The sequence below is a fragment of the Brassica napus genome, chromosome A4 (assembly GCF_020379485.1).
Source record: "Brassica napus cultivar Da-Ae chromosome A4, Da-Ae, whole genome shotgun sequence".
NCBI classification, from domain to species: Eukaryota; Viridiplantae; Streptophyta; class Magnoliopsida; order Brassicales; family Brassicaceae; genus Brassica; species Brassica napus.
The window spans coordinates 8,413,708-8,536,440 of record NC_063437.1 but is presented as its reverse complement, the minus strand read 5'-3'; the positions used below and the strand labels follow the sequence as shown (position 1 = coordinate 8,536,440).

Genomic DNA, 122,733 nt, shown 5'->3' with positions numbered 1-122,733 from the left:
ATCGAGACACCACACGTCCACTGTATCCGATTCAGCTTCAAACTTCTTAGGGTTCACCTTCTTCTCCTTTAGATAGACTACTCGTGCATCATGAGGGCATGGGATTTCAATGAGGCTAAGGAGCTGAAAGTTTGGATTGAGGCTTGCAAGGCTGAAATCTTCTCGATAGAGAAGAATAAAACTTGGGATCTTGTTGAGCTACCTGCGGGTATCAAACCTATTGGATTAAAGTGGGTGTTCAAAATAAAATGTAATGATGATGGAACTATTAGTAAATACAAGGCTTGATTGGTAGCCAAAGGGTACGTTCAACGGCATGGCATGGGTTATGATAAAGTGTTTGCTCCGGTAGCCCGTATTACAAAAATTAGATTGATCATCTCACTAGTAGGATCACACGGATGCGAGATACGCCACCTTAACGTTAAGACCGCTTTCCTTCACGGAGAACTAAGAGAAGAAGTTTTTGTTACTCAACCGGAGGTTTTCATTGTTGCTCGGGAAGAACATAAAGTATACAATCTTAAGAAAGCTCTCTATGGTTTACGTCAAGCACCAAGGGTCTGGAATATAAAACTTAACCAGATACTGCATAGATTAAGTTTCCAGCGATGCTCAAAAGATCGTGGTGGCTTATGTAGATGATCTACTGGTTACCAGATCTTCTCTTAAAGCCATACTTGAGTTTAAGTGAGAGATGGCAGCTAAGTTCGAGATGAGTGACCTCGAGAAGTTAACATACAATTTGGGAATAGAAGTCTTGCAATACGAAGGAGGGATAAGCAAGACAGGTACGCTCGCAAGATACTTGAAGAAATTGGAATGAGCTTGTGCAATTTAACTCATGTACCGATGGAGTTAAATGCAAAGTTCTCTAAGGCGCCTAACGATGAGAAGATTGATGAGAAGGAGTATCGTTGGAGCATTGGCTGTCTGCAAAACTTGTTGCACACACGCCTGGATCTATTGTTCAGTGTTGGAGTCCTCAGTAGATACATGAAAGATCCTAAGGCGTCTCACGTTGCAGCTCTGAAACAGATTCTTGGGTATCTACGAGGTACTTGCTCTCTTGGTCTTTGTTACTTGCATGGTAGAGGGACTAAGTTGTTCGGCTATAGCGATAGTTCGCATAATGTTGACATAGACTAAAGCGAAAGCACGACAGGTCACATATTTTATCTTGGAGAGAGTCCTATAAATTGGAGTTCAACGAAGCAAGAAATAGTAGCTCTATCTCGTGTGAAGCTGAGTTTATGGCTGCATCAGAGGCTGCAAAACAGGCTATTTGGCTGCAGGAACTCTTAAGTGAGGCTATCGGAGAAGTTTAAGCAAACAGTGGTTATCACGGTCGATAACAAGTCTGCGATTGCGCTTACAAAAAATCTGGTTCTCCATGGACAAAGAAGCACTTTCACATGAGATTTCATTTTATACGAGAATGTGTCGAAAAAGAGCAAGTTGAATTTGAACATATCCCGGGAAGTGAACAGAAGGCATATATTCTTACTAAATCGCTTGGATGAATAAAATTCAAAGAAATAAGAGATCTTAATGGAGTTCAAGATGTGTGTGAAGATAAGTTCAAACTTAAGGGGGAGAATGTTGTATAATTTTAAGTTGCAAGTTTTCTTTTCCTTATTGAGTTATGATTATCTAAAGGATTAGGAAATATGAATTGTGATAATGCTATTAGGATTAGGAGTTATCTAGTTATATATAAAGAGATGCATATTGTGTTGCAAGTGATTTGTGATTTGAGGTTTTGAGTGATGTATAAGAGAAAGACTTCTTATTAAGATTAGTTGTGATTCTATATCGTTTGTGTGGATAAGAAATGAGGAAATGAAGAATAAATCTCGATTTTTAGGTGCATATAGAGCTTGAAATTGGTTGTTTATGGTGGTTGGTGTATAGATGACAAAGATAATATTGAATATACTTATGAAGATGAGGATGATTGAGTAAAACATTCATTTTTTAAATAATTAATGACATTTTTGTGAATAACTTGAATTTTTGGAGTGAATAAGACAAATTAATTTTTTTTTAAAGACTGGTCATATTTGCATTTGACTTGAAGTTTTGAGTCATATTTGAAAGATTTGCCATATATCTTTACTAGTTTTTTTTAATAATTTTATCGTAACTAGGTTTTTCGCGCTATGCAAGGATTATATATTTGTTTTCATTTTCTTTATATTTATATCTTTGTTTTCATATACTTCAAGATATATCAATTACATTTTCTAACAATTCAATTGAACCGGTTTTGTTCTCCCAAATCCACTGAAAACACACAAACAACAAACAATCAATTTTGTAACTAAATTTCATAAATTGTGAAAATTCAAACAAATCAAAAGAAAAGAAAAAACATTAAATCAATCAAGTTGATTTCAGGGCTATATATAACCATCAGCCTGGAGTTACACAGACAAATCTTTCTTTCTTTTTCTCTCTTTTTACGCAGAGGGTTATCTCTCTTTTGTGTGACGTGATTATAGAATTATCACTAAATATCACAATTCTTCATAAGTTGTATGATATTGAAGCTTTACCAAATTATTTGGAGCTAAAAGTTTATTTTCTTAATACTTTTGATTCTTATTCAGTAGTTACAACATATAAACATATTAATATGTAGGATTTTTTTGTTGTACTTGTATATGATGTAGCTGTAAGAACTAAATGAGAAAAAGAATAAAAATGAAAAGATATTCCTACAACAGTACATTTTCAACAACTCACTATATAATGTTTTAGGAAACAGAATTTCTACAACAATATTTTTATTTTTGGCTTTATTTTAAAATTTTTGATAAAGCATAATTGATAATTTTTATTGTTGTAGATAGAAATTTAATTTAAAGACACTTGATAAACTCTAACCAATCACCTCCAATAATATTTATCACCGCGATATCACTTGCAACAATTTAGTATATTCTTTGAAAAGATGAAAGTGAATCTCTTTCACGTTTGATACGTACAGACTCAAATGACTCAGAAGATGCACATCCGCATTCGCAAATACAAAATACACAAGCTTATGCTTGCAACCTATTTGTTGGTAGATGGATTTTTGACTTCGGGCTCACGGTACAATGGATATAGTTAAATATGTCTAGATGAGTGGAGAAGAGCAACTCCTATGTTGAGGAACAAAGAGAGACACTTGTCATCTCTTCATTCAGAATTGGATGCCTTTTTCTGGTCGATGGAATATGCTTCGACACACGACATGTCAGCACTTTGGGACGGACTGCAAAAATGTCATTTCAATGATACAAACCCCATCAGCATGGTCTGGTTTTTCAACAGAATTGGCGGAGATAACTTTACTACAAACACGATTCTATAGTATTTCAAGATCAGATATATACAAAGAGCAAAAAACTGGACAACATATTTTTTTAGCCAAGATAACACGATCTTTTTGTAAAAACTTAGTTTTTGTTAGTTGTTATATTACGATCTGAATTTTCATACCACGTCTAGTTTGTGTAATAGAATATTGTTTGAAATTTTTTGTAAAAACATAGTATAATTTTGTGGCAATGGTTTTTTTCCTTATCTCAGTATCTACCATACACATACGATGCGTTTGGAACTATCAATCTAAATCCATGGAGTATACGAATCTCCGTTGTATAACATCAAGAATTCTTCACATTATTCACATGTTCACATGTTCACATGCGTTTGGATTTATGTTTCCGTCCAATGGCTAGGCCATTTCACATGTTACAAGGTACAAATATATCTGTCCAATGTGTCTTATGTCAAAACAAACTTTATATAATAATAACTGTAATGTTTGTCATGCCCATGTTTTTCAGGTGTATAAGCAACTTGTCAAATATTTGTCCACATCCTATTCGAAAAAAAATACTATATTCACCTTAAAGGTTGAGGACCAATCATTTAAAGACATGGCTTCCTATTTTTCTCTTTTGCGTCATTTCTTTATCATCTTTATTAATGTTACAAAGTTCTCCATCATCTTTTCGACATATCCGAAATGGTAGAAGTGACCGTGATATCTTCGAGCACAGTTCGGCCCAAAAACATACACAAATCTGGTCGAACAAAGATCCATCTAACTCCTCATGATCTTGATCTTCTTTATCTTGTTTATCCTCAGAAAGGTCTTCTCTTCCCTAAACCAGACCCGAACAGCCATGTCATCCCTCGATTGTAAGTGATAATAGTCAAGTGGGCCTCGAAACTACAACATCTCAAGCCCAACTGAAGTCGAGCCCAAGTGTGGAAGCGCTAACGACAGAGCAACGGCTCTCTGTCTCTAGTGGTGAAAGAAGAGGAGTTCGTACGAGTAGAGATGAGACAAGATTGGAGAACCGCTTCCTTATGCTGTTATCTATCTGTCAAGACTGACTAGCTTAAGGATAAGATTGTGAGCTGTAAAGTGTAGAGATCTAGAGGATTCTAAGGCCTCTATATATTGTAGGAGGTCGATCTTGTAAAGGTTAACGTTGTGAAAATAATAAAGAGAAGTTAAAGTTTTCTCTTGTTCTAGTCTCTTTCATATGGTATCAGAGCCATTAAACCTTAACAGGTGAAAATGGCGGATCCTGTGGCTCCTTACCCGTTTCCAAGCAAGGTCCATGTCGTGAGCTGTGTGACACTCAAGCTTACGGATAGTAACTACCTTCTGTGGAAAACACAGTTCGAATCTCTCCTCTCAAGCCAGAAGTTGTTGGGTTTCGTCAATGGAGCTGTCACGGCACCACCAGCAACCCGTGTTGTCACTCAGGATGCTGTCCAGGTCGAAGAACCAAATCCGTTGTACGAATCCTGGTTCTGTACAGACCAACTTGTGCGCTCTTGGCTCTTTGGTACTCTCTCCGAAGAAGTTCTTGGGTCGGTTCACTCTCTTACAACGTCTCGTGATGTTTGGGTCTCACTAGCTGACAACTTCAACAAGAGCTCTCTGTCACGGGAGTTCTCTCTCCGGCGCAGTCTTCAACTGATGGCTAAGAAAGGGAAGGAGTTGTCTGTCTATCTTCGAGAGTTCAAGGCTGTGTGTGATGCCTTGAGTGCGATTGGGAAGCCGGTAGACGAATCAATGAAGATTTTCGGCTTTCTCAATGGTCTTGGCCGTGAATACGATCCAATCACTACTGTCATTCAAAGCTCTCTATCCAAGTTTCCGGCTCCGACCTTTACTGATGTGGTCTCTGAAGTCCAGAGCTTTGATACCAAACTCAAGTCGTATGAAGAGTCGGCTCCTGTCAATCCTCACATGGCATTCTCCTCTGAGAGAAGTCAACAAGAGTCGGCCTTTAACACAGAGCAGAAGCAACCTTCTCAAGGTTACTCAAACCCTCCCTCCTACAACCCCAACTATCGTGGAAGAGGTCGCTCCAACTATAATCGTGGGAGAGGGGGCTACTCTACTAGAGGCCGTGGATTCACACAACACCAGTCAGCAACTGGCGGGACAGGAGATCGTCCAACTTGTCAGATCTGTGGACGTATTGGCCACACGGCGCTGAAATGCTACAATCGCTTTGACAATAACTATCAAAGTAATGCAGCGTTTACTTCCCTGCGTCTCACAGATGAGAATGGTAAGGAGTGGATAGCTGACTCTGGTGCTACTGCACACGTTACGTCAAACTCAGCAAACCTTAGAGAAGTGCACCCTTACGAAGGCAATGACGTGATTATGGTTGGTGATGGAGCTTATCTACCCATCACTCACACTGGTTCTGCTGCTATCGCCTCAGCGTCAGGTACTCTCTCTCTGACTGATATATTGGTTTGTCCTGACATAAAGAAGTCGTTACTGTCTGTGTCCAAGTTGTGTGATGATCAACACTGTGGAGTATTCTTTGATGCTCATAATATATATGTCATTGATCTGAAAAAGCTGAAGGTGGTAGCCAAGGGACCAAGAAGTAATGGTCTTTACAGGTTGGAGGATAAGAGGTTGCAAGTGAACTACTCAGACAGACACGTTGCGGCTTCGGAAGCAGTATGGCACTACAGACTTGGACACTCCAACCCTCGCCTCCTCCAACAATTGTGTAGCAGCAAGGAGATTATCATCAATAAGAGCAGAGTTTCCCCCGTTTGTGAGCCTTGCCAGATGGGGAAGAGTAGCAGACTGCAGTTCTTTTCGTCGTCATCTAGAGTTTTTCAACCTTTAGCTCGTGTTCACTGTGACTTATGGGGACCATCCCCGGTTGTGTCCAACCAAGGCTTTAGATATTATGCTGTCTTTGTGGATGAATATTCAAGGTTCACCTGGTTGTATCCGTTGAAATATAAATCAGATTTCTTCTCCACGTTTGTTGTATTCAAAAGCCTGGTCGAAAATCAACTCTCTACTAAGATTAAAGAATTCCAAACAGATGGCGGTGGAGAATTCACAAGTAGAGAGTTAAAAGAATTTCTTCACACAAACGGAATCCAACAAAGGCTGTCGTGTCCCTATACCCCCCAACAAAACGGATTGGCTGAACGGAAGCATAGACATGTGATCGAGCTTGGATTGGCAATGATGTTTCAGTCGCATCTCCCTCTTCACCACTGGGTTGAAGCGTTCTACACTTCAAGCTTCATCAGCAACTTGCTTCCTACTGTGGAGATAGATGATGTGAAGAAAAGTCCGTATGAAATGCTTATGGGTCATAAGCCTGATTATTCAGCTCTGCGTGTCTTTGGGTCTGAATGTTATCCCTGTCTGAGACCTTACACAACTAATAAGTTTGAGCCTCGATCATTAAGGTGTGTGTTCCTTGGGTATACACCTCAGTATAAAGGATATCGGTGTCTTTACCCACCTACGGGTAAGGTTTACATCACACGTCATGCAGTCTTTGATGAGGCTTGCTTCCCTTTCAAGTCTGTGTATCAGTCATTGGTGCCTAGATACAAGACAGATCTGCTTCAGGCATGGCAACTAGCTACCAAGACAGCTGAAGCCACTGATGATACTCATATCTCTAGGTTCTTCTCTCGAGCAGTGTCAACTGAAGCGGGTCCAGGTGTTCCAGCTGATGATGATGTAGTCGCTGAACCAGAGGTTGTGGTTATTCCAGAAGTTCCAGCTGCTGGAACTCAAGTCAATACGCACCCAATGCAGACTAGAAGGAAGGCAGGGATTCACAAACCAAACTCGAGATATGTTTTGTTAGCACCAAAATATGATACTACGGTGCCAAAAGATATTGTTGCTGCGATGGCTCATCCTGGCTGGAATGGAGCTGTAATGGATGAGATGGGAAACATTCATATGCTGAATACTTGGACACTAGTGCCCTTCACTGAAGATATGAATGTCTTAAGCAGCCGCTGGGTGTTCACGGTTAAAATGGGTCCAGATGGGAAGGTGATTAAGCTCAAAGCTCGTCTTGTGGTAAAGGGATATGAGCAGGAAGAAGGTCTGGATTATCTGGAAACCTTTAGTCCAGTTGTGAGAACGGCTACAATACGTTTGGTTCTGAACATTGCAGTAGCAAAAGGATGGGAGATAAGACAACTAGATGTCACGAGCGCCTTTCTACACGGTGATTTGCAAGAACCTGTTTATATGTATCAACCGGAGGGTTTTGTGGATCATACACGGCCTAATCACGTCTGCAAACTCACTAAAGCTCTCTATGGCCTTAAACAGGCTCCTCGTGCGTGGTTTGATACCTTTAGCCACTTCTTGATTGATTTTGGCTTTGATTGCAGCAAGTCTGATCCATCGCTCTTTACCTATCATCATCATGGGAAAACAATGGTGCTTTTACTGTATGTTGACGACATCTTACTTACTGGGAGTGATACAGAACTGCTGGAATCTCTTCTGCACTCTCTCAACTCGAGATTCTCTATGAAAGACTTGGGGAAGCCACATTACTTCTTAGGAATCGAGATTGAAGCTCACTCTAGGGGGTTGTTCATGCATCAGAAGGCGTATACTGAAGAGATACTGCACATGGCAGCAATGAGTGACTGCAACCCTATGCCAACCCCACTGCCACAGCGTCTAGAGCAACTTGATACATCACCCTTTCCAGAACCCACCTACTTTCGGAGTCTCGCAGGGAAGCTTCAATACCTCACTATCACCAGGCCTGACATCCAATATGCTGTCAATTATGTGTGTCAGAGGATGCATCTCCCTACAAACTCTGACTTTGGTCATTTAAAGCGTATTCTGAGATACTTGAAAGGCACACTACAAATGGGGTTACATTTGAGAAGGGACGATTGTCTCACACTATCAGCATACTGTGACAGTGATTGGGCTGGTTGCTTAGAGACAAGAAGATCTACAACTGGTTTTTGTACTCTTCTTGGACAGAATCTAATCTCTTGGTCGGCTAAGAGACAACCTACGGTGTCCCGGTCATCCACGGAGGCTGAGTACAGGGCGCTTGGAGCAACGGCACAGGAGATTGCTTGGATATCATGTCTGCTTCGTGACTTAGGTATTTCCCAGCCTATGTCGACTCTTCTCTTGTGTGACAACTTATCTGCGGTCTATCTAAGTGCAAATCCGGCTCTTCACAAACGGTCAAAGCATTTCGACACTGACTATCACTACATACGAGAGCAGGTGGCCCTTGGATTGATTGAGACGCAACACATTCCGGCCACAAAGCAGACTGCAGATATCTTCACCAAGCCCTTACCACGACAAGCTTTTTGTGAACTAAGAAGCAAACTTGGTGTACAAGAAGCCCCACCAAGTTTGAGGGGGAATGTAAGTGATAATAGTCAAGTGGGCCTCGAAACTACAACATCTCAAGCCCAACTGAAGTCGAGCCCAAGTGTGGAAGCGCTAACGACAGAGCAACGGCTCTCTGTCTCTAGTGGTGAAAGAAGAGGAGTTCGTACGAGTAGAGATGAGACAAGATTGGAGAACCGCTTCCTTATGCTGTTATCTATCTGTCAAGACTGACTAGCTTAAGGATAAGATTGTGAGCTGTAAAGTGTAGAGATCTAGAGGATTCTAAGGCCTCTATATATTGTAGGAGGTCGATCTTGTAAAGGTTAACGTTGTGAAAATAATAAAGAGAAGTTAAAGTTTTCTCTTGTTCTAGTCTCTTTCATATCGATTAAAGGCCGCTCTTTCCACTGCCTTAGATATCTATTTCCCGTTTGCCGGTCGTCTAGTCAAGGTCGTGAGCACTATAACATAATATATTCGCGTTTTAAAGTTGAAGTCAGATTGAATGGAAAATAAAGGTTAACCTGATTACTTGAAAACTTTGCAAATTTGTCAAAATATATAAATGTCCCATATTGAAAGTTCGGATCAAAATTAACTTGTATGTATAGTAGAGAACCTGAGGTAGAGGGTAGACCAACTAAACATGGAAATGCGCCTTTATGACCCAAATCGGTGTTCTTTCTTTGGAAAACGTTTGTTTTTATTTTTTTTGTGCTCCAAGAATTTCAAATAGCTTCGGACAATTCTCATAGAAACCACAAAATAGTTTTATCACAAAATATCACATAGTGAAGAAAACAAGAATAATTATTAATTAAATAATAAATGAATAAGCTATCTTTAATCAATAATAAATTTAATTTAATTAAAATTTAAAATGTTCCTTTAGAAATATTTTTTTTCTTATATCCTAAACTTAAATCATATACCTTAAACAATACTAACCCCAAAGCTTAAAACTTCTATCTCAAAAATTTAAACTAATCCAAAGCTGCTATCTCTATTGGTAAGTATCTCCTACTCTAAGAGTAGATCTAGTTGTAAGGTTCGATTCTCAGCAGTTGCAAAAAATGAATTGTTGTCTCTGATGCAAAAAAACTACGAAGTTCAGATTTTTTGGTATGGAAGCATTAATTAATGAATCATTGGTCAAACTATTGGACCAAGAAAACTTCCACAGTTCAAATATTATCTTTAATTTGTGGTTATTCCATATTCTCTTACTGTGAATATCTTATTTTCTGAACAACAAGTAAGAAAGAAAGGAACCATTTCATTGATGTATGTGTGAAAACAAGCTTGAAAGAGTAAGAGTTTACATGTTTTTGGATTGTTTTTTGCTCGATGAGACCTCACACTTTCCATAACTGAAGGATGTAATAATGATGAATCTGGGTGTCACTTGGGGACTTTGAAACAGATTTGGGAAAATTGCAAATCTAAATTAGAACAAGAACAAAAAAAAAAAATAAAAACTCTCTCCGTTGAACTGAAAAATACAAACAAAGGGATGATTAATTGTACTGTACATGTAGAACTTAGTCTATAGAAATTTTTGATGAAGTTGTAATGAATGTAGCGTTATAAATTAAATAAACAAATAATAAAAAGAAAAGTGATTCCTACAGCAATATTTTTTTTTACTTTAGAAAATAAGGCTCTTCAACATTTTTTTTAAATTTGTTGGCTTCAGCTTTAAAAACTACATAGAGCATGATTGGTAAATTTTATGGTTATAGATAGAAACTAAAGCTAAATCACTTGATACAACCGAACCAATCACACCACCAAACCACATTAAAATTAAACCGAACCAAACACAAACCAAACAGAACTAAAACCAAACCAAACACAAACCAAACCAAACTAAAGCCGAACCAAACCGAACATAAATCAAACCAAATTAATTTGGGTTGATTTTGGTTCAAGTTTCTTTAACCCAAACTAAACCGAACCCATAATTAAACTGAAATTACACCCTATATCTAATGGTAGGTATATTTAAAAATAATTTATTTTCAATTATGTTTTACTGGATAACTTTCCGCGATATGGGGGATGAACCATAAATCCAAAAGAGGACGAAAACCCCTACGTAAAACACAACTAATTGAGAGACTGGCGCTGTTACTACGTGGGAATGAAAGCAGTTCCTAGTAATTTCTTACTTTGACGACTGAAGGCTGTTGTCGAATTATATCATATAAATATTACTGTAGTAAATAAGTTTTGTATATATTTAAAATTTATTATAATTTTGATAAATTATTTTTTTTTGATAAATTTTGATCCAGAACTTGTGATTGGTTGATAATGAAATAATAACATTAAATTTTATTACTTTATATTAATCATCTTAACACTTGCATCTCATAATTATTAAAAAAATGTAAAAAAAAAAAGAAACTACAATATGAGTTGTGATATAAATCTAATATTTATGAAAAATTAAAAAAGGAATAGTAAGTTTTAAAAGATTCTATTATATTAAATATTAGATCAAGTGAAATATTTAGATATCTATAATAATCCTTATTTCTACTTATTATATAAAGTTCAAATAATTGTATAAATTTAAATTGATGATTCATTAATCAAAATTTTAAACACATGACAAATAAACAAAATTATCAGACAAGTAACCAAATTCACTTCTCAAATAATAGTATAAATTTGGCATACAAAAAAGATTTTCAAAATGAATTCTAAAAGAATTGGAAGTTTCTAAGTGTCCAAACCTCTTGGCTTTATTCATTTGTTTTGTTCGAGGACAAACAAAGGTTCAAGCCGGCGAAAGTTAATACCTCTTTTTTTTTTGGTTAAAAGTTAATACCTCTTGTTGTTCATATCTTAACATGATTTTCATAGGTTTTTATATAGAAATTATCAAAGTTTTGGAGTATTATTCTTACTTTGTGTTTTCGAAGGTTTTTAAGACTTTGTTATTATTTTATACGGTTTTCGATTTTCGGTAAAAAAAAAAAAGAAGAAGAGAAAAACAAATTTGGAGATTAGACAGCATTATAGTACATAACGTTTTGCATCAATGTAGGACTTTCTACCCTTGATCTATCTCAAAATTGGACACAAGAAATCTTAGGATATTACCTTTCATCTCCAAATTATTTGAGGTCAATATAACTGTTATATCTAATGGTATTCCAAAATATTAAAGACTTGTTTGTTTGGTGTCGAGGCACACTAACCATGGAAGATAAAGGTGATTTACTTAAAGGCTATCAACCAGGCCAGGTTGATCACATCCCTGAATATTTTCGTTAGGGACATGAATGTCTAGAGCCCAAAATGATCAGTCGATCACGTACATTTAAAACTCAGTTAAAACTCTTATACATATTTAAATTGTTTGGTTTCCTATTTTTAAGAAATAAAATTATAGAGATATTCTCGTTTCTGGATTTGGAAGTTTTATCCACATTTTTGTTTCAGGCAAGGCACACAAGATTTTCAAAATTTATCTCAAGTTCTGAAGCGCAAGAATGGCAATGGGTGACAATCTCCATTAAACCCCCTCTGTTTCTGTAAGATATTTGTTCTAAATCAAGTCTTGTTGGAGGCTGACTCTGTTTGATATGAATTCCAAGCTAAACAAGGTATTGAAGGAAATGGTTATTGAGGAAGAAAAACATACGAATCATCAGAAGTATGAAGACCCATATATGGGATCATCAACAGGCTTTCAACCTCTGTGATAGGGTCAGAAGTGTAAAAATATCTAAGGATATGAAATAATTTTCTCTTCACTCCTCAAGTGGGAACTATTGGAGAACCACCACTTGGTATGTGTTTTGGTTTCAAGAAAATACTATTTGTTGTTAGTTCATAGTGCCTATTAGAGATAAAGTTTCCCACATCGGTAGTTAGAAGGGATCGTAAGTAATATAAGATATGTTGGATATTTTGTCTCTAATATACCCCCTCGAAACGATGGATTTTTGAACGTCAATTTGGAAATGTTTGGGCAAGGATCGATAAACCAGTTTTGGGCCAGATCGATGTGAATCGAGTTGGATTATGTGATCAGACTCTGATACCATGTTAAGTTAGATAGACTTCAACCTTAAAATAAATTGATGATAAATGGATTGGTGCATCTATCTTATAGATGAAGATGCAATTTCTAGAGATGTTATGTACCAGTTCATGAAGTGCTACATAAAATAGTACAAGTGTATGTCATGAAGCTGAAGCTATGCTGGAGTTCTTGTTTGGGCTACTTAAGCCTGAGAAAGGAAAAAAATATTTGTTTGAAGGAAAATAATTTTTTTCATTAAAAAAAGAGTTTGATGGAAGAACAAGTTCGACATTAAAAGAAAAGGAAATCTTCTTTAAAGGAAATGAAATATTTAAGAATATTTATTCATTGGGAAATTGGCTAGGGTGAACCAAGCAATCTATCTAGTATAACTAGGTTAAGGGAGCCTTGTATTGAATTAACACAAAGAAAAATATTTTTCACAAAAGAAGTTTCATAACTTATATGGTGAGTGAAACATAAATAGTCAAAGAAGAGAGAGTTTCTTGGATGTGTTAGATCATAAGAACGTGGGAGGCTAGTGTTTTGATGGTTAAGATAGACTTGTAAGTTTACTTGTAAGAGATCTAATAAAGACATATTTCATTGTTGAAAAGTTCTTTGTGTTCGTCCATCGTAATATTTCTTGACACGATACTCGTACTACTCTATATCAAACTCATCTTGCACTTTCAATACATTACTTAGGATTCATCCGAACTACCGATATGGAAGACTGTCTCTAATAGTACCGGCCAAGTAATATTAGTGGTCCAAAGCCAAAAAAAAAAAAATTTCAATCATACAAAATATACATAGTTTAACTAATTCTTTTTAAATAAAAACACTATATATATGAATCAAATATTTCTACTGAACTTATCATAACAAAATACAAAGTTATTTAGTGATTACCAAAACTAAAGGATTTTTCTTAACATTGAAATTGAAAGATTCAATTTTGAAATACCTAAGAGATCAAAACATTACGCGTTAGTTATTAATAAGAAAAATTTGGCCGTCAAAATTAAAATATTTAAGTGGCCTAAATCTTCTGCTTTACATGCCTTAAAAGAGGGACGCCTCTATTAGTTCATGATGAAATTGCCATGAATATTTTTTTCTCTTACATATGACCCCTTGTTTGTTGCTAGTCAATGTTTTGAAAACTGGACCGATAAAAATTAAGCATAGGTATTGGTTGACTGATTGGACCGTTTCAACCGGTCGAACCGAGTTTTCTATTTTTTTTTTAAATTAAATATATATATATATGTGATCATATATTCTACATATGTTTTGTTCTCTGTTTTTTTATTAACTTAAATAAAAAATAAGTATAAATCTAGCTATATCCTTACTAATAAAAGGGACCTTTTGAGGCTCCATAAAACGTCCACATCAGCAAAAAAAACTTCTCCCAAAAGATGACACGTGGTATAAAATATAGTTTTACACTTTAATATTACTAATTTTGGCAAATTATAAATACTATGTAAACATACAGCATAAAAAATAGAAAAACTACATTAAACATATGTAGGATTACCATTTTTCACTTGAAAAAAAGTTGGCTTATCTCCATAATGTAACATTACCATTTTATAAAAAAAAAAATATTATATATAATTTTGAAAATAATAAATATATGTAAACATACAACATAAAAAATGGAAATACTACATTAAACATATGTAAGATAAACATTTTACATTTTTATTTTTAAAAATTATATGTAAACATTAAAAAATTATATGTAAACATTACGTCTATATTTTATACAATAAAGGAGACTTGCCTCTCTCCTCCTTCCTCCACGTCCTCAAGATGATATGGGCAAATCTGGACACGTGTACAATTTTTCTAGATGACTCTCGCTTTCTGACTTTATTCTGGTAGTGGGCCAACTTTTTGATACAATTTTATTATCTGGCCCAAATCTTCTTTTCGTTCATTTGTAGCCCATTTCTCCCCACACTGATCAGCCTGATACCACGGAGAACGCCGTCGATCTCCTCTGCCAAGACTTTACTGTTCCGCTTCCCCTCCCTTTGCTGCGTTTAAGAAACGTCTACACTAATGGCTTTCAATCAACGATACCCACTACATCATCTTTAATGCCTTATTATCAAGCTCTCTCAGGGGATTATATATATGCAGAAGATGAGAGATTTTTCATGCGCATCCTCTTGCTCCTTTAAGATTACTGAAACCAGACATTTTTTCTTATTCACCAATATTTTGTAATTTGGGAATTGAGAAACAAAATAATTGTTATGGCTATTTGTTTCATCACAACTTTTTAAAACATGTTCTTAACCAAAATCTATTGTTCTTTGTCAGGGAAACAAAGTCGTCAAACTAAGCTCTGCTCAAAAGCTCCTCCAACGAAAAAGATTCTTTCGGTATCATTTCTGTATGATTATTTTGCCATACAATATTCTCCTTTAATGAATTAGTTTTTCCATTTCTTGGCTTTTGTACTCAATATCAGTAACTTTTTTTCCTCATCTCTCTTTCTGCAGTTTAGTTTTAAAATCCAATGTTTTTGTCATTCTCACTGGTTAGTTGCTTGATAATTGCATCTTGAACAACAAAGAAAGAGTTATGTGTTCTGTTTATTTTTACTTTTAAATTTCGGGTTTCAAAGATCTTTCAAAACAGGGTTGGTGGTTCTGGAGTGAACATGAGAAGCACAGCCAAGGTAATCGTTTTGTTATATTTACACGTTGACAACAAATTTAGCAAATTTCCTGTAAAATAGAATCAGAATGACAAAGCTTACTGATCTCTGTTTGGTTTACCTTTACACTCTCCCTGAACCTGCAACCCAACCATCAAAATTCCTAAAAAGGAACTATGATTGTTCCAACACTGGTGAAGCTCCTGGGAAAAACAGTGAAGTGATCTTATAGTAAGGCCTCTGATGTTCATTTCCCTTTCTAGGGGTTTTTACTTCATCCTTCTTTGATTTTCTGTTTTGATGTTTATACAAAACAATCTATATCAGGGACCATACCATTGTAGTGTTGGAGCTGACAAGTCTTTTGGAAGGGAAGGGACATCGTTGATTCTCACTTCAAGGAATGTTTGTATGCCGGAATTAACACCAGTACAGATCAATGGAGAAGTCATGCCTGGTCAGGTATTACTTCAGAAACCAACAATGTATCAATCTTTATATCACCTATGAACCAAAATTTACAAAAGTTTAGCACGAGCTAATCTTTTTGGTTGAAACAATTGGAGTTTCAAGTCCGCCCATCGGTTGATTTGATGTGCTTTGCTCTGCTTTGCAGCGGATCTAATATGGGATGCTGAATGATTTTTCTAGATTACACCCAGTTCCGTAACACCGCTTAAGTATCCGTACCAGATGTATGTTGCGTCATTTATCCCTACTACCAGATAAATGTACCTGTCATTTAGAGAAGAGATTTTTTGGGATTGAATAAATGTTCTGTCTCGATCAACCTGCAATGTAGCTACTCTGATGGGTGAATATACTCATATACCCTAGAATTCAGCTGCATAACATCTTCACCTAGGAACGAGAGATTGTGATTCTCAAGCTATGGTTTCCAAGCCATCTCTCGATTTCAAGCTATAATTTATTAATCTTTAATATGTAATGCTGCAATGTCATATATAACTTGATGTCTGAGTTACAAAGGGTGAGTTTTGGCTTTGCTTTTAGATTCCAAGAATATGTGAGGGGAAATAGACAATTCTAAAAGGGAGTTTGGAAAACATTATAGGTCTAAGATCAATAAGAAAACTAAGTTGACAAGGAGCAAAATATTTGAAAAGAAAGCCGCAAAACGTATTATAGTTTTACACCATTAAATTTCACTTCCTTTTCTATAAGAGCTTTCAACTTTTTCAAAAGATATTAACTAGGATACTGATGCAAAAATTTCGTGCACGAACTTAAGTTTAGAAATTCAAAGTCGAGAGTGACTTCATCATATATATACAGTATATAGATTTGTTTCCAAGTGAGGAAATGCATTAAAATTACAGGGAATAAGAGTTACCATGCTTATGTGATACTTGACAACTTTATAGCCTATGAAACAATATTTATATGTCACCGTGACAACCTATAAAACATATGTATCTTATGTTAATACTATAAGCCACAACCTATAAAAGTGTACTCATGGTATCTTATGTTACTACTATAAGCCACAACCTGTAAAAGTGTACTCATGGTGTAAATAACACAGTGAAGGTTATCGTATCAAATCTCAAATCAAATGTCAGAAACCGGACTTTACATATTCAATGAATAAAGATAGATGAAGTCTTTTTTTCTTTGAACACCAAAATATATGAAGTCTAATATCTAAATTCACATGGCACTAAAATCTTTATAATTGTATACTATGAACAACATATACAATATAAAACTACATACCAAAAAAAAAAAAAAAATACAGATGAAAGAAAAAATAGATTGAATATATAAAATACTTATATATCTAAGATAAGATCCTACTGTAGACACATTAGTCCTATTTCAACTAATGTACAGGGAAAGATAATCGAACTCATAAGAGTATAATTAAATTAGTACAAATGTTAGAAAACACGTGTGATAAAAAATACAAACAAAAACATATAGAAAATCTCAGAAAAAAAACAGATCAAAATATTTAAAATGTCAAAATTAACCTAAATAAATATAAAACCGTAATTCATTTAATAATAAAACATGCGAACCCGGCGCGTAGCGCCGGAATACCACTAGTATACATTAAACAAGTGAATATTATGTAAATTGTAATGGATAAAAACTGAATGATGGAACCGTTTAAATTACTGTATTTAGATATTCTTCCAACTAAATCCCAAATTGTATGAATATAACAAAATGGAATGGTATATGAAAACCAAAAAGAATTTTTTTTACTTTCTTCTTTTTTAGGAAAATAGAATTAAATAAAAACCAATGTAATAGTGATAGTTAAACATTGATTATGAAATATTAAATTTTAATAATAATTAAAAACAAATTAATTATGTGTTGATTTTTTATTGTCGGGTTTTGAAGTTGACATGGGTTTTACTAGTTTTTATAACTGATTTTATCGATTTTTCTTAAATCTGGGTTTTAAGCCGCATCAGACTCGGCTTCTTCAACGAGTCACGGTTGGTCCGGTTCGACCAGCAAGTCCTGCCCAGTTTCCAAAACACTGGTCGCTAGTTCATTAATTTGTCGCTAAATTTGCACGAGGCAAAACCACAATTTGGTAGTGAAATATTCCCCCAATGTCGTTTTCTATATATAAACACAATAACAACTATGTCCAAGTTCATTGTAGAGTAAGCGAACAGACCAAATATCTTGCAGTTAATCGTTTGCAACGTTTACGTGTAAAATGCCAATCTAATTCTAACCTTTAAACTTTGAAGTGTTTAGATGCAGTGGTAGATCTAGAAATTATTTTTGTCCGGGGCAAAAATGAAAACTATTAACAGAAGCACAATAAATAAACAGGGGCATCACTCAAATTATATAAGAATTAAGAACAACACCAAATTTAAAAATATTATGGGTGGTAACTGCCCAACCCTTGCTCCATGTAGCATCACGGCATCGCCCTGTTTGGATGCTTGAAAATCAGACGCTCTCAACTTACAGTACAAAACGCTAGGAAAAAGAAATACCCAAGCATTCGAAACTAGTGCTTTAGCCGTATCACATACCATGCTCACGTTTAGCTATTATTCCCTAAACAGGAAAATAAATAAAACATTCCAAACTTGTACTTGACCATACCACATATCTCATTGTTTACGTTTAGCAGTTGTTCCCTCAAAGAACCGAACCAAACTTCAACTTGCTTTTTTGGTAAAAACCTAACTTCAAGTTTCTCCAAGTACCTATACCAGACCCATGCACACTTTATGATTCTTTTTATTTATATCAGAATGTGTTCATGTACCAACACATTCAATTTCAATTAAAAACACACAACCCTTTAGCAAAAAAAAAAAGTATATACATATAATAATAAATAAAAGAACACATAAATCATGTTTCGTTGGCAATCTTTTATGCCATTTGGACCACCAAGAGGCATACCACTGCTACCAGACAGGAGATCCCCTAGTCCACCACCTTTGGGGAGATTGCCGCAAAGCCCAACACACCTGTGGGCACGGTCACCAGGTCCACCACTTCCGGAGAGTTGGTCTCCAGGTGTACCACCCACATGGAGTTGGCCTCCAAGCCCACCATCTCCAGAGTTCTGGCCGCAAGATCCACCATCCTCGAGAAGTTGGACACGAGGTCCACCACCCGTTGGGACCTGGCCGCCTTGTCCACCACCACCCCTTCGGAGATGGCCGTCTTGCCCACCACCACCAGGGCACTGGCCCCCAGGTCCACCACCCATGGGGAGTTGGTCTCACCATCCTCCACCCATGGGGAGCTGGGCAACAGATCCACCATTTTTTGAGAGCTTGTCGCCATGTTCACCATATTCGGGAAGCTCGCAACTAGGGCCAGCAAGCCTTGGGAGCTGGCCGCCTTGTCCACCACCTCTAGAGAATTGGCTACATGATGCACCACCACCTAGTTCGATGCCATCAGGTAGTTCATCTGGTCCACCATGTCATGATTTCATGCCATCGGGGTGTCCACTTGGCTCTGGTCCCCTCATCAGGCCACCTGAAACTATACAACCAGCACCAAAGCTGGATGAAAAAGCAAAACCTTTGACTAAACCTGGTAGCAATGACAAAACAAAACCTTACGACTCAGAAGAAGTGAAATCTTCGTCTAAATCCGGTGACTCGAGTAATTCTGGAAAGCAACCAGCCAATACAGATCCTCCAAAACAAACATTAAATCAAGATGACAAAGCAAAACCTTTGACTAAACATGGTAGCAACGACGGAACAAAACGTGATACCTTTGATGAGGTGAAACCTCCAACTAAATCTAGGGACAACAGTAGTTTAGGAACACCACTAGCCAACACAGGTCCTCTAAATCATGTACAAAAGCCCGATGTCCAGGAAAATCTTTCAACTACACCTGGTGAGAATGTCAAAACAGAATATCCAGCTAAACACGGCGTCTCCTTTGAACTGAAACCTCCAACTACACTTGGCGACTCTAGTAATTCTGGAACATCACCAACCAGTACAAATCCTCTTGAACCAGAACCAAATCTAGAAGACAAAGGAAAACCTTCGATTAAACATGGAGGAAATGACGAAACAAAATCTCCAATTAAAGGCGACGGTTTTAATGAAGTGAAACCTATAACTAAACCTGGTGGGTCTAGTACTTCTGGAATGCCAGCAGCCAATATAGGTATTCCAAAGGTGGTATCTAAGCCGAATGACAGTGAAAAAAATTCGGCTGAAGTTGGTGGAAATGACGAAACAAAGCTTGGTGGATCTGATGAAGTGAAACCTCCAACTAAAACCGGTGGCTATGGTAATTCTGGAATGCTACCAACCAATACATATCCTTCAAAACTGGCACCAAAACCATATGATAAAGAGAAGTCTTTGACTATTCTTGATGGCACTGACAAAACAAAATCTTCAACTATGCATGGCGGATCCAATGAATTGAAACCTCCGACTAACCTTGGTAGCAAGAATGAAACAAAACCTCCTACTAAACTTGGTGGTAGTGACGAAACGAAACCGTTACATTGGTTTTTGATCCGCAAGTCTACTCAGGGCAAGCAGTAATATGGGATCAACGTTCATAAAGTTTAAAACAAATATTGAAAAATGCCGTTACATTGTATTAAGTATTCTAATGGTTGGTCTTGTACAAAAAAAACTAATGTTTAATACTACTACAAGCTTGCTTTACTTGAAAACATTGTTTGTATGAATATAAAATTACAGTGAGATAACTGACAACGAGATAATTAACATCAATACTATTAAAAGGGAAGGAGTCCTAAAAAATCTACTTAAAACAAGTCATAGTTGGACAATTTCATTTAACTAGAATTCCTATTATTTCTCATACTACTAACTTAATTATTCTTCATTGGCAAATTAGTCATAAAAAATGGTACTAACCTAATTCTCTACGTATACATTTACTATATACGCATTATTCCATCATAATTATTTTGTGCTATTATTAAATAATGTTCACCCTATATTGTATTTATGGTTACTTGTAATTTATTTAATAGTTAATACCTTCGGAGACTATAAACAAAATACAATATCTATGGTAAAAAATTGCATCTTTTACAGAAATCAACCATTATTTTATACCAACCTTATTAACTAAATTGATTTCATTAACCCATGTAATATATATGAACACTTCAACATTATCATGATGTTTGTAACTTAATATTCTATGTTGGTTGTATTATTTAATACCAAACCAGTTCCTATACGAATCCATAGTATGATTATGGTCTACATAAAACGGGTTCAATCTTTCCATCTGCTGTATTTCCAAAAAATTGTTATTTATTTTCTGTTATGTTAGATATTTAGGCTAACCAATTATAATTCGGTTAGTGATAACTTCTAAGAACTTTGAAAACACTTTGTTATTTATTAACACTATATCAATACTTTAAAATAGGTTAGCAGTAGAATTGTGTTTCAGAACAAAATCTACTTATTTAAAAACATAATATTATTTTGAAAATAGTTTTGATACTATGTGTTATATTAAACACTGATATATATATATATATATTTGAATTAAATAATTATATACATAAATTATACTTTTGGTTAACTAAATTATTTATCAACCAAATAAAAATATTCGGGTAATTAAAGTTTTCGTGTTATCCGGTTTATAAATAGTAGTTTTAGGATATTTGGTTATTTAAAAATTGAATGCAACTAATATTTTTAAATATATAATTTTTATTTAAAAATTCAGATACTCATTTGGTTCTCGATTCAGTTTTAATTTTTCAGTCATAGATATACGATTTGCAATTCAGTTTAGTTTTGGTTTATCAGTTTGGTACGGTTTGATCCGTGATTTTGGATAAATGTGCTAAAACTTATACACTATTTTATATAAAAATTCGTTTAAAATATATTTAACTAGGGTCGGCCCGCCCTACGGGCGGGATATTAGTTAATTTGATATTCACTAAATGCTCGAGTTGAAATTTGTTTTAATATTCAAGAATTTGGTTCTGTTATGTGTTACTTATTAGTATGCGGTATTATAGTTGTTTTTGATTATTTTTGCTTTGGTATTGTATCAAATTAACTAATTGTTCAACTCATGATTATAGATGTACAAATGTGGATTTGTGATAAAGTTTGATGACAATACTGTTTTTTTTTAAATTCTTATTCATAGTGGAGTGTGCATGTGTCAGAAAGAGGCCTATAACAATTTTTATGTTTTTACGTATGGATTTTAAATATATATTATTTTGTATAATGCATACTTGCTCTACAACATTTGCTTGTAGACTAAAAAAACTGTTTTCTATATTTTTAAAAGAGAAAATATTTAATCTAAAATATAACATGGACATATGTATCTATAATTAGTTTCGCGGCCACATACTTATAAAAAGTGACTTTATCCTAGTGGTTCTAAGAGAAATTGCCAGTGCTGGAGGTGCTGGGTTCAATTACCCTTGAATGCATTCATTTATATATATTTTTGTTATATTTTGGCCCCAAATATAAAATGGGACACGTGTCACTCACATAACGCACAATTTGATGACGTGGCTTCACGGGAGAGAGGCGAACATTTCTTTATATATATAGATTACAAAAACAAACCCGCGCTTTCCAAGCGCGGGTCAAGATCTAGTAACGTGTTAAAACATGTAGACCTTGAATACATTAAAGTCACTATTTCTTGAAAACGATTAGCCCGAAAAGGAATTTCACCAAACATGATCCAAAGCTAAAAACATGTAATGTAGTCAAACTTTACATTAACATACCGGCTTTGAGGAATACACATATATCGAGATTCAAACTTTCCATGTTAAGAAGTGCAATACTAATATAACTCCTTTTGGTCAAGGTGGTTCCAAGAACCTAATCAAAGAAATTCATGAATCTATCTACAAAATGGAAACCGTCGTTAAAACACTGTACGTTCATAATAGTCATGACCCTTATTCCTAGGTATTAAATAATCTATGAACATTTTGTATTCTAAAAAAATTCAGTTTTTTTTTTTGAATTATTTAACATTAATCTATAAGTATATTATAGTGTAAAGAATACTCTCCTATAGTTTGTGGGGGTTAATAGTTTATGTATTTCAGTGGATTTAAAAATCCAATGATTTATAAATTCTAAGTCTAGTTATGTGTTATTCAAACGTAGTGATTACAAATTGATTTGATTACATAATTGATTTGATTACATAATTGATTTTAAATGAGTTTTTAATAAAAATACAAATAAAAATCCATAAATGATGCCTTGCTAGCCGCCTTGCTGGCCGCCTTTTCCGCCGTTCGAACCACCCCCAGGGTGCTGGCCGCCAGGTCAACCACCACCAGGCTCCATGCCACCGGGCTGGCCACTTGGTCCACCACCTCCTGCCTCTGTGCCACCGAGATTCCCTGGCTGGCCTTCTGGTCCGCACCACCTGGCTGCATGCCACCAGGATGGCTACAGCAACAAGGTGACCCTGGTAACTCAGAAACGCCAGATCCTCCCAAACCGCCACAAAATCCAAGTGATCCGCATCAACCTGGAGAAGTGAGTACCTCCGATCTCCCCCTGGACTTGATGGTTCTAATGTAGTGAAACCTCCAACAGGTCCAGTTCCTGGTAGTGGCAATAATGAAGTGAATGAAACCTCCAACTGGTCCGAATCCTGGCGCAGAATCTGATCCGCCACTCTACTAGAAAAAAGAGTCCTATGTGATCAATGTTAATAAAGTTTATATCAGGTAATAAAAATGTTATTTCAGTCTGTGCTTGTTGACGATTGGCCTTGTACGTATCCGCTAATATACTGTACTACAATCACCGTTTGTAAGGCTGTTTGCACCAAACTTCATCTGAATTGCATATGTAAATTTTAATAAATCATCAAAATTCCCTAGAACACGACCAACGTTATTATGGTAAACACGTTTCTTAATCAACAAATTCTCAACTTTTATGTTAACTTATAGCCGTGGATGGAATAACAATAATAAAAAAAAAAATAAAAACTACCTAAATGCAAGTTACTCTACAAGAAACCATTAGTTAAATCCCTAAACAATAACCCACCATTAATTACTCTTCTACTCACCATCTATTAGTTACTTTACAGAAAAATCATTACGAGAAACGTTGCTCAAAGGCAAATTGACCCTCTTTCGGTCTCAAAAACAGGAAATGTGTTGTTCCAGTATAATGTGCCTTTGAGAGTAAAAATAAAGAGAAAAGTGCCTTAGGAGTAATTCACTCTTTTATTTTTATGTCCCTTAGTTAGTTCTTGTTTTTTTAATGTTTCATAAAGTTGTATCTTATCAAAGAATTTCATGTATTATACTATATCAGTATTTGGTTAATTTACTCATCACTGCGATACTGAGATACATTTTCGATAAGAAAAATTGTACAAGCCTTTCATGGAAAGTCAGTCAGTAATGAACTTGAGAGTTGGTCTTTAAAGATTCTTTAGTATGATATGGTCTTTTTTTTTTTTTTTTTTTGCAACTATGATATGGTCATCTTTAAACCAAGAGTTCTATGTTTTTTGCGAAAAAGGTATATTAGCCACGGTTGATTATCTGTAGGATGGTTAGTCCAATCATTGTTAGTTTGTCACTAATATGTTCGTACAGTGTAGTCCGTGGCTTTGGTGAAAGAAACTCCCATAGTGATAGGACCTTTACATAACTCAGAATCCATCTTGAATTGTTGAAATCAAAGACTAGGGGAGCCTGCATCTTCTGGTATACATTATACCTAACTAAGGGAAATCGAATATCTGGACATGTTAATGTGAAATATTGTAGTTTTTGATCTAAGCTCAGGCATGTAGCTTGGGTAGGAGAAAGCTTCATCATGAGCTGGCCCTTATTTAACTGCAGAGACGGGAAATTCACTGGGATACAAACTGTCATGGCTGCAACTGAAAGGAGATCTTCAGCATCCTATTGGTGAGAGAGAAATAAGCCTTTACTATGGAACTGGGCTCGATTTCCCATGAGGTAGTGAACTTCGCCAACGTATTTCATATGAACTTTTTATTTGTATCATGAAGCAGTTTCGCTAGGACGGCAGGGTTGTTGCCTATTGCAGACAAAACCATAGTCTAGGAGAATTTTACAAAATTTATCAAAAATTGTTTTCTTATCTTTGTCAATGAAACCTACAAGCTCTCTCCTATATATCGTTTCTCCAAGATATTCATGGAGAAACTGTGTTCTTGACATCCATTTACTTAATTTCCCACTGCATGACAGTAAGCAAGATGCAGAACTATTCAAGTGATTTACAAATCACCAGAGGTGAAAAGGATTCTTCATCTGAGCTATCAAGACCCAAAAGAGAACGTCATGTTGATCCCTAGCAGTTTATTGCAAGGTGAATTGTTGGAATTGGAAATTTGGATTAGCGAGTTGAGCTAAGTGAAATTCAAGAAAATGGCTTTTTAACTAATAGATGCTTACTTGGTCTGTTTTTTCTTTCTAAAAATCTATGTAGCTCCATCCACTCGTCTGCACGCCAACCTTGATCTTACCATGCATGTTCTCTGTCTCAATTATATATATACAGTTATCTTTATACGAACTAGTGATAAAAGTGTAAGGTTCATATGTTATATCCTCCACGAATCAAGAAATCAGACCTACAATATGCCCAAACCATTTTTCCAATATTTTTGCCTTCAAACAAAACACTTAAAAAAGAAAAGCACCATCTTACAACTTCTTGTATAAAAGAGAACTAACAGTAATTATAAGAAAAAAATGTAGGATCAGGAATACAGGCTCTCAAAGACTCTTCTCACCGTTGCTGCCTGGGTAACCGATACAGCCACTGTGGGAGAACGAATGAGTAAAAATAAGAACCTTGCGAGTAGTGAAGAGATCTCAGAATGCGCCCACCGCTGCTAAGTTCCAACTCCCTGTGGAGCATACGCTCACCATTGCGCAAGTTAATAGCTATCAAACGTTGGTGCTTCTGGCTGAGAAAGTAGGCTGTTGTAGCATCACAAGAGTTAATACTCAAAGGAATATAATCGAATTTGGTCTCAGTCAAAGCCGTAGAGATTTCAGATATCAGTTGCCATTCCCAGCTCTTGAGCCGCCATACGCATAACTTATTGTCTACACTTCCATCTTGGGAGACTATGTTAATATACATGAGACTTCCTTGATAAGTTGTGCAAGCTCTTGCGAATTTGACACGTTTTTCTAAATCAGGGAAGTCCGTGTAGCGGAATGGACCAGATGCCATGTTAGTGGCGTTGAAATCCATAGATACAAGTTCATCATTATTGCGGGATAGCCAGTGAAGATTTCCGTTCAAGCTAATGGTATGGGGACAACTCTCAGACTTAGAATGGAGATGCAATTTGCGACTCCACAAACCTGTCTCAGATGAATATATCATCAAACCTAAGTTCTCAACGTAGCTCTCAGATGAAAACGCAACAATTTTATAACTTGTAACGACGCCGTTATTAGTTCGTGTGGCTATTCCAAAAGGCCTGAAAATTCCACTATTTTCAAACGCTTTAGGAGCATCAATCTCAATGCACTCCTGTGAAACTGGATTGGCCACGCACAGGGATCGTTTCTCGAAAGTCGATCCAGCATAGCTGTAAGATGATACATCGATCAAAACAAACCCTGCATCGCTGTAAGCCACGACGCTGCCTCGTCGGTAATAGTGTCTCTGGTTCTCGAACTTGTAGGCAATGAAAGAGGAGATGTAGGAGTCTAGAGACCGTTGAAGCCCCCAAGTGTTGCATCTGTAGTGAGCCAAGAACTCTGTCCTATCAACTGCACCCATAATGAGCGACCATGAAGAAGAATGAGTGTTTTGGTGTTGAGCTATGAAAAGTTCGCGGAAAATCGGAGAGTCAACAACTGAGTTCCATTGCTTGCAAACCAGTTTGAAACTTGTGAAGACTTTTATCGGTAGTCTCGATAATATTGTTGCACAGAGATCATCTGGCAAGAAAACCATCTTCCTCTTTCTCTGTTTCAATGGGATTAGGGTTTTACTTTTTTTTTTCTCGGACATTGGTTGCTCTTTTATAATGGACTGGCCCAATTATAATCTAGTGGGGTCACTTGACACCTCAAATATGTGAATTTCTTTCTTAAACCTTTTGTTACTTTTGAACATTTTACATATTTGAATCCACCACATAAAAGTTCTTGCTTAAACCTTTTTTTTTTAATTTGGATCAACTTTTCATTGAAACTCTACGTGATTGAAACATCAATTTGAAGAAAACCCCAGTTTATTATTGAAATCTAATTAAGGATTTGATCCTTTTTTTTCCAACAGATACTGAAATAGATTTTCGGGGTTTATTGGTTTATAAATCTGAATAGATAAATCCAAGAACAATCTATTGTTATTCAATTTTTTTTTCCCTTTACTGATTCTTATATTTAGAATATTTTTATTTTAAATTTAGTGTTATTGTTCTTGGATTGACAGTTATTTAGTTTCAATAGTTTGAAATCTATTGTTATTTAATTCAAAATCTGAAATGGTGAATTAAAAGCTAGTGTTATTCATGTTGGATTGATTTTCATTGTGAAAAAGTTATGAAAGAGTGAATAATTTTGATATTAATTTTATGAATAATTTTTAGTAATCAGAATCCAACTTTACCTTAATATTTTAAGTTGAAGATCAACTAACTTTTCCCACGAAATTTGTTTAATGTAGAAGATTTTTTCTATATTTTCCTGTAACTTTAAATTCTCTTTAAACATGAACGTTTTTTTTTTGTTTGTAAACCCACTCTTTTGTTGTATATCTAATGCTTGAACTTGATAAATTATCTAATTCATGATCTTAGGTTTTTTATATACAGCTACAGTTTATTTGGTTGATTGAAAATAATCCATGTGAGTAAAGTATCCTTAGCCAACATGAGTTTTTTTTTTGTTTTTTTTTTGTAAACTAGCCAACATGAGTATTAAGTTGCTTTGTGAACTTATAAAAATTCGAACTTAAGGCATGTTTAGATCTCCTAGGTTAAACGAGTGTTAGTTCTCTAGGTTATTAGACAGTCATTGGAGTCACCAGAGTGGAAAAATTATACAATTGTATTTTTGATTCTAGAATGGTGTTTAATTGATTCTCTGAAGTTATCTACATTGATGATCTGATTTCTTGTGAATTCATGATGTATACTGATTTTATTCCATAATTTACGTCGTTGATTTATTTGACTTGGTTCTAGTTCAGTTATACGTTGAAAACAATAATGTATTTAGTGTTGTCTAGCTTAATATGAATTTTGAATTGAAGTGTGTATCTGATTTCTTTGGATTCGATCTAGTTCATTACGACTGCAAATTCGTTTGCACCAATGGGGCTCAGACACACACTTCAGATGCAGGGTCATAGGAGTCCCACATTTAGAGATATCGGTTCACCGGAATCTCTTGTTGTGAACCATGACGAAGCGGAAAGTGGACGTTTGATTCCGATTCCGGTTCCGAAGAAGAAGCGGATGTTCGATGAAGTTTATGTGCAACCCCAGGCTGTAGCTCATGAGTTGATAGTTTCATGGACTCAGTGTTTATGGGAATTTCAATATTTTCTTTGGTACAATATTAATGAACATATTTGTCTTACTTATGACTCATAAAGTGAAGAGGATTCTTGAACTGATCTCTCAAAGCCCTAAAGTGAATATAATGTCTGTCCCTAATGTTTTTTTTTTTGTTTATCCCCATCTATACTATTAAATCATGATCCTATCTAATTTAAACCCCTGCTATACCCTTTTATTTACTATCTACGCCACTGATTTTTCAAAGATTTCGACAGCTTCGTTAAGGTCATTCTCGTAATTTAAAACCCTAACGATTTCTCCTTTTTCTATTGGCTCTTACTTAATGATGTTCGGTAATAATAAAGATGTAGGCCCAAATATTGTCGAACAATATATATTGATGTCTTTGAGAAATAGGTCTATAACCACAAAACGATGTAGCCTTGCCAATCAATAACGTGGGAAACAAATATGTATTTATTGCAATATATTGTTTTACTTGGGTGACTTACATTTTAGTCGTCTGGTGAAAATTGAAAAAATCAATATTTTATTAAAACTAGACGACTTACTATTAAGTCGTCATAGGTTAGTTTTGCAATTGAAAAAAAAACTTCAATATTTAATTATATCCAGACAACTTACAATTCATTCGTCCGCCCGACGACTTACATGTACATCGTCCAAGATTTTATTCCGAGATTCTGGTCAAACTTCGTAAATCCTGGACGACTTAAGTCGTCGGACGAACGACTGAATTGTAAGTCGTCTATATATGATTAAATATTGAAATTCTATTTTTCAATTGCAAAACTAACCTATGATGACTTAATTGTAAGTCGTCGAGTTTTAATAAATTATTGATATTTCAATTTTTCACCAGACGACTGAAATGTAAGTCGTCCAGAAAAGTCAAACTTCTGAAATAATCCTGTCAAATGCAAAACTAACCTATGACGACTGAAATGTAAGTCGTCTAGCTTATTGGAGTTTTTTTAACCAAACAAAAGTAGACAACTTATTTTTCAGTCGTTCTAGATAACATATTTCAAAGTCAATTGCAAAAATAACCTCCGCGTTGACCAGACGACTTATATTTTACTCGTCTGGAAGACTTAGATTGAAGTTGTCCGCGTCGACCTAAATGGACGACTTCTCTAGAAGTCTACTAGACTATCTCCGTGGATGTCGTACGCGTCAATGTTTAATAAACTTGCATTTTCTCTAAAACTATAAAGACTTTTTAACATTTCCTTGTTAATTCATGTTTATTAATGAATATTTGGCCTACTGAACGGAATTTATAACTTAATTGGTGATATTTATGAGGTTACCAACATTCACGTTAATTAAAGTTTCTAACTGATCCGAGAACACTTCTGTGAAAGTTTTCTACGCTAGCTTTTAAGTCTTCTACGCTAGTTTTTAAGTCTTCTACGCTAGTTTTTGAATAACTTGTATTTTTAAGAGTGATAAGTAACTTCAAGATATGTAAAACTCATATTTTCAAAATATGTTTTCTCCCTTAGTTTTACTAAATTTGACAAAGCTTTTCAACACAAACTTATAAAAAATATGATATGCTTTGACTAGTTACTATTATTTGTTTTCATCTCTTAATATTATTGTTATAGACACTAATGATGATTATTGTTATGAGTTGGAAAAAAAGTGAATATGCTTCTTAAAATATTGTATCAATATGAAGCTACCAACATTCATGTTTATTAAGATGAGAAAAAGGCCATTGGAGTTTATTATTGCATATGAGAGATTTAAAGATAAGAAAAAGGCTATTGAAGTATATTATTTCATTGATTTGTAAATGTGTAAACACATTGTTAGCACATGTATTACATCTTGGAAAACATTATTACTGATTTTACAAAAAATTCACAACTAAAAGAGTATACATGCAAATCACAAAACATACCACAAACAAAACTATTATAGATCATTCCTCTACAAAGATAAGTTTGGACTCCACTTGAAGTCTTCTGTAAGTCGTCTTGGAAGTCGTCTGGAAGACTTCCTGGAAGTCGTCTGGAAGACTTTCTGGAAGTCGTCTGGAATACTTCCTAGAAGTCGTCTAGCGCATTATATTTTAGACGACTAACAGGTAAGTCGTCCAGAAGTCTTCCAGATCTGAAAAACTTGCATATCAAATCGAGATCTGAAAAACTTGCATATCAAAAAAACTTTCAAATGGGTTAAAAACAGAGAAAATGAGTGGAAGATTAGATAAATCTACCTTTATAGAAAATATAAAAATACATATCTAAAATTAATAGATCTACCTTTAAATGAGTGGAAGATGAGTACCATCTAATTAAAAACCTGTAAAAAAAGATAGATTAGTAAGAAAGACATGAGACAAAACTGAAAAATTCATATAAAGTTTGGTGTTTTCAAGTCAAAGAGATTAGAGTGGGTTTGGAGAGTTTTAGTTTGAGAAAAAAGTAAGAACTTTATACAATAAGAAGTTACCAAATAAAGAAAAATCATACATAAAAACTTACCAAAACGCTCAGATCTATTATAAAAAGGAAATTTCGTCAGAAGACTTCCAGGAAGTTCAGAAGACTTCCAGGAAGTCCAGACGACTTACTGGAAATCGTCTAGTGCATTATATTTTAGACGACTAACAGGTAAGTCGTTCCAGAAGTCTTCCAGATCTGAAAAACATGCATATCAAATCCAAATGTGAAAAACCTTCATATCAGAAAACGTTCAAATGGGTTAAAAACAGAGATAATAAGTAGAAGATTAGATAAATCTACCTTTATAGAACATACAAAAATACATATCTAAAATTAACAGATCTACTTTTAAATGAGTGGAAGATGAGTAACATCTGATTAAAAACCTACAAAAAAAGATACTCTCTCCGTTCTTTAAAGATGCATGTTTTAGAAAAAAAATTGTTTTAAAAAAATGTATGTTCTTAGTTTTCTATGCATATTTGGTCTGAATTTGTCTGTTTTGTCCTCGCTAATTATTATTTTTGTTTACGATAAAATAAACACAACTACTAAAATTGTACACGGAAAAGAATCTTATTCAACACTATAATGCCTCGTTTAAAGTGAAGTCAAATAGACTATTGATTATTATATCTATGTAAAAGTTTTAATCGTATTCTATAAAATTACTCCTTTCTAGTTATCTCATAAAAAACTCTTTTTTCTTTATAAAGTTCATGAGTTTTTTTTGGAAAAGATGGTGAAAGAAAAATGAATATGAATGAAGGTGATCAAAATTTTTTTTTAAAGAAGTTCGCATTATGTACGTGAATTAGTAAGTAAAAAAGTGTAAAGTTTCATCATTGGAATGTTGACTACAATAAATATGGAATATAGGGATCTTAAATATGGGGAACGGAACATAATGAAACAAAATAATGATACAGTTAATCGATTTACTTTTTGTTTAAACATAGATTTCTTTGTTACGATATTTTTTTAATAGTAATGACAAAAGGTTAAAATAGACATTTCAACAACTTTCTTAAAAACTATGAAAATCCTAGAATATACAATATTAAGGAACAGAGGAAGTAGATTAGTAATTTTAGATTAGAGAGAGGTTGAAAAATAGAGAGAGGTTGAAGAATTTTAGAATGATGAACATTACATATTTGTTACAGCCATTTAAGAGAATGTGTAATTTTTTTTATATAGGGAGACAAAAATCCAATTAGGTTAAATATTTTTGATTCAGACGACTTCCTAGACGACTTACAACTAAGTCGTCTGGTTTAAATTATTTAAGCGGGAAAATAATTTTTTTTTTAAATTTAAGCGGGAATATTTGGACGACTTACATGTAAGTCGTCTGTTTTAATTTCATCACCAGAAGACATCCATGGAAGTTGTCTAGACCCTAAACATAACCCCTAAACTTAATTAACTAACTAAAAACTTCATAAAATCAAATTAAACTTCAAAAGTGTTTACTATACACAAAAATAAACACGTATAGGTAAAAAAATTATTTATTCAAAAAAACATTCAAGCTTTCCAAAATCTAACTCTAAGAATACATACAATACTACAACATATGTTGCCAAACCCTAGACCAAAAAATACCATGATTCACTACCTACACTCATTTATGTTGAAAACAATTCAATTTTGTTATATTTTAATTTATATCACTTAAAATTGCTTATAATTACATGATTTTAATTTTTCACTTATCAAAATATTTTTAAAAATTATTTTTAAGATCAGCTACATTAGAAGACTTACTTTGAAGTCATCGAGACGACTTTCAACATCTGAGACGACTCAGACGACTTACAGTGATATTCGTAAATATAGTTTCTGTTTTTTTTTGTGGTCACAAAGAGTTGGACTGTAATTTCACAAGAATTTTAGGTTAGTTTTGCATTTGATTCAAGTTTGGATATAGGTTCGGAGTTAAAATTAAGTTGTGAGCTAGTTTTGACAAATTTCCCTTAATTAATTGATTAACTGACCCGTGATTGATCCGTCATTGACCCAATAACCTGGTGATTTAGGAAGTTATCCGGTTTGGTTTCGGATTCGGATTCAGAAACACCTTGGATTCCAAAAAAAAAAACTAAACAATGAAAAAAAGGAATAATTAATGAAACACCTTGGATTCAAAAAAAAAAAAAACCTAAAGAACTGAACAATGAAAAAAAGGCATAATTAATGACAATTACTCGTATTCCTTATTACATAAGGAAATTGACTATTCCTAGTGGAATTGAAAAATCTCAATTGGTATATATATATGTTTGTGTTCGAAGATTGTGAGTTTGACGGCCGACTAAAGAGGAAAAACCACGTTCCTATCCAAGAAACCTAACCGAAACCTATCGTCATGGAGTGTGTCTCAAGCACAGAGGATAAACCACGCACAGGAATACTTAATCTTGATGTTCTCAGTTGCCCTATTTGCATCGAGCCATTCACTATTCCTATCTTCCAGGTTACTCTTCGAATTTTGCGTTACGGATTCATGTTGTTTCTGATGATATTTGATTTTGTGATTATCTACTAGAATATTTTGTTAGGTTTCGTTTCTTTGATGCTGCTTTGATTATAATTCATTAGTTTTGTATTTCAGTGTGATAATGGGCACTTAGCTTGCTCCTCTTGCTGTCCCAAACTGCGTAATAAATGTCCTTCCTGTGCTTGGCCTGTTGGCCACAGTCGCTGCAGAGCATTGGAGACTGTTCTTGAGTCGACCTCTATCCCATGCCAAAACGCCGAGTTTGGATGCACCGAAAAATTGACTTATGGGGAAGAATCAACTCATGAAAAGACGTGCAGTTTCTCTCCATGCTCCTGCCCTGTACAAGATTGCAATTACATTGGCTCATACAAGGATGTCTACGTTCACTATAAAAAACTTATCCACAAGAACCCCCAATCAACATCACAGCGCTATAGGGTCCGTTGTGGCGAATCCTTTTGTGTCAAGATGAATATCAGTGATAACTTAGTAATCGGTACGTTGTATAAGGAGAGGCTATTGTTTACAGTGCAGAGTTTCAGGAAGTCTAATGGTGTGTATGTTACTGTAAGCTGCATTGCACCATCTTCTCCAAAAGCAGGAAAGTTCTCATATTGTATAACTTATACAGTGGATGGACTCAGTATAACTTACAAATCACCAGAGTTGAAGAAGATTCAGAGTGTGAGCTTTCATACACCTCCAGAAAATTATATGTTGATTCGTAACAGTTCACTGCATGGTGAATCGTTGGAGATGAGGATTTGCATCAAGAAAGGAAAAAAAGATGAAACGAACGATATAAAAGGTCCTTATCAGAAGTGAAGAGTGTTCTTGAAGTAAGCTCTTAAATCTCTAAGTCTGAACAGAGTTTCATGTTTGTTCCTAACAATTTTTTTGTTTGGTAAATCGTTGAAGATTAATTACCAACTAGTCCATTTCTCACTCAACCAGACATTGTTTCTCTCTTGTAATCTGATATACAAGATTGGTCTTTTTATTTTTGCTTTTGATATTCTTATGATATCTCTATCTATCTCGTCTGATCGATTTAATGCTCCCGTTTTCATTAACTACGATGTAACTTGAAAAATGGGCTGGATTAATAGATTGTTCCATTTTTTTTCTTGATCACGTATGATTTACACGTGAGAATGAAGTTGAGTATCATCAATGGCAGCCAATTTCTTTTGAGCTTGTGGATTTAGGTGATGAAATGATAGACACGGGTGATTTATACTTTCTTCATTAACTCTCAAGATTTTACTCTTCCAGAAGTTGATAAATTGGGAGGGAGACGACATATTTTCTCTTTATGTCCCAAGTTTGTGCACCTAGTGAAAGTAGACGGAATTCAAGTGTACTCAACTTCAACCAAATATATATTTCTTATCTTATCATCGCAACCAGTTAGTTTGTGGTCAAACTGAAAATGTGTTGTTGTTTTGTATAAAATCCTCATATTTTATAATAATTGAAGATTTATTTTTATGATCTATGTTTATATATTTTAGGTTAAATTACAGTTTAGATAATTTAATTGATAAATTTAAAACCATATATTTGTAACCAAATTTATGTCAAATGTAGCTACTGACTTGCTAAGGGAATTATTGCTAATGTTGGTAGCCATATAGCTACAATTTTTTACAAACAAAAAAAATCAGTAGCTAAAGTCATCACTAATTAGAAATGAAACAAGTCATAGCCATATTGTTACTATTGGCTACGGAAACTGCTCTCGCTAATCCGTTATAAGTTACGGAGCTGAGGCCAAGGAATTGACCTGTTGCTATCCGTTGCTAGCATGATTTTAGCTTACAAATTGTGTCTGACAGCTACAAATTTTCAGCAGCTGATTTAGTAAATTTTATAGGACTTATGTGCAGAGGATAAGTAAGTAAGAAGAAAATGGATACCTCTGCCGCAAACCTTTCGTAGATATCACTTTTCTTGTAGTGAGCCACTAGAGAGAAAAGAGTATGTGACTGTTGTCACAAACTCAATAATCTGTGACTCTGTGTGATCTAAGTGATATTAAAACCAAGTTCGAGCAACATCACATGAAGAAAAATGTCATTCAATGGTCATACATCTTGCTCATGTCAGTTTTTACCACCATCGAACAATGTTTTATGACTTCTAAAAGCGTGATATATATACTATAGTATCATGGGTAATTAACATTATCCGAGATGACTGGTGACTAAAACTGAGAATATCTTCGCTATGATTTTATAGCGACGTTACATTTATCTTTAAACCTGAAATATCTAAACACTAAAAAAAAGTGCCCCGAACTGAAGAACCGAACGCCATGCCTAATATACGGTAACATTGCAAACCAGTCAATATGCAGATTTATTATTGTGAACTGGTTGCGACATTCAATCCAATTTACCGATTCCAGCAAATTTAGTCATTTATAACGGTTAAGTTAGAGTTCAAAAACTTGATGCAAACCGGACTTGCCAGAAAGACTTTTTAACGGTCATACCATTCTTGACAACATTGAAAAAGACAAAAACTGAAGATGGTACGACTACCTACACTAGAGTTATTAACCAAAGTCTGCTTGATAAAGAAGTAATGACCAAGAACAGAAGAAAAACACTGAAAGCTCTGTCTGTAGCCGCTTATTTCATTTAATTAAGCTTTGCAGTGCCAGTTTCTTAGAAGTGGTCCTTCACTCCTTATTCCAATTCTTTTGTATTTTGTATTATTTTTCTCAACTCTTAAATTCGAACATGATATTTGACACTTAAAGCTTATGATCGTTGACCAACAGAAACTCTCTCTTCATCACAAGAAAGTGGTGTGTTGTCCTCTGAAACTCACCTGTTAGAAAGCTGACTAATTCAATATTTTCTGTCCACCAGAATCTTTGTCCCTCTCTCTCCATATCTTTTATGTACATCTCTCTTTACTCCTCTTCTTATACCACACTTTCTTTGTTAATAGTTCAAATGCACAAAGTAAAAGAAGCTAAAGAAAGGTCCAATGGAGAAATCAAGAATGCCAAGAAACGTTTATGAACCTTTGAAGGTACAAAAATCCATCTTCTCTTTTTCCTTTAAGGTTCAACAATTGGAGAAAAACGCCTTTTTTTTAATATTTGGTTTTCATGTAACAGACATATTTTCTCAAGGTTAACATCAACTGCCATGGATGTAACAGGAAAGTGAAGAAAACATTAAGAAAAGTTGAAGGTGAGAGTGTCTCTTCTCTGTAACTTAAGATTTGATCAGATGCAGATCTTTGTAATGGATTGTTCTTGTATGTTGGTCCCAAGCATTGTTTCTTATGGATCTTGGTTTCAGGTGTTTACTCTGTTGATATAGACGCAGATCAACAAGCAGTGATTGTTAGAGGTAACTTGGATCCAGAGATTTTGGTCAAGAAGTTGAACAGTAGAGGAAAGTATGCAGAGCTTTTGTTCATGAGTGCTTTCCATGGTAATCATCATGACAACAGAAGCTTGCGGAACGCACCATACAACTTCGGAAACAATCACTTTAACAATGTCCCAAGTTACGAAAGGCAAAGCGATGGAGAGATGATGAAGATGATGATGGCGAACAACATGAAACCTGTGATGATGAACGATGCAGACTACTTTCAGATGAGCGATTCTTCTGAAGATTTCCAGGAGCTGTTTGGAGAAACAGCGCAAAGACACAACTATGATGAAGAGGTGCATCCAAATCTGATGAGGGACATGGAGCTTGGATATTCTAATGCATACCCTGCAGCAGAAACAATGAACATGCATATTCCAGAAAGGTCTAATAATACGATGATGAATGAGAGATCTTTCCACGGTCAGATGATGAACGGTCCATCTCTAGTTCCACAGTTTATGAATCAGGAACAGTTCAGCGCAAGGCAACTTCATGGATTCTACTACTGATTGAAGAAGTTAGTGACTGACGAAAGTTTTTAAGATATGTGTGTGTGTGTGTGTGTTTTCACCTCTTTATTTCAAGCATAATAGACTAGTAGTATAGAGTTTTATATTGTTTCAATGTTGGTTGAGTGTGTGTTTGTCACCACATTAGCTATTAATAAGAACCTAGTGGTATCAATCTAAAAGCTATCATCACATTTCCCATGATCTCAATCTCCATGGTTATGGTCATTAATGGGCCTTATCTGATATTTGATTTTGCAAATTTTAACCAGATTCAGTGTCCGTGAATCACAAAACTTCTCTTGCCACACAAGCAATGATCATTCGCCTCTATCTGCTAAGTTGGGACGTGCAGGCTTATTATTCAGATTCAAAGACCAATAAAAGCACAAGCACACATTTGTCTGAAACTGCAAACAAGATTACTACAAGACATACGGATGACAGAAACAGAAGAAACTCAGGAATGGGTAATGAATGAAGTCTACAGGGCGTTTCTAGATGGTGATGGCATCGTTCAGAGCAGATAGAGAAAAAAATGCATGCAAATGAGCAAATATCAAAGAAAAAGGATCATCGAAAACAAGATAGCCTAAACAAGGATCCGTTTAATGGTGTTATTTTAAATGCATAATATGAGCTATTTCAAATCCTCTTACTCTGCAGTCTGAACTGTATTATATTGTATAAAAGAATTGTACAGTTGTATCCCCAAAAAGGAGATCTCAACTAACTTACCCTCGTAAACATATCTATGTTTTCTTATTTTAAGATAAAAATATGTTACATTGTTTCACCTGCTTCACCTGTATCTCTCAGCTTTCAGTTCAACATTTGGGTTTCGAATATCGTCCTGGCTCTGTATCAATCTAATCTCCAAGCTACTTGAGGTGGGATCATACCCGGCTCGTTTGTAATCATCAAGCGTCCTTCGCAGAAGCGCCTGCTCACAGTAACAAAGATTGAATCATATTTCAGCAGAGCCTCAAGAACTTTGTGACATTGTAAGAGAAGTTAGTAACTTTAAACAGTTTAGAAGATTACCTGCAACGTTGAAACTGCAAGCTCGGCAGCCTTGTCAAGACTCTCAGGGTATTTCTGGATATTATTATAATTATTAACAAGAAACGTTAGTATAAGGAAAAACGATAGAGAATATTTTTCTTTTCACATGGAAATAAAAGAGGCATTATTACATTACTCCAACCAAGTAGAAGAGCAGTCATGAGATCTCCTGTTCCCTGCAGGTGGGGTTTAAGAAAGTGCATCATTTTTAGCATTTCACAGGTAGCCTATTGACATTTTTAGCCACTGGAACCAAATGATTCCATATGCCAGCACTAGCAAACGTATTCAGATGGAATGTATCTTCTTTACATAACCTAAGCTAGTGTTATGATAATATTTCAATGTGTTCTTCAAGAAATGAAGTGAATACCGTAAAATACGCAGGGATTTTGTCTATCAAAATCTTGAATTGCTCAGGCTTCTGCCCCTGAAGTTGAAACACTAAGATCAGTTCACTAGAACAGTCATTCTTCTATTTGAACTACAATGATACTAAGGCGGATAAAGGTTTAGAATATCTTGATGTTGTTCCAGTAAAATACCTTTTCTTTCTGATGGCTTCCAATAAGTAATAGAAGGCCTCCTATAGTGATGCTAGTGATCACCACCTGCCAAACATTAGAGCCATTGAATTTATGTAAGAACAGATAACATATGCCAAGAAGATTCTCAACCTTTAAATATGGATATAACCAACTTCCAACACTAAATTATATATTTATATGGAAACACATCTCTCACGAATGTAATCAGTAGAGAAAAGACAGCAAGGTTAATGAAACAAACCTTTGAAGGACCAGCTGCATGAAGAATAGCACAAGCTTCTCTGCCATCTTCCTCAGAATTTATCCTGTAAATATTTTAGAAATGTGTGATGTTTGGAGCCATAACAAGACAAGAGAGCGTGAACTTCATAAAATGCAAAAGATATAAACTCTGGTGCATAAACTAGGGATCGAGGACAAACACTTCAAAGGAGATTCCATTTCCGATACATCATTGTCTAAACAAATGCAAGTTTTGGTTTTGGGGATAAACAAGTGTACCTTAGTCCTGTTAATTTCTCTGCCTCAAACTGGTTAGGAGTCAACATAGAAGCCAGGGGAACTACCTAACAACAAAATATTACCAGTCCACATCAACTTCTGTTATATCTAAAGATGTGATTGCCAGTTCGGAAAAAAAATATGTGAACTTGAAAAAGAAAATCGTTTATGCTGAGAAGATGGTAGTATATAAAAATAGATTATCAAAAGATCAAATCGAAAGAACACGATCACTTTGTTTCTTGAGGAGGTTTCGTTTTACCTTCTCACGATAAACATGCACCAATTCTTCAGGTACATACAACTTTCCTTCATCACCCATCACCGGATCACATACTAAACAAGAGCAGACTATAATTAGCATAAATTACATTTAAGAGGCCCTAAATGATTACATATTTGTTCCAAGAGTACCACACTGCACTTACCATATGTAAGATTGGGGTTTACAGAACGAAGCTTATTGATAACCTCCAAAATTGTATTCAGAAAAGATACAGATCCAATATAGCCTGCATGCATTTCATAAAAAAAAATAAAGAACTAAGAGCTAAATAAAAATAAAAAAAGTCTGCTGCTGTGAAAACAAAAATTCTTAATAAAATTGCTACCTGTTAATAAGTGAGTGTAGAACAATAAATCATTAGCTTCAAGGCCTTCAATCAACTCCCACAATTGCTCCCCATTCAAAACCTGTCCTTTGAATGTAGGATACCCTGCATATACCAATGATAACAACACAATATTAAAAGTTTCTCACAGACCCTATCTACATTACTCTGTGACTGAATCTTTACCTGTATGGTTGGAGAACTGTACGGAGTTGATTGGATCCACATCATACCCCAACAATTGAAGAGGAAACACAGCTGACTTGTTACCAACATATCCCTGTGTAAACGGCATCACATATATAGCAACAAACCAATCAATGGTTCTTACACACCCAATTTAAAATAAAGTGTGGAGCTTTTCTAAATTATCCAGTAACTAAATTAAAAATCTTCAATCTTGTAATAATCCCATCACACTACTAAACCTATTTAAGATGAATCTAAACACAACACAATATCAGCTTATTGATCTAAACCCAAATTAAGATTAAAAAGCACAAGGAAGTAACATGCGCTCTCTGTTTTGTAATGATAAGACAAGCGATAACTTACAAAAACCGACACAAACTTTCAACAGAAATTTCGTAGAGTAAGAGAGATTTAGAAGAGAACCTGTACAGTGTGAGATTGGATACTAAGAACACGACCAGTGTCTGAAGGCAGAGCAAGCGAGAGAACAGGAGGCGTCGACATTCTCGATTTCCTCGATCTTTTACGGATCGTAAATCAAATACAGATCAAATTAATCACAGTTAAATTGGAATTAAAATATTAAAAAACATTTTAAAAATGAAAAATTGAATCAGGGGTTGGAGATTAGACCTAAAGTTTGGATTAGGAGATCTGAGAGTGGTGGTTGTCGTCGACAGAGAGAATGGCATCAAGAGCTGACCTTTAAGATAGCGTCTTGTTGACCAGCGGGAATTATAATAAGACTCTCTGCTTCTTAAACCGATTGGTTTGGACCGGTTTGAAGCTTACATACAAGAATCCGGACAGAACCCCGCTTGGTAGATCGGTTTGACCATGAACCGGAGGATTATACGATTTGGATTGTCACACTATCACTTCAATCGGTACTAGGGTTTCTTAAAGTCGATTAAGTTTTTCTTTGGTCAACAAGTGGTTTTCTTAATTCAACTAAAAATAAAACTTATAATAGCAACTATACTGTTAGATGAAAACAAAACCATATTGTTAACTTATAAACAACTTGTAGGTTATTTGATTAGGCGACATGTAAAGTTAAATAATTATAATAAGAGTAGGCTACACCATGTTATAAACATTTTTTCTTGAATGGGAACATCAAAATCTTGCCGAACTAATTAACTTTTTGATGAATATGTAAGCATCTCGTTTTGGGCTTAAGGGAATACAATTTGGCATGACAAATATCCTCATTCCTCTGTTCAGTACTTACGCATGTGAGTCTGACCATCAACATCCTCATATCCTCATGTGAGTCTGGCCATCCAACATATTCAGTCCAATCAAAATGAAGAAAACATTTATATTTGATAAGTGTTGGTTAGATAACGAGAATATCAAGCGTATTTTTACCAATGGATGGAACTACATATACCTTCCTCAAAACACCACGATCATTCATGGATCAGGTATTCAGTTGTAGGAGAGCTTGAGTCAATGAATATGAGAATGTCCAGAACTCTGAAAAACAAGTGGAAGAGTTCAAGGAAAAGGTTGATAACTTGTATTCGAGTGATTGAGTGGTTATGCCACAACAGTGAACATTGCGAAGGCTTTGAAAATATTGATTATGCTTTAAAATATAATGTTTAGGATACAGGAGAGTCAGGTGCTCTGGCTCCGGTAAGGGGATAAAATTTCAAAATTATTTTTCACTAGTACTAAACAGGGACGAGCAAGGAATCAGATAATCATGTTAATATATGATGTTAGAAATCTGATAGAATATGAGGAAGGTTTAGTATCCATTGCTACTAAATATTTTAGAGAGATTTTTGATTCATCAAATCCAACATGAATAGCTGAATCTCTATCTAGTGTTAGCACATTTATTACTGATGCTATGAATGATGAGCTGACAAAACGAATTTCAGAGTGGGAGGTTAAGTGAGTTATATTTGCAATTCACCTAAAAAGGCACCCGGACCTTATGGTATAACGCGCTTTTTATGAAAAAATTTGGGAAAATTTCAAATGAGACCTGACCCATATGGTCAATGATTTTTTCATGGAATAAATGCACCAATACTTAATTAGACGAACATTCTTATTATCCCAAAGATTGATCAACCTCAATAAATGACACCATTTTAGACCGATCAGCATGTGCAATGTCAACTAAAAGATTATTTCAAAGCTCTTATGCTAGCATCTGAGGAAGATCATGCCTAACCTAATCTCTGAAACTCAGGTGGCCTTTGTCCCTCGGAGGCATATTACATATAATATATTGATATCTCAAGAGATATTCCATGTGTTGCGAACGAATCCAAGTCGACGTCATAAGTGAATGGTGATAAAGACATAAATGAGAAAAACATATGATAGGATGGAGTGAGATTTCATTGAGCCGGTAATGGAGAAGATAGATTTTCACATATGTGGATCGTTGAATTATGAGATGTATTAATTATGTTAAGTACCAGTGTTTTTAAATGGTCAACCCATAGGGAATATTACACTGAAGAGAGGATTATTTCAAGGAGACCCTTTGTTTTTTTAATCTTTATCTAGTGCACAGAAGAGCTCGTTAGCCTTCTAAATCATGCAGAATTTTAGGGTAAGATAATATGAATGCTTATTGCACATACTAGTCTTCCAGTGTCTCACCTACTTTTCGCAGATGAATTTTCTTTTGTAAGGCAGAGCCCCTAAAATGTGATGAACTTATAGAAGTTATCTAAACTTTTATGGCAAAGCATTGGGTCAATGCATGAATTTTTACAAATCATATTTTCTCTTGGCAAACAAATTTGTGGGACAATGAAGGAGTCGATAAAAACTGTTTTGGGTATTCATAATGAAAGGGAAATGGGCTCATATCTCAGCATACATGAGGATATCAGTGGATCAAAATGTAAGTTCTTAGCTTTCATTAAGGAAGGACTACATAATAGATTGGTTGGGTGGTCAGCGAAATGGTTGTCTAAGAATGAAAAGAAGGTCCTAATAAAATCATTTGCTTTGGCTTTATCCACTTATGTTATGCCGTGCTTTCTTCTTTCTTAGGAGATTTCTGAGAAACTAGCTAGTGCCACTGCACGATTTTGGTGGAGTTCGAAAGAAAACGTGGAATGAGATTTAAGGTAATTCATGAGTTTAATCTAGATTTTTTGGCTAAGAAACTTTAGAAATTACTTTAGTTTCTAGATGCACCCTTGACTAGGGTGTTGAGAGGAAAACACTTCAAATTCATATCGCCTTTACGAGCTAAATTGAGCGATAACCATTTTTATGCTTGGACTAGTATTGTAGCATCGAAGGCCTTCCACTCATTTGGTATTAGAAAAAATCTTCACTCTGGTTATGAGAAAAAAGGATGAGAGAATCCATGGATTCCAACGATCTCAGCTGGAATCACTTGTGGTCCAAGACTATATTACTCTAACCAAGAGTTTACTGGTAAGTCACGATAGAAAACATGATGGGTATTGCTAGATGTATACCAGACATGGTTTCTACACAATGAGATCATGGTATTGGGTGGCTCGCAATGTGATGGTAGAAGCAGTCTTAGATATATGCACAGAGCCGAGTTTACATGCGTTTCAGTCTTATGTTTGGAAAATTAAAGTGTTCCACAACATGTGTCATCTTATTTGAAAGCTGACGATTGGTCATATGGCAGTTACAGAGAACTTAACACACAGAAAAAAATGAGATGTGACAATCATTGTCCCAGATGTGAGAAAGAGGACGAGTCGATAAACCATGCAGTTTTTAAATGTCCCACGGCATTGCAAACTTGGGTTTTGTCGTCTACACCATCAAAGCCAACAGTCTTGCCTTCAACAAATGTTTATACACATATGAACTATTTGTTTTGAAGAAAAAATTACTTTCAAAACTTAGAATATAACCAAGATCCACATTAGAAGCATGCATCAAAGCCACATTTTTCTGAAAGAACTTGTTCGATTATTGAGGGAGAATGTCTTTTTCTTTCTATTTGTAATTCAGATGTTAATTTAAAGACTAACTAGATTTTGACCCGCACGCCCGTGCAGGTATATTTTTTAAAAAAAATATGATGTTATTTGATTTTTATGTCACTATTTAGGGTTGGGCAAAAAACTTGAATTCGAAGAATTGAACCGATCTCAATCCGAATAAGTAGTACTAAATCCGAACCAGAAATGATTAAATATCTGAATTATTCAAAATTTTGATATTTAAAGAACTCAAATATAATCAGAACCGAAGTATTTTGGGTATCCAAAATAGATTTATATACTTATATATATTAATTATTTTTAGATTTAATATATATAAAAACATACATAATATATATGATACTTTTAAGTTTGCTTAAATGCTTGAAAATATATACAAATAATCAAACGTAAATATCTTAAATAGTTAAAATATACTCAAAACTCCAAACATACTTAAATAATTATTTATCCTATATCCAAATATTTAAACCAAACCTACTTAAATTGATTATTCAAATCCGAACCAAATCTTCAAAGATCTAAACTGAACACGAAATCTCAAAAAGAACCGAAAACGAACCCGAACGCCCACCCTTAATCACTATTATATATATATACTAGGGTCGGACCCGTCCTACGGGCGGGTATGCAAATGAACGAAAAAATATGAATATATTTTAAATTTTAATAAATTATTAGTTTATTTTAAATTATAAATTTCACTGTTTTTACTACAAATTTTACTAATTCTTCTTAGTTTTTAGAAATTATATTTATTACTTGATAAAACAATTTATTAATAAATATAAGTGTTTCTCTTTGTTCATATTATTTGATTTTCTTGAATTTAAAATATTTTTAATACATTTCTTCTTGAATTTTTATAATTTTAAAATAAAAAATCCAATCTATTATCCTTTTTTAACAAAAAATAACCAAGTCAGATAAAATAGATATTAATTGTTACAGCTTAATATTTATAAATAACATGCTCGATTATATGTTTATGTATTATCATATTCAGGAAAAAATATTTATGTAGTTTTTATGTCACTTCAAATTCATCAACAAAAATTTAAAAATTAATGAATTCCATATTGTTTCTTTTTATTTTATCACCAAAACTCAGGCTAAACCAAAAAAATAATAGAAAACCACAACTATTTGAGGTATTGTTAGCTATAAGGATTCTTTATGTAGCATTTAATGTATTGTTAATATATATGATTCAAATGTTTACATAACTTTGAAAGAGCTTTACAAACGATTAATAAAATAACACTGTATTACTTATATTCATCTTAAATTCTTAATTTAATAAGATATTTTATTTAAAGGGAAACCTTATATAAGAAATCAATAACAAACCAACTTTTCAGAAAAATGTAAACCACATCCTTCAATAACTGATTTCGTTTAAACTAAATATTGAATCTGAGATGTGTAGCCTACTAAACCCAAATCCCCACCACTCAACCATTCACTCATAGTAAACAATATTTATGTAAAATGAGACTTGGGTTCTCAATTTCTTTTTGGAGGATGAACACCGCCACACTTATGCCACCTATTCCCTCCTGCACCAGGTTAGTTTGTAACCAAACATTACTCCAACTGTTTATATTCAAAGTTTTGAGCTTTTACAGCTCTATATTTTTAGGTTTAGTTACCTAATTAATTGATAACAAAGCAGCTGTGAGAGTCAGCAACAATTTAGTAGCCTCTAATAATCTGAAGCTTACCCATTGCGAGGTTTCTTCGAAGTGTGCACACCATCGGCCTCTGGAAACTCTTCAGGAGACAGGGATATTGTTTGGTTCGATATTTCCTCCTGGGTGGCCTTCCACCATGACATGATTACTGGGGCCGCTGTTGTTGACAACTAACAGCTTTCAAAACCTTGGGATGAATCTTTTTTCACAGCTCCAACTCATGGCATTTCATCGTCGGGTTATCATCACCTCCATGTGGAGAAGTAATGGGAAACATAAGGCATCAATCCAAGGAGTGAGGAAACGTAAGTATGAATGGAGTGTGCTTACTTGTGCATGTTGGTTGCGATCAAAAATGCGGATACGGTGAATGACTGATGCTTTGCTGAGAAATTAAATTCTGAAAGCTTCAGCTGGGGTGTTAAGTTCCTCCCTACTATATCTATGAGGCACAGTGAACATAAAAAAATCACGCTGAAGTTTCCGGGAGCGTTTCGAACATGAGATGTAGCACCACGCATTTGCTGTTTCAATGTTGTCAATTTCCAGAGTGCATAGGAACTCTGCAGCCTGCAAGTGTTTGGGTTTGTAACAGGGCAGTTGCAGAGTAAGCTGGACGTTTTAAGTTGGATCTAACCTCTGGTGGTGAAGTGATTACATAAGCATTCAATTCCGACAGTGTTAAAGATTTGATCTTCTTAACCCTTCCATATTGTATAGCAGTAGAAGCCGACCCATCTCACTCCATTGGATACTGGGAAATGCCGCGTATAAGTACAATAAATACTTTAAAACTGAAAAAACATACCGCAAGGCAAACAACTCAAACGTTATTTGTGTAAAAATCATTATGAAAATAGAAATGGGACCCTAAGATTGCATTGAGAAAAAAGTGACATTTTTGAGGGAAAAAAATATTAACAAATAAGTCAATAGCTGGAAACGAAATATAATACAACATGGAGTCGCCAGGCCTACCTCCCACTAATTTTGGATTTAAGCTCCCTGCAACGATCACCTTTCGATCCTCATCAAAGACTAATAGTTTCTCATGGAGTTGCATAGCAGCCTGTCAAAAACACTCACACAAACAATGGTGCCACTTGGTGGCAGAAAAGTTTGGAGTATAAACCTTTAAATGAGTGAAATAGTAAATGTTCTTTAGGACCTTAACAACAGTAGGAAATAGTTTGTTCTAACCTCTGAATACGTAAGCTCCCCAAAATTCACATCAAAAAATGTCAGAGCAATCGCTCTGCTTGCTCTGGCTTCCCGGAAAAAGCTCTGGTTACTGGAACTTTCTTTTATTGATTTTGGCCAAAATCCACGATGTTAAAGTACATGCTGATCATCCGGCCTTCAGTTTGCCATGATAATGAAAATAAGTTTCTGGTGTTGTTATGAGTTGAGGATGATATTCAGTGGGAAGAAAACTGACCTTTTTATAGGTGTTTATCCACCGCCTCCAGAGAGGGTTGTTAATGGCGACTTTAATGGATCCCGTAAGTTTCAGAGCAGAAGAACATTACATGAAACGACGCCAATGAAACTTGACCATGGATTCTTCGTGACGGTTCGGCTATGAAATGACGCCAATGAAACTCTACCAGGGATTCCTCATGACGATTCGACTCACACACCATCTTGGAAATCCGTTGTCAGAGATCGGAAAAAGACGACGAACCCTAGCAAATCGTGAAAAATATATTGTTCTCCTTTCAAGGCTGGCCAGCTGTGAATAAATTAGAAGAATAAGCCCATCCGAAATTATTAGCCCAAAAATTACAAAACACACGTAACAAAAAAAGTCCATCCGATGAGTTAATGAAGTGATGCGTTTCAAGCGGCTGAGACACGTGTCACGTCCAGAGCCTTCGAATTTGTGACCTGGATGCTGAGGTGGCTTCACCAGGAGAGAGATAACTCTCTTTTATATATAAAGACTAGTGGTATTCCGGCGCTACGCGCCGGGTTCGTATGTTTTATCTCTAATAAATTCAAAATTGTTTTTGATTCATTTGATAGTGGTTAGTAACAGTAATGTATTACTTTATTTTGAATTTGCTTAGGTCAAAGAAGAATAATATAAATGATTTTTACTGATCGATTCAATAAAAATATGATAAATAATTGATAGTTGCACCAAAGTAAATTGTTCAACTTAAAACATAAATTAAAGACGATGTTCCAAAAGAAAATCATGTTAATGCATGTGTATATATTGTGATTATTTTATTTAACTGAAGATAACAATTTTTTTCATCTTCTTAAAGTAGTAACAATCTTCGCATGGTTTGTCCATGTCATGGATGTGGCAATTTGTTAGAGGTTTCATTGTTGGACGCATTGGTTCAATACTTTCTTCAAAATGATATTGAATCTTGCAAGTGAATTTTTAATCATGGTCCAGTATTGCTCATACTTGAATTGATTTTTTTTCAGGATAGCTTATTATAAAATCAAAGTGTTCCTGAATAATATTAGAGGTGGATGTTAGTTCTCACAACGTACATCTAAATATTTCAATCCTCATGTGATGTGTTTTTTGGTTTGGCAACAAAAGTATAGCTGCTAATGTAGTTGAATTTGTACAGTACGCGGGAGGTACAAAGCTTGTCATTGGATTGAACATGTTAAAGCATGTCAATAATAAACCATATTCTCAAGTGTATGAAGTAGCCAAACGTTTTACTTCTCAACTCTCAAGTGTGTGCCAAGATATATTTATTTGGTTTAAAGCTTTCATGTCTATGATGTGTTTGCTTTTTATTTACTCATAAAATTTTGTCTTTGATTTTGTGAAATCTAACAATATTAAAAGGCAAATATCAAGCCTTCTGAGATGGTCCACGTCGGACTGAAAATTCAGACCAATCAAACACAAGTTTTATGACATGTCATTAGGTCAACACATTAACATACTGAACTTCAATTTTATTCGGCAAATCGATTCATTTTTCTTTCTTCTCAGTTTCTCTGCAAAACGTATTCCTAACTTTTGATTTCCTATCCAAGAGTCAGCTGATTGATTCCTCTTCCTTTCTTCTCTCCTTCTCTACAAAACCTTTACCATACCCAAGAAGTCACTTTTTTTTTAAACTTCAGGCTTGTGAACTCTTATTCTGGAAGTTTGACTTTTGTGTGGTTCTCTTAGAAATCCTATTTCTGGATTTATGATTCTGGAAATTGGAATTTTGTTTTCGTAGTTGTAAGATGGGGAAAAGATGAGAAAGCGGTTATAGGCGTTTCAGACAAAAAAAAAAAGAAACAAGAGCTAAAGAAGGAGAATCACGATAAGTTACAAAGAGATTTACAAAGAGATTTACGGCAAAGATCAAATTGATGTGCTCTCCTCTGAACTCTGATGGTATCATGGTAAAAATATTTGATTCAAAAGCACTAAAATTATAGCGTTTTGTTTTCTTTTGTCTCTAAACATGATATAAATATCTGATTTGTTCGACGTGATTTTGTGCACTTAACATCTGATTTTTTCGACGTGATTTTGTGCACTTATGATCCAGAGATAGACATAAGGCTTGCTAACAAGGTCTTGAATGGGGAAGGAAAACCCTCGAAAAACTGAAGGTTTCCGTTGGATCTCTTGCATTCTCTGAACCATTTGGTTGTTGTAAGGGAACTTATTGTTCCTCTGTGCGTTTTCTTCTTCCAAAGGGTTTTGTTTTTGTTATCATATATTTTCACTTTCAATATTGTTATCATTTTTGAGTTTTAACAGGGTAAGTATGATAATATGAAACTGAGGAGACTTCATGATAAAACCCACCGCGAGGAACATAGAAATCAGACATGGAAAAATCAAAGAAAGGACATTTGATAAAAAGTAAAACTGCTTCCCTTAATTCATCACATCTAGGATCAGACTGTTGCAATATATATCAGGATCGCGTTGCAGTGGTTATCATCTTTTATTGTTCCTGCTCATGTTTTTTTTTCTGGCCTTTTTTCTTTACAGGTAGATATTTCCATTTGAAAACTATATACTTTTAATTAGTAAACTCTAAGTATGCTTCAAGATTTTCATGTCTTTTTAGTTTCTATTCTCGAGCGTTTAACCTTTTACTAACGATCTTTTGTTGATTTTAGTGGCAGCTTCACTATGTTTCTGGAGGTAAGCACAGTTCATCATCATTCTAATGTATTTTGTCCATTTTTCCACGTCTCTAAAAGACCTAAAACTAAATCTCACTGAACCAACCTCATATCTTAACCTTTTTGGAGTTCTGTGTGATCATGATTTTGTGGTTTCTTTCTAACAGGTTAGCACATTGGGGTACTTTGCATCACATTACCGTGTTATGAGGTATGTGATATTTTTCTTTGTTCAATACTCTGTAATCTGCGGGAGTGGTTTCACTAATTCACCAACAACAAAATGCAGGAGGAAGCTTCATGGACCGGAAGGAAGCGATGACGAGGTTTATGACTTGGTAACTGCTTTGATTTTTAGGGGGTTTCAGAGGCTTACAGAAGAAACCGGTAAGGAAGGAAATTTTAAAGTAGAAGTATGTTTATCAAATGATTTCATTGGTTTGGATTTCATTAACTATCTATAGTGTATAGTCCCGGGAATAAACTACACATTCTTTTGTGGGTTTGGTGAAATGTGAAAATTATGAGTGGAGCTCAAGTTTCTGCCGTACGATGCTCTCTTTTCTATACTTTTGTACTTCTTCTATGTATCAACATGCACTTAGAATTTGCGTGTTTCATGGATTTATGCCAGATGATGTTTCTCGGTAACTCAATTTTTCTGACCACTATTCAGCTTTTGGCTTAATTGATATGGTACGTACTCTCACATAGTAATTTGTGCTTCCTCTGAGCTATAAACCATACAAGAGTATGTTGCCAGCAATCCAGGTATTCCTCCCAGTTAATGGTTTCTTCACTTCTTTAAATTTGTAGCAATCTAGAGTTGATATATTGATGGTTTTGTTTTGGTATTTGCTTGCGGCTTGAGGTGCAGTGTATGTGGAAGTTTTCAACAGAGTGATTCCATTGGCTTACAACATCATAAAGAGGAATAAAGTCGGAGAAACTAACACTTACTTGGATGGAACCTACTATTGTTTCACTTAACCAAACTTGAATCCATTACTCCAGTATAGACTGCTCTACTTCCCATAACGACGTTATCCGATTTTATTCCTTAAAGATATAGAAGTACAACTGAAAAGATGATGAACATTGCATGTGTGTATGTGACCACATTTAGGATTCTAGATGTTCCTTCCGAATTAAAGTAAATCTATCTTTATGTATGTGTCGTTGTATCATTTTTTGAATAGTGCTATGTTTTCTTTATCTACTGAGGATGAGAAACTGTAATGCAATTTTTATTATATCAGCTATTTAAAACTCTTTCGTTTGATGTGAAAAGTAAGTATGGATTTGATGATCGACTATATTAGTATATACGCATACTATAAACACATGGGGACTAATGACATGGCATAAAAGAATATGTTGATAGCTTAGCAACATTCTTGAACTCTGGGAGAGACATCTGAGAATTAGCATAGTTTAATAAGTATAAAATTGTTTTTGTTATAGCTGGATGGGTTAGATGCAACGATTTTTGAATTGTGACTTTATCATTATGCACATGTTACATTTCCTTTCTTCTTCTTTTTTTGACTAATGCAGGTCATATTTCTTGAGTCATGAGATTCTCTGTTTCTTTGAGGTTTATTTCTCTGTAAGATTCAACAAAGCTGCTCGGATTGTGGTATGCCTATCTGTGACTTTCTTTGATTCAAGAGTTTTCAATTTGAATTCCAAGTTGTGTTTCCTTCTCTCAAGGGCAGAAGCTAGGTGCTTTTTTGACATCCACCAAACCAGGAATGAAATTCTTTTATTTGTATTTGTTTTTTTTTAAGTTTAATTATATGATTGATTCTACACAAAAAAAATAAATATACATATACACAACAGACTGCCCATGAATGAAAATATTACAATTGCTAACAAAATAAAATAAATAGATATTACGTATAACTAAAATATAAATAAGCTGAGTTTTTTTTTTAAGAAAAAAATAAGTGAAGTTAAACCGTTTTTAGCGAAAACTCAAATATAAAAATATATGAGTAATGAATCACAACTAAAGTTTAATTATTTTTTCATTGAATTGCTTACCAGTCTATATATTTTCTGTTATTAACAAACAAGTTTACAATTTTGATACTTCCAAATTGTTGTGCAGGACAAAAAAAGAATAATTTAACATTTTTAATGATTTATATTTTCATAATCGTTTCACAGATATATATATATATATATATATATATATTCAATTATAAATGTCAAAATATTATAAACTTAATAAATTACGCAAATAAATCTGAGTCAGAAGATAACTGGTAGTATAAATTTATGACCCGATTTACATATATGTCAGGAAACATCAACCAAAACAATTTTTAATATTTTCTACTTCGCCAAATAGTATATAATTTTTAAAAATCGAAACGCATAATCCGTGCGTAGCACGGAAACGGACCTAGTAACTATAATGACATGTAACTCATATTTTATGCATATCATAATTATTTAATATCAACCAAACAATAATTTATAAAAATATTCCAAAACTAAAACAAAATTAAATCATGAATACTCTCAATTAATGGTACTAATAAAATATTGAGAGATGGAAATTTGTATTTTTTTTTGGATTATCGTAATGCGATTGTATTTGTGTATATTAGAGTATATGTTATTATTGGGTAATTGGGTTATATATACGTTATGTTGTGGACTTAGTGTTTTGTTTTTTCATGAACTCCGATTTGAAAATGATATTTGGTTGTTCATATGATAACCTGTGCGAGTGTATGAAATTGTAGTTATGATATTCCTCTTTTACAACTGGGACTTGTATTTAAATGCACATCTTTTCTATTTATGTTTCTGCTTTTGTTTAGCTGGCATTTGTTTCTAAATGTTTGGCTTGGTTTTACTTCGGATTATAAATTCTCTAAATATTAGTATTAGTTTTTAGTAATTTTTAAAACAATATACAACTTATAAATTTTAATAATGTATGACAATGTTTAAAATTGATATAAAAATTGGTTCAGTTTGAATATTTGTACGGAAAATCGATAAATATTTAGATATTTCAAATTAAATAGATATTTTCAATATTGTAGAGTATTTTGGATAGTGTTGACATATCAGGTCTAAAAATAAGTAAAATACTTAAAATACTTAAGTTTATATTTGTGATTCACATATTCTCAGGCACCCAAAGCATTTCGGTCCAAATTGAGTTCAATTATTATTCTTTCCAGTTTTGAAGTTTTGGATTTGTCCAATTTAAATTGGGGTATTGTTCTGGGTTAGGTTATGTTTCGTTTTTTTGGACCTGAATATTTTGCTCCGTCCTAGTTCTTTTATGTGTAGTGAATATAGAAACACTTTCTCAGTTTTCAGAACCAAAAAAGAAACTTTCTCCGTAAATCCTTTTGTTTTAGATAATAAGTTACACTATTTTAGTGCTCACTTAGATATAAATATTGTTGATATTGGTGTAACCGTAAATATCTGGGACACTACTACTCCAGAAACGTTGAAGATTTAAGCAAACATTACTTGAGGGAATTAGTAAGCGATTAAAGCCCCTCCAACCATGCCTCTTCAGTTGGGATACCTATAACACTGCACACATTAAAGAGACATATTGCTGGCTTATTCTTACTTCTGAAATACTATTTCATAAGGTATATTGCTCATAAACAAAATATTTGACTAAGACCTAGCTCCAGGAAAGAGAGGGCGAAGAGACAACATCTTAGGCAGAATAGCGCCCTTAGCCCACATATCGAAACACAATAAAAATGAGACCATTGTTAAGACATGGACCAATAATACCATATTGAAAGACATCTTTTTATTGGAATTTTGAGAACACTAACCAAATTTTGACGTGTACACATATGACTCTAGTTGGTACTTTAGGTTCCTTGTACCTATTAGAAATTTAGAGCAATCGCAATCAGCACATGTATCATCTAACTACAAATAGAATGACTGTAAGGACTCACCAGCGTGTCGAGACATACACTGTGTACGGTGGACTCGAATTGACCTCTCGGCCTGGCCAATATCAGTCATCTTAATGACATCTTTAGAGACTAACAGATTTTCTGCATCGGAGAAAAAAACATACACATGATTCATTGACAGAATATTTAAATATGACTGCTAAAAAAACTTGGAAACTGAATCAAAAATACACATCACACGTGTGCAGCTGGCCTTAGATCACTGTGGAAGTATCCACGCTGATGCATGCAAGAGAGACACTTGAAAGCACCAATTTCGGACATCAGATTCTGCAAGATGATTAATAGAATCATTCATAAGATACGGAACCTTTCACTTCCCTCAGATTAATACAGTCACTTCCCTCAGATTAATACAGTCTTCCCAAGAGATATACATTCTTATTGTTCATTATTTTACACTGCAACATGTCATGAAAACTTTAGTACCCTAAAATCAAATACAAATAGTGTAGAAGACTTGATCTCTCGTGAAAAACAACTCAGAACTTCACCAGTCAGTTTATTGACAGCTCGCCAAACATTCCCAAAAGTTGCATCACCAACTTCTTTGACTAAATTATACCAAGAGTTGCATATGGCATACAAAAGAAGAAGCTAACATGAACTATATAAATCAAGGGGTATGGAGCTAAAGATAAGATTTAAGAAATTCAAACCTACCTCTCCATCGCCTCTACAGTAAAGCAAAGATTCTCCTTTAGTTTTTGTCCGTAATGTACATAACTTCAGTTTCCAGTTGTTTGTATGATAGAAAACTCAAAGTTTATCCCGCTGGGTAGACATGCAATTATTTACTTTGAAAATCAATCGATTGACCAGCAAGACAAAATAAAGACACCAAGAGAAGAAGGCAAAACATATTGAGGACTGGAAGACGCAATAAACCAATATGAAGGAACGTTATGGGTTAGAAACCCACGCTTCACTCAAGGGGTTTGGAGACTCTAGGAAAAGATTATCAAAGCTACATGACAAAACTTAGAAAGACGCTTGGACATCCTTTATTAGTCAGCTCCCATAAGAACCAGCATGGTACAGGGATTAAAACAATCTTTTTACTGTAAGGACCAGGTTTAGATGATCCTTCAAAACTATGCGAAGAAAGGATAACTTGCTGAGATCATCCCTGTAAAATACAAAGATGCCACACCAACAATCATGTTCAAAGAGTATGACGTAAAAGAACAACCAGGAGCTAAATACGATTCCCATAAAATCTATAATCTACTATTCCTTTTACGATGTTAACCCTACTGTCATCATGGTATTTTTGTGTGCTATTTACGATGATTCTATACAGTTGTACGAAGGCTGCCAAATGAAAACAGACCTCGCAAAATTGTGATCGTGGTAGCCAAGAGCATGAGTTGGTCTTAATTGCGAAACCGAAAGCTCTCCCTCGGGATGCGGTGGATAGATTCGGCTAAGTCAACGAACACTGTTTGATCCGTGTACCTAATAGCAACAGTGGCGTCACCAAATAAAAAAATTTGGGTTGCTGCTTGTAGCACCAAACACATTTAGTTCATAAAGACCGGTGAACATTGATTGATGAGGGGAAGTGAAATAAGATAACAACGAATTGAAAAAGTTGATGAATTAATAAACGAACGTACATTCCAATCGATGAGTACCGTATCAACGCCTATCCGCTCACCGGCTTTCTTAACATTATTGGCCCAGAGACAGAGCATTGTTTTCAAGACAATCAATCTCCCTACAACAGCCTCAACTCTGGAAAAAAAGTGTGGAAGATACATGATCAGACAGTTTATTAGATAACAACGTAAGCGAAGTTAAAGATTTGCATCAACCTCTCAGAGGGTCTCTATGTACACACGGAATGAAGTTGCAAAACCAGTAATTTAAGATACATTGAGGAGGAAGTATTGGGATTCCTTGTTGATTGAAATTAATACAGACCGTTACGTGGTTGAAGATGGCGAAGAGAAAGGGGTAGGACAAAAAAGAAGCAGCAGCTCCGATGGAGAGCCCTAGGTCAGAGGATGGTGGTTTGATAATGGGCCACTGTTCAGTCCAAGCAAAAATGATAACAATTTTTTCTTAAGCCCAATAAATATCAGGAGCCCAGATCATTTATTTGGTTGATTAAATCGTTGACGAAAGTTGATATAGAAGTGCCAGGTGTCACAAATTGCTCTATGCTCTTTTGCTGAAGTGGCTTTCTAAGGTGAGAGAAAACCCTATATTATTATTATTATATATATACTAGATTTTGACCCGCCCTGAGAGGGCGGGTATAGTTTTTGTTTTACATATTTTTTTAGAAATCTAATTTTTAAATTTGTGTTTTTCTTTGTAATTATATTTGTGTTTATTAAAAAATGAAAAAAAAAACCCCGTTTTAGTTGTTGAAAGCCAGTTGTGTTTATTAAAAAAAGCGTGACTCATGGCCTAATTGTTAAGCGAAACCTAGAAAACCTAGATTTTATATGAATTTCTATGTAAAATATTATATAGGTCTACACATGTTTATCTGAAACCAAAGAATCAAAATTAAATCAGAACCAAATTCATAAATAATCAAGAAAATCATATATCTCTCGACATAACCAATCTTCAAACCCAAATTTTAAAAATAAAAAATTATATACCTATAAATATTAATTATATTTATTTCTAATTAATCAAATATACTAAAAATACTATTTATTAACCGAATTACTCGGATACTTTTTATCCAAGACCTTAAAAAGTTATTTGAATTACCCGATATTTTTAGTCAAACAACCTGATGTATATACTAAAAACATGAATTATCCGATGTTTTTACATAACATTATGCAAAATTATCCAGAAAACTGAAATGAAGCAATGTTTTGAAACCCAGACCAGACATCGACTCGTTATGCTTACTGGGTGATTGGTCGAACCAGTTCAATCGGGTTTTTAAAAATTTATATATTTTTGTTATATTATTTATATATATATATATATATATATATATATGTATGTGTATTTGAAGATATGATCATTTTAAAAAAAATAATTAGTTTTTAGTATTATGTAACCCTTAAAGAAAAATATATTTTAAATGTAAATTATAAATAGGAACAGAAATAATATAAATGAATAAAATTATTTATGTAAAGTTATTTCTATAAATGCTATAGAAAATATAGCGTGTACGATGAAAACAAAACAACTGTGACATAAGGAATAAAATGATTTTGGTTTCCTATTACAAACTACTAAAATCAGGAACTAATCAAGTAATGTCATTTACGGTAACTATTAAGAATCAAATTTAATTATGATTGAATTGGTTGAACCGGGTTTTGTAATTAATAAACATAGGAATCAATATTATTAAATTTCAGTGGCATGGTGCAAATGTTGTTGGTTCAGTCGCTTATTTAATCATCCTTTTTGTAATGTCGTTGGTTCAGTCCCGTGTTTCTAGACAAAAGCTCGTTTTGTGTTTTTATTTAATCATCATCTTTTTTTAATGAGTGGCATAATTGTAATTTTTTCATCATCTTTCCCATAACTTTTTTATAGGGTTTCGACTCTAAATTTATTTTCATGGCGGCCATCAACTATTTTCCTGTAAATTATCAAATTGTTGTGTGCTTACGTATTAATTATGTCTCAAATACATAGATCTGACATAAAATATCAGTTTAAAACATTCTAAACTCAAAAAAAAAAAGGAATTGCGACCTCCGATTTGCTCGCTGCCTATGACGAAATCGCCATGCCAATCACCACCCAATGTCTCGCAGGCGCTTAATCGGAAGCCTTACCCGCGTTTTTGAACATGGCCTTTGTCTTCATTTGTTGTAGTCTGAGACCAGTAAGTGAAATAAAGGAAAGCAGCTACAAAGTGATTTCAGAAACCACAAATAGATCGATTGTAGCTTGTACTCTGTATTTGTGTTTGAGTTATGTATTTGTTTATTACTGAGAAACTAATTGATGATCATAAAAAGCGCTTTCAAAGAAAACTTCATAACTGCTTCTGGTAGAGAAAATTATAACGTGGCTAGTGTTTTAATATAATTAGATGCAGTTATTTAAAAATCAGTTATTTTTAATTGGACATAACTTTTTATCAATGGGTCATACTGCTGTTTTAATAGAATAGATACTAGTGGTCTTCCGGCGCTACGCGCCGGATTTGTATGTTTTAGTAACAATATGAAAACCCTATTATTTCATCCTTTTAAAATAGTAACAATTTTCGCATACTTTATCTATGACAAAGACGTGGCAGTTTGTTGGGGACTTCGTTGTGATTGTATTGGTTAAATACTTTGTTTTCAAATCTTTAGTGAATTCTTAATCATGTTTCACATTGATTGGATTTGAATTGACTATTTTTCCAGGACAACTTATTCAAAAACTATTTACCTCTTCAAAATTGCTTAGCATAACATTAATATACCATAAAGATACGTAATTTTGTCATAGTTCCCATATGCAGATTGACTAAGATGGTCGAGTCATTTGCTAGGTTTATGGTGGAAAAAGTACTGATTTAACCCCTCAATGAGCCTGTGAATTGTTATTATCCAAACATTGTTTCATTAACTGAATGTGTTGATTCATCATCATGAGTGATTCCGCTGCAAAATATCATAGTCTAAGGTTTTTGAAATGGATGCATGGTTTGTGGCTGAAGAGCTTTCATCATAGCTGTCAATGCTTTCCTCTTGTAATTGTTGACTAAAATATCTGATTCCATCTTATTTGTTTTTTCTTATGTTTTGTGAATATATTGGAAAATATGTTTTCGTCTGAATCTTTCTCATTGTTGAAGATCTAATTTATATATTTTGTTAGATAGTGGGTTACGGCTATATTAATAATTGTAGTTGTTTGTTGTTTAATTTGACATTCCACTGATTTATGTGGATGCAGTTTTTTTTTAAGTGTGAAAGTATTGCTTTATGGAAGTTATAGAAACTTTTCATGTTAGACAGAAACTTATAGTTCATTTTTAGTGTTATGAGATATGTATCATGTAATTTAAATGTGTTTTAGAGACGAATTTTTAGATATTATAAAATAATAATAAAACATAAAATAATTGTAAATCTAAATCAAACAATACAATATATTATTTATACTTATAGAAACTTTATATATATAAATAATTATATGACTCTAGTGAGACGATAAATTTGCATGGGATCTTCAAAAATATATTATCTTATTATTTTATCAATTTGTGTCATATTTTGAATTGATCCAACTTAAAATCGATAAAAAGTTTTAATTTATAATGTTATTAATTTATCGAATGTAGTTGTAATCTTCTAAAAAGTGAACAAATTTGTATAACTATTTTCATGTTGGACAGTGTTGGTTTCTCACGTGTTTAATATTGTATATTGTTAATGTTCATATTACAAAACTATTTTCTTACTTCAGAAAGTGGACAAAATAGCGACTGACCAAGCATACAAATCTATTTTTTTTTTGGCATCTTGAATTTTATTATTGGGTCAAAGTTCAAAAGGGACAAAGCCCGATACAACATTGAAACAAAAGCCCAAAAGAACAAACTGGGCCACTGTACAATACAACCTTGGACCGCAAGCCCAAAGGGAAAACCCGTTGAAGAAGAAATCCGACTCACCCCACCACGTGTCCGGTCGCCCGGCGACCAATGAACACGCGTCCTGACGAGAGCCTTCAATCTTCTCCCGGAGCCAGCAAGGAGACACGACGGAACACCATCGACGGCGAAGACGAACTCGAGACGAACCGTTCAACCAGAACAGTCAAGGCCAAAGCTCGAGCCGCGAAGTCAGATGTGGCAGATCTACGAATCGACGAAGAGTTCAACCGCCTACAATCGATCTTCAAACCTCCGACATACTTGCATGGAACAACAGACATCTTTATTGATCTATCTAAGCTTGAAGATGCAACAACCCAAACGATTGGGGATGAAGAAATCATCGGAGTATCAGAACGAGAGGCAGGAAACAGATAAGCCCGGAATCGCAGATCGAGATATCGGGAGAACCCCGGAAGAGAGCCGGCGAAAGCGATGTTGAGAAAACCATCACCTCCCGGAGACAAAAGCCGGCGAAGACGGTGCTATGGAAGCCACCGCTTCCCAGAAGCAAAGCCGGACGTTCATCGGAAGAGCTGATGCAACGCCGGAGTTCAAGACCGGTCGGAAACACCGAAACCGGTACACAAAAACAACAGACTCTCTCTCCCTTAAATCAACTCATAACCTTCTGAAAGATGAAATTTGATAAGAAGGTTAGAGGATTAGAGAGAAAATTCGCATACAAATCTATTTTGTTTTCATAAACTGGAATCCATGTAATTATATAAACTAAATGAACCACGTACATAAAAAAAAACTTTCAATCCATGCACGAACAAATAACCGCTTACAGAAAACTTGGGGCACGAAGACACTCGAAGTTAGATACAGACCCCAAATATACAAAAGCAAGAAAAAGCTCAGCCAAGAACACAAAAGGGAATGTCATTATCTTTTCATTCAACCATCAAATAAGGCCCTCAATCTCTGAGAAAAATAAAACACCGTTGATCCTCCACCGGAGGAGCGACCATTGCTCTTATGTCATCAGCCGACAAGAATCAAACAACCACTGTTAGGTTATCTAACTTATTTAGCCTTAAAGACCTCAAACAAGCGTTATCGGATCGTGATCGATGTAATTCAAACCTAACGATACAAAAACCTTTTGAATTGTCAAAACGTCCCAAATCTCCTCGCATCCCATCATTAGAAACTTGTCTTCCTCTGTTAAATGTATCTTTTGATCTCCTGGCTCTGCTAAGAGTGGAGATCGTGACCCTCGTGGTAGTTACATGTCCCAATCGCTATGCCATTTAAGTAACTGGCATCGTTGAAGCCGCCACTTCCTTAGACTTTCTTCTTTACGGTAAGTAGATTGGTTTGTGGTCTCGAGACATGTCTATGGCTTCACCATTCCTACAGAGAATGGCTCTGCCATCTGCTGCTTTTGCAACCATTAAGTTCAGGTGCAGAAACAGAACAACAATCATGAGGAAACAAACCTTCACTTAAAATCGAATCTTAGTGATTCTGAAGATGGGTTTAGTCGAAGCTAACCTTCCAAAAATAAGGGCAGCAAGAGCCGAGGTACCAGAAGAAAAGCCTGAGAAAAGAGCCTCTGTTGCGGTCCTCTGCTAAAGCAATATCAGCCTGAAGAAACGCGTTGCTCAAAGAACTCTTGACTTCTTCGACATAGATACTGTTCAATTCTTTTTTTTCTTATATAAGGTGTGTTGCTCCTGATTTCTACAAAAACATCATCTTTGAGGAATCTAAAAACATCAAATTCAATTCCTCTGTCACAGAGCACACCCATAAAACCCAACTGAGGAAAAAACAATATTTTATATTGGAGATATTTACCGGAAGAGAAGTGGTGTGAAAGATTGTGTACCATTGGGGGCTTTGTCTCAGAATGCTTGTTCTGGTTTTTAGCATCAACTGAGAACCATATATCATATCATAAGATCGATGAAGTTAATCACAACAAAGAACAACAGATTCTAAAGTACTTGGTAAATTAAATCTGTTCAGATATGAGCTTCCTAAGTTAATGAAAAGTATTTTTACATTTGCATCTACATGCAGTTCATACAAAAAACATATACTTCTCAGTCTGGTCTTGTGGACATAGCTAGTCGAGCTTGCAACAAAATTTGAAACTAACTCTTAGTAGCAGAAAAGATTTAATCACATGAAACTGAGACATAACCAACTTATTAAAGAAAACAAAATCTTACCCTGCCTAATCGTCCCCAACTTTAATGCAGCTGCAGAGAAACCTTCTAAATATTAATAACAGCCTGACCTTAAAAGAGAAAGAGAAGAAAACAAAAAACACTTTAGCAGCAACTAAAAAAAACCTTCGCTTAGTCTGTGCCCTCCAAGCAACACATGAACGTAAATAGAAAGGATGAAGAAACATACAACTCGAGCTGCAAAGACACTACAAAGCTGTGGAGCCTGGTATATTGTACCGTCCACGATATTATACGTTAGCATCGATATAACCTTGTTATACGTTTGCATCGATATTATACGTCAGCATCGATATAATCTTGTCGGGACAATCTCAGTAGCATCACTGATCACATACTCTAAGCCTGTCATCTTCCTGGGCAGAAAATTATAGTCAAACGTGTTAAAACCAAAAGATCAATCCTTTGATCCTCCAACACTATTCCACAACAAAAAAATAAAGACCAAAACACTAAAATTTTGAAATCGAAAGTGGCAAGGAGATGATAAAGAAAGTTAGAGAGTAATCGAGAGGGTGAATGGATCGGACGACCTTGGAGAGACTGGTCTATGTTTTTAAATTCCGCAAGAATGATGAAGGAATTAGCCATAATCGGATGGGTTGCTACGAAAAAATTGTTTTTGGATATCGTTTGAGTTGTAATAACGAAAAACTCAAGGAGTAAAGGAATGATATATGAATTGGTGAGAGGTTACTGAATTCGGATTGGCGCTTAAAGTCTGAATTGAGTTTCATCGTGGAGGTCGCACTTGCAAGAGGATTAGGAAGAGGAAGGCGAGACCTAATTTTGGATGGGTCTCTAATATGGCTCAATGTCTGGGCCTACTCTAACTATGGTAATAAAAGCCCAGATAATATTCGATAGATCAAAGAGCGCCAGAGAGCAAAAATTGCAAGACCTCTGATGTCGCGACACGTGGCGCAAAAAACTCCTCTCCCCAGAATGACGTGGCTGAAGGAGGTGAGAGAAAACTCTCCTTTATATATATAGATACTAGGGATTAACCCGGGTTACGCCCAGAATTTTTATATTTTTCTAATTTAAGTTGTTAAATTATTTATATTTAGGTTATGATATATATTTATATAAATGTTAAGATGTATGTCATAATTAAAATTTATTTTTAAATTTTAACACGTTAAATTAACATATTTTTTACTATTTAAATATTTTTTATAATTTTATTGGCTATCTAGTTATCATATTTAGCAAAACTATCTGTTGAGTGTTGGAATAAATGTTTTAGATATTTAATTAAACTGCAGAGTATTTTCGGATCGACCACATGCTCAACAATCGATCAATCCGTAAAAAAGATGGTCGATCTTCTTGGCGAGGTAATTACAATTTTAGCAAAAATATCTTTGATTTTCAAATTTAAGTATATAACTATTCTTTTGAATATTATTTTTTTTATTGTATTTTTGATTAAATTATTGTATTATAATGTTTATGTAAATATTTTTTGTGATGTTTGAATTTGTGTTGTTCGTATACTTAACCTAGATGATATTGATGTTTAACCATTTGTTGTTTTTATTTATTTTTTTAATCATAAATTGTTTTTATTTAAAAACATTATTCATATATAATATAATAGTTTAAGTTTGGAAGATTAATCTATATATATAAATTATGTATATTTTTTAAAAAATAATTTAAGATATTATATATTGAGTAACTGAATTTCTTATCTTGAAAATAAAATATTTATATTTTTGTCTTCATGTTATACTCACCAATCCATCATTGATATTTATAACTCAGTATGTTTTTTAAAAAAACTTAGTTTTAAGTAATAAACGAATTTAATAAATTAAATTCATCACCTATAATGTTCTCTAAACTATATTTGAAAACTCTCTAAAATTATATTTTAAGCATAATATTACTATTATTTAATTTTAAGCATAATATATGCAAAACCAACTTAAATTATATTTACAATAGGACTATCCTAAACCGATTAATAAACCAAAAACAATATTAAACCAACATGAACCAATACTTGATTCGGCGAGGAATGAAGTGTTTCAGGATAAACGCTTGAATGATTATTAACTGTAATGGTTTGATCATGAAAGAGTTAGTATGAATATTAACAATTGTAAGAATAACTTTAATGTTTTTTCAATGTTAACTTTACAATTCAGAGAGTTAGTATGAATGATTTTTCAATGTTAAATTTTCATCTTTCCAAAGAGAAATGTCATAGAGAATATTTTCAGTGGAGACATTAACTTCTTTGTCTGGTAGTGAATGAATCAAAACTTTACAACCTCCTTTGAAGACGAGTGAACGAAGTCCCATGTTCCAAACATGTTGCATTGCTATCCGAAGAGCTTTAGATTCTGCTTCAAGTAGATATTTATTGGAGTGACTGACTTTCTCTGAATGTAAAGGTTTACAGTTTGTTTTTGGAAGATGTAGAGGTCGAGAATCGAAGGCTGTGTTTGGAGAATTTATGCAAAGGATTTGATTTTATCTCGCGTATCCTTGTCCTGCATACCTCGTAGACAATATAACTTATGCATTACACATATCTTTGTTATAGGTTGTCGTTCAAGATGAGGAATAGATTTTCATGTTCCTTCTTTTCTTCAGTTGAGATAATGTGATGTTGAAGGTTTCTGAGTTTCTGTGATTAGTTGACAAGGCGTTGTAGCTCATAATAATTTCTCCTGTTCTTGGTTTGGTTACATTAATGTGTTGTGATGCTGCCTTATATGTTTCTACTTGTTTAATAAGGGTTGTGACCCAAAGCTCTATATTATATAGATCACTAGTTCTTACACCTCTTCTGAATTTATTGTATCTGATCCAGGCCCGGCTAATGTTTTCTACAGACCCTGTGCAATTTTTTTTCTTTTTACAAGACCGATAAAAATAATTGGTAAAAAGGGTCCTTAAATCTGTAAGAAGAAGACCCTTAATTCTTGCTAAAAATTTCTAATTTTTTTTTGAGACCCTGTGCATAAGCACCTTGTGCACATGCCAAGGGCGCAGCACTGATCTGATCCAAACCTTGTTGCAATTTTCAACCACTCAAGAGTGTAAGCCTTGCTCTGCTCTGTTATTTTATTCTCTTTCCAGACTTATATTCTCTGCAAGGTTTTGATTCCTACGTTAGTTTTAGATGTATGCAATCTACCAAGTTTATGAAGGTTAAATCAAATGATTTCATGATCCAGGTTGTTGTTTTTAGATTCTTCTTTTTTCTTTTGGTTGCTGAAATGTCATTAGGGACATGAGGGTTTCCTGTGGATGTTTTTCTGTTGGATGTTATTTTTGTTTACGCAAGTGGTTGTGTGAGGTAGTATTTGGTTATCAACTGATTGCTTTGTTTCCTGGCTGTAACTGCTAAGTATAGAAGAAGAGGATGACTGATCAGTGGTTCACTTAAAGAAGGGGAAGCCTTCTTCCACTTTTCACTGGAATGCACCGGAAGCAGTTACTGTATATAGAGTTGAAAGTCATAAAGATGAGAATCATCCAGAAATAAGTCTTATCTTAGTTCCTAAGGTTAAAACTTACATGTTAATTATACAATGGCAAAAGATAACATACAAGATAGATAGCTAGATTCTTCCACAGAAACGTTAAAAGTGCCCATCTTCGATATCACCATTGACCTTATTACTCTTGGTTCAACTCATTGATGCAAATCTCCAACTTCAACAAATCACCACGAAGCAAACTGTGAGGGATCAACATGAAATTGTCTTGAGGAGTTTCAAAGCTAACTTTTAGAATCCAAGTCTCGAACTTTTGGAGAAGGTGGTGCAATGCAGCTTACAGTAACGTAAACACCACACGGCTCCCTGAAACACTGCACTGCAATCAATATAATCAAATTACACCCTCTTTTGACTAATATCTTATCACTGATGTCCATCTGGGCAGTGAAGGGTTGGCCGCAAAGGAACCAATTGAATCTCTCATGGTGTGCGGTGGAATCATAGTGACGGTAGAGATCTTTGTATGGTCCAGTGTAATCGCAGTCCTGTTCAGGGCAGGAGCAAGGAGAGAAGTCGCGTTCCTTCTCGTGGGTCAACTGCTTCCCATAAGAGAGATTCTCGGTGCATCCAAATATGGCGTTTGGGCATGGGACACAAACTGATTCAACAACACTCTCCATTGCTCTGCAGCGAATGTGACCAGTAGGCAAAGCACATGTTGGACATTTGTTACTAATTTTGGGACAGCAAGAAGAGCAAGCTAAATGTCCATTCTCACACTGAAATACAAAACCCAATGTGTTTCAAGAAACTACAATTAGAGACATGAGTTTCTTTAAACATCGGTACAAATAATCAAAAGCTACGGATATTGCAAAGCATCTTCTTCCAAATGCAGAGTGAGAACTGAGAAGATACCAGGTGAGAAACAAAACCTGGAAGATAGGAATCGTGAATGCTTCGAAGCAAATGGGACAATCGAGAACATTCAGATCAAGCAGCGCCGGCGAGAGTCTCTTATCAGGTGAAGATTTGGAAGACCGTTTTCCCTTCTGTGTGAGAATGCTGCTCGCTCCATCTTTTTCGCCCGAAACCGGCACCGAGGCTCCCACCATGGTCGGGGGCTTAACTCTTCATCCGAGAAATCTTAATCCCCTTTACTGTTTTTTCTTCTACTGTTCCGGGTGTTCAAGAGTTTTTGCTTGTTTTTTTTTTGGCAGCGACTTGTTTTTAGGAAAACTTGGACCATATTATAAAAAAATTACTAGAATACGTACGACCTGTGTTTTAACGCTGATTATGATTTTCATTTTTCCTAATCTACAAAATAAAATTATTGCAATTACAGATTAGGCCATGTTCGTTTTGCGGTCGCTAGCAGCAGCGACTAGTGATAGCGATTAAAATGTTATTCGTTTCGCAGTCTTTGATCCAGCGACCAAATGCAGCGATCAAATGCAGCGATCAAACGCAGCGATCGATGATGACTGTGATTTTCAATTGCTATAATTTTCAGCAACATATTTAAAATTGTGTTTTAAATTATCGCTAGTTCATCCTTGCTACCTCGAAGGAATAAGCCACACTAGAGAGAAAGTTCAAAAGAGAGAAAGTATATCTATTTTGGGTTCGGTGTACGACCGACGCGTGAGCGAGCGTGCCGGAGCCCTCCGTTTCTTCGTTAAGATGTCCTTCCTCTGTTTCTCCGTCGCCTGCTACCCTGACCGCCTTGTCTGAGCTCTGGTCCTGTTTTCAACCGTCATCATTAACTCGGGAAGGAACCGACAGCGATGGTGGCAAAGCGGCTGGAGTAACGACGCGGTCGTGTGGAGGTTTTTAGGCGTGGTGAAGTTGACTTGTCAGTTTAAGTTTCGATTCCGGGAGGTGGAAGCTTATATAGCTCCGTCGCCGCCGGCCCTAGTCTCCGGGAGGTGGGAGCTTCTTCAGCTCTGCCATTGCCGGCTTTTGTCTCCGGAGAGTGAAGGCTTTCTCAATCTTACGCCGCCGCCTTTAGGTGTTTCAATCTTTTTGATAGGGTAGGGTTTGTTTCCGTTTCTGGATCGGGTGTGGTCTTTGGTTCATGGTTACTTTGGTTCGCGGCTTCGATTTGCTGGATGAGATCTCGATTTAATCGATGAAACTCTCCGACGTTAAGATAAAGCATGAATGAAGAGAGATGAGTTGTTGTTTCAACTCTATGGGGAGGATGTTTGGGAGGCTCGGGATGAGAGCTCTAAGTGGTTTCGATGGAGGCTCGCCGGTAAGAGGAGCTCCGATGAAACGAGGGTTTCAGTGGTGCTGCTCTTGAAGCGGCGACGGTCAAGTCGACGGGATGAGATGGTGAAGATGCGAACACGTGTCCTGCCTCCTTGACGCGTGGACCTGCAAGCAGGTGTCTGGCTTCTTATGGTTTGGGCTTCTTGCGGTTTAAGCCTCAGGCCTTGTTGTTTTTTTGTGTTCACCTTGGAGGTGGGCTTTATGCCTTGTACTTTGGGCCTCGGGTCTGTAATCTTTGGGCTCTGGCCTTTTAAATTAATTAAAAATTGACGGAAAAAACAAATTATCGCTAGTTTCTGTCAGCGACTGTCAAACGAACATGGCCTACATGTTTGGTTATTTGGAACTTGTGTGTTGCTAATGTCATTTTCAAACTTGCTTAGTAGATCTATCCAATAGGTTAGCATCGTATGCTTTGGTCACTGCTTAACTTTAAACACTAGGGGCATTGCCTCCGCGCAATCGCAGGGTTGTGGACAGAGATCTTGTTTCATCTCAATATTTGCTACGGTTATTGTAGTTGTGAATTTTGCGTTTTGAGTTGTTTTTCAAGTTTTTTTTTATTGTTATAGGGTTAGAGTTGTGATGATGAACTGTGTATGCAATGTTCTCCACTTATGAATGATTAAACTGTGTTAGTAATGTGATTGATATAGTTCATGTTGCTGTTTGATGTGTCCCTGAGACTTATTGTTTGTTTGTCTTTTTAATTTGTTTCTTGTATTGTTGTGAGTACATAAATTATATTAAAGTTGTTGAGAGTACCTTTTGTTTCTGGATATTGTTTTTCTAGTTTAGTTGTGTAAGTTATGTGTATTAAGTAATAATTTTTATTATCCTTATTATGTTTGTTATATGTTTTTATTTTATTTTTAAACTTGTTGCTCTTACCGGACATTTAAAACAAATACATGAAGACTTGTAGAAATAACTATAAAATGAGTGACAGTTCTGACTATTTGGGTTTTAATGAGTTTTAAATGAATTTATTTATTTCTCATAAGAAGACAATATCATTGGTCTGTTGACATTGGGCATGTAAGCTATTTTTATAGGACAAGAGGAATGAGCAGGTGGAGCTATTGTTGCCGCCTTTGTGTCTATCGGGATTGTCTCTTGTATCTCCTGTTGTGGATGTGTTTGTTTATCTTTTATTTGATGGGTAATATGTAAACAAAAATCATTGTCAGTTGTATTTATTAGAGTTCATAACTTACTCTTCTTTTTTTGGTTAGGTAATTTCACTGATCTTGGTTGTCGTCTTCGTCTTCTTTGTTGCGAAAGTAAGTTTGTAAATTGTTAAATAGCTGGCCGTGTAGTTTGTATTTTTTTAGCTGACTTGATGTATATGTCGTTGTGAAAGTAAATTTGTAAATTGTTAAATAGTTGGTCGTGTAGTTTGTATTTGTTTAGCAGACTCGATGTATGTGTCTTTGAGTTTTAGTTGAGGTGATTGGTTTAGTATATTTGTTTTGAAGTTTATTTCTAAGATTAGACAAAAAAGAGAGGTGATCATTAATGATTCGACTTTTTTGAAATTCTAGTTTTTGGTGTTTTGATTGTTTGTGTTGTTGTGGTTTTTTTTAATCTGTAAAATAAAGGTTTGTGTAAAATTAGTTTGATAACTAAGGGAGATAAATAGACGAGCACATAATTTGGGTAGAAAATATTTTTGATTATTGATGTTAGCACAATTTAGATAATAATATAAAGGGAATTGTGTGCTGATTGTTTCTTACGGATCAATGAGGAGATGGATAACGACTCGAGTTGTTTATTTGCTAAGGTCAGAGCTTTGGACATATTGGATTTTCCCAACCACATCTGCGAGTTTAAATATCAGTTATGATAACTAAAGATATTATAAACCCAGATGCAATATGATAATATACCCGAGAGTTCTAGGTTTGTGTTCGCAATCACTTGGAAATTGTCAAACAGTCTAATTATGATTGGAGATTGATCTCAGGAGCACCCGTGATGACTTCATAAATAATAGTTGGTGGGATGAAACGAATGAGGAATGGATGATCAATTTTCTTGTACATACTTGAGCACCTAGCAATCTCAAAACGATCGACTTTCACAATGGAACCGACTTTCAAATATGGCATGTAATGATTAACACGTCCGGCGGAAATAAACTCATAAATCATAGAATCTACAAATAATATTATTTAACAAAGAATCAGGAAATCAATTAAAAACAATTATATTAAATAAGTGTGATAAATCGAAGATTAACTTACATTTTCATCAAGAAAGATAACTGTGATTCCCATAAACTTACTGTCTTTCTTGAAGTTCAACGAATCCCATAAGCGAGGAGGTTAGAAGCTATGAAGCTATGTTCTGACTACTACGACCAACACGGAGAGACTCGAAGGTTGAGTGACGGATGCCGGGAACGCCGGTTTGAAGAACTGGAGAGACAGAGAGACATTTTCTAAAAGATGGTTAAAGCTAAGAGGAATCAATGAGTTTTATGGAGATGCAGATTGGGTTCATCAAAGATAAGAATCATATATATATATATAGGGTTTACAGAAATGCTACAAATCAGGAACATTTAAGATCAAGCGATTTAAGATAGGGAGATGAATAGTTCACCGGTGAAAACATAGATTACGAACAGACACACAACGCAACTCTGTAACTCAGACTTATTTAAGACAATGATGAAAAGAACTCTAACTCATGTTAAACGAAAACAGTTTACAATATGAAAAAACTATAATTGTTGTTTTTCATATAACGTGGTGAACCTCATTTAAAAATGAAACTCATAATACACTTGTAGGCCCGGCGAGAACCGAAGAATCAAAGGTTTTCGACCTTCATAAATATATATTAGTTTCGGTCATCAATGTACAAAGTATCCTTTAGTTTACTGGTATAAATGTTGGTGTTTATATCTCAATAACCTGGGTCCGAGTCACAGGTGTGATATTTTTTCACACTTTTTAAAAGTAGAACCCACCAAAATGCTGATTTGTCGCTTCAGGAAAGAGAGAACTGCCTCGTTATATTATAGATTACTCTTTTAGCATCTACTTATTTTTAGGTGATGCATGAATTTTATTCCCTGCAAATCACACTACAAAGATTATAAGAAGATGCCATTGTAAAAAACTATAAGTTTACTCATATAATATTATAAACAGATTTAAATAAAATTAAGTGTTTCATATGCAAAAGATTAGATTTGACGATTATTCACCTATTGTAGTGTATTGCATCCATGTATAAATTGTTTTCATTTGAATTCAGCATTTATGCTTTATCTCTAAAATGTAATAACTTAAAAAAACATTAAAAAATGAGACCTTTAAAATCATTATTGGGTTGTTTTACAGCAAACATATATTGGCTTAGACTCTTCATATGTTTTACAGCTATATATATTACCCAAGCTTAAAACGTTTGGTTCTTCACTATAAGGGTACTGATTCATTTGCATTGAACCAAGCCTGACATTCAATTTATATTAGGTCATGACATTACCTTATTTAAAACATGTATTTTTAATTATTTTTCTTATTCCAAGAAATATTTTTATTCCAACAAACGAAATATTTCATTATTTCTATATCCCTTTCAAGTTTCAACTAAATAATTAAAGCCTAAAAACCTGTCTATATTATTTGTATTAACGATACTAATCGTCAACCATATGTTTTGTATTTGAAACTTACACCATCATGCTCTAATAACACACCGGATCATATGTTTTCTATTTGAAACTTACACCATCATGCTCTAATAACACACCGGATTCAACATTTCAATGTTTTCAAATTGACATGTAATATATATACATAAATCCTGATATAATGTATTTTGGCAGTATTCAAAATTATGAAATCTTAAAATATATAAGCAAAACTCAATAAGCCCTAATTCACCAAACCCTAAACCCGAAATCTTTAAAAAAATTCCCCCTCGTCTATTGAAAATATACCATCAAACTACAATTTTGGATTACTACTAAATAAAAGCCGACATATATTTTTAAAAATTTATATGCTTGATACTAAAATTTATGATTATACCGATATATTTATTAACTATTGAAAATACTGTTTGGGTTATCATTATAGTTGCAAATATTTTTCAAATCAATAATAAACAATAGAAATAAGAAAATCAGAAGTTGTAAATATTAATCTCGAATATACTAAAGCAGAAAACTAACCGCCAATTATTATAGTTACCAATCTTCCACAAATCAATAACAAAAAATAGAAAAAAAAATCAGAAGTTTCTAACAAACTGTCGAATATAATTATTCAGAAAATTTTAATTTCCATAACTTAAATTAGCTTGGACGACTTACAAGTGAGTAAGTCGTCTGACGGACGACTGAATTTTAAGTCGTCTATATATAATTAAATATTGAAGATTTTTTTTTCAATTGCAAAACTAACCTATGACGACTTAATTGTAAGTCGTCTAGTTTAAAAAAAAATATTGATATTTTAATTTTTACGAGACGACTGAAATGTAAGTCGTCCAAGAAAATCAAACTTCTGAAATAATCCAGTCAAATGCAAAACTAACCTATGACGACTGAAATGTAAGTCTTCTAGCTTTTTTGGAGTTTTTTTTTAACCAAACAAAAGTAGATGACTTATTTTCCAATCGTCTCAAATAACAGATTTCAAAGTCAATTGCAAAAATAACCTATGCGTTGACCAGATGACTTATATTTTAGTCATCTGGAATACTTAGATTGAAGTCGTCCGCGTCGACCTAAATGGACGACTCTCTGGAAGTCTACTAGATGACCTCTGTGGATGTCGTCTGCGTCAATGTTTAATAAACTTGCATTTTCTCTAAAACTATAAAGACTTCTTAACATTTTCTTGTTAATTCATGTTTATTAATGAATATTTGGGCTACTGAATGAAATTTATAACTCAATTGGTGATATTTATGAGGTTACCAACATTCACGTTAATTAAAGTTTCTAACTGATCCGAGAAGACTTCAGTGGAAGTCTTCTCTGCTAGTTTTTAAGTTTTCTACGTTAGTTTTTGAATAACTTGTATTTTTAAGAGTGATAAGTAACTTCAAGATATGTAAAACTCATATTTACAAAATATGTTCTCTCCCTTAGTTTTACTAAATTTGACTAAGTTTTTCAACGCAAACTTATAAAAAATATGATATGCTTTGACTAGTTACTATTGTTTGTTTCCATCTCTTAAGTATTATTGTTATAGACAATAATGATGATTATTGTTATAAGTTGGAAGAAGGGTTAAAATGCTTTTTAAAATGTTGTATCAATATAAAGCTACCAACATTCTTGTTTATTAAGATGAAAAAAAAGGCGATTGGAGTTTATTATTGCATATGAGAAATCCAAATATAAGAAAAAGGCTACTGAAGTCTATTATCTCATTGATTTGTAAATGTGTAAACACATTGTTAGCACATATATTACATCTTGGGAAACATTATTACTGATTTTACAACAAAATCACAACTAAAAGAGTAGACATATATGCAATTCACAAAACAGACCACAAACAAAACTATTATAGACCATTCCTCTACAAAGACAAGTTTGGACTCCACTTGATATGAAAGAAGACTTTGTAAGAAGACTTCCAGGAAGTCTAGACGACTTTTAGGAAGTCCAGACGACTACCAGACGACTTCCAGGAAGTCCAGACGACTTTCAGGAAGTCTAGACGACTTTCAAGAAGTCCAGACGACTTTCAGGAAGTCCACACGACTGAAGTGGAAGTAGTCTGGAAGACTTCCTGAAAGTCGTCTAGTGCATTATATTTTAGACGACTAACAGGTAAGTCGTTCCAGAAGTCTTCCAGATCTGAAAAACCTGCATATCAAATCCAGATATGAAAAACCTGCATATCCAAAAACGTTCAAGTGGCTTAAAAACAGAAAAAATGAGTGGAAGATTAGATTAATCTACCTTTATAGAACACACAAAAATACATATCTAAAATTAATAGATCTACCTTTAAATGAGTGGAAGATGAGTACTATCTGATTAAAAACCTGTAAAAAAGATAGATTAATAAGAAAGACATGAGACAAAACTGAAAAATTCATATAAAGTTTGGTGTTTTCAAGTCAAAGAAATTAGAGTGGGTTTGGAGTGTTTTAGTTTGGGAAAAAAGTAAGAACTTTATACAACAAGAAGTTACCAAATGAAGAAAATTCAGACATAAAAACTTACCAAAACGCTCAGATCTATTATGAAAGGGAGACTTCGTCAGAAGACTTCCAGGAAGTCCAGAAGACTTCCAGGAAGCTGGAAGTCGTCTGGAAGACTTCCTCGAAGTCGTCTGGACTTCATGGAAGTCATCTGGACTTCAAATCCAGATCTGAAAAACATGCATATCCAAAAACGTTGAAATGACTTAAAAATAGAGAAAATGAGTGGAAGATTAGATAAATCTACCTTTATAGAACACACAAAAATACATATCTAAAATTAATAGATCTACCTTTAAATTAGTGGAAGATGAGTACCATGTGATTAAAAACCTGCAAAAGAGATAGATTAGTAAGAAATACATGAGACAAAACTTAAAAATTCATATAAAGTTTGGTGTTTTCAAGTCAAAGAGATTAGAGAGAAGTTGAAGAGTTTTAGAATGATGAACATTACATTTTTGTTGCAGCCATTTGAGAGGAGCAGAGAGAATGTGTAAATTTTTCTTTATATAGGGAGACAAAAAATCCAATTAGGTTAAATATTTTTGATTCAGACGACTTCCTAGACGACTTACTTGTAAGTCTTCTAGAGGAGTTTAATATTTTTAGCGGGAAATTAAAATATTTTTAGCGGAAAACTAAAATAGAAGACTTTCCAATTAAATTATTCAAGCGGAAAAATAATTTTTTTTTAAATTTTAGGCGGGAATATTTGGACGACTTACATGTAAGTTGTCTGTTTTAATTTCTTCACCAGACGACTGAAATGTAAGACGTCTAGACCCTAAACATAACCTCTAAACTTAATTAACTAACTAAACACTTCATAAAATCAAATTAAACTTCAAAAGTGTTTACTATATACAAAAATAAACACGTATAGGTAAAAAAATATTTTTTCAAAAAAACATTCAAGCTTTCCAAAATCTAACCCTAAGAATACATACAATACTACAACATATGTTGTCAAACCCTAGACCAAAGAATACCATGATTCACTACCTACACTCATCTATGTTGAAAACAATTCAATTTTGTTATATTTTAATTTATATCACTTAAAATTGTTTATAATTACATGATATTAATTTTTCGCTTATCAAAATATTTTTTTAAAAATTTATAAATTATTTTTAAGATCAGCTACACCAGAAGACTTACTTTGAAGTTGTCCAGACGACTTCCAACATCTCAGACGACTTACTAGGGCTATATTTGTAAAAATAGCTTCTTTTTTTTTGTTTGGTCACAAAGGGCTGGACTGTAATTTCACAAGGCTTTTAGGTTAGTTTTGCATTTGATTCAAGTTTGAGTATAAGTTTGGGATTAAAGTCAAGTTGTGGATTAGTTTTGGCAAATTCCCCTATATAAATCTTATCTATTAAAACATTATATATCTTCTTATAAATGGGCCAAAAATAGGGTGGGCAAAAAATCTGAACCATACCGACCCAACCAAACTCAAACCGATCTAAACCAAACCAAAATATATGTCCAAACCATTTGGTTAAAGGTTTTATCAATCCAAATGGTTTGGTTTTGTTCAAAAAAAAACAAAGTGGTTATTGAATTATATTAACTAATTATATTAATAATATTAAAATTTAAGATATTTCTTTACATTCTTACCATAAAAAAATTAAGATATTTAACCATCTAACCTAAACAACTATTTTTTATACATTTTACTTATAAATAAATAGAAGAAATACATTAACAATAAAATAGAAATATAAATATCATAAACTATCACCAAAACAAAAAAAAACTACTTGTGTTATATATATATATATATGTTTATCATAAACGATGACCAAAACAGAAATATTACTATGCAATAGCTTATAAGTTAGTTTCTTATGTACGATTGTTTATATGGTTAGTTTGGAAAAAAAACACGATGTGTTTATATTTCTTTATAATATTAGATTTGAATTTACATAACGATTATTGTTTTGACGAATATAAGTAATGATCTTTGGAGTATATTTTATGTTTTGTATACATGTTTTTTCAGATTATTCGAAATTTGAAATGCACGGATGTTTATCATAAACTATGACCAAAACAGAAAAATTACTATGCAATAACTTATAAGTTAGTTTCTTATGTACGATTGTTTATATGGTTAATTTTTTAAAAAACATAAGATTTGTTTATATTTCCTTATAATATTAGATTTGACTTTAGATAACGATTATTGTTTTGACGAATATAAGTAATGATCTTAAGAGTATATTTTATGCTTTGTATACATGTATTTTCAGATTATTCGAAATTTGAAATGCACGGATCAAGATTCTTAAAATATACATTAATGGCTTACTTCCAATCTTATAGGAAAGTAGTTATTATAGTCAATAATATATGAGATGAATTAGTAATGATGACAAAATGTTATTAAGAAATAAATAAAATATGACTTTTTCGTAATGGTTCATTTTTTAAAATATCACATATGAATCAAGATTGTGAATTCTGTTTTAATATATAAGATATACAAGTATCCAAGAAGAAAAGTTTGACAAAATAATATATGACCAAGAGAGTACAAAATATTAGCTTTTAGAAGTAGAAGTTTTGTGTTTTGGAGAAGCAGAACGGAGAAAAGAACCGTTCCTAGTAAGCTCTTTAAGTGGCTTATCCGTAAATCTTATAAGGTTATAAACAAAACCTCCGGCCATAATTCCGACAAGAGGACCAACAATGTAAATCCAAAGTCCATCATACACTCCCATCACTATCGCTGGTCCTAGACTTCTTGCTGGATTCATCGATGCTCCCGAAACCGGTCTAACATTTTTCATATTAAAATAGTAATAATAAAAACCCAAACCATGATTTCTAGTCATATATGATTCTTGTTGCTTGAAAATGAAAAATAAAGAGAAAATGTTTACCCAGCCACGAAGACGTTCAACATTATAGTCATCCCCACCGCAATTCCAGCTAATTCTCCGACCTATAAAAGAAATTTAAGAACAATCCAACAACATAAGAGTGTATATTTGCATATTGTTTTCCTTATGATTTGTTTCTATGGCAATATATTAAAAATGCACTAGTGACTTCAAATGAGACAACTTGTTCTTAATTGTAGAACAAATTGCTATAAAATAATACTGATCATGTTAAGAAAATATACAATGACTAGTGCCAATATCTAACTGTTTATGATGATATAGAAAATACTAACCGCTCGATTATCAGTGGCAACGCCGGAGATAACAAACATAAGGAGGAATGAGATAATGATCTCAGCAGCGAGCGCTTGTGCCGCTGAATCAGACGGAATTGTTCCAAAGTAAGCTGCTGGTGTCACATGGAACATTAGTTTCAGTGTCAAACTCCCTAGTAACGATCCCGTAAGTTGTGCACCTATATACAATGGTACCTGTCCAAATCATTGTACAATCATATTCATGATTCAATACCTAATATAGTATTTACTAGGAATATAATTGTTGCATTTGTTTGAACATGTAATGTGTTTATGTTTGATTAACTTAAAAACAACCAAAAAACATTTAAAGAAGAGATGGAGAGTAAATACCTGATACCAGGGGAACCGCCGGAACACGGCAAAAGTGAGGGTCACGGCAGGATTAAAATGGGCACCGGAAATGTGACCTGTAGAGTAAATCATGACCATAACAATGAGACCCCAAGTAACACATATCCCTGGAAATGTCACTGTTCCACCGTACAACACATTCACTACCACCACCCCACATCCAGCGAATATTAAGAAATACGTCCCAATCATCTCTGCTATCAACTGTAAACAGTATTGAAAGAACATAAAATAATTTGTTAAATATATTAATTATAATCATAACTATGAAAATGAAACAGAATAAAATTTTGTTGGTTTATGTGTATTTACCTTCTGAGTGAGGCAAACAGTGGTAGGAGAAGTACAAATGACTGTTTCGATTCCTCGATGGCAATCTTTGCCTTTGCCTTTCTCAATTTTTGATATTTCCTCTTCTTCAATTTCTTCAACATGCGAAGTCATTTTGAATAAAGTTCAAATTAAATGTTGCAAATTTTGTTTTGTTTTGTTTTGACTTTTGAGTGGGTATTTTTTATTTTGGGAAAATGGAAAACGAATGTCTCGTGGTTAAGAGAATTTGATGTACCAGATGAAAAATAGGATGAGACTTTAACGTTATGTAGAGATAGGTGAAAACAAAAGCTGACAAAGAAAAAAGAGACAGGCAAATTTTTTTTACCTATCATTGGTACTAATTAATGAGTCACAGATTTTGAGTTCCAAATTTCTTGGCGTCATTGTCATTCTACAATGGCTACTTACACGATGCTTTAAATGTCTACGTTGACAAAAAAAGTTTTTATATAAACAATATATATATACAGATATGCAGAAAGTATATTTAGATATATAGACAAAGACCCTCTCGAACTTGTCAGATATATATGCAGAGAATGAGTGCCAAAATTGGTTCAATGCAAATGAGACAATATCTTAAACTCCACAAGTACAATCTATTGATGAACCACAAGTCTTAAGTTTGTGTAATATTTGTATGATGGATGGTTCATTGACCTCTACAGAGCAATACACTAGTGTGGATGAGTTTGAAAGGGTAGTATGGGGAAGATCCAACTAATGGAGACGCAAAATCTAAGAAGGCGAGAAGATTCGTTGCACACAGAAATAGAAACATTGAAATGGGCTATGGAAAACATGCTACAACACTCGACGTGTCAAAAGTTTGGGACGAGTTGCAAAGAGCTGATTGCAATGATAAAAGAATCACAAGTTTGGCCAAGTTTCTCAAAGAGCTGCAGGTGATTTAGAATCATCAGATATGCTTTCCGGAATTCAAGATTCCCTACATTCCAAGGGAGCAAAACGAAATTGTTGTCAAGTGATTTGTTACATTGATTGTTCTATTTCGATTTGGTTACCAAAACTAACTCAAATTTGAGTAACAGAATAGCCGTTTGATATCATAAAAAATAAACAATATATTTACAAGGTTGGCCCTGAAATTTTGGAACTTTGAAACAAAATAAAAACCAATATGCTACACAACAAAGAAATACTAATAAAAACAAACTTATAGAAATACTTTCAAACACAAAGTGATAAAACCATTGATAAAACAAAAATTTTCTCACAAAAAAAAATCCGAATGTCCAACTCTTTGAGTTAGGTACTTGGTTTTATGGACATTTTTAAAAAAATTTACTAGGCCACTAATTTATTATGTTGTTTAATCCATTTAAGTTCGTCTAAATTAATAAAACAACAAAACTAATATGGGCTTTATATGATGACAAAAAAATTTATACGTATATAATCTATTTGGAATTATAATTTTTATGGAAGCATGGCCCAGCTCTGAATATTTTATATATAATGAAGGGTTTACTCTTTCCTGGTGATGCCACGTAGGCGGACACCTATAAAGAAGGGTTTATTCTCTCCTGGTGATACTACGTAAGCGGACACCCATCCCTTATATATTAAAATAGGAACATTATTAATAATAAACCTTGTCTTCATGTGTGATTTACAAGAGTGACATTTACACGTGGCAGTTCTACAATCAATCTCAGCCCTTTTATCTAATAAGGATTAGTTTACTAGATTAATTACATGAATTGTCATTGATCATATTAATTAGTTTCGAATATATTGTATACTATTGTATGTTACGAATCATTTATGGTATATTCATATATTTGCTAATAAATTACGTTTCACAATATAACAATTGTTTTCTTCAAATTTTAAATATATTTGCATTATAAATTCCAAATATACTAAGTTATGTATATAAATTTTCATATTAAGAATAATATATGTCATCAAAAAGATAGTCAAACAACTTTTAAATGTTCGCAAAGTATACATTTTTATTATGTCCATGTATTTACGATTTTGATTATAGTTTTAATTTTATCAATACCCATGTTGTATATAATCAACATTTCAAATAGTTTTTAAATTACAATAGTTTTATATGGATACATGTTAGATAATATTTTATATGAATATATGAATAAGAAATCAATAATGAACGGAAACTAATATTAAAAAACATTTTAATAATCAATATTTCAAATATTCCATTAAAAAAATCACTTTCAACATGGATGATTGGAAAGTGAATATTTGAAATTGTAATCACTAATTCTAATCACACATTTAACAAAGGCAATGCGCCAATCATAATATTAGATAATCTTTGTTTTGATTTTTTTTAATGGTTTTGGCAATGTTTTTTTCTATATGTTTTAAAAAATTGTTTATCTTTTCTATTATGAGTAACAGAAGACAAACTGATCTAAATTTGCTTTATTCATTACTCAAACAGTTATACTACTTAGTAAGTGTATAGCTAAAGTTTGCGTGTGCAAGTATTGTTTGCTCTCTATTATAAAGTCCATTAATGTAAAATCGAGACTGATCTCCAATTTAATTCAAAAAAGAAATCCATATAGATGCTCAGTCAATCTCTTAATTTAAGCACTTTGACTTTGTAATTAGGAAATCATCATAAATGGTGATAGATAAATTATGAGTCAATTTAAAAATTTGAAATGATTAAGTTTATGGTGAAATATCATGATTAATATATTGTTTCATTTTTTTTTCCTTACATATAATACTTTCCAAAAATTGAAATTTGGAAAAGGAGAAATCAAGGATTTTATGATTGAATTATGCTGTCATTTCACCAAAATAAAATACGTTTAAACATCATATTTTGTGACTATATATATCATACTAAGCTAAGAGTTTAGGCATCACATGAACAATGTGTGTTAAACCACTTAGTTAAAGAGCTCGATATATTACCATTAGTTTAATTATTTACTTTTAACATGGATAGCTCACTTCATTTGAAAGTCAATATTCAATTTTTTAATCCATTTACTCAATGCAAAAGGTTTCAAATTGTCATTTCATCATTTATTTTATATTAATATTTGCTTATTCTTATTGATTTACTTGCATGATAAAATATTTCAATTAAACATAACAGAATTTATATTGACATACTAAATTTTGTTTAAACCCATATTTTATAACATGTAATATTTCGTTCTATAACTTTAATATCGATATATTCAAAGTGATTATATTTTTAAATCTATTCACCCTGCGCAAGGCGCAGGTTATCACCTTGTATAATTTTATATATAAAGAAGGGTTTACTCCCTCTTGGTGATGCCACGTAGGCGGACACCTAGATAATTCATTATATCTCAAGGCGACACGTGTCCCTTGGGTTTCGTATGGTTTTCTCCGCCACTCCAGAACCTAAGCCCAGTCTATTAATGGCAAACTTATTCTTCCAGAGAGCAACGACTGCTAGGGTTCACCGTATTCTTCTCTCTTTGTTATCTAAACCGATGTTCGAGTACCCGGGAGAGTTCGGTGAGATGAATCTTTATGGCGAGTCTCTGGATCGAGAAGATTTCGTGACGTTCTGTCTGAGTCTCTTCTTTCTAACCGTTACGAGATGCGTTGATTGAATGGTGTTGATGACGTTATTTACTCCATCAACCAAGTCCAATTAAAGATTCTTCATTCAATTCATCTTCTACACAAAGCGGTGGAAATCCAGCTATATAAATGTGAGCCTTCATCGTTGAACATCATCCTCACAAAAACTTTTTCCGAAGAAAATTTGAGTTAAGATTTTTTTTTCTTTATTAATTTAGAAAGCTTAAGTTTAGATGATTTTTGTTTTGTTTATTGATTTAGCAAGCTTGAGTTTAGATCATGTTAGATGATTTTGTTTTCGTTTAATGATTTTGTTTTCGTTTGTTGGTATGATGTGGTAGGGAGCAGAGTTTGATGATATTCAGCAGATGAGGAATACTCATGATTATTTCATTAAGTTTGTTGGAAGCATGGCATCGACTTTTTTGGACATAAAGACGTAGCGTGCAGTTCAACTGATACTCTCAAGTGGTGTGCATAACCATTCATGAGGGCATCAACTTTAGAGGAGACATGAATGTATAGTTACCAACTATTAGTTGGGGATCCCAGCTTTGTTCAATACCAATTCCTAAGGTACTGGTTCACATTGTAAATTAATTGCTACCGTTTTAGATTTTCTAGAATAAGTGCCCCTCAGTGTGCTTTGTTAATGCATGTTCACCGTAGGCATAGTACCATGATATGTGTATACATCTAGGAACTCCTCTTTTGCACCTGAGTTCACTGCAACTCTGACTAAAGAGCCTGAAACTGGTGAATTTTGCTTTGTAATTTTTGCATTGATAAATGGCTACTTAAAATAAAACTTCCAATTAACCTAGAATTTCTGACTAATGCCATCTTACTCTTTAACATGCTTAATGCTGGTTGATAATGGAATATGTTGCGTTCACGAGTTTGACAGTAGGGATATTAAAAATTAGGTTAGTGATCATCAATTTCTTATTAGTACAGAGGATGAGCTTTCCTAGACTGTTGCTACTTTGAGATTAATGTTACTGAAACAATTCTGAGCAGAACCTTTTTCAAAGACTTCGAAGCTTCAGGGTTTCATAAAAACGGGTCAACTCGGAGCTCACGTGGGACAAGGTCTTGAGCAGAGTAAGAAGCATTTCTCAGACGAGTTTAACCAATTTTGTGACCGGACAATGAGTGACGTCGTTTGGATGCTTTGCTGGAACAGAGTCTGGCCTGAAACGCTTTTACAGGTGAACGATTTATATAGTTTTATTGGTTTATTAAAAACTAATTGAACCGGATTTTTTTTTATTGCAGGCGTTTGTTGGGGGCGTCGAAAAGTGTTTGGTTAAGTCGGTGAACCCGGGCTTGCAAATCTTTCGCGTGGAGAAAGACTACCGGTTTGATCTGGTTTATATGGAAGCAACTGGCGGTGACCGGTTTAAGGATCTGATTTGAGCTATGATTCAACCTGGAATTTATGTGTACAGTAGTGTGGTTAAGTGCAAGGTAGTTTGCAAACATTTCTGAGGAAGAAGTACTAGAAGACGATATGGTCAAGTTAAGTGATAAAAACGACAAGAGTTTAAGCCCATTGGAAGGTTAATTGCATTAGTTAAGGAGTTATTAAATTGTGGGTTTTGATTAGAATTGGAATGACTTTTGTAAGTAAATAATTGAAAACTGGCGATGGCGTTTACAGTGAAATGTAAAATTGATATGTGAATTTTTTTATATAAATACCTTTCCACCTAACAAGAATTGCACTAGGCCATTTTGACTTGTCAATACAAATTTTAAAATAATTATATCATATTTTTTACACCATTTTAGTATATAGATAAAATCTATTAATAAAATATTTAATAACCTATAAATTATTTGTAATTAGTAGTTTAATTTTAATCAACTTTTTTGGACTTATCATACTGACAACATATGCTAATTTATTAACTACATAATATAATTAAAAATACACAAATTTCAAAAATACATAAAACCTTCATAAAAAACAAAATAGAAAACAATTTTTTTTTTATGTTTCATTGAACTCAGGGTAACAAAAAGGAAAAAGAAAATCTTGGAAAATTTTCTTCTTTTCTTACCAAATTTAACTTTAGAGAAATTATTTAAAATATATCGAAAACCATAATAAATTATTAATTTAAAATCAAAACATAATTTTTAATCATAATAAATTTGAAAACAAAAACGTACAAAATATAACAAACAAAAAATGAAAATTTAGTTAAATTAGGTTGAATTTAACTAAAATTTAGTCATCATCTAAATTAATTGAAAATACATACAATAATACAAAAATATATAAAATTTATGAATAAAAAGAGCATATTAATAAGAACAATAAAAAGAGAAATCAATTTACGTTATCATTTTCGCATTTCATCAGACCAATACAAATAAAAATTACTAATTCACCAAATTTTATTTCATTTTATGTTCACCAAGATAAATTTAGAGAATTAATAAAATAATAATAAAAACTGTAACCGAAAATTAATACATAAGGAAAAAATAAGTTTGAAAAAAATTATATAATATAATAAAACAATACAGTTTTAGTTACTATACATAATGCTCTAAAGTATAGCTCAATGTTTTTGAACTACTGAGTACAATGCATCATAAAACTTTAGATTGAGGAAAATTTAGTCAAAATAATTTTTTTATAAAATATATACTATAAGTTTCAAAAATAAATAAAGAATTTCATTAAAAATAATTGATGATATTTTACACATTTGATTAAAACTCATGCAGAAAAAGAGTGAATCACATATTTTTGTGTGGAAATTATAGAAAAGTACAAGTAACAATTATTACATAATCAATGTAAGTATACTTCAAAAATTAGTTTACAAAAATTAATAACTAACATTACTCTATTCAAACAACTGTAACTATCATAATGTTACAAAAAATTTATCGACAATAAATATGATATTGAATATAATAATAGTTTATATAAACAAATGTTTCACATGAGTAATGAGTAACAATGATTCTATAACCTAAGTCTTAACACAAAACAATTTGAACATGAATTTTTTTTTGTTTCATCGTAACTTGAACATAATTAAACTAACAAAAATAAAATTTCGCGCGTAGGGCGGATCGATCCTAGTTATTTAAATAAATTATAGTTGATCATCATACTTTTAATGGGCTTCAGCTAGATCTATTAATGAAGGCTTCACCAATATTTTTTATTGCTAAGATTGAATGGCACAAGTTGATAAGTATTAAGGTGAAACGACGGTTGTTTAAATTTTGTATTTCAATTTTAAAATTTTAGATAATGATTACAATAGTTATAATTTTCTAAGCACGATTGGATTTTATTTCTCTTTACAAACATAAAAGGGGGGGGGGGGGGGGGTTGGGTTATGTTGGTTAAGTAGTAGTTATCATGAATTAAATTTCTAGATTGCGAAGTGTGAACTTCCCTAATTTTGTGGTTCTCGGCATTACAATGGTTTTTTTTGTCAGTGAACGATCAAAGGCTGAAGGCACAGCCACCACTTACCATAACAATAGGCTCCGTTTAATGATATTGGAAAGATCATGAGCCTTTAAACTGAAAGAGACAAAACAAAATATCTATTATAATTTAGCTAGTATATTGATTATTAATTTTTTTGGTTAAACTGATTATAATACGTTGGAAGCACCGTAACTTACTGGTTAAGGTTTAAAAGCTTCTACACCTAGGCCCGAACCCTAGACTATGCAATTTCTTGCAGATTAGAGGAAATTCAGGTTTCAAGTCCAGGAGAGAACGATTTATTAATGCAGACTACAGAAGAAAGGTTTACAAGAAATCTTCAACATGGTGTAAATAAATCTAGTCAGGAATAAATCTTCATAGGACGGCTCAGATGATGCAGTTAGGCGTAGATGTTCATAAGACAGGTAGTATTGTCGGTTGTCGAATCATCTACATAATATTTCTCATCAATGTAATGTCATAATAAATCAGCGTTATAAAAAAAACCGATTATGATATTTAAGTAATCTGAATACGTAGTTTTTTTTTTTAAAATGTATTAGGTATTTCGCCCGCCAATGTGGACATAAACATTGTAATTATTCTTTAATACATAAGTACTAATTAAAAAACGATAATGATAAATTATTATTTATATTTACTTTTAAAAATATATTATATATGTTTTTATTTGAACATTCTTATGTATAAGTTTTTAAGAAATTTCTTTGTACACTTATTTAATATTAATAGGTAATCTTAAAAATCACTCAATATTCCATTTTCAATATATAAAAGTAATAATTTTTTACTTCATTAAGTTATTTTTTCTTTCTGTTTTTTCTTTTAACTTTTTATTAAAAATATTTTTAAATAACAATACAGTATATACATGAATTATCTTTTTATTTTAATATATTTTTTTGGATTTTGGATAATTCTTATTATTATTATTATTATTAGTTTTAACCACTTATCTAATCAAAATAATTTAAGTTCGTTTTTATTTTGTAGGTAATTTATATATTTTATTTATTAAGAATATAAATTATATTAACCACTCTAATTTTTAACTTGAAAGCTCAGATGCAAAAAATCACGTTGCAAATAATATTATAATAGTATATACCAGAGATACTGGTTTAGATGTAATTCATGTGGCATATATCACCTACTAAATTTTTAAATAACAGCTTTGATTAAAACTTTATTACATATCTATAGTTTTTATTTACGGGTTAGATGTAATTTCCCCACCTTTTTTTATTGCATAATAGCCTCTTTGTGAGTATAACCCAAGAACTAAACACTTCTTCTATTGGAAATAAGATCCCAGTTAGAAATATAAAAAGAATATAAGTAATATATAAGGGACTTGGACGACTTTACTTGCTACCAATAAGTTTTAAGTTGAGAGCTCAAGAAACTTATCATGATAACAAAGCGAGCCGACATCCTGACCCATTAGTTCGGCCAGACAATGGCCCGTCATCCCACTAATTGATGATCTTAAAAAATCTTAATTCCACCGAAATTGCTAAAAAAAGGAGCATTGTTGGTATAATGGATTATGTCGATATTAATGGTTATACACACTATTATCTCGAGAGAGGATGTTGGAGATAAGATCACACATTTGAAATATGAAAGGGACCTAATTAATATATAAAAACTTTACCGTTTTACGTACCACCAATTGGTTTTAAATTGGAAAGGCCATGAAACTTAACAAACTTATCACCAGTGGCGGAGCCAGAAATATTTTTGACTGGGGTCATAATATATAAATTTAATATATATATATATATTATTACAGAAATATATATTTTTCTTACAAAATTTAAAGGACATATAAAAATTTATACAGAAATTAGTGGGGTCAAATACTATATTTTAACTAATTATTACAATAATTTTTAAAAAAATACACCAAAATTTTTTTTTCTCCAATTTTAGTGGGGTCACCTGACCCCACACTATCCTCTCTGCCTCCGCCCCTGCTCTTGTTTCATCCTCAAGGTGGACTGTTTAGAGATTTTATCTTTTTTTCAAGTGCGCTCAGTTGCCTGAATTTTCCGCATGTCAAATTTTGGTGTCCGATTAAATGACGTGCATGTTGTTGGTTCTTTTGGTGTTTGGTGTGTCTATGCATTTAGTATCACTGAGCTTTTTATCTCATCCTCCTTTCTGCTGCTCTCACTTTTTCCTCTGCGATTCTTGCCGGCTCCCACTTTTGAATGCCACACTTTTTGCAGATGAGTAAGAACACTGACCTTGTAAATCACACAGAAATAGACTTATCTTGCAGCTAAATTGATTTTTACTAGTCTTTGAAATTTGCAAAATGTAGAGTAGAATTCAGACTTGTGTTTGAGTGTATAAAACATGAGTATCAAGACCACTTATCAATGAGAATTACATAGAACCAAAAGCCCTGACCAGAAACATTTGGTGCATATCTCCAAAATTGCAGTACCCCTTTCCAGAGGGTCTGGTTTTACAAAAGATGAAGACATAAAAGTAGCCTACTGCTTTCCCAATTTGACATGAAGAACACATTTTGTTGGTAGCCTTTCAAGAGGTCTGGTTTTACAAAAGATGAAGACATAAGCAGTTTTTTTCAGTAATTATACAGATTTAGATGTATATGAATCTTTCTTTTTTTTCCAAAAAAAAAAAAGAATCTTTTTTTTAAAAGAGATAATTTTGTCAGTAATTTAACTACAGTTATGTTTCCGGTTTCAAACCATTCTGGAGTATTGGTCCCTGAACTTGTGTGTTACTACACAACATTCAAGTACTGTCTATTTCCAATTCACAATTCATGAGATTCGGTGAAGAACGCAACATAATGTTTTTCTAGCATGTATATATGAATGAATTACAATAAACTTCGTGATAAAGTCACGACCACATCACAACAATCAAAACCAAAGAAATGCAACATGAGAAAGAGCATTTTTTTGTTCACAATAATTGTTATTTAAATAGTAAAATTACACATTTATCTCAAATATATGTTTATCTTAAACAAATAAATAAGATATTATATTTTATTTTTGAATTATATTTTATTTATTAAAATATGTAATTTGGATAAAAAATGTCTTCACATATAAGAAATTGTAATTAAGAAGATGTAATTTTAAAATTTTAAATGTAAATCGAGCATTTTTAAAATTATATCAATACTATTAAAACAGAAGCAATTTTTCTACTTACAAATAGTCTAGTTTGGACCATTATATTTAATTATATTTCCTATTATTTCTACTCATATTTAATTTAATTGTTAAATATACATCATACTTAAAATTAAGGAACTAACTAACTAATCTATTATTTTTTAAACTAATGAATTTAATTTATATTAATTCGAAATTCAAATAACTAATCAATTATATTTTAGTTATTAATGTAATAAATAATTATATATATATATATATATCTATTCATTCGTATATATACAACTATATATTAATCCAAATGCAAAAAAAAAAAATTGTTCAAAACCCTCACCAAATACATAAAAATATAATTCTTATAGTTAGAGTATTAAAATATATATAAATATATATTATAATAAATATTAACAGTAATTATATGATGAAGCATGTTAATATTTCAAACAGACATGTAATATATATATATATATATATCAAATATAAACCAATTGAACAAATATATTAACACAAATAAATTAACACAAATATATCATAAAACATTACATTAACATAAATCGAAGCCGGAGAGTAAGAGTCAATATTTTAATTGTTTAAAAATAAAATTATATATATAAATTATAAAAATTAAGAACTAAATATATTAAAAATATATATCAAAATTAAAATAATAAATATTTACATTTCTAATGCGAATAATGAAATTGAATTTTAAATTTAAAATAAGCCATAGACAAAACATCAAAAAGTATCTAATAATATGTGAATAACAAAAGTAAACTAACTAAATAAACAATTATATTTTTTTTGCAAACGTAAATCATTAATTTGTAATAGACGTATATACATTATTGATTCTCAAATCTATTTTATTTTTAGTATGCATCCACTCAAATATTAATCCATTAACAAGATGAAATTTTAGTTGGACTAAAATTGTATTAAAATTGGAATATCAATTTCATAATATATTCACTATTCATCTGAACATTCATGAATATATATTACATCTAAATATAATAATAAATCAAACTGGATTACATATTGGGTTATCTATCAGTTCAACCGATAACCAGATCTCGGATTTTAGCGGTTGTTACGGGTTTTATAGAATTTTTAAATAACAGTTTTTTTTTTTGAAAACTAAAATGAATTACATATGAACCACCGAATTTGGCAATTTAACTGCGGGTCGGATCGAGTTTCAAAACATTGAATATAATATTTTATTTGTAATATCTAAGTGTAGATACAATTAAAATACAAATTTATATCAAATAAATTTGGAATGTTTCGAAAATAATCCCGCGCTTTGAAAGCGCGGGTCAAAATCTAGTATCCATTAAAATAGGATATCATAAAAGATTTACTGACCTGAACTATGAAATAGATCAGTTTTGTTAGAAACTGTTAGAAAGCCACTAATAAATCATTCTAATATCTCCCAATTTTTTTCATTATACTATATTTGAAAGTTGAAACCATTGGATGATATTGTTCATCAATTCGCTCATGAATACAAAAATGATTTATTTTTGGGTTCACCCCCTATGGTGAACTTTAGGTTCACCAACCAATATGATTGTGTTATTTCATATTCAATATCTTTAAAAAAAAAGAAACAAAATATTGTTAAGTTATATTATATTTTTAAAATAAAAATGTAAAAAATAAATAAATAAAAATAGTAGTAGTTATAGAATAACAATATTTAAAAAAAATATATATTTTAATGTTGTCAGCAAAACACTAAATCTTAAACCCTAAATCATAATCACTAAACCCTAAATCCTAAATCCTAAACATTTGGGTAAATCATAAACTCTTGAATAAATCCTAAACTCTTAATAAAAAACAGTAAACACTAAAACACTCAAGGGTTTAGGGTTTAGGGTTTAGTATTTTAGTGTTTTTGATTTAGAGTTTAAGTTTTATCCAAGGGTTTAGAGTTTAGGATTTAGGGTTTAGGATTTAGTGTTTTGCTGACGACGTTAAAAGTATTTTTTTGTAACTACTATTACTTTTTGTTTATTTTTTACTTTTTTTTTATTTTAAGAACATAATATAGTTTGACAATATTTTTTTTTTCAAAAATATTTCGAATATAAAATAACGAAATACTATTGGTTGGTTCACCCTAAGAGAAGAACACAAATTAATCAAAAAAAAAAAAATTAAATCCACATGTTATTAATAAAATCATGAAAGCAAGCTGTTTCTGCTTTTCCCAACTAAATATGCCAGTTCAGTGAGATTGACCGAAATAAAATAAGAAAGTACGTACAATGCCGATTTTAGTAGGCTTTTACATCAACGAATTAAAAAAAATATATAATAAATTTAGCTGCCAAGAAAAATATTAAATATAACTAAATAATTGGAGAAATATCTCATAACACCTCGGCAAATCGGAATATTATAGACCGGAAGCACTGTGCACGGAGGAACATGTGGTAGAGTTTACGAATAGTCAATCGTATATTTAAAACGCTGGCTGAACATTTATGATGAATTCTTAAAACGATTTCCATAATCTAGTTTTCTGAAAAAGGCTTCTAATTTTGAACTAGTAATTGCTACAGAGTTTCATAAAAAAAAAACTAAAAGCAATTCCTTAAAATCCAAAACACTACAGAATCCAATATATTGTCTTCAAAACCGAGAAATTTATAACAAAGGAGTTAAAACGAGATTTCATATATGAGGGAGACATATAGTTACCATTTAAAATGGTGGTAACTAGTAAGTTGAAAACTGATAAAAGAAACAGCCAAAGAAAACATTTACAGTGAACGGAACAATCTTTATCAGGTATGTGTATGAGTAATCGTACGTACGCGAGTTTCATATTCAAGGTTACATAAATATACAAAATGTAAGACTGAGGTCAACTAGTCGCTAAGGATATTCTTATATTATTCGGTTAACACAACTGTAGGCAGACCAACAGCACATGGTGCATTAATTTTCTAATTATTATTAACGAAGATTCGGTGAAAGCAGGCTCCTCGACCAAATGGATTTGTAGAAATCAATATTTCAGCATGATAACTGAATTCTGATATATTAAAATTTTGTAAACTAGACAAAACAACATAACTGTAAGCTCAAAATTTTGTAACAACGCTAGTGTTCACATGGTAAAATGATTCCAACAGATCATAGCGCAAAGCAAAGGTTTTTCTCTCTCTCTCAAAACTCAATACTGTAAGCTCTTTAATAAGCATCAATACATACAGATTATGTACATTAATAACCAGTTTATGCATGTCTTAGTCAACTGAGCTACAAAATGATTAATTTGGTACAAATGAATACGTCCATTGAGTATGCAAGCAAAAATATCAGTTTTTGTAAGTTGTAAGAATATGTAGGGGAAAATTGTAAACTGACGAGATTTATTGGCATGCTTTTCTCTAATCCAGTAAAGTTATGTATGTATTATGTAATAAAATATTTTTGAACTGTTTGACATTTTTCTTTCTTTTGCTATAAACATTAAGCAATCTAACTCCTGGCTTGTGAACAAGTTACTCAAACTCAAACAGGTGGTGTTCCCTTTAATCAAGTTGAGGTTGCAGAATGGCGAAACAGCACGGTTCTGGTCAGACAATTGGACACCATTTGGTGACCTTCACACACACTTGTCGGGAACAAACTCTAGGTTGGGAATTCCTCTTCATGCTACTGTGGCCTCTCTGTATAGAAACGGCACTTGGTCTCTACCACCTGCACGTTCAGAAGCGCAGATTGAGTTATATGTCTATCTTACAACAGTCGAACTTAACTCATCTCAAGATTACTATGAATGGGAGATCAACGGTCAAGTTCAAACAACTTACAGAACGGGGCGTCTCTATGATTACCTCTGCGCTTTAAAACCTGATGTCGTTTGGTATGATGCAGTTTGGATCTCAAGGGCTATTCCTCGTCATAGTTTCCACACCTGGCTTGTTATCCAAGACAGACTCCCTACGCGAGATAGATTGTTAAAGTGGGGACTTCAATTGGAGGGCCGATGTCTTCTCTGCAACTCAAATCCAGAGTCTCGGGATCATCTCTTCTTCTCTTGTAACTATAGCTACGATCTGTGGGCGATGGTAGCTAGAAGACTACAACTTGTACCTTATCGTCACTGGCCTATCACTATTCAGCAATTGATCGCACTTCCCCCACCCGCCTCTCAAAGAATCCTCACTCGACTGGCTTGGCAAGCAACCTTGTACTGGCTATGGACCGAACGTAATACTCGCCTCCATACGCAGATGTTTCGATCGGTTGATCAGATCTTCAAACTACTTGACAGACAACTGAAGAACAAGCTTCAAAGCTTCAGGGACACAAACCCGACTCGGTCTTCGATCATGATGCAAAGCTGGTTTCGATTTGGTTGATCACCGTCTCCCTCCGTTATAATTCATTGCGTTCTCGACTTCTCCGTTACAACTAAAGGTCTTCCTTTTGGGCTTTATCATTGGGTATTGGGCTGTACTGAGTTTGATATGTTTTTCATTATGGGCTGATATAAGTAACTAGAGTTTATGGTCTATGGGCTCTTGTAAAACAATTTTTATTTTTCCTTTTATTTAAATGGGCTTATTTGCTAAATAACCAAAAAAATAAGGGAAATTAGATTTTTAGAGAGAGAGTAGAGAGAGATAGGAAGAGAAAGTAAGAGAGAGGAGGTGTTTTTAGTTAGTTAATGAATTTTGGTTTTTGTTGTGTATAGTGAATGCAATTTCCCTATTTAAATTATGAATGCAGTTTACAAAAAAAAAAAAAAAAAAAAAAACATTAATATCATTAGAAAACGAAAATATAAGTTTACAAAAATAGTATCCTAGAATTAATGCATCCAAGTTAAAAAAACCCACTGAAGCCCAACAATAATATAAACTAGATCTCGATCCGTGCAACCGCGCGAGTTTTTGTTTTTATTTATTTTTATATAAATATTTTTTTTCAAGTGTCTATCAATTTTTAAAACATAATAAATTTACCGTATATTTTTTCATTGAATAGATTGTTTCAAATTTTCATATGTATTTGTATCTTCTTATATATATATATATATATTTGGATTATTATTTTAGATTAGTAAAATATTGTTTTATTATCATATTCAAAGATATGAAAATTTGCCAAAATTGACTCAAAACTTAATTTTGAATACAAAAGTGTACCCTAAATTCAATCAAATGCAAAAGTAACCGAAAAGTCTAGTGAAATTACAACAACCCCCTTATAAACAAACAAAAAAACTGTTTTCAATTTTACTATTATAACCCTCCGTTGGAGAAGACTTCTTTGTAAGTCTTCTCTATGATGACTTCTTTGTAAGTCTTCTCTATGATGACTTCTTTGTAAGCCTTCTCGTTCAGTAGATCTTAAAAATAATTTTATAAAAAATATTTTGATGGGTAAAAAATTGAAATCAAGTAATAATAAAAATTTCTCATTGATGTAAATTTAGTTCATCTGAAATTAAATTATTTTCAACATAGATGAATGAATATACATTGGCTCATGAGTCATTGGTTTAGGGTTTGGTAACATATGTTATAGTATTGTATGTATCTTTAGGGTTAGATTCTGAAATCTTACCTTCATTTTATTTTCTCTTTCAAATTGACCCACATATGTTTAGTAACTATTTAATAACTTAATTTAAACACTTTCTAAGTTTTTTTTTAAGTTTAAGAAAGTGTTATTTTGCATAGTTCATTGGGGCCTGGAAGACTCACAGAAGACTTAAAAAGAAGTCTTCAGACACATCCCACCTAAATTTTAGTAGAATTTATGGTTCCCGCCTAAATTTTGGAATAATTTAGGTTTCCCGCCTAAATCAAAATCTTCCATAAGTCTTCCATAAGTCTTCGAGAAGTCTTCCAGAGAGAGTCTTCTCATGGATTAGATCTTAAAAATAATTTAAATTTTTTATAACAAATATTTTCATGGGTTAAAATTTGAAATCATGTAATAATAAATATTTTTCAATGATGTAAATTTAGTTTATCTGAAATTGAATTATTTTCAACATAGATGAGTGAATGTAGATTGGTTCATGAGTTATTGGTTTAGGGTTTGATAACATATGTTATAGTATTGTTGGTATCTTTAGGGTTAGATTTGAAATCTTATCTTTATTTATTTTTCTTTTTCAAATTGACCTATACATGTTTAGTAACTATTTAATAACTTGATTTAAACGCTTTCTAAGTTTTTTTAAGTTTAAGAAAGTGTTTTTTGCATAGTTAATTGACTTTAGGGTCTGGAAAACTCACAGAAGACTTAAAAAGTTTAAGAAAACGCTATTCATACACATCTCGCCTACATTTTAGTAGAATTTATGGTTCCCGCCTAAATTTTGGAATAATTTAGGTTTCCTGCATAAATCAAAGTCTTCCAATAGTCTTCCATAAGTCTTCGAGTAGTCTTCCATAAGTCTTTCAGAAGTCTTCCAGAGAAAGTCTTCTCATGGATTTGATTTTAAAAATAATTTAAATTTTTTATAAAAAATATTTTCATGGGTTAAAATTTGAAATCGTATAATAATAAACATTTTTCACTGATGTAAATTTAGTTTATCTCAAATTGAATTATTTTCAACATAGATGAGTGAGTAGATTGGTTCATGAGTCATTTGGTTTTTTTTTTTGCATAGTAATTTGATTTTATGGTCTAGAAGACTCACAGAAAACTTAAAAAGAAGTCTTCCGACACATCCCGCCTAAATCAAAGTCTTCCATAAATCTTCCATGAGTCTTACATAAGTCTTCCATGAGTCTTCCATATATAAGTATTCCAGAAGTCTTTTGGGCTAATTGGAATATGTGTCTCCATATATAAAGAACATTTACAGATTCTCTTTCTTCCTCTCAATTGACTGCAACAAAAGTGTAATGTTTGTCACTCTAAAACTCTCCAACCTCTCTCTAATATCTTTGAACATCAAAACACCAAACTTTATATCAATTTCTCACTTTTTCTTATGTCTTCTCACTAATTTATCTTCTTTTTGCTGGTTTTTCATTACATGATTCTCATCTTTCACTCTTTCAAAGGTAGATATCTAAATTTTGGATATGAATTTATGTGTGTGTTTATATGTTAGATTCTAAAAAACTATTGATTCAACATAGTGCACTGTTTTGTTTATTTTTTAAGCATACAATTTTTGTTTTTGAAGTTTTTCTCTGATTTGAAGTCATTTGAATGTTTTTGAATTTGCAGGTTTTTTCAGATCTGAGAGACTTTGAAAGACTTCTCAGAAGACTCTCAGAAGACTCTCGGAAGACTCTCAGAAGCCTTCTTAGAAAGTCTTCTAATGCATTTTATGCTAAAAGACTTCCCACGAAATCTTCAGGAAGTCTTCCAAAGTCTTCTGCCTAAAGTGGTATAAATTTTGGATATGTATTTTGTGTGTTTTATATATTAGATTCTAAAAAATTATAGATCTAACCTAATGTGACTTTTTTTTTATTATCTAAAAATTTATTTTTGAAGTCTTCTCTATTTTGAAGTCATTTGAATGCTTTTGAATATGCAGATTTTTCAGATCTGAGACAGACTTTGGAAGACTTCTTGGATAATTCTTGGAAGACTCTCGGAAGATTCTCGGAAGACTTCCCACGAAGTCTTCCAAAGTGGTACAAAGAGATGATGTGAAGTGGAGTCCAAGCTTATCTATGTTGAAGAATCATGTCTAGCTGTGTAATTATTTTGTTTATGGTCTTTTTATGATTTGTATGTGTAATATTTTAGTTGTGAATTATTTTGTAAACTTTAAGAGATGTTAATCAAAAGAATAGTAAATAAGTTCATGTTTTGCCAAAAGTATTTGACTTCATTAAAGTTATTGATGCAACATACCAAAAAATATTTTAATCATTCTACCCACACATAACAAAACACAACAACACAAAAACTTAGTAAAATTTGCTAAAACTAAGAGAAAAGACTTCTCAAGAAACCTTAATCAAATTCACAAAAGATTAAAATTGAATTTTAAGTGAAAGTTGAAATTTTAAATCTCATGGAAGTTAAAAATTGTATCTTATGAGGAAGACAACACAAACACAGAACATCAACATAATAAAACAAAAGCATCGGAGAAGTCTTCTACAAGTCTTATATGAGGAAGACTTACAGAAGACTTCTTTGTTTAGCTAGAAACATTATTAAACATCAATGTTTGTAACTTCATAATTATCACCAATTAAGTTATAAATTCGACTCAGTAGTCCCAGTATTGACTAATAAACATGAATTAGTAAGAAGATATTAAAAGTTCATTTTAATTTTGGATAAATTTGAAGTTTAATAAATATTTCCGTAGAAGACTTCTTTTGAAGTCATCCACGGAACAGAAGACATCTTCGGAAGTCTTCCTTTGTAAATATTGGCTTACTTTTGAAATTGAAATTTTTTCGAAATTCCTAGAGAAGACTTTTTTAGAAGTCTTCTCGGATAAACATGTTACTTTTGAATTTGACCGTAGTAAGTCAGAATTTTAACTTTTTGTAAAAGACTTCTAGGGAAGTCTACGTGGAGAATACTTCAAAAGAAGTCTTCTCTAAGTCTTCCAGAAGTGTTCTCAATGTCACAAGAAGTCTGCTGGGTTACTTTTGCAATTGACTATATTTGACTTTTCGAGAGAAGACTTCTTTAGAAGTCTTCCGTCGGATGACTTCTCTAGAAGTCTTCTCTCGCGGGCAAAGGTTTGACCAAAACCCATAATTAAATTCGAGAAGACTTCTGTAGAAGTCTTCTCATTGATATTAAATGTTTTACTATTATCTTTCAATTGCAAAAGTAACCCACGCAGATATTTTCAGACATTGAGAAGACTTAGGGAAGACTTTTAGAAGACTTCTGTAGAAGTTTTCGCTAGGAAGACTTCCATAGAAGTCTTCTACAAAAAGTCAAATTTCTAACCAACTTCAGTCAAATTTAAAAATAACTTGTTTATTCGAGAAGTCTTCTCTGGGAATTTTGAAATATTTTGTTTACAAAGGAAAGTTAGAAGACTTCTAGGGAAGTCTTCTATTAAAACACACACAAAAGGTCAATTGCAAGACTAACCTATGCATTGACCAGAAGACTTCAAGTCTTAAGAAGTCTTCTTCGTTCAACAGATCTGAAAAAAAAAATGTAGTTCGAGATTTCATTCGTTGAACTCGTGAGATGACTTGCGTGGTTTCTTCAATCGCCCATAACTTCGCCACAACAGCTACCTACTCGTTAATCACCAAGAATCATGAGCTTATGTACCTTACATAATTTGTAATCAAAATCTTCAGTTTTTTGATGAATTTTGATAGAAAGTGTAAGATATGTGGTTTGTGTGGATAGGAAATGAGAAAGGATGAGAAAAAATCAAAACTTTAGGGCATTAATACTCTCAATTTGGTAGTTCATGGTGGTTGAGGTGTTGATGTCAATGGCAAGTTGTAAATTTTTGGTGAAGATGAGGATGGTAAGGTAAAAGTCTTATTTTCGAAAAAAAATAAAAAAATAAAAAAGTAATGGCATTTTCGTGAATAACTAGAACTTCTAAGGTGAATAGCACAAAATAAAATTTCAAAAAAAACATAGGTTATTTTTGTGTTTGACTTGAAATTTTGATTCATTTTTGAAAGAACCCCCCCCCCCCTCCCCCCCCATAGATTTATATTATCGAGTAAATAATTAAACATTTAGTTTTTGTTTAAATTTTAAAATAAACTATATTTTTTTTTCATTGGTTTGAGGTAGTAAAGATTAATCATTGTTAAATACTATGATTTTTGTTATTTTAAAAAAAACTTTAAAATTTTAAAAGTTAAAAAGGCAAATATTTAAATATTTAGCATATGGAGGTATAGTATTACAACATTAAATTATTTTATTTTATTTATACTATCTATAAATCCAATGAATCATCTATTGTTTAAATCCAATTATTGATAGCCCAATAAAAATTTCTGGTATGCCCAAAATTTAAATGATAAGATTATATATTAAATGTAACATGACTTTTTAGGAATATATCCATTAGGTCCATCTTTTAAACAATCACACATGAATCAAGGTTGTGACTTCTATTTTAATATGTAAGATACTCTTGACGAAACAGGTGTCAAAATCCTAGCCTTCTATGTGAGCCACCTCTTAGTTTACCGGAAATGGACAATATTCTCCGAATTAATCCCCTTTCAGCTCTACTAGTGTGTGAATGGAAACATGCAAAAGTGCGGTTTTCTAAGTGTGGTTTTCAAATACGCATTTAGGGTCCGAATGGTAACTGCGGATTTGATAAAATAAACGGTGTGGAATTAAAGTGCGGTACAGTCCAACTGCGGTTCATGCAGTTTGCGGGACAAGTGCGGTTTTGATAGAAAAGTATTGTGGTTTTGATAGAAAAATAAATAAAATAAAATATATTTAAGATAATTACAATTAAATTTGTTTGCTTAGTGATAAATAAAAAATTCTAAAAATAATTTTAATAAAAAACTGATTGTAATTTATGTATTTTATATAAATTATTCATTAAAATACTGTTACTAAAATTTTTTCCTATTATAAATAAATAAAAGTTATTTTATTTTATATGATGCACAATCATACTGAACAATAAAGAATAATTTCAATTTTACTACAAATTTGATACGATAAATTTGATACCACTTTTCAAATTTACTTTTTAGAGATGACTATTTTCATAAATGTCTTAATTTTGGAAAAAAGAAAAACTAAAATAACATTTCTAAATAATGGACCTAATGGATAAGATTATATATTAAATGTAACATGACTTTTTAGGAATATATCCATTAGGTCCATCTTTTAAACAATCACACATGAATCAACGTTGTGACTTCTATTTTAATATGTAAGATACTCTTGACGAATCAGGTGTCAAAATCCTAGCCTTCTACGTGAGCCACCTCTTAGTTTACCGGAAATGGACAATATTCTCCGGATTAATCCCCTTTCAGCTCTACTAGTGTGTGAATGGAAACATGCAAAAGTGCGGTTTTCTAAGTGTGGTTTTCAAATACGCATTTAGGGTCCGAATGGTAACTGCGGATTTGATAAAATAAACGATGTGGAATTAAAGTGCGGTACAGTCCAACTGCGGTTCATGCAGTTTGCGGGACAAGTGCGGTTTTGATAGAAAAATAGTGTGGTTTTGATAGAAAAGTACTGTGGTTTTGATAGAAAAATAAAGTAAAATAAAATATATTTAAGATAATTACAATTAAATTTGTTTGCTTAGTGATAAATACAAAATTCTAAAAATAATTTTAATAAAAAACTGATTGTAATTTATGTATTTTATATAAATTATTTATTAAAATACTGTTACTAAAACTTTTTCCTATTATAAATAAATAAAAGTTATTTTATTTTATATGATGCACAATCATACTGAACAATAAAGAATAATTTCAATTTTACTACAAATTTGATACGATAAATTTGATACCACTTTTCAAATTTACATTTTAGAGATGACTATTTTCATAAATGTCTTAATTTTGGAAAAAAAAAACTAAAATAACATTTCTAAATAATTTATAAAATATTTATAAAAGTTTATTTACCTAACACCACCCTCTAAAATAGTTTTCTTTTGTATAAAAATAGTTTTCTTTTATTAAACTAAAATAAAAGTTTACTTATAAATATTTATAAAACCAATCAGTTTTCTTTTGTATAAAAATAGAACCACAGTCTGTTAATATATTGTATGTTTTGTAATAAATAGGAATATTTAAATTAAATAATAATATAGTCTAGTGGGAAAATGCATGTAGATCTATGTGTTTATAATTATTTAATTGAATACAATTCTCATTATACTGTATATTTATTATTAAAATAAAATAAACTGCTAGTGTTAGTGCGTTATTCATGTGAACCGCTAGTTATATGCAGCTAAAAATTTTACGTGCGTTTTTCTAATTAGTAGACTATTTTGGACATGATAAAATCACCTGCGTTTTTGTATTTTCCCTTTCCAAATACTGTTCCTTTTTAAATTGATTCGGTGATTGGTGACTGAATAGCGGTTTTACAAATTCCGCTCTGAAAAGCGCGAATAGAAGGTCGCCATTCATTATCTTAAACACCAATCATAACTAAAACTAAAAGCGGGACATATTTGGTTCAATAACGCTTTTGTAATACCGCACAAAAATTATTTTTTTTGTGCGTTCTACATTTTACAATAACCCACTTAGCATAGGTTAGCTCCAATTATAGTGCGGTATTTGACATAGATGTGCATTTTTACTTTTAGGTATTTATTTATTATTTAATTTAACTATTTAATTATTTGCTCATTTTATAACAACTGCAGTCATATAAATAATTATACTAATTCTAACTAATATAGTTATGCAGTTGAAATAAATAAATCAGATTATATATTTTTATTTCCAAAACACTTCATCAAACCAAAATGAATGTATATCAAAATATCAAAAATAAATTTTCTATATTTAAAATTAGGGCTGGACAAAAAAACCGCCTAACCTAATTCGAACCAATCCGAACCCAACATAAATACTGAATGGATCCTATTTTACGGTATTTTATAGGTTTTATCTCAACCGAATCCGAACCCAAATGGATATCCGTAAAAACTTAAAAGTTTAAAATTCCCAAAAAAACTTGTACCAAACCGCATCACAATCTGTACCAAACCGCATCACAATTTGTCGAACTCTGATTGGTTTATCTATCCAGTTACATATTATAGTAAAAATTGTATTTGAGTTAATTCAATAAATGGTTAATTAAATTAGCTAAAACTAGTGAGTCGGTTCAATTTTTAATTACAAAAAGCTTTAAATATTTCTTTAAAATAATTTGCCCTAATTTGCTTAGCAAATCTGCTAAATATATTTTTTTCCGATCAAAATTATTTTGATCTATTTTGTTATTTAATTTTTTAATCTAAATTTATTTTATTATATTATTTAACTATATTATATATTCAATAATTATTTTATTAGTTTAATAATTATTCAGTACTGCAAATATATATTGTTACCAATCAAACAATATTTTGTACCACTTTTTACTTAAAACTGCAGTTGTACCGCACCTCATTCAATTCCGCACGAACTGCACTTGCACCGTACCGCACGAACTGCACTTGCAGCGTACCGCACTTTTATTCCATAACTTTTTTATACCAAATTTGCTGTCACCATTCGGATCCTAAGACTGCCAAATCCGCAAGACTTAATCAATCAAATAGGAAAAAAAACAAATCGATTTTAGATACTCTGCCTGCATCACAATCTGTCGAACCCTGATTGGTTTATCTATCCAGTTACATATTATGGTAAAAACTGTATTTGAGTTAATTCAATAAATGGTTAATTAAATTAGGTAAAACAAGTGAGTCAGTTCAATTTTTAATTACAAAAAGCTGTAAATATTTCTTTAAAATAATTTGCCCTAATTTGCTTAGCAAATCTGCTAAATATATTTTTTCCGATCAAAATTATTTTGATCTATTTTGTTATTTAATTTTTTAATATAAATTTATTTTATTATATTATTTAACTATATTATATATTCAATAATTATTTTATTACTTTAACAATTATTCAATACCGCAAATATATATTGTTACCAATCAAACAATATTTTGTACCACTTTTTACTTAAAACCGCAGTTGTACCGCACCGCATTCAATTCCGCACGAACTGCACTTGCACCGTATCGCACGAACTGCACTTGCAGCATACCACACTTTAATTCCATAACGTTTTTAATACCAAATTTGCTGTCACCATTCAGATCCTAAGACTGCCAAATCCGCAAGACTTAATCAATCAAATAAAAAAAAAAACAAATCGATTTTAGATAATCTGCCTATATCTTTTAAAGAAGGAAAATATTGACTCTTATCACACTTAGATCTCAAGAATGACTAGAAAAAAAAAACACACTATATTAAATATTGGAGTCTTTTAATGAAAGAAGGTTGATTAAAACAAAAGGATTATTCTAAAGTGGAAGTTATTATCCACATACTGGACGAAAAACTCCAGTACCGGAATCTACAGTCGAAGAAGCAGTAGAAAGGTCTAACTAAAGTTGGATTTAAACAAATAAAACAAAAAGAGGGCTGGCGATCCAGCGGGTGATAAGTTTAAACAAAACTTAAAGAGAAGATGGTGATAAGCAGGGGCGGAGGCAGAGAGGATAGTGTGGGGTCAGGTGACCCCACTAAAATTGGAGAAAAAAAAATTTTGGTGTATTTTTTTAAAAATTATTGTAATAATTAGTTAAAATATAGTATTTGACCCCACTAATTTCTGTATAAATTTTTATATGTCCTTTAAATTTTGTAAGAAAAATATATATTTCTGTAATAATATATATATATATATATTAAATTTATATATTATGACCCCAGTCAAAAATATTTCTGGCTCCGCCACTGAACAAGAGTCAGGTCGACCCTCGGGACCGCCGAGAAGGAAGAACAACACCTCTGAACAGACTCCAGACGACCCCCATATCTAAAAGGTAAAGGGTCAGATGAAGCACAAATCACCAGAGTCGAAGACGCTACAACAAACACTACATGCCACCACCTTAAGTCGGTGAGCCGGAATAGAAGGAGAAAACATTTGGTACACAGACAGAAACCCTAAACACCGACTTCTCTTAAGTCTCACATCCCGAGCACCTCGACGAAACACCGTAAGGACGATACGCGCCGCAAGCAACCAGATCCGACAGCAACACCAAAGCAACTGAAACAGCGGCGACCACCAGAGTCTCGAGTATATCGAGTTGGGAGAAGAGAACCGTCGTGAATTAAAAAGAAATAATGAAATGAGAAGTCTTACTCAATTTCTTTTATATAGTAGAAATTATATTATAATTGTTAAAATTAATCATATCAAAAATATTTTAAAAATAGAACTAAGGAAAAATGATTGTTGGCTACATAAAGTATTGGCCATCACATGACTAACCATGCAAACTAAACTAATGTATACCTAGCTACACGAAGTATATATTATGCAGGAAAACACCTCTCATCTAAATCATGTTATGTAGTTAATATCACGAGTTTAATTTCATTCATCCAAAAATTGATGTGGATGTCAAAGACCATTTAAATCTCTGGTTTTTATCAATTAAAATATGATGTACCTGACAGTAATTTAACTAAATATGAAATTTATATAAGATATTATTTAATTTTGGATTTTAATTATTTTAATTTTTTTATCAACTCTTAATAAAAATTTTGTAACTCGTTTGATTAATTGTGTGATATATACTTATTTGATCACTTTTTAATTATCAAAAACTATTTTATGTCAATTTACTGACTCTAAAATTTTATTTGTTTAATACAAAATTAAATAAATTAATGAATTATTTTATTTATCTTTTCATAAATAAAAATTGCATCCATTAAAAATGTATCAAAAAGTATATATCACACAATTAATCAAACAAATTACATAAATTTTATAAATATTTCATAAGAAAACAGATTAAAATAATTAAAACAAAAATTACATAATATCTTATATAAATTTTATATTTAATAAAAATAAAAATAATATAATCATATATTTTTCAAATACACTAAAATAAAAATGTTAAAACACTACTTATCAAAAAATGTTAAAACATATTGATTTTGTAAATTTAATTTTGTTAAAAATATTTTTACGCTTTAAAAATGTGGGTTAAATTATCATTTAGTTAAATTATGATCGGGTCAGTCATATTTTAATTGATAAAACGACATATTTAAATTGTCTCTAACATCTACATTAGTTTTTGGATAAACAAAATTAAACTTGTGATGTTAACTACATAACATCATTAAGTCGAGGGATGTTGTCATGCATAACATATACTTCGCGTAGCTAGGTAATATACATTATTTTAGTTTGCATGTGAAGACATGTACTTCATGTAGTTAGCAATAGCTTTTTCTATAACTAATTATTACTTTAACAAGGAAAATGTATATTTTAAAATTAATTATATTTTCTATTTAAAATTAATTATGTTTTCTATTTAAAATGGAAAGGGACATCTCAACGCATTCAAAATAATGGAGACGTAAAGTTAGCACCAAACAGAAGACATGTATATTAATAGACTTTGATGTGTTTATTTTCCCCCGGTGTCACGTTCATGCATGCCTTCTTGGAATTAATACAACCTACAATATAATAATTCCACATCACTAAATATATATTTTTCATTCACATGTATGTAAAATAAATTCCTATTTAATGTATTTTACATTCTACCCATAATAACTTTTTAACATTTAAAAAAAATTGTTAGAAATAGAACAAAATCATAAAAAGATACCATGGTTCACTTGTATTAATTTTTTTGACGCTTAATCTCATTCATTCCAATATAGAGTTCATGACAAAAATGGTCGTACATAAATGCATAAACCAAGTACTGCAAACATATACCAGTACAAAAAAGGAAAAAAAAAACAGTATATAATAAAGACAATCGATGCAAGTAGGCACCAAATTAAGTAATAAACCTTGAACCGTCAAGGTATAAGAACCAGCTGAAATGAGACCACCAGGGTATTAGTCTACCCTTTTCATTCTTTCCTATCAACCAGTGGACTAGGGAATTCTGCAAAGTCTTGTTAAAGAGCTCCCAATCTATTGAAGCTACAAGACCTAAGAACTCCTCAATCCTTGCAGCATTCCTATAACCCACAAAAGGGTAACGCTTGCAAGAGCTAAAGACTCGAGGACAAACCAATCATGATAACTCAAACTCTAAAGTAAATGACTGGAGCCAAAATAAAACGACAAGAACGACAAGAACGACTAGAGACTGAAAGAAAAACCCAACAAAGAGAAAACCAAACCGGCATGGTTGCAATATATAACCGTCGAAGTAGAGCCTCTCCATATCCAAAGAAGATATGCTATTGGACTGTGAATGGGCGCGCCTCTGATGCGACTCCACACCCTGACAATGCCAAAAGATACCTGACAATGTTTCACTTATATATTATGCCTATATTTGTTTACCTTACCCGGTGTGTTGAATGTCTTTTCCATAATTGGATATACCCTTTTATATATATATATCGATTGATCCGATCAGTTTTAAAAGAGATGTACTAGAAAGTGAATTTACTACCACACGGCATAATCCGAACTTGAAATGATTTCAACTAAGGCCACGAGGTAGTCAGATCGCTTATTACCAAACTACTCCCTCTATTTTGTTATATGTGACATTTTGGAACTTTTATTTTGTGTCAAAATATATGATGTTTTCCAAAATTCTATGGAGAATATAATGGGTTTAGACTTTATGATCAAAAGTAAATTGCACATCAAAAGATTTAAAACAATAAAAAAATGGATAGAATAGACATTAGAATGGCATCTTTAATTTGTGTGAAATCCTCTAAAACGTTAAGTTAACCCAAACAAAGGGAATAGTATATATCTAAACTATTTTGACTGAAACCTAAACTCAAACTTTTCACATAATTGTTTAGGAATGGGCATAAAATCCATAATCCGAACCGAATCCGAACTGAAAAATCCGATCCGTACCCGGTCTAAAAAGTAAAAAATATCCGAATGAGTCTTCTAAGGTGGTACAAAACATATCTGAACCCGAAATGTTATTAACCGGAACCGAACGGATAACTCGAAAAACCAAAAACCAAAAAATCTGAAAAGATATCCAAAAAAACCGGTCTGAATGTCCAAACTGATATACAATGTAATTATATGAAACATGAATATATACTTCAAATATTCAGTTTCATATTTATTTTGATATGGTATCTAACAATAAGTATTTAAAATTTAAATAACTACTTTAAATACTTAATTATATTTAATAAGTATATATTTCTTATGTTTTGCTTTTAAATTTTAGATTTTATTTCAGGTATATACGAACCGATCCGATATAACCCGAATCCGAATGATATATGGTTACTTTATGGGTTCGATGATGTGATACAAAACCGACCCGAACCCGATGTGTTATATCTGAACCCGGCCCGTACTTACAAATTTACTAAAATGGGACCTAGGAGGTGTTATCAAAAAGAATCAAAATTCAAAAAACCCGACCCGAACGCCAACGGGTACCTGAACGCCAACGGGTATCCGAACGTCCATGCCTATAATTGCTATTTGTTTCGATGAACACTGTAGCACAATATCAGATCTTGCCTATTACTCGTGCACAATCATGTAGTTATTTCACCCTGATTACTTGATTAACCAAAATAAGTTGATTTTCCTTAAGATTAAATTATTTAATCATATGTCACCATGACACCATATCTCATTGGTACAGAGAAAGTATGCAAAAGAAAAGATAATAACTTAAAATCCCCCATCTATCTTATTAAAGTACATCAATCTTATAGAATTACTTTAAGCTTTTGTTTGACAACATAGATAGCAGTTAAAAAAAAATGTTGTTTAGAAACATGTATAGCAGGAAGTTAGGAAAAAAAGTAATAGGCTTATGCTATTAAAAAAATTAGAAGTCTATTATATTATATTAAAAAATAATGGGTTTATATTACTTGATATACATATTCAAATTAATATAATAATTTAAAATTTATTTATATCAAAAATTCATTCAAAAATATACATATATTCAAAATTTGATTTTTACTAACATATTTTCCAATAATCATTATAAAAATATTTTCAATATATATAAGAAAAATACAATACAAAGCTCAATTTCAAACACCAACTTAAATTATGGTTTTTATATTTCACATTGAAATTTAAAAATATAATATATGTGATTATTGATATATGATTGTACGTATAAAATATTATTAATTATAAGAAAACTTATTTGATGGTACGTATAAAATACAATTAATTATATGATAATACATATTTTGTAACCTATGATGTACATGTAGGATTATAATAGTGATTAGGGGTGGGCGTTCGGGTTCGTTTTCGAGTATGTTTGGGATTTTGTGTTCGGTTCAAATCTTTGAGGATTCGGTTTGGATTTGGATAACCAATTTAAATTAGTTTGGTTTAAATATTTGGATAGAGAATTAATAATTATTTAAGTGTTTTTGAAATTTTGAGTATATTTTAATTATTTTAGATATTTAGGTTTGATTATTTGTATATATTTTCAAGTATTTAAACGAACCTAAAAGTATCATATATATTCTGGATGTTTATATATATGTTAAATCTAAAAATAATTAATATATATATATAAGTATATAAATCTATTTGGGATACCCGAAATACTTCGGTTCGGATTGGTTTAAGTTTCAGTTCTTCAAATACCAAATTTTTTAATAATTCGGATATTTAATCAATTTCGGTTTAGATTTGTACTACTTATTCGGATTGTGATCAGTTCGATTCTTTGAATTCGAGTTTTTTGCCTCACCCTAAATAGTGACATAAAAAAACAAATAACATCATATTACATCCGCAGAGACGCGCAGATCAAAATTTAGTATTTGATTATAGTGAAATCCGTAACATCAAATTTGAACAATTAAAGTTACACGTATTTTTACTTTTCTTCTTTGATATCATTTATTGAAGGTCGGATGTACGATCAAAATCCTACTAATTCCTAACATTCACAATGTGAAATACATAATTTGTTTTCGGAAAGGTACTAATTATTTACTATAGTCTTCCTTAATTAAATAGTTGAAGTAAAGTGTGAACTTTGAACTAAGCAAGCTTTAATAATACTACATCAGCACTTTTTTTTTGTTTTTAATCGGAAATCGACTTTTGGAGAATGTAATTCCTAAATATAATTACAAACTCGTACGGACTCACTTGATGCACACGTATGCATGGAATGTGTATATATAGTTGAACAAAGTAACCCAAGAAATTATGTGGCTAAATGGGATTTACGAAATCTCGTAAACAAAGTTAATTTAAAATAGTTTCGTTCTATATGATGTACGGACTTTCAGATCAAAAACCTTTAGGCATTCAGAAAAGGAAAATTGATATATATACTACATTTATAGTACCACTTTTCGTGTTTACACTAATTACTTTTATCCTTACTTTTAATGAAATGTGAAAAGACACTTATATCCTAGAGTTAACTAATCTAGACTTAAGATTTATAGTTGAAAGGTCTGGTATGATTTTTGGAATATGAAATTTAATGGTATACGATCGACGAGAAGAATTCAACTGTAATCTATCAGTCACAACGGCATATTAATTACATTGTGAACCTCTTATAAAGAAAATTTGAAAAAAAAAATTACAAAAAGAAATTTGTAATTCAATAATACTTTTTGAAACTGTTTTTAAAATTTTTATTTTCAAACTTTTAGTATTTGTTTTTTATTTTATATAATTTTAAATCTCAATCTCAAATCTCAATCTCAAATCTCCACCCCTTAACACTAAACCCTAAGATTTGGATTAGATAACCGTAGGGGTATAAGTGTATATTTACCTCTTTAATGAAACATTTTAGTCATTTTGATTCTTAGAATCTATATTTGTGACAGAAAATTTTTATTGATATCCTAGGGTATTTTTCTTTTATTATATATATATAAATAACAAAGGTATAAGACTTTTTGTAACTAAATGAATAAAATATTTTTGAAAATATATTTTTATTGGTGGTAAAAATGAAAAATGGTATCATCAAAGTGGTAACAAAATGCCATCCAAGATGATTATGATTCATAAGTGTTATCTTCATTAATGTAAGTTGAACGAACCGCCACTGTCTTTGTTCACCTACGTTGGACCTCTCTCAATGTCACATCACATTCTTGCATACGTATTATGTACACACCACGTCATCTTGTTAGTTAACCAACATAACTCATGCGATGGTTAGTTAGGCAACAATAAATAATATATAACAAAACTATATTAATTATTAAAAGATAAGGACGAGGATTAATGAAGAGGTTCACAATGTAATTAATATGCCGTTGTGACTGATAGATTACAGTTGAATTCTTGTCGTCGATCGTATACCATAAAATCTTAGTCTCACAAAGTCGGTTGGATCCAAAGAATTGGGTTATCTTGTTAATGAATCATTTCAGAGTTCTACCACCCTTTTTTCCTTGGCGAGTTTTGCAGGTCGTATAAACGTTTTACATATAGTTAATTTGTAGTACCTTTCAGTCGTATTATGTAATTTAAGTTCACACTTCTAAGTCAGTGTCTAAAATTAAAATAGCTGATCGAGACCCCATGATATTTTGCATACTGGTAATAATTGCAATTGTTAGGTTAGTATCAATATAATAATCATATTATGACTATTATAATAATCACAATTTTCCCCTTGTGGGCATGTGGCTACCCTAAACGTTTATGAAATTGGGGATTTATGGTTTTTGTACCATAACATGCATACTCTCTTCGGCCAACGAACTGTTTTAAAGTAACTCATAGACTGTGGTCATCACAGAATCCTCGGTTTCACCTATTCTGCAGTTTGTGAAATTTCATAAATCTTCTTAAGGTACTTCCTGCTGTCAGCCCTATAGATTTTAGAGTGATTATTTTAATTAATATCATGTGTGTCATTGGTTTACGCCTTTGTTTGATCCATTTGATCTTAGTACTTATCGTATTGGCTAATCAACTTGTCTAATTCCTTTTTGCTTGTTTTATTTAATTAATCGTTTGCATGGTCTTTTCATTAAAGTTTAGAAGTTCAAAGACGTCAAAACAAAATCTAATATTTTTGCTCCTCTCATTAGCGTTTCAGCTTATTTCTAATCGGCGCAATATTCTAGTCTTGTAACAATATTATTTTGTTTTTTTAATTTAAATTCATACTACTGCCGTGGCACTTTATCATACATAAGTGGTTACTAGTTATTGAATATTAAAACTGAGCACATAAACCCTAATTAGCTAGGTAGCCTACCTCTTGTATTGATATATACTTTTAAAAAGTAGTTTAGAGCAAGTATATATACTGGATCTTTTTTTTGATAAGGCTAGACTCATTTGAAACACACACGCAAATGTAGACTATATTAATCAACATTAGAAGGGCTGAGGGTGTAAAGCTACACGTTTGGTTTTAATTTTTTTTTGTTAGTAAGTTTGGATGATCAGCAAAAAAGTTTAATGAGTATGATCAAAATGTCACTGTAAAAAAAAGAAAAAAGTTATATACTCCAACATATATAGTTCTTTGGTATATGTAGGGCTGTGCATTTTATTTGTTAAATTTGATTTGATTCGTTATTCGTTTCGATTTAATCCGAAAAATCCGGATAACCGTAAGTTTTTGGAACAAAGCAAATATTAAAAATAAAACATCCGTTAAAAATAAAGCAAATCATAAATACTAAAAACTTCAGGGTCGGATATCGGCTCAGCTCCATTACTTATACAAACATAAGTATATCTACAATTAAATAGAGAGTTGTAAACACATAATTTTATATAATTATTATTTTAACATATAATTTTAATAATTTCATTTATAAAATACCTTATAAAAGTATTTTATTAAGAAAGAAGTATAAAATGTTTAAAAATATTTTTTTCTATTTGTATAAAAATATTTAATTAATTTTTATAATTATAGAATATATTGTTTCACTAATTTTTAATTTTTGTTTTATACTATGTAAAAGATATTATTTTAAATCAAATTTATATGGTTTTTTTAGATTTACTTGTAGTGAACATAATGGACAAGATATTCAAAATTATTTGCAACATCTCTAATTTTTTTGAATATCCGTAATTTTTCGATGCAAAACAAATCAAAAAATCAGATATAGGTAAACTACGACGCAAATCACAAAAACTGAAATTTCTGGTACTATCTTCTCTGTGCTCACCCTAGTCCTACGTAGACACAACACATGTGGTTTCGCGAGATATGATTTAAGTTCTACACTATAAAATCAATAATCTTTGACCATGTTACATCACATATCAATTAGGTAAGAGCAACATCCACGTTAAGATATACAAAATTTGTTTATAAACTTTATAATAATATTATTTTGATATGTTTTTATCAAGCAATTATTTTTTTCTTAAAAAAAATATTTAAACCACTCAGAAAATGACAGCTAGTTAAAGGGAGTTCTAAGGAGTATTTTTCAGGTTTCAAGTTAAGAATCCTTCCACTTTTCCAAAATTTTACTTCCTCTGTTTCTAATTGTAAGTAGTTTTAGCAAAAATAGTTTGTTTCACAATATAAGTAGTTTACACATTTCAATGTACCTTTTTCATTTATTGGATATTGTGTGACCAATAAAATAATGTTAAGTTTTTTTTAATAATTGGTTGAATTAATTGATTAAATGATTTTTTTAAAAAAAATAACAATTCCTAAATATTTGTGTTTTAAAGCAAAACTACTTACAATTAAAAACGGAGAGAGTAATATTTTTCTAACAAATACTCAACTACAGGTTGTATATTAGAGGTGCTCTAATACAATTACATTAATTTGAACCTTACACTTTAATATAAAGTTAACTCACAAGTTTTATTCATTTTTTTGTAACATGAGTTTTTGTTCATTTATTTATTAGGTAATATACATACATAAATCCATATTAGAGGGTTTCAGACCATAAATATTAGAGGAGTATGTTATCTTAGAATTGTGGACTTTTCTTTAAATTCCTTTCTGTCACTAGTTGGAAACTTGACTAGTGGTAAATCTTATTTTGTATAAATATTGTCTTTAATATCTGGATGATAATTATACGGAAGACATGATTACTCATGTACTTTTACAATTTATTTGTTCCAGCTTGGAAAATCAAGTACTTAATATTGTCTTGTTTTACATCAAACAATCATTTTATTAATAATTCTAAAATAAGTCTAGGCAACCAAACCAGAATATAACAACCAATAAAACAAAGATTCCTATGGTAAGATCTTTCAGTTTTAGTTAGAGAATCCGAGATTGTGTTTTGTCCTCGAGGGATGTAGGATATCGTGAATGTTAGAATCATCTTTGAAGAGTCTATATCTCTTTCAGCTCCCTTAAGAAATTTGGCCATGCATAAAGTTTTTTAACGATGGTGATCATGTTTGTGCAGTACGTTCCAAATTTCTAGCAGATTGAGTGATGTAGCATACTCTCCATTGCCCATATCAATGTTCCTTATTCTAAATGCAAATGTGACTTTTGTCGTCTTATATGTTATGTGTCTCCATTCATTGAATTTTCCGAGAGATGTCCTTCCAAATTCATCCACATCCACTGAATTGAGAAATGAGAATCCATGATCCAGCCACTATACTTATGTTCTCCAAGCATATGGCTATTGAATCGACGTTACTTAATGGTTGTGATGTTGTAGCATTCACATTTGCTGAGAAACAAACTTGACACTCTCCTTCCGCATATCATATTAGTTCTTGCAAATACAAATCAAGTAAAACATATAATTGTAACTTTATAACTTCCCCCCATTAGTTAACTCATTACTTGTTATCCATTTTAGTTTTACACTTACTACCTATTAAAAATACTTGTTCTTCACTTGCACTATAACACACAAAAAAACAGATAACTTAATTGAGTTATATAGAGAAACTGTAGCCTACATAAAAACAAAACTCATTGGATTTCAAATAGTTACAAGTAATCAAGTATTTTAGAAAGTAACTATTAGATTTGAAAAGTAACAGGTAGAATCAAATACCTTGTATGTACTAAAAAAATTGTCCTAAATACCTATCGTAATGAGTATTTGTTTCAAATAAATCAAGTACAAGTAGCAAAGCAAATCACTTGAATAATATAAACTAAATAGCAAGTATCTGGAAATTAAATATTTGCCCCATGTTTATCCCTGGATGATATATATTTTACGTTTTTATATTAACAAATTGTATTAAAAAGAGATTTTAATAATTTACTAAAAATATAACCAGATTTTAAATTTTGACCTAAGAATTCAAAATGTGCACTATTTTACTTTACTTTTAAGTAATATGACCCCAAGGAGGAATAATTAAAGGTTGAATGGTTAAAATGAGAGAGGTTGTATTGCATGAACCCCTGACAATTATGTAGAGTACTAGGTAAGATTAACATGATTTGCACACATTATTGACAGTGCATCATTCTGAAACCATACAACCACTACAGTCTGATCCCTAGCCCCGAGAAAATTTAGCAATGACACATTTCATTTAGGTGGCATAACACCCCCAACACTTATGATTTTCTCATCATTCGATAAAAATAATAAGTTTAAATCCATGCCCATACCTCTTGCAATGAACAATCACACAATAAATTACTACTGAATGACAAGCCAAAAAGAATAGAAGGGCATCTCATGGACTTCGTCAAAGAGGCCCTCTATCTCCACTTCTCTTTATTATTCTAACAAAAACACTGATATTATAAATTAGAAGGGCATATGTAGAAGGGAAACTCTCAGGGATAAATATATCTCAAGTGAGCCCAACAGTATGCCATATTTTCTAGCTTTTTTTCTATAACTGTCACTGGAACATGTAGCTCGTGTGTGCCTTCTGAGTAGGAGTTGGCATCCCTACGAGGAACAGCAAACGAGACTCCGCATCTAGATCAAGTTACCTTTCAAATAGGAAACGATCCTCAAAAAAGACACCTCTCCATCGACGTTGCTTCTCGACCGGAAGACCGAAAGCTAACTATCGAGACTTTGAGCATCCGATGATAGTTCAGTTTTTGCAAAGATGATGTATAGCAGCCTGCTGGACTTAGGAGAATTAGTTTTATATATGAGGTTGCTTTCGAACAACAATGAAATATGGCCAAACATGTGTTCTCTTTGGAAACAAAGTTCCGCCAGACTTTAAACAAGCAATCAAAAACTCATTGGGTATACATAAATAAAGGGAATGGTAATGTATCTCTCCAAAATAATGTGTATCAAATAGACATGTCTTCGCCTTCATCAGAGATAGGCTGAATGACTGCATCAATTCTTTGTCGACAAGATTTATCCCTTGATTTATTTTGTCAAGGCATATTTTCCTATAAAATCAGTGGCGCAACGTTTACCCCCACATATGTTATGTCTTGATTCCTTTTGTCACAAGAGATCATTATCAAACTAAAAGGAAAAATTGCTTAATGTTATAGAACTAAGTATAATAACTAGGGTCTAAACTGAATGGCTTCAAATAAGATATGTTAATCGGTCGAGAGATGTGGTAGGGAAAATAGAGACCTAAATTTTTTTAGTCATGAACTGCTCCAAAGCAATTATGGCAGATTTTGCACCACTCCACATAACTTTTGCTAGAGTACTTAAAGGTAGATACTTCAAGTATACATGATAAAAATCAGCAACTAGACGGTTAGAAAAATATGCTGGTGACCAGTTATCTTCTTAAAAGGGTTGAGATACACGATCTTGGATTTTAATACGCGATTTTGGTTTGATCCATGGATCCCAGTAATGCCACCAAGATCATCTTTGGAAAATGGAGGTGTGAGAGATCTGAAGTTGTATGTTAGGTTGTTAACCCTGTCATCGACCATAATTCAAGTGGACTGAAAATATATGCGACATGGGAGATGTACATTAATTTGGAGCATTCGGCCTAGTCACAACTTAAAACCATACATTTCAATGGGTTCACACCAAATCAAGCCTATACACGGTTAAATCGGGACACCTCCTGGTTATAAGAGGAGCATGAGGTACAACAAGCCCAAGAACCAAGTTTGAATCCTTTATTAGATAATATAGAGGAGGTAATTAGTTTTTATTAAAATTGAGAATAATTAGTTTTTTTTGTTCTGCAACGAACGACTATTCTATTACTCAGATTTTGGCATGGATAACAAGACCGGAATAAAACAATCAATAAAACCAAGTTCTTTATGGAAAGACCTCGCAGTCCTAGTTACAGAATCTGAAATATGATTTTACGCTTGTAGAATATGAATGATCTTGAATTCTGGAAAGCATATCTGCAGAATTTATATCCTCTCCAATTTTGTTGCAAAGTTTGGCCAACCATGAGGCTTCTTTAATCATGGCGATCAAATTCTTGTAGTTTGTCCCAAAGGTCTGGCATATATCGAATGCTGAAGTATACTCTCCATCGCCCATCGTAGTGTTTCCACTTCTGAATGTAAGGCAGACTCTCACCGTAGGTAATTTTGTGTCTCCATAAGTTGAAGCATTCCTAAGCTGTTCATCTACACCGGTTAAACTATGTTGTGGATGTCCAAAACTCATCTATCATGCATATATTACCCAAGTTTAAGATTTGGGGTTCATCTATACTATGCTCTTGTAGAATATGTGGCACCATTTTGTTTTTATTAAACCATGCTTGATATTCACTTTTTAAATAACTATTAACAATAATTAAGTTTTTATTAAAATTGAGAATATCACGAAATTTATATAACGAAGTTTCTCTATATGTTTATTTATATTGACAGCAACACTTGTTGGTTTTTTGACATAATGTTTTTTAAATGTTACTCCCTTCTCCATTATCCACAGAACCATAACCTTGTGGGCTCAGCTTTTGTCCCCCTTTGAGTATTATTAGTAAACAACTTTACCCATATGACCCAATCTTTAAAATATTACATTGTTATTCTATACATTTAATACTCACTCATTGATTTGTTTTGTAACGCTCCCAATTATTTTAAACTCAATTATTTTAAAAATCCTCTAATCATGCCTAATAATTCCCCCCTCTCCTGTTTTTTCTTGCTCTAGATCACAACTACAACTTAACGGTATAGGAAAAAGAAAATGATTCCACCTTCCACCACTAATCATATATTAATTTAATCTTGCTCCGACTTATAAACCTAACCATTGCTAAGAAAAACAAAACTGGAGAGAAAAATATATATTCTCTTTCTCTTCCATCAAGCAAAGCTTCAAAGAATCAAACTTTTTTCTCTGGGTAAATTGTGCTCTTTTCTTGAGATCTGCTTACTTAGAAGAAAAAAAGAAAGAATGGGTTTGTACGAAGGAGCGTCTGTTCATCCACGAAACCCAGAAACAAATCTTCAGGGCAGTTCCTTAAATGCCCCCATTCTCACTTCTTCATCTTCTCCAGATCTCGCCAATGAGAAAGGACTGAAGACCCGTTTGAAAAAGATGATCTTTGATCTGGGTCTCGCTTGTTTCCTTCCTCCTCCAGCTGGACCACGCTCAATAGAAAACTCCGGCAACAACAGTGGAAGCGGCGGAGATAACAACAAGGCGTGGCTTTTGGCGGAAACAGCTCCGGAGAATATAAACCACGACCCTCACTCTGTTCATTCTTCGTTTAGATTCAGCCTCTGCTCACAAACTGAGCTTGAGAAGATGAAAGGAGGAGAAGCGCCTTCGCTGTCTGCTTCGTCTTCTTGCCGGAATTTATCAGTCTCCGGTGGCTCCGCGACGGTTCTGATGGTGAATCTGGAGAATGGAGTAAAGGAAACTGGGAAATCTACAGACGAAGTGACGTGGACGAGAGCTCGATCGCTGGAGAAGAGTATCTCTCCGGTAGCTAACACTTTGGTCCGGTTCAGCTACGGCGAAATCGTCGCCGCCACTCGTAATTTCTCCAAAGGTACGTTCTTGAACTTTAGTACGTTCTCCAAAGGTGTTGACTTTTTTGACTTTTTTTTATAGGGAGAGTGTTGGGAAGAGGAGCTTGTAGCTATGTGTTCAGGGGTAAAATCGGAATTTGGAAAACGGCTTTAGCGATCAAAAGGCTTGATAAAGAAGACAAAGAGTCCCCAAAATCTTTTTGTAGAGAGTTGATGATTGCAAGCTCTCTTCATAGCTCAAACATTGTGCCTCTTCTTGGTTTCTGTATAGATCCTGAAGAAGGTTTGTTCTTGGTTTACAAGTACGTCTCAGGTGGTAGCCTTGAACACTATTTACACGGTAAGAGAAAAGTTTTCACCATCTCCTTTGCTGCTTTATAGATCAAAGCTAATCTTAAAGACTGACGCTAGTTTTTGTTTTTTTTTATTAATAGATAAGAAGAAGAAGAAAGGCATGAAAGCCGCTTTGCCTTGGTCAGCAAGGTACAAGGTAGCACTAGGGATCGCTGATGCGATTGCTTATTTGCATAATGGAACAGAGCAGTGTGTTGTTCATCGAGATATCAAGCCCTCCAATATACTTCTTTCCTCAAAGAAGATACCAAAGGTAAAGACAAAGTCTTTCTTTAGGGAATGAATGATGTTATTTAGATTATTGAAATAATAATTGTATTGTGCTGATTTTTCGTTACAGTTGTGTGATTTCGGGTTAGCTACTTGGACCGCTGCACCTTCTGTTCCTTTCCTTTGCAAGACCGTGAAAGGCACATTCGGGTATAGATCGAAACCTACCATGCACGAGTTTTGTTCTTTCTCATTTATAGCCAGAGCCCACTTCTTAATGATCTAATCCGCTATGCAGATATCTGGCTCCAGAGTATTTCCAACATGGTAAGATATCTGACAAGACCGATGTTTATGCCTTTGGTGTTGTGTTGCTTGAGCTGTTAACCGGTAGAAAACCAATCGAACCAAGAAGATCATCTGGTGAAGGAAATTTAGTTGTTTGGGTATGTCTCACCATTTCTTTATCACACTAATAATATTTGTCCTAAAATTTTGATTGGAAAAGACTTTAATTATTATTATTTTTTTGTATATAGGCGAAACCGTTGTTGGATAGAGGGATTGAAGCTATAGAAGAGCTACTTGATCCGAGATTGAGATGTACAAGAAAAAACTCGGTTTACATGGAGCTGATGATCCGTGCTGCAGCGGCATGTGTGATCAATGAAGAGTCTCGAAGGCCTGGTATGGAAGAGATAGTCACAATCTTGAAAGGTGGAGAAGGAGGACTAGAGACAAGAACATACTCAAGCAGGAAAACTAATACAAGTCTTTCGAGTATGATTGACACTTACACACAGTTGCAACAGACCAAATCCGAGATGAAATGTCATCTTGATCTTGCGATGCTTGGAGTAACTGATTTGGAAGACGATGGTCATTTATATGAACGGTAAAAACATTTGAAAGGAATGAATAAAAAGTGTGTAAATAGGTAATTAATGGACCGTTTGGAAGTTTGGAACTAATCAGTGAATTTGCCATGCATTTCGTTTTTTTTTTTGGTTTCCACTGGAGAAAACCGGTTTAGTCTTTTTATTTTCCGGTTTGGTTGGTGAGAGAATGTCATATTCTCCTGTTGCGTTTTTTTGTTTTGGGAAATGTATTGCAAAGAGTGTTGAAATTGTTGTTCATTTGATATCTAAAGGAAAAATGTGTTGTGATGGCTGACTTTTTTTATCGTGTACGTTTGTATTTTAGTTATATTGTTAAGCTATCTTCCAACAATAAAGTTTTCAGTAAATATATACACTTATAAACTTGGAAGAAACATGAAACTAGACAAACAAAAATTAACTGTTAAGTAAACGACATATAATCAAATTGAGAATACAAATTTCAGACACAAGTGAGATGAGCCGATTATGTAACAACGTGGATCATGTGTTCTATATTGACAACGACGATAAATTTCACCAAGACATGGATAAATATTGTTGTACGTCCTCATATATTAAATCATGTTATACATTGAGGATGATAAAAAAAGAAAGGCGAAGAAATGAAGATAAATACTTTTGCATATTCACTATGTTATACTATTCGATCATGTTATACGATCTGGTGTGAAGAAATGAAGAAATGAAGAAATTAAGAAATGAGCCGCTCATGTTGTACGATCTGGTGTGAGCGGAACAAACGGTTGCACGGTGAGACACCGACTCCTATTCAAATTCTACACAAGATCATCGACAGGAACATCATGAACCGTCTCAGTATTTTGCAACGATCAAACAGCCAAAAGAATCGAATGCTCTTCCAGTTTTGGTTTAGCACAAGGTTGTAAGGATAAGTTTATGGTTTAAGTTTGTTTTCATCTTATAGTTGCCCTTGATGTACAAACAATATAATTTTATATTCATTCAAAAAAAATATTGTATATTGAAATAAATTTATTATGGCGAATACAAAAAATGTTCCAAAAGTCGATGTAATGTCCTAATCTATACAATACTAAAAGTTGAATAAGCTCAACACCTAAGGTGTCCACATCAGATTAAATAATCCACTAAGACAATATTTTCGCCACGTCATTTAAGCCCATGTCGAGATTTAATGTTGGGTTTCTTACCCTAAACCCTAAATTATTTTGTCATGGCCCAAAATAAAGTCCACCACCCGTGGCTTCTTCGATCATATTTTCCTCCGCCAGTTTCTCAGTTCGTCTTCTCCAATTCGAGTTCATTCATGAAGCCTCCGTTACTGTGATCCACTTATAATCAATCAATTGTCTTCTTTACTTCCGTATTTATTTATGCGTTTCACCTCGCTATCTATCTCCATCTATATAAACCGGTTCCTCGAAGCTTGCTGCCATTCGATTGAGCAAAGAGATTCAGGTTTCGTTCTTTGGAAAATTTTGATACTGATTGCGATAACAGAGGTGTGTTTTCTGCAAAATATTTACCGGGAAGTTTTTGTTGCAATTTTCCATTTCATTTTACCTCGCGTATTACGAAGTCGATAATCGGTTTTTGAGTTCATGTCGTTATATGTTTTTCATTAGATATTTATGTTTGGGCACAAAACTGATTTTTCAGAAATCTGTGATGGTGCTAAGTGGCTCACGGGGATTCTGTTACACATTGGAATTGAAAAATGAGCAAGAAGCAAAACAAATGAAGAAGAAGAAGATTAGAACTCACTTTCATGCTATTTTGTTAACTGGCGGTTGTTGAGTAATGGTAACTGGGGGTTGTTGAATCATGGTATTAGTGTGATATGCATCTTTCTACGTATTAACGAATGTTCTTTATTTTCTTTGTTAGACTGGAAACCGTTTCATGGATAGAGGCGTGAGCAAGGTAACTTTGGCAAACTCTTTGCGTTGGTAATATATGGTTTTTTTTTTCTTGAACAACGAAACATATGATTATCTATGTAGATTTTAGTCTATATTCTTTTAACTGCTGTTGCTTTCTCCCTCTTCAGGAGTTGAAAACCCAATAGCTTCTGCAACTCTAGCTGGTGATTTAGGAATTGGGGCTGAACAGCTTCTGCTGATGTGAAAAGATCACACCTTGCTTCTCTGCAGTAATGTAGAAGGTAAGTTCTCTAGTCTCTTTGTTGGTTTTTCTGTATTTTATCATTTTGGTCTGCACTATTGTTTTTGTTTGTGGAAGATTCAGGGTAAATGATGATGATTTGCTAAAGATCAAGAACACTTATCGTCCTATCCTCTCAAGAAAGAGAAAGGGTTTATGGTATGTATATAAAGTCAATAATATTGTTACAATTCAAAAGCAAATATAAAGTCATTGTTTATAATTTGATCAAAATCGTCATGTTTCACTATGATAATAAAAAAGGTAGGTAATTTCCTTTTGTTTACCTTTTAATCATTCTTGCATATTATTGAGCTTTTCGAATAACTCAGCTATGGCGTTCCAAATCTTAGTCAATCACTCAATCTCCCGTAGTAGCCATCAAAGGCAAGATAGAAATAGCTTTGGGTTAGGTCGCAAAACTCAAAGAAAAAAGAAACAAAGCTGGAGAAACCTTAAACGCTTTCACTGGGAGATTGGAAGAGCATATGTCCACGAATAACTGCTTAGGCAATTGTAAAAATATTTAGAGTAATACAAATCACATTTGTATTTCCTACCAGAAGATTAGTTAAGTCTATCCTGCGGCCACTTCCTCATTTGTTGTTATCTTGATTTTCTTTATGATAAAACCATAGCTAGCTCTTTTATTTTTCTTTTAATTTACTTAATATTTGGTTTGATTGTAAACTTTTCTATTGACACAGACTAAAAGAAAGACAGTTAATTAAAATAGAAGCATTTTATCTAAACAAAGCAGAAATGACAAAGCCAAGTTTTAATTTATTTATTTCACAATTATCATTCCTCTTCTTGAAAATATCTAAAATAATATACCTCGAAAATCACATGTGTCGTAATGTCACTTCTTATCGTATCTAAATTAATCTTAACTTGCGTGAACATCAACTTCAACCCATCAAACTATATTAAACAAAAATCATTATATTAAAAGAGACCTGACAACGCGTACACAAATCATAAGACTGGGATAAGCCAAAAAGCATTAAACAAACCATATCAAATACATAGTGTAATTGGTTATCAATTAGAGTAAAATGGTGGGAAATATGGTGAAAACGAGAGGGATAAAAAAATAATAAAGTTAGAATAATTTTTTTTCATCTGATTAATAGTCGAGGTAAGATTTACTCTATTTTACTGTTTTTGTTTCTCATTTTTTAGAGTAAATGAAATAGAATCATATTCCACTTGATTGGATGAAAGAAGAATAAATGGGCTGAAATAATTTTTCATCCGCTTTAATTTACTCTAACTTTACCATATAGTCATACGATGTATACCGACTAAAAGAAAGAGAACATAAAAATAAAAAGGATTCTTTTTTGCCAGCAAACAAAACAAACTCATGTAGACTCTGCGAACCACCCCGGTAGCTCTACATCCATATGAACGACAAATGACGGTTGCTTCCCTGCATTGCGTGCGAGACTGTCCGTCTTTGAATTCTGTGTTTGTGGTATATGAATGATCTCTGAACTGTTGAAACTCCTCTTCAAAACTTTTATGTCTTCCAAATAGCTTGCAAAGGTTGGCCACTCTTCCGGTTCCGAAACCATCTTCACCAATTGAGCACAATCCGTTGCAAAAGTAACCCATGAAAAATTAAAAAATTAACTTACATCGAAAAATATTAGTGTGGAGAACGAAAATCATAAAAGCCCTTTTTTTTTAAAAAAAAAGTGAGAAGCAAATATTGTCTCTATACCTTTAGGGCCGGCTGAGTAGGGAGACAAACAGTGCGACCGTCTCGGGTCCAAGTATGTGGCCCCCGTATATTAATAGTTAAGGAGCCTATTTTTTTTTGTATATCTATATTTTTAGACAAAAGATTAGAAAATATAACAAAGTAAATTGAAAACGGCCCAAAATATTTTTTTAAAGTATATAGTTTTATTTTCATCGGAAAATATACACAGTATGATTAAAATTTTAAAATATTTTAAACATTAAATAAATATAAATATCAAAGGGTACAAAAAAATATTTTCGCCCTATGACCATTGTAACTAACACGAAGAAATCGAGAAAGATAAATTTATGGAGATGACAAAAATATATAAATTTATGAAATCTCACAATCCATGGTACATCTGAACCATAGGAATTAAGACTAACGATGCATTCATATGTCAAAGTTACGGGAACAACAACAATACTCTCAATCAAGGAATGTTCCTAAGACACCTCCCTATATTTTTGGTTGAAAATTACAATCAATTGCTACATTTCCCACTACAAGTGCATACCTACTAGGTAACTACTCAAATTTATTTTTAAGGGAAAAACGTAAATTGAAATAAATTATTTTTAAAACAAATGGGGTAAATACACATTATACAAAGAATCTATCTCCAAAATTAATAAACGAAAATAAAAGTTGCAATAAGCTTACTTATAAACACGCATATACTAAAAATACAATTATACCGACAAAATAGTCACCTAGAATGGAGCTTTCATATTAAGAAGTTATTGCATGTCAAGATTTATACCTCTCTCTGTATGGGATTAAGAAGCGGCTAATTTCAAACAGTTAATAAAAATTAAAGAACGAAAGTTTTGAAGTTGACTTATTCACTCGGCTAATCTGATTGGAGTGTGTATAAGATATTAAGATAACAAACAATCGTATTGTCGACAAACATTAATATAAAAACATATATTT

General features: G+C 32.8%; 9 protein-coding genes, 6 long non-coding RNA genes and 1 pseudogene across 37 annotated transcripts; 8 read left to right on the top strand and 8 right to left on the bottom strand.

Annotated features, from left to right (window-relative positions):
* Nucleotides 1-14,671: 14,671 nt before the first annotated feature.
* LOC125607887 lies at nucleotides 14,672-16,527 on the top strand. 8 transcript variants are annotated; one of them, XR_007338944.1, is made up of 5 exons: nucleotides 14,672-14,971; nucleotides 15,072-15,133; nucleotides 15,254-15,642; nucleotides 15,739-15,873; nucleotides 16,028-16,527. It is a non-coding gene; the product is annotated as an uncharacterized LOC125607887 (long non-coding RNA). The 8 variants fall into 8 exon arrangements; XR_007338946.1 differs by having other exon boundaries at nucleotides 14,674-14,971; nucleotides 15,393-15,642; XR_007338947.1 differs by having other exon boundaries at nucleotides 14,674-14,971; nucleotides 15,072-15,144; nucleotides 15,393-15,642.
* Nucleotides 16,528-18,549: 2,022 nt separating this feature from the next.
* On the bottom strand, nucleotides 18,550-19,132 carry LOC125608155 (circumsporozoite protein-like). The gene is made up of 2 exons (XM_048778111.1): nucleotides 18,820-19,132; nucleotides 18,550-18,617 (listed from the first exon to the last, which is right to left on the bottom strand). The coding sequence occupies exons 1-2, from the start codon at nucleotides 19,130-19,132 to the stop codon at nucleotides 18,550-18,552; spliced, it is 381 nt and encodes a 126-aa protein (XP_048634068.1).
* LOC125608154 (endo-1,4-beta-xylanase B-like) lies at nucleotides 19,131-20,447 on the top strand. Its single transcript, XM_048778110.1, has one exon. It carries the CDS (start codon nucleotides 19,131-19,133, stop codon nucleotides 20,445-20,447), a length of 1,317 nt encoding a protein of 438 aa, XP_048634067.1.
* Nucleotides 20,448-25,476: 5,029 nt separating this feature from the next.
* Nucleotides 25,477-29,073, bottom strand: LOC106449467 (F-box protein At3g28330-like). Its single transcript, XM_013891224.3, has one exon. It carries the CDS (start codon nucleotides 26,928-26,930, stop codon nucleotides 25,686-25,688), a length of 1,245 nt encoding a protein of 414 aa, XP_013746678.2. The 5' UTR covers nucleotides 26,931-29,073; the 3' UTR covers nucleotides 25,477-25,685.
* A 4,155-nt stretch (nucleotides 29,074-33,228) lies between these two features.
* Nucleotides 33,229-35,184, top strand: LOC106449466 (E3 ubiquitin-protein ligase SINA-like 7). The gene is made up of 2 exons (XM_013891223.3): nucleotides 33,229-33,387; nucleotides 33,526-35,184. The coding sequence occupies exons 1-2, from the start codon at nucleotides 33,280-33,282 to the stop codon at nucleotides 34,237-34,239; spliced, it is 822 nt and encodes a 273-aa protein (XP_013746677.2). The 5' UTR covers nucleotides 33,229-33,279; the 3' UTR covers nucleotides 34,240-35,184.
* Nucleotides 35,185-35,914: 730 nt separating this feature from the next.
* Nucleotides 35,915-37,960, top strand: LOC106449465. The gene is made up of 3 exons (XM_013891222.3): nucleotides 35,915-36,459; nucleotides 36,548-36,623; nucleotides 36,735-37,960. The coding sequence occupies exons 1-3, from the start codon at nucleotides 36,415-36,417 to the stop codon at nucleotides 37,322-37,324; spliced, it is 711 nt and encodes a 236-aa protein (XP_013746676.2). The 5' UTR covers nucleotides 35,915-36,414; the 3' UTR covers nucleotides 37,325-37,960.
* Nucleotides 37,961-37,985: 25 nt separating this feature from the next.
* Nucleotides 37,986-41,030, bottom strand: LOC106445882 (pyridoxal kinase). The gene is made up of 13 exons (XM_013887524.3): nucleotides 40,875-41,030; nucleotides 40,665-40,761; nucleotides 40,236-40,329; nucleotides 40,050-40,154; nucleotides 39,867-39,950; nucleotides 39,701-39,774; nucleotides 39,439-39,503; nucleotides 39,179-39,242; nucleotides 38,935-39,000; nucleotides 38,763-38,819; nucleotides 38,521-38,565; nucleotides 38,369-38,422; nucleotides 37,986-38,267 (listed from the first exon to the last, which is right to left on the bottom strand). Exons 1-13 carry the CDS (start codon nucleotides 40,931-40,933, stop codon nucleotides 38,127-38,129), a joined length of 1,005 nt encoding a protein of 334 aa, XP_013742978.1. The 5' UTR covers nucleotides 40,934-41,030; the 3' UTR covers nucleotides 37,986-38,126.
* Nucleotides 41,031-45,394: 4,364 nt separating this feature from the next.
* On the bottom strand, nucleotides 45,395-47,611 carry LOC106351895. 2 transcript variants are annotated; one of them, XR_007338938.1, is made up of 6 exons: nucleotides 47,348-47,611; nucleotides 46,888-47,266; nucleotides 46,547-46,703; nucleotides 46,240-46,479; nucleotides 45,940-46,158; nucleotides 45,395-45,774 (listed from the first exon to the last, which is right to left on the bottom strand). It is a non-coding gene; the product is annotated as an uncharacterized LOC106351895 (long non-coding RNA). The 2 variants fall into 2 exon arrangements; XR_007338937.1 differs by having other exon boundaries at nucleotides 46,547-46,663; nucleotides 47,348-47,606.
* Nucleotides 47,612-49,114: 1,503 nt separating this feature from the next.
* On the top strand, nucleotides 49,115-51,241 carry LOC125607886. Its single transcript, XR_007338939.1, has 2 exons — nucleotides 49,115-50,793; nucleotides 50,900-51,241. It is a non-coding gene; the product is annotated as an uncharacterized LOC125607886 (long non-coding RNA).
* Nucleotides 51,242-53,363: 2,122 nt separating this feature from the next.
* LOC125607885 lies at nucleotides 53,364-56,217 on the bottom strand. 10 transcript variants are annotated; one of them, XR_007338935.1, is made up of 8 exons: nucleotides 55,820-56,204; nucleotides 55,336-55,739; nucleotides 54,666-55,131; nucleotides 54,174-54,272; nucleotides 53,982-54,083; nucleotides 53,853-53,906; nucleotides 53,693-53,745; nucleotides 53,364-53,595 (listed from the first exon to the last, which is right to left on the bottom strand). It is a non-coding gene; the product is annotated as an uncharacterized LOC125607885 (long non-coding RNA). The 10 variants fall into 10 exon arrangements; XR_007338934.1 differs by having other exon boundaries at nucleotides 54,183-54,272; nucleotides 55,820-56,202; XR_007338933.1 differs by having other exon boundaries at nucleotides 53,982-55,131; nucleotides 55,336-55,503; nucleotides 55,622-55,739; nucleotides 55,820-56,210.
* Nucleotides 56,218-60,269: 4,052 nt separating this feature from the next.
* Nucleotides 60,270-62,650, bottom strand: LOC106441146. 4 transcript variants are annotated; one of them, XR_001287841.3, is made up of 6 exons: nucleotides 62,330-62,649; nucleotides 61,966-62,152; nucleotides 61,779-61,846; nucleotides 61,402-61,479; nucleotides 61,096-61,284; nucleotides 60,270-60,979 (listed from the first exon to the last, which is right to left on the bottom strand). It is a non-coding gene; the product is annotated as an uncharacterized LOC106441146 (long non-coding RNA). The 4 variants fall into 4 exon arrangements; XR_007338926.1 differs by having other exon boundaries at nucleotides 61,096-61,479; nucleotides 61,779-61,808; nucleotides 61,902-62,152; nucleotides 62,330-62,650; XR_002663607.2 differs by having other exon boundaries at nucleotides 61,096-61,479; nucleotides 61,779-61,841; nucleotides 62,330-62,650.
* Nucleotides 62,651-65,287: 2,637 nt separating this feature from the next.
* LOC125607884 lies at nucleotides 65,288-66,472 on the bottom strand (annotated as a pseudogene).
* A 9,721-nt stretch (nucleotides 66,473-76,193) lies between these two features.
* On the bottom strand, nucleotides 76,194-78,861 carry LOC106449462 (putative aquaporin NIP4-1). Its single transcript, XM_048777392.1, has 4 exons — nucleotides 77,280-78,861; nucleotides 76,923-77,120; nucleotides 76,627-76,688; nucleotides 76,194-76,519 (listed from the first exon to the last, which is right to left on the bottom strand). The coding sequence occupies exons 1-4, from the start codon at nucleotides 77,526-77,528 to the stop codon at nucleotides 76,285-76,287; spliced, it is 744 nt and encodes a 247-aa protein (XP_048633349.1). The 5' UTR covers nucleotides 77,529-78,861; the 3' UTR covers nucleotides 76,194-76,284.
* Nucleotides 78,862-81,038: 2,177 nt separating this feature from the next.
* LOC125607883 lies at nucleotides 81,039-82,928 on the top strand. 3 transcript variants are annotated; one of them, XR_007338925.1, is made up of 4 exons: nucleotides 81,039-81,400; nucleotides 81,554-81,788; nucleotides 82,233-82,423; nucleotides 82,491-82,928. It is a non-coding gene; the product is annotated as an uncharacterized LOC125607883 (long non-coding RNA). The 3 variants fall into 3 exon arrangements; XR_007338924.1 differs by having other exon boundaries at nucleotides 81,040-81,343; XR_007338923.1 differs by having other exon boundaries at nucleotides 81,043-81,788.
* An 8,341-nt stretch (nucleotides 82,929-91,269) lies between these two features.
* On the top strand, nucleotides 91,270-92,257 carry LOC125608153. The gene is made up of 2 exons (XM_048778109.1): nucleotides 91,270-91,287; nucleotides 91,367-92,257. Exons 1-2 carry the CDS (start codon nucleotides 91,270-91,272, stop codon nucleotides 92,255-92,257), a joined length of 909 nt encoding a protein of 302 aa, XP_048634066.1.
* A 23,288-nt stretch (nucleotides 92,258-115,545) lies between these two features.
* LOC106445881 (probable serine/threonine-protein kinase PBL7) lies at nucleotides 115,546-118,172 on the top strand. The gene is made up of 6 exons (XM_013887522.3): nucleotides 115,546-116,453; nucleotides 116,516-116,773; nucleotides 116,868-117,040; nucleotides 117,128-117,207; nucleotides 117,296-117,443; nucleotides 117,537-118,172. Exons 1-6 carry the CDS (start codon nucleotides 115,853-115,855, stop codon nucleotides 117,894-117,896), a joined length of 1,620 nt encoding a protein of 539 aa, XP_013742976.2. The 5' UTR covers nucleotides 115,546-115,852; the 3' UTR covers nucleotides 117,897-118,172.
* The last annotated feature ends 4,561 nt before the right edge of the window (nucleotides 118,173-122,733 follow it).

What these genes read in the sequence shown, in the direction of transcription:
- LOC125608154 (XM_048778110.1), top strand. Translation starts at nt 19,131, where the DNA reads ATGGGGAGTTGGTCTCACCATCCTCCACCCATGGGGAGCTGGGCAACA.
- LOC106449466 (XM_013891223.3), top strand. Translation starts at nt 33,280, where the DNA reads ATGGAGTGTGTCTCAAGCACAGAGGATAAACCACGCACAGGAATACTT. An exon ending in TCACTATTCCTATCTTCCAG is followed by an intron (nt 33,388 to 33,525) that starts GTTACTCTTCGA and finishes TTTGTATTTCAG; the next exon opens with TGTGATAATGGGCACTTAGC.
- LOC106449467 (XM_013891224.3), bottom strand. Translation starts at nt 26,930, where the DNA reads ATGTCCGAGAAAAAAAAAAGTAAAACCCTAATCCCATTGAAACAGAGA.
- LOC106445882 (XM_013887524.3), bottom strand. Translation starts at nt 40,933, where the DNA reads ATGCCATTCTCTCTGTCGACGACAACCACCACTCTCAGATCTCCTAAT. An exon ending in TCCAATCTCACACTGTACAG is followed by an intron (nt 40,330 to 40,664) that starts GTTCTCTTCTAA and finishes CCGTTTACACAG; the next exon opens with GGATATGTTGGTAACAAGTC. An exon ending in ATGCAGCTGGTCCTTCAAAG is followed by an intron (nt 39,001 to 39,178) that starts GTTTGTTTCATT and finishes AATGTTTGGCAG; the next exon opens with GTGGTGATCACTAGCATCAC.
- LOC125608155 (XM_048778111.1), bottom strand. Translation starts at nt 19,132, where the DNA reads ATGGGTGGTGGACCTGGGGGCCAGTGCCCTGGTGGTGGTGGGCAAGAC. An exon ending in TCTCCTGTCTGGTAGCAGTG is followed by an intron (nt 18,618 to 18,819) that starts GTATGCCTCTTG and finishes GGTCTGGTATAG; the next exon opens with GTACTTGGAGAAACTTGAAG.
- LOC106445881 (XM_013887522.3), top strand. Translation starts at nt 115,853, where the DNA reads ATGGGTTTGTACGAAGGAGCGTCTGTTCATCCACGAAACCCAGAAACA. An exon ending in CCTCAAAGAAGATACCAAAG is followed by an intron (nt 117,041 to 117,127) that starts GTAAAGACAAAG and finishes TTTTCGTTACAG; the next exon opens with TTGTGTGATTTCGGGTTAGC. An exon ending in ACCGTGAAAGGCACATTCGG is followed by an intron (nt 117,208 to 117,295) that starts GTATAGATCGAA and finishes TCCGCTATGCAG; the next exon opens with ATATCTGGCTCCAGAGTATT.
- LOC106449462 (XM_048777392.1), bottom strand. Translation starts at nt 77,528, where the DNA reads ATGTTCTTTCAATACTGTTTACAGTTGATAGCAGAGATGATTGGGACG. An exon ending in TTGCCACTGATAATCGAGCG is followed by an intron (nt 76,689 to 76,922) that starts GTTAGTATTTTC and finishes TTTCTTTTATAG; the next exon opens with GTCGGAGAATTAGCTGGAAT. An exon ending in TTGAACGTCTTCGTGGCTGG is followed by an intron (nt 76,520 to 76,626) that starts GTAAACATTTTC and finishes GAAAAATGTTAG; the next exon opens with ACCGGTTTCGGGAGCATCGA.
- LOC106449465 (XM_013891222.3), top strand. Translation starts at nt 36,415, where the DNA reads ATGGAGAAATCAAGAATGCCAAGAAACGTTTATGAACCTTTGAAG. An exon ending in ACGTTTATGAACCTTTGAAG is followed by an intron (nt 36,460 to 36,547) that starts GTACAAAAATCC and finishes TTCATGTAACAG; the next exon opens with ACATATTTTCTCAAGGTTAA. An exon ending in AACATTAAGAAAAGTTGAAG is followed by an intron (nt 36,624 to 36,734) that starts GTGAGAGTGTCT and finishes TCTTGGTTTCAG; the next exon opens with GTGTTTACTCTGTTGATATA.